The 144,179-nt window shown below is 45.1% G+C and overlaps 3 protein-coding genes across 4 annotated transcripts in view; 1 reads left to right on the top strand and 2 right to left on the bottom strand.

Annotated features, from left to right (window-relative positions):
* The window catches only part of ADGRD2 (adhesion G protein-coupled receptor D2), a 22,903-nt gene extending 22,316 nt beyond the window's left edge, over nt 1-587 (bottom strand). Inside the window, exons 1-2 of the mRNA XM_074923920.1 lie at nt 540-587; nt 389-452 (exon numbers count right to left, since the gene is read on the bottom strand). Coding sequence (XP_074780021.1) covers nt 389-452; nt 540-587 — 112 coding nt within the window. The remainder of the gene's footprint in view (nt 1-388; nt 453-539) is intronic.
* A 15,184-nt stretch (nt 588-15,771) lies between these two features.
* On the top strand, nt 15,772-41,809 carry PSMB7 (proteasome 20S subunit beta 7). Its single transcript, XM_074923566.1, has 8 exons — nt 15,772-15,880; nt 15,984-16,077; nt 16,399-16,496; nt 16,796-16,936; nt 18,176-18,291; nt 26,023-26,081; nt 39,584-39,735; nt 41,611-41,809. Exons 1-8 carry the CDS (start codon nt 15,819-15,821, stop codon nt 41,720-41,722), a joined length of 834 nt encoding a protein of 277 aa, XP_074779667.1. The 5' UTR covers nt 15,772-15,818; the 3' UTR covers nt 41,723-41,809.
* A 582-nt stretch (nt 41,810-42,391) lies between these two features.
* NEK6 (NIMA related kinase 6) lies at nt 42,392-111,120 on the bottom strand. Of its 2 annotated transcripts, none has more exons than XM_074923565.1 (10): nt 110,927-111,120; nt 85,765-85,886; nt 76,722-76,862; nt 75,313-75,375; nt 69,783-69,893; nt 66,211-66,319; nt 64,841-64,948; nt 54,793-54,887; nt 48,431-48,544; nt 42,392-44,869 (listed from the first exon to the last, which is right to left on the bottom strand). In XM_074923565.1, exons 2-10 carry the CDS (start codon nt 85,855-85,857, stop codon nt 44,759-44,761), a joined length of 945 nt encoding a protein of 314 aa, XP_074779666.1. In that variant the 5' UTR covers nt 85,858-85,886; nt 110,927-111,120; the 3' UTR covers nt 42,392-44,758. The 2 variants fall into 2 exon arrangements, with proteins under 2 accessions (XP_074779666.1, XP_074779665.1); XM_074923564.1 differs by having other exon boundaries at nt 85,765-85,889.
* Between the last annotated feature and the right edge of the window lie 33,059 nt (nt 111,121-144,179).

Genomic DNA, 144,179 nt, shown 5'->3' on the forward strand with positions numbered 1-144,179 from the left:
GCTCACTGGTACCCCCAGGGATTGCCCTCAGGGGAGCTTGTTCAAAGCACTTATGTACAAACAAATGGTCTCATTTTATCCCACCTCCCAGCTCCTCCCAGCTTCTGCATTTGCAGGTGCAATTTGCAAGCACAAAATAAATGTTTTGTTTGCAGTTACAGCGGCACAGAGACTAGCAGCTGAGCAGCACTTACCTGATTTTAGACGCTAATTTCATAGTTAGACAAGCAAATACTTAGCTATGCAAATATAATTCCAGACACAAAACAGGGTATCAGAAGAAGTTTCTTTACCTTCGTTTCTGCCACCGGACGCCTTTTTACGTGTTGGTTCTCTGTGCTGAATATTGCGTGTAAAAACATACAGAAGCGCTGATAAAAACACTAACCTTTAGAGGTCTGATTCTTGGCAAGGGCTGCAAAGGCAAAGAGACTCCTGGACAGACTACCAACCTGTTGGGGAGGAGGTGTTGTACCATTCATATAAAGCACGAATATTATCTCAAATATCCAAATTATAAAAATTACTGTAAAACTCACCAGAAAGCTGAAGAGCAAAGAATCAGGTCTCAAGCCTCTCCTAAACATGCTGATCAGCTGGAAACTTTCACCCTTTGCTAGAATGAACAAAATATTACTAGAGATGTATTGCAGAGACAGAAGCGTTCTGCAGAAAGCTCGTTCTCAGACAAGGCTGCTTTCCTCAGACAGTCTTGAATCAAAAAAGAGAAAACGACTCTCTCTGAAATACCTGTCCTGGGTAGTAGCCTATCAAAATAACTCTCAGTTCTTCTTAAATAACTCAAGGCCTCAGTTTAACATTTGTTTCCAGGATACAGAATAGTTAATCATAAAACATATACAGATGTGCAATATTAATAGACAGGCAAGTTAGCAGAGCCTTTTTATCTGCATTAACTAAATAAAAAAGCCATCATAAACCGCACTGTTAAGCAGTGCCACATCTCTGGCAGCGTTTCTCATTCCCGTTAAAGCGGGCAGGAACAGCCCCGAGCAGCCAAGCCGGGCGCCCTGAGCCGCCCCCGAGCCCCCCGGAGCGGAGCCCAGCGCCGGGACCCGCGGGGCTCCGCCGCCCCGCCCCTGCTCCGCGGGGGGAAGCCGGTAAAGCCGCAGACGCGGGACTGTGAAGATGTCGAGGTGCAGACACGGAAAGCGGCAGTGGGATCTCCAGGGCAGACAGGGCTGGAGCTGGCTCCGGGCTCTGCCGCTGCCGGCTGGGGGTGAGCCCTCTGCCCCCCCCGGCCTCTCCCGTGGGCGCAGCGACAGCACCCACTGCCGCCCCTTGCTGCCAAGGGGCTGAGGAGAAGTTCACCAACACCCTTCCGAAGTTCAGCAGGGCCTTGAGAAGCGAACCCCCAGCTCCGAGCCCCGGGCAGAAGCGCGTTGGGATCGGCGCTCTCTGAGCGACGGGGGGGCCCGGGCAGCTGCCGGCAGAGCCCAGCACCAGGCGGGCACCGGCAGCCCCCGCAGCCGGTCCCTGCGCTCTGCCCGGTCCCTGCGCTCTGCCCGGTCCCTGCCCGCAGCCCGGTCCCTGCGCTCTGCCCGGTCCCTGCGCTCTGCCCGGTCCCTGCCCGCAGCCCGGTCCCTGCGCTCTGCCCGGTCCCTGCGCTCTGCCCGGTCCCTGCCCGCAGCCCGGTCCCTGCCCGCAGCCCCGCGCCTTCGCTTCTCCGGGCCGGGTCCCGGCGATGCCGCCGTGGGGAACCTGCGACACGGTCTTGTCAGAAATAACGGGACGGGGGGGGGGGGGAGCGACGCGGCAGCGAGGGGCTGACAACGCGCTGGGGAGCCCGGGCTGGCGGGGGGGCCGCCCCCAGCCCAGCCGCCGGCACGACAAGCCCCGGAGCCGGGCTGGCAGGTCGGGGGATGGCAGCGCCGTCCCCGACGGCCGGGGGGGTCCTGCGGGGGGTCCGCCCCGCTCCGCGCCCCCCTCCGCGCCCCGCTCCGTACCCCGCGGCCGCTCAGCCTCCGCCGTGCCGGGCACCTGGGCCCTCGCAGCCCCGCTCCGCTCCGCGGTTCCCCCGCCCCGACAGCGCCGGGCGCGGCGCGTACAAAGGCGCAGCCGTTCCTTGGGCCGGGCTCGGCTGGGCCGGGCTCGGCTGGGCCGGGCGGGCAGCGCCTGATCGGCGGGACAGAGCCCCCGGGGCGGTGCTGGGCTCGGGCACCCCCCGCACCCCCCGCACCCCGCGCCCGCCGCCCTCGCCCCCGAGCACTCACGATCCTCCCCGCTCCCCGCCCGCGCGCAGCACGGGGGATTCCTCCCCAGGCGATCACTCCTCCTCGGACGTCCCCGGCGAAGGCTCCCGGGAAACGTGGCGCATGGTCCTGGCAGAAGAGGCGGGCAGTGGGGGGGTCCCAGGGGTCCTCACAGCAGCGGGGGTCTAACAGCAGCGCGCTGCGGGGCCGGCGAGGGCGGCCAGCTCTAGAGGAGATGGCTAGGAGGGCAAACAAAAGCCCCGGGCTGATACAGGGAGCAGGGTCAGGGCTGAAAGGCCGAGTCAAACCGGGAGGAGCTCTGCAGGGCACCTCCAGCGGGTCCCCGGTGCGATCTCCCCAGCTTCAGCATCCTGGGGCTTCCCGAGCCCGGGCCCGCCGCAGCCCCGGGGAGGCGCAGAGGTTGGGAGGCCCAGGCTACCTCCACGGGCCAGCAGCGCTCCCCGCCCCACAGCCCGGCCGCTCTTTTGGCCGATGCCCACTCACTTTTGGTACAGCAACGGGCACACGGTTCCCGCTCCTCCCCTCCGAGTGAATGCTTGAATCACACCACGGATTCACGGGCAACTGGCTTTTGTTCTTCAGGGTCTTCGTCCGGGAAGGAAGGCAATTATCACATCCCAGCGCCTCTGCTCGCTGCAATAAATCTCTCACAGGAGAATGGACCTTGGAGGCAGCTGCTCCAGGCTGCTTGGTCACTGCTGACAGTTGGGAACCGGCCCGGCACCCACCAACAGCACAGGGCGCCAAGGGCTCGTGAGGCAGCACTGGGATGGGGCTCTGCTCCTCCTGCGGTTCAGCCAAAACTGGATCCTGCTTCCCTCGGTGATGGAGGGAGCAAAGGGCTTGAGGCAGAGCCCAAGTTTGCACCAAAGACCTGCAGAGGAAAAGTGCAGAGTGCTTTTCAAACTTCTGGCTGGATTAGGCTGAATCAGAGTTTCCTAGCAGACAGTAAACTATTTTCTTTATGCCCGTGTCTTAGAACTAAACACCTTTTGTAACAGCACTAAATGCAATTTTGTGGTAGCATTAGAAACAGAATCCAGCTCACAGCGTCTAGCATCACGCCTCTTTTCTACAGCCATACAAATAAACCACCCTCTGTGCGCATGCAGAGGTGTGAAGAAAAGTTTCCCATGCTCACTGCATGCCACCTGAGTTTCTAACCCCACCTAACCAAGTTCTCTGGATTTAAATTTGAACTGACTTCCATAATTACGCACTGGACTTTCACATCAGTTTTGATGCTTTGCCTGGCGTCAAGGACGGCTCTAGAGACTCTGGCAAGAACGCTTTGCTGGTGTTTCAAAGGCAAGGTCACAGACAGCAAGTGGAAGCTAATAATTGGCACCTCATTGTCCTTCCACCTAAAATCACACCTAAAAGGCCCCAAAGAGCGCAGGCTCCTGGGCTGCTGAGCGATCTGGAAAGCGGGGTCCAGCGCCGATCCTGCTGGACGCTCCCTCGGAGCTCGCAGCCCCGCGGAGGATTTCCCGCAGCCAGGCGCACGCAGGCACCGCCACCCGCCTGCTCCTCGCCACGGCAGCGCAGTCGTCGCCACCAGTGCTGGAAATTTGTCACTATATGGGCACTAATTCCCACAAAGCAAATATTCTAACAGTCAGCTGTCTCCTTAAGGCAACTGCAGGTCCTGAAGACAGCCTCCATTCATACATCTCAAAATAAATCAGAAATAACAGAGTTCTTAAAGTTAAGAGGCGTCCATCCGGTGCCAGACGACCTTGGCAAGCAGACATGAACTTGAGACAGTTAGATGGTAAAATCCCAACGTACTTCTAATGCCTGTAAATCTCTCTAATAAGCAGCTGGGCAGAGGGCAAATTGTCTTGTGCAGTTTGGGTGATGCTGTCACTCTGGGTTAGCTTATTTTTAAATAGGTTGCAATTCTGTTTACATGCAGGCAATTAAAAAAATCAGCTCAGGTGCATTTTAGGAAGCGTTATCCTTACCAGCCAGTAAACCCTCATCTGCCACCCTCAAGGCACATCTTTCACACAGCCCTTGGAAGAGCTTCCCAGCACATGGGCTAGCAACATGTTAATCTTTATAAATCAAATATTTGCCAAGTGGAGTAGAAAGCCATGTGTCTGAGCAAGATGCGTAGAAAACTGGAACAAGGCACTGTGTGTGGCAGAGATCGCTCGGGCCTGTTGCAAGCCCGTCCCTTGCAGAGTTATCCTTCAAAATAACACTTCCCTGGCCCAGCTGTAGATGTTACTGCACTTCGGTTTTTTCCCACTTTTTACTGCACAAAACTGTTCCTCCCTCTGACCCAGCTCCTCCTCGTGGAGTTTAATGTCGCCCAAACTTTGTCTGAATTCAATTGGGTTCGGAGCCGAGCTTGCCAAGTGCTGACTGAGGAGGCATTGGTGGAGGAGATGCAGGTTTACCTCCCCCCCCCAGTACTGGGGCTGTGCAAACATGTCACACACCTGCCGAATCTCAATTATTTTACACTTTCACACATCTGAAACTTTCACAAGCTGCTGTTTGGTGCTGATGCCTCACAGATACCAGTGCTGCTTCTGCTTTTCAAAACTTTGTGGTACCCTTATTTATCTGCATATGGATGTTCCTCCTTGCTTCTGCAAGGGATACTCCTATTGCAGCGTTTGGAAGGAACTGAAAGTACAGAGTCTCCATCCTAATAAACCACCTTTGACTGTCCAATTACTTATTACTCAGAAAGAAGAGTGAAGCAATTGCTGGTTCTCTCTTGGCTAATGCTGGGTTCTTGAAAAGGGGCAGTTGGGCTGTTGTGAGGGCACAGGTAAGAACTGGAGCTTCTGCTGCCTCTCGTTCAGGCACTTTATGAGTGCAGGCAGAGCCCAGATGTCTGTCACGTGCAGAAACTAAAACTCCAAGCTGCCTCTATGGGGTCAAAACACTTCTGCTTTCCAGCTGCCCCCCGAAAGCCTTTCATCAAGTGCCCCCCAGCCCTGCAGAAGGGCATTGCAAATGGGCGGTTTGTGACTTCCACAAATAAAAGTCTGTGGCAGACTTAAGGCTGAGAATGGACAGTCTACCACTGAAACAGGAACAGGACTAACGGATTTCTGAGTGTGTTCTCTGCCTGTATATTTAACACAACCCTGGAGCAGACACTTCCATGCTAAAGCTCCTCTCCTTCTCCTTCCCACACCCCTGAGATTCCCACGTGTGAAGAGAAGCAGGAGCTTGCTGTCCCGTGAACTCCCTCTGGCCGAAAGGCTGCTGGCTTCTGCTCCTGCAGGACCTCCAGGTCAGCTCTCCCGAAGGAAGATTCATCAGTGTTCAGGAAGCAATTAACACTGCATTGCAGCGATCCGGTCGTGGCACAACTTCCCGCGGTTCCAACTGACAGGGAGACGTCAGCCCAGGACACCCCATGTCTGTCACCCCAAGCAAGCCGGTAACAGGCGTTCTCATTCTCACACAGATCGAGTGATCAGAAGCAGCAATGCCTGGAAAAATCTAGACAGCTCTTCCACCTCCTCTGGACAGAGTCACGGCATCATCCACACACCCGTTACCCAGAAGACTGGTCTGTAGCTACACAGCAACCACTGGCCGGCCAAGCTAGCTGGCAGCAGTCATCAAGTGCACAGTTTGCTCTTTGGACTTTGGATCATGGATGCAATTTCACATTCACAGCTCTGCAGGAGAGAGGCACAGAGCACACGTGTTCAAGCTAATTCTTCAGGTTTCCAAACAAGCATCCTTATTCTGCACAATAAATGTCTGCGCTGATTTGCTTTTATGGCCAGACACCTGCATGTTTGGCAATGCCATTATTTGTCTAGTCCTCTCAATTTCCTCTCCCCCTCTCCTTTTAAGTCTCTCACATCAGGGTTGACCAAACTTCCTGATGCTTCACATGGAGAGTCTGGCACGTCAGGGATATGTCCCCCAGGAAGCCAAGGGGAGAGGGCACAAGTTCACAGGCAGGGAGAGCAACACCTCCCCCGGGGGACAGAGTCTCAAGGGCCTGTCTGTACCTCACAGCAGTTCACTCTGCAGTCCTCACCCCACCGTGCCCCCGTTAGCAGGACCGTGGCCTGCCTCCAGCACACGAGCACACCCCAGCTGCTTGCAAAGAGGGAGCTGTGCAGGAGCTCTGCAGTGAATATCTGTCTCCTCTCCCCGCTTTGTGCACTGCTGAATGTCCAGTGTGGGATCGATCACTGAGGACCCACAGCGGGCGCTACTTCGTGGCATGTGGCAATCATGTTATATGCCTGGGGAGATGAAACAAATAGCAAAGAAAAGATTTTCCTGATTTACCTCCGTGGCTTTCCTGATGCCTGTGTGTTGGAAGAACTCCTGCACTAGCAGAAAAACGTTTGAGACTTGCTGACCAACTTAGTTCATTGTAATAGCTCTCTCTACAACAGCTGAGGTGGTCAGCTGCTTCCCTTCCAGTTTCAGTACTGGTCACAAGAAGCAGCTGAGTCTCCTCGTGTTGCTGCATTGCTTTCAGGGCCTTTGTAGGGTTAGTAATTTGGGAGACTTTTAAACACTCAGAATTCCAAGATGGACTATTGCCCAGGGCTTAGAACTTGCATTAGTTGGGTAAAAAATCTATTCCATGGATGCTGGTGCTTAGTCCTAGTCCTGGCGAGGCAATACAGATCTCCCACTGCAGTTCTGGTGCACAGAACCCCACTTGGGGTTTGCGTCCTGTGAGACACCGCTGACAACTACAAGATATCTCAGCTGAGAAGAAAGTCTTTTCTCCACAACTCCAGGCTTATATTTCTAAGGCAAACAATCCTATTCCAGCGGTATTTTGTTTTCTAGACTTGTTTGTACAATTAGATTTAAGCAGGGTTTTATTTTGTTGGTTTTGTTTCTTAAACGCCTCCAAGTCGCAGCGAGGTTTGGTTCAGCAATCTCTTGCGGACACGCCAGCCTTAATCTCACTCTTCCAGGCCCTTCTCATTGTCTGGGATGAAAGCACAACACAGAGCCTCCCCTGCTAATTGCCAGCTTTCTGTTTCCCAATGACAGGTGTATTGTCTGGAGGAAGGGACCCCATTGTGTCCCTGCGCAGGAGGGCATCAGCTGCTGGTATTAGAGAGCCTTTCAGGGGAGCCTGGGCACGGCTGGTTATTTAGTGCCATCATTTGTAACAAACCTGTGTAGCCTAGAAACTTTTAATAGAAAAAAATAGGACCTGCCTTTATTATTCATCTTTGGGTTTTTTTCTCAAGCTACTAACTACTCCTAAATCTCTCATCCTCCTACCAGCAAGACAGGGCATTTGGTTCTGATCCTCTTGGAAACACTAAATCTCTCTGATACCCTTTTTTCACAGTTTTCTAATAAAGGGGGGTTTGCTGGGTTAACCAGACACCCACTGTGCATCTGCTTTAACCTGTAATCACAGCTAGCAAAAAGTTTGCAAACTGTTATTCCCGTGGGGTGCATTCTGAAGCAATGGGGCTAGCTGATACGCACGGGCTCAGACTCACAAACAACACAAGGAGATGGTTTATACCCTCTGGAGATCCTGAGCAACAGCCCTGAGGCAGGGACCTCGCTTCGGGGGACAGCGACTCTGTGTCTGCTTTATCAGGTAAAAAGAGGGGCTCTGGTGCTTGCACAGAGTGAGGAAAGGCAGCAGCAAGAGAGCTCCTGCGAGATAAGAGGAAAAAGTACAAGAACGGTATTAGACCCAGACTGCATCTGTCTTTCCTGTTTTTCACATTAAAGGGTGAAGCTTTCCATACGTGACTGTGGCACAACAGCAGAGCTCCAGCCAGTGCTGCAGCACCGTGCGACCAGATACACAACAGACCATTAAGCAGATGGCCCAAGTTTTTGCTGCAGGAACCTGGCAATAGAGAAACCATCTCTTCACTGGATTTAATCACGTCGGTCACAAGACAGGAGGGAGGGTCTGCAAACAACCATCAGAAGCAGCTCAACCTCAATTTACAGGCATACAGGTGCTGAGAAAGAGGAAACGTGTTGTGTCTGGCCGAGCCCTGGGTAGTTTCGGAGTGGTGTTTTGGTCGGACTAGCACAGGCATCTGCAAGGAGGTTCCCCCTTATTTCTGCTCTCTCCCACTGCGACATCAATATGTGCATCCAGTGGCCGGTGCTGGGGACCTGTGCCTACACGCAGGTACAGGTATCGTGCTGGGGGACACGGCGCCCCCGGGGAGACCCTCCCTGGGCTGGGCAGGGAGTCGCAGCACCTCCCTGCAGTACGCACTCTTGCCCAGCAAAGCAGACCCACACCCCCCCCCCCAAAGACTCTTTAAATACTTCATTGATAATTATACAAAGCAACAGTGAGTGGTAAGAAAAGTAACAATGGCTTTTATAGCTCAAAAAGGATGTGAGGCTTTGCTTCTACCAGGTACAGAGCGAAGCTCTTTCCCAGCGCCAGCTAATTGATCCTGCGAGGCTGGAATGATCAGTTCAGCAGCTGATCGGCTGCCATCAGTATCTGAGCTACTCTCAGTTTTACCTCTAGGATGTTTGGTGGCTCCTGTTGTGATCCCAGGGAAGACAAAAGCACTTTGGGTCCCATGGGATTCAATACAGACTCAGCTCCAAAGCAGTAGCACGGGTTTATCATCACTTGTCCGTTTGAACGAGACAATCGGACACTTCCCTACTCATCAGCTCTTCCCATCTTTGTCAGAATCGGGACATTAAACGAGATTCCTGCCACAGAGATACCAGTAACAAAGGTTAAATGGGGATATTTGGGGCTATAAATTATAGACCCCACAATAATAAAATATGCTCAGGTGTTACAATAGAAGGTCCACACGTTGCTTTGAAGCTCACAGAAGAGCCATCTCTTCCAACGCTGCCTTGGCTTTCCCTGCCCGAGGAACGAAGGGGTAGCACTTGGCAATGAAAGCCCAGAAAGATCCAAAAGTTCATGGGACATGTAAATGCTCCCTCAAGGACAAGTCACTGCTCAGGTCAGGCTGTCACACGCTCGCCTCCTTCCATCCCCTTTGGGTGCAATCCGGGTGATCCTTTAGATTTTCTAGCCCAGTTTCCACTGTACTCACATGCTTTCTGCGGGCAGAGAGGAAAGACCGCAGCAGTGTGGGTACAGACCCACCCTATGAAGGGACAATCTGCACACAAGGCACCCGCAAAGCTAGGAAGAGCCCAGTCTGACAGCTTGTCCCTTTCTAAGAGACTCCCTCCACTCTTCCCGGCCATCCCTGGTGTAGCTGAGCCCGACTGCAACCTTTGGAAGGCGTCGAACCCGCTAGACAACACCAATATTCTCAGACAGGAGCAAGCAGAGCCAGGGAAGCTGTGGGCTATGCCCCCCACACACCCGCAAGAACAGCAGCATCTGCCGCGGGCTGTTTCTCAAGAGCCAGGCGTTGCTCCCCACTTCCCTGCAGTTTTCTCCATGCTGGATTGCAGCGCTCCAGGCAGCCCAGCTCCCCTTCACCCCAGTTTAAGACTGGGTCCTCGCTGCTCAGTATTCCCACTGTATTTTTCTTCCCACTTCACTCTCATTTAGTGGCATTCCTCAGTGCAAATGGGAGACACTTTTCCTGCAATACAGCAGGTTACAGCCATAATGTATAGACAGCCTCTACCTGCTGCTCCAAATGTGTTCTGCAAATGTGAACGCTGACAGGTTACCAACACCTATTTTTGGAAGTATAGCCTGTCTTAAAAACGGCTGTACCTCTGCAGTCGTGTTCAGTCAACTCAAATGCATGTTCACAGTCCAGATGGACTCCCCACTTCACATCCCTTGTAATGACATGCAGCAGCATCTCAGAGAGCGGCACAGAGACCTCTTCGTACCTGAAACTCTCTTCCTCCTCTTTCAACTTGTGTAGTTTTGCCAGCTTGTTCTGCCAGAACCTAAATAAAGCTGAAAACTTGATTCCAACACTACTAACAGAAGGACTTTTGCAATTGTCAACAGAACACCAGAAATTCAGGCACTTCTCCTAAACAGTATTGACAAGTGATAGACAGTAGCATAATGATTTGAGTATCATAAAGCTAGAAAATAGTATAAGATCAGCACTGGGTTTTCTTGAGTTTCCAGCCCCACAGCATTTAGCTGAAAGCAAGCAGAGGGCTCCCTGTGTACTTCATTTATCCCCCTCCCTTGGAGGGAAACACTCTATTTCTTAGGTCTATACCTCTGCCAGCAACTATTTCCCATTCAGAAAATGGTTCTTTTGGAAACTCTTGGGAACTTGCTTCACATTTCAGTGCATCATCCCCTTGACTGCAACACTTGTTTGCTCCCAGCTTCCAGTTTTCTTCTTCCAGTTTTCAAAGTAATGAAGACACCCGCTTGGACTCGGGTCAAGTCTCTATTTCCTCTAATGAGTTTAAACACCTCGAATAAATCTCCTGCTTTTGGAAGCTACAGTTGCACAACAAAGAAGATCCCCAAGAGATCACCTTCTGTCCCAACCTGGGCAAGCACTTACTTGATTAGCATTGTTTTAGCCACAGGTTGGTAAAGTTTTAGTCTATCTAGTTCTGATCTTGTCAGAATTGTATTTAAATTCTTCTGACAGATTCTTGGCCTGCAGTTTGTTAACAGATCGTTGTTGAGGCAAGATGTTTGAAATTAGAGTGGTTTTGAACAGGAGAGACACATGGTGCATTTATTCTCCAGTTCAGTGATTATCTCTCTGCCTGGCTCCCACTCCTAACACAAGTTCACCTTGGGACATTACAGGAGTTGCTGGCTAGTTGGGGAACTAGTGAGTGTTTGTTGGAATATGCACAAGACACAGCCATGCCGAGGGGATCAGGCACAACTGCAGGATGGGCTTTCAGCTTCTGGGCGATTCGCGTTGCCTCTGGCCAGCTCCAATGAAAACCAGTCCCATGCGGGGTTGGACGGCACAGGGCCCCAGTATATTCTCCCACGAGTTCTGCAGACAGATGTTGAAGGTGAGGGCAGCCAGCCGTTCAGTTATCCCCAGTTCAGGCAGCAGAGATGTAAGTGTGGCTACTCGTAGCACAAGAAAGCTTTTCTTGGGTTTCTCTAATTGACTGTCATTTCACTGCATGTGCCAGGGGTGATTTGTCACCTTTCCTTTTGAAAGGTTGTAGGCACCAGTCCCATTGCCACAAGCTACTGGGCACCACACTCCCACCAGTGCTATACTGGGATTCTAGCTTATTTCTACTAACAGTGCTGCAGGCTTCGCTGGTGCACCACTGAGCGCTCGAGACTCCGTGTGTGCAGCTGTTGGGCTGACTGTGGCTATCAGGGTTGTCTGGCTGTCCTTTGAAACCCTTAAACAAACAGGTTTAGGTGCCAAGTTATTCCATCAGAGAGCGCTGGAACAATGGAAACCCTCTGCCCATCACTCTATCCTGTTACATAAAACCACTCCTGCTTCTACAGGATCAAAAGCCTCATCTGCCAAGACTTTACTTTTTGCAACTCCCTTATTTTAGAGAGCAAAAAATTCACCGATGATTTACACTTGTTACCCGGAATAAGCAGCACGTTTGCCTTTCATACTGCAAGAGCAGGTGCAAGCTTCGTAGAGTAAAACTGTACTGAAGATTTTGTTAAACATTCCAAGTTACCCAATGTCTCTTTAAATAAGGTCCAAGAATTCAAGATGTCATTTGGCACTCAGGCACAAAGAAAGCACGGAATACAAACTCGGGAAACCAGGCAGGGTATAAATGCAGACACCAAAATACCTGGGAGTTTATACATTATATACACACACATACTGTAAAGACATAGGCCTCAGCTTGAATGCCCACCTGTTGAGAAAAACACTAACATTCCTTGTATCCCAAATAAGTTTTCAAAAACGTTTCTGGAGTGCTATTTAACTTCCCTGTCAGATGTCTTGTAGGATGATAAACCTGGATTGCAGCTTTGTTAAGGCTAGAAACAGACTTCGGGACTGCTTATAAAAAAATAAAGAGAAAAGTTTGCATTCTTCAGGCGTCAGCACAGTGCATCATACCAGGTGAAGGTAAGCCCTGGAAGTACGTAGCCCTAGATTTTCAAAGAGGATATTTCAGACAGTACAAAGATGACCTTCCTCACACTAAACAGAAACTGCTGAACAGACCATTCGCTGTCTGCCAGGAGACCATGCAGGCCCTCCTTTATATATTGGCCCAGAACCTTAAAAAATCATTTACCTTGACACTCTTTTCCCCAGTCTTCTTTCTTCTAAATACTTTCAGACTTACGAAGCTCTTTGGAACAGGACTATCACATGATGCCTCTTCCAACCCAGTGCAGTGGGAGCCCAATGACAGCGGTTGTGCCTAGTGACGCCACCCGTTACCCCATCGTCTGTTCAGAGGCAGCTGTCAGGGTTCAGTGTCCTGATGACACCTGCGCTGGAGGACTCTGAAGGGCTGTAGGAAACATGAACAAAACACCTGTGTATACAGTGGAGGGCATCAACCCAGGAGCAAAGTTTGCAATGGTGTGAAAAAGCCCACGTAAGATGTTCAGAAAAGGTCTTATTCTTAAGACCATCGGTTGTATCTGCATATATGGGACTAGAAACAGGCATCCTATAAAGTTAGGAGGGAGAAGCAAGCGTTTGTCTGAATCTCAGCCAGCTGTTAACCAGCAATAGATGGAGCTAGTGGTGCACTAAGATGGCTTTGAACTAGGGAAAAGATGTACCTGCACATCTGCAAAAGAGCCAGTCATGTACCTGGGAGGATAGGAAAAGACACTATATTACCAGAAGGTAAAACAATAATTGTAGGACATCTGCTTAGTTGTCAAGGACCAAGAGGGAAATAAAGCTGTTGTCCCCTCTAGCTAAAACCTGCTGTTTCTTTTTCCCCAGACTCCCAACCACCAACTGCTCTACAGTTTGTATGCCAATCCAATTTTGACGCCTGTAATTCACCCCAGAGACTGTTTATTTTAACTTTATCAAGTGAAGAGAAAAACAACTGTGTTAGAATAAAAAAAAAGAGCATCTGGCAGCAGGATATTCTTTCTCTCCGACAGCTTCCCAGCCTAACTGGTGTACAAGAAAATGGGATTTAATTACTCAGGGTTGAAAGAAGGGAGAGAAGAGAGTGCAGATTCTCTGTGTGCTTATCTTAAAGATGGTCTTTCGTGGGCTGTTGGAACAAATGCTCTCAGTATATTATGCTCTACTGCAAGAGGCAGCCCAGCCCCATCTGGGCCCTACAGGACACATCAGCGAGGGATCCACACACAGGACACATCAGCGAGGGATCCACACACAGGACACATCAGCGAGGGATCCACACACAGGACACTGTCCGATGTGGCCTGTGCCAAAAGAGTGACCTCTGGAGCTCCACCAGCTTAGTAACATATCCCCGGGTGCCTGCGGGCTGTCTGGGACAGAGTAGCGCCACTTCCTGACAGTCGAGAGAAACCAAAGGCACTTAGGAAAACAGACATGTCCGTTCCTTTTTCCAGATTTTGGGTACCAGGCGCCTCTCCCCCTTCCTCAGCGGCACAGCAACTTCGAGCAATGTCAGCACATGTCACAGAGTTTGCCATCTGCAAGGTGTCCTCAGTGAGAGCTTGTAAATCGGAGGATCTCTCATTTCCCAATCCCTGACATAAGCTCATGCTTTCATATTTCATGACAGGACTTTCCTATTCACTGGCAGGGGATAGTGCCACACTTGGCTCTGCAGCTCCTCCACTCTGAAGATGGCTGGTGTTTTTTTTCTGCAAGACTGGCACAATCAAGAAAGACGCTGGGGTTTGGTTTTCTTCCCTGTGGCTCTTTTTGTTCCCTCCCGTTGGCAAGTATTTTTGAACATTGGAGGAAAAAGCAGACGCTGCACAATAGCTTTGCCCACCCACCCCATTTTTGTTTGCATACTTTCATCTGAATAACACACTGATGGAGAACACTCATTTTTCAATAATTAGGAGGGACACTGCAGACACGAAGATTTGGTCTGGACACATGGGACCCTACTTTCATTTTTAGGCCATCTGCTAATTGGGTACCGTTCAGAGGGAGTCTGCAAGATGTCTGGCTCGCTTCTGATGTAAGAGCCATCGTTCCTCTTGGAATGAAACACAGACCTGCTCCTCTCAGCGACGCCACCTACTCTAACGATGCCATGTTCTGAGCATTAACTACCTCAAGAAGGAAGAAGACACTTTACTTGGTAAAATACTTGGGAGAAAGTTTCCTTTAGGCAAGAAGCCAGTGCACTACTTACCTTCCTGTGTTGTTCTAGAAGAGTGAGGGTTTCAAGTAATTAACATTTAATGTTTGGAGCAAATAACATTTTAATATTTTTTTTTTTTTTAGTTTCAAGTAATTAACATTTAATGTTTGGAGCAAATAACATTTTATTTTTTTTTAATCAACGAGATTTTTAATTTCAGGCATTTATACATCTAGAAAGCAAATTAGATACGAGGTAGACTTTGGAAAAATCTCACTACATGGCTGTCTTGCTTTAAAACGCATCCTTTCTTGAGATGTTGTCACAAGTTCTTCTTTCTATGGATACATTAGGGCATTCCCTTTACCAGGTCAGTAAGCTGGAGGAAAATTTAAGATGGAGGTGGGATGTAGTTTACCCAGAAAATACTAAATTCTTTTTACTGATCTCTTTGACACACTGCAGGACTTCCCTAATTTTGAAAAGGGGCATTTATCTTCTTTATTTCACCATATAACCATCACATTAACAGCACAGCAATTTTAGGTAGGTTTCCATTTTCTCATGCAATTCAAAGTTCTTTGTAAAATCTAAACATAAAGATTTGGGATTTTTTCCTCCTTTTTGTCCTTCGCCATCCTTTCATTTTCTTTGAAAGCTGCAAAGCTTTTTACAAAACCCATTAGACAAGTCCTACAACCCAGCAAACACAGCTTTACTTCCATTTTAAAACAAAGGCAAAGGAATAACAAGACAGCCCAGGTTTACGGGAGAAAGCACAGGCAGAGCCTGGACGAGCATCTCCTCCGTTCCTGTCCCTCCCCGCTCCCCCCAGCCCTGTCCCAGGGACCGCGGCTCCTTCTCAGGAAGGGTCACTGCAGCAGGGCAGGGCAGTCGGACGAGGAGATGGAGGAGCGGTTTAGTGCCACAGGATAGACCAGCACCAACTGCTTACACTAAATCACACGTAAATTTGAGTCTGTCTGTGCAGGCTTGGCCACCGCTCCTGTGGGCCCGGAGCAGCACCAGCACTCGCTGCCCAGGGCTCAAACACCCCCAGCCTCAGACCAGGGGCAAATCCTGCCCCGTCCCGCCCGCAGCACAGCGGGTCTGCGCGGGTGTAACGTCCGCCAGGCGGCTGCTACCGGGCTCGGCCCCCGCGCCACGCCAGCAGGCCGCCCCAGGGCCGCGGGGCTCGCTTTGCAGCTGCCCGTGAACTGAAGACCCGCCAGGCCGCACGCAGAAAGGGAAGGCACAGACACAAACCAGGGCCCAGCCGAAGCCGGGCCGGCAGCAGCCCCGCGGAGCCCGCCCCGCGGACAAGGCCCCGCCGCCGCCGCCGCCATTTCGCGGGCCGCGGGCAGGGAGAGGCGGCCCCGCCCCCTGCGAGGCCCCGCCCCGGGGCTGACCCGGAAGCGCTCGGCGGGGCCGGCCCGTCCCTGCCGCAGCGGTAAGATGGCGGCGGTGTCCGTGTTGCGGGCGCCCAGCGGCGGCTTCAGCTTCGACAACTGCGCTCGGTGAGGCGCGGGGCGGCGCGGGCGGGGTGGCGGGACGGGGTCCGGGTGGCAGCGGGCCGGGGGGAGCCTCCCGCTCGGCCTCACTTGCCGCCCTGTGTTGCAGGAACTCCCTCCTGGAGGCCGAGCTCACCCAGAAGGGGCAGCGGCTGCCCGCCGCCCGCAAGACCGGCACCACCATCGCGGGCGTCGTCTTCAAGGTGAGGCGGGCGCCGGGCGCGTCCCTTCGGCGCTTCTGGGCCGCTCCTCCGCCCCCAGGCCCAGACTGAGGCCGCCGCCCCTCGCTCTGGGGCCGGGGAGAGGCCGCTCGGCCCCGCGGCGGCCTCGGCCCGGCGCGGCGGGGGGCGGCGGTTCCGCCGTGCTGAGTCATTCTCAGCGTCCCCGGCCCCGCGTCTCGGCCTGTGCGGGCCGAGGTCCTGCGCCCCCGAGCCGCCCTGGGCCGTGCAGCCGGTCTCGCCGCCGGTGCCAGACAGGCCCCCTCTGGAGATGGAGGCTTTGGGAATAATTCTGCCTTTCTGTAGGATGGTATCGTCCTCGGAGCAGATACGAGAGCAACGGAAGGAATGGTTGTTGCTGACAAGAACTGTTCAAAAATACACTTCATCTCCCCTAATATCTAGTAAGTTGTTTATTGTGTGGTGGTGTTGGTAATAGTATTGGGATTTTTAGCCATGTCCTTTGCTAACAGCAAGTACTAAGGTGTACTTTGACATTATAACTTATTAGTAAGGCATGGGGATTTTTGGCATTTCATTTAAACAAGCTATCTTGTTTCATGCTCTGGAAATATTGACTGTATGACAACTTAATTTCCTCAGCTGTACAATGAGAAAACTTCTACTTGTTGGATAAAGCAGAGAGTTATTTGTTTCCTCTGTCCTGCCCATCTTTTCCTAACTTACTTGTAATATTTTTCAGTTGTTGTGGTGCTGGAACTGCTGCAGATACCGATATGACAACTCAGCTCATTTCATCCAATCTGGAGCTCCATTCACTATCTACTGGACGGCTTCCAAGAGTTGTCACAGCTAATCGAATGCTAAAGCAAATGCTTTTCAGGTAACCGAATGGGTTTCTTGTTTATTAACAATGCTGTTAAAACCACTAGATAATATTTTAGCTCCTGTGAAGGAGCATCCTTCCTCAGCCTACTTAACGTTCATAACAAGACTTTAGGAAAGATTTCATAATTGCTCTCTATGTCATAGGCTTTTGAACTGAGGTGGAAGAGAAATCAAGCCTACAGTGTTTTAGAGAATTGATACTATAGTTGTGTTACTAGTGTTTACATGGCAAAAATAGAAAGACAGTAGTTTAATAAACTATTGATCACACCCATGAAAGCTGCTGTGTATCTCTAGTGAGATGACTGGACCAGTAATAATCTTGTAATGTGCAGGCTTGTAAAATTGAAAATTTCATATGACTTGTAATAGAATTGCTCCCTCAAAATGTATTTTATTTCCAGAAGAATGAAATGTTTAACTATTTGAAGCCCATAGCTGTTAATATAGAAGCCTACCAGTGGTATAATGAGACAAATGAGTAAACTGGTTGGAAGTAGTACTAAGTTATCCTAAGATCTGAGTGCTTGACTGATCACAGTCAGTCAGTGGCAGTTGAGTTTCCTAACCAACATCTTGACGTAGAGTGAGGGCAGACCTTTCAGTATTCCAGTACTGTTTAGTACTGTCTTTTGCAGAACTAGAAAATGCTGTTGAAGGAGAAGGAGAGAATGAAACAAGAGTATTCAAGTAAAGATATTGTTGAAGCTATTGGAAAGTCTTCAGGAAGGTGGAATACAACAATGGAAAGAAAATGCTTTGTGCAACCAACTGACAGATAAATGATGATAATTTAGCTCAGTCACTTAATGCTGTATTGCTAGGCAATTTGCCTTTTTTAAAGTGTCACAAAACAATAAATTAAGAAGTTAAAGCAGCTAAGAACATCTCATGGGGAAAATGAAGAAATTTCTTTGAAGTCTTTAAATAAAAACTTAATTGCAGATACAGGAATTTCATTTAAGGGTTGAAAACTGATTGGAATTCTCTCCCTGTTAGCACAAATGTGTCATCCAGCCTACTTGCTAGTCCATTCTGCTTGACACTGAAATACACCATATTTTATTCAACTTCTTCATTGCTCACAGATAGTAGAAGTAGTCTTTCAATAAAAAAGTATTGCGGAGATGTACCTGGTGTAATCGTGAAAAAAATTTGAAATGCTTACATTGTGTTAAAAAGAACCAGAGCTTTATTGCGGACCTTCGGATTCACGTATAAACGTTGCTCCTAGGTATCAAGGCTACATCGGGGCTGCCTTGGTTTTAGGGGGAGTAGATGTCACGGGACCTCACCTTTACAGCATATATCCCCATGGATCGACTGACAAGCTGCCTTATGTGACCATGGGTAAGTGCTACTCCCTCGGTATTGTGACGCAACTGTCTGGTAGAAAGGGTGAATAAATCAAATGTCATGTGTTCTTACTTAAATTCTGCTGTTTGCTGGGAGCTGTACAAACCTCAGACTTCAAAGTTGTACCCATATTTGTAAGGCAGGTGCAGTGTTCTGTTTATTTTCTAATGCTTTAAAAACATGGGCTGTTACACTATTTAAATCTAAGCTGCCAAAACCCTGGTATTAAGAGAGTTAGTGTGTGCGTCCTCAAGCATATCTTAAAGAGAAATGTGTAATTCCCAAAAGCTTGCTGAAAAAAAAAAATAAATCCCTAGAGACTTGATTTGCAGGTAATCCTAACTCATGGTTCGTATGAAGTCTCACTTGGGGAATTACATTCTGCCTGAATTTTTTTCTGTAGTTTCATTAGAAAGAAAATGTGCCTTGCCTCTCCTTTGGGACTGTTGTGTTTCTGTATTTTTTTGCTGAGTAGCAGCTGTATTTTACTCAAGGTGCTTCATTGTAGTGAAGCAACACCTGGTTTACTTGCTACATTCAAGTAAACATACTTGTACATACTTGCTGCAGTTGGTCTTAACTACAGTATGGAGCTTCTCAATAAAGTAGTTTAATTCTGTCTATTGCTGGGGTTGACTTGATATTAGTAGCCCACCATCAGGTTATTAAGTGTTAGTACCCCAACTCTTCTGTCTGTAATGTTTTCTGTAATAGCAGTAATTTGAGCTATAGGTATGTGCAGTTCTGTGTATGTCTCAGTTTCACATTCAGGATCGTGATAATACTGAAGCTGAAACCACAAATTTTAGCGTGGTTTTTTGGCATTTAGGTACTGTCAAGACCAATTACAAAAGCAATGTTCAGGATACATTGTAAAATACAATCTTGGTAAATGTATTCTTATTTGCTGTTATTTCAACTATAAACAAGAATATGGGATAATGTGGAAGTAGGTACTTTGTGGCAGCAGAATGTAAATCATCAGTAGCTTTCTGGAGCAGAAACATTGCTCCGTTACTTCCCAGTTCTACAGAAGAAGATGGAGAATACCTACAGGAGAGAACAAAACTTTTGAACTCCTCAGTGCTGCTTTGCAGTAGCAATATTTTGAAGTTGTGAAGTGGCTCTTGAGTGTGTACCCCTTTACCTGTGATCTTGCTAAACAACCCGATTAGAGGCCTCTTAGGAGTATATTCAGGAAAACACTGCTACGAATACAAAATCTTCATTTCTAACCTTGATTTGTGAATTAAACTTGTCATTCCACCTATGTCTAACTATTCTTTGTCCATATCCTCTAGATAAAATTGTTTCTTTAGATGCCTTGTTCTGTTTTTTGATTAGTGAGGGATGCTTGGAGAGTCCCTGTGGTGAGAATCCTGAAGCAATAAGGTATAATAAGCTTTGTGACTTGCAGAAGAGCCTTAGTGATCACCATCATCCTCATATTTTTTGAGAAGAGAAATAATGCCTGCATTGTTGAAGGGAAGGACACACACATCTTGAAATATTACAGAACTTGCCTAGTCTTTGCCAAAGGGAGTATTTTCACTAGTAGTGTTGGCTTTTTTGATTAGTTCTGAATTCTTCTGTGATTAATAGGCAATAATCTGGGAGTAGAGGGTAAAAAATGGTAAAAGATGTCACTGAGACATTGGTAAGATTAAACTAGAGCTTTCTGAGCTAATAATATTCTTGTCCAGTTTCATCTGTGGCTTTTAATGCCCTACTGAGAATATCATATATCTGGAAAAAGTAAAATTCCAAACGTAACCAGGGTCGCAATCATTTTTGCTCTTTGATCACTCAAGAAGACACTGTGCCATTTCAGACATGCATTTTATTTTGAAGGTTTGGATGATTTTAAATGAAATCTTGGTTTTGGTAGAGCTCTGGAAGAGTAACGTAGAGTCCAAACACATCAGAAAAGAAAACTGATCTGGAAATGAAGTGTGTCAGGTTAGTACATCAGATTCAGCCTGTGTCTGATGCAGTTGTTATGCTGTGATGGGAAAACACAATTTTAGTTAATCTTTTTCTGTTCATGATTGGCATCTCTAGATAAAACACCTGCTTCCTCTATGCGTGGAAACGTGAAAAGTTTTTCTTTTTCTTCTGGGGCTTTGCACTGCTGAAGCAGTACAGCTTTTAACCCAGTCAGCCGCTTACACCCGCCTAAGAACTTCTGACTTGCAGAGGCGGTGCCGCACCAAGAGATGGTGCCGTTACCTCAAGAACCGGCCGAGCACTCGGCAGATAAAATCCACCGAACGGTCAGGTGATGTCATTGTTCAGCCTTTGATACACAAAAAAAGTAAATTTCTCATTCTTACAGTTGTCTTATATCCAGTATTGTAGTACACTGTAAGTGACTCCGTACTGAGAGCTGCCAGTAGTTGGTTGCCTGAATAAAGCCATAGAGTTTCCATTATGTACATGGTTACTTTCGTGTCTCTGTTTAAAAGCTTTAAAATGTGGCATTTCTGAAAATCCTGGCTGCTCCTCTTTCCCTCCACAACAGTACCATAGTAGCAGAAGAAGTTCAAACAAGTAGGAAGTGGAATATCAATGGATTAAGTTCACTGTAGTTTGACCTTTGATTTGCTGTCGGCTTTACCAGGTCTGTGTCTGGTGATTACATCTCACTTTTGGTCGTGCTGTCAAACAAAGCCCTTCTCGGCTAAATGTCCTTTACCTCTCTACGCCTGGTACACTGCTACCTTCTCGAGTGACTAAATATATTTTAATAAAAAGATTAGGTTATGCATATAAAGAACTGAAACAACAGAAAAAGTATCAGAGGTCAAATCAGAGATAGTTGGAATTGCGTTTCAATTTTAGACTAATCTATCATTTGCTTCCCCCCCCCTGTTCTAAGGGCAGTTTATTAAGTCAGGGTGGGTATTTTTGGCTAGTTAATTTCTGGAAATTCAGTGTTAAATAGGAAAGGTGGTTGAGGTGTTGGGGTTTTGTTTGTTTTAATGTGCTGGAGTGTGTTTGTGGATGGACAGTGATGTCCTCCGTTGCAAGGGAGACTTAAAAGATACTCAGTGCTTACTCAGGAGTGAAAACATCAAATTAAACTGTTTATGCTGACAAAGGACAAAATTGGATTTCAGCAAACGGTGCAAGATTGTCTGATTGCTTGGCTTGTCTAGGAAAGCTTCTGGCCAAGACTTATAATGAAATGCATGCATAAAATTAAAGCACTTGAAGTCTGTAGTTCAGCTTTTGGAAACAGTAAGTATGTTCCTGTAGTCTCTAGTGGCTAAAGCTGGTCCCCTGGTACTGGTGTTGCTTCATATTCATAAATCAGCTCTTCATGCATTGGCAATGTCGTCCTGCAGAGCAAGCACTACCACTGCTGAGACTCAGCCCCTCAGCCAGGAACCAGGGTGAAAAATGATCCCGATCGATGGGGCTGTGGAGATCACCGAATTTTTACCTAGAATGAACAGCAAATTGAATAACAATGAGTGCGTGTGAATAAATGCCCTGTCAGGGAGCCCTGACACTGATGGATTAGCAAGTGCTAAATGTTGCTCTCTCAAGGCTCTGTACATCCTCCAGTGTGGCAAGCTGAGGTAGCAAACAGGTCCTTGGGTGATGAAAATGGACTGTGCTTAGCAATAAGAAGTTGTCTTCAGTGAATGTTCTGCTAAAAAGATCCAGTTCATCTGTTTAGAAAAGCTACAGCAGTTGCAAAGCACGGTGGAAATGACTGTTGGCTGGATTTTTTTTTTTGCTATGTATCAATAATTATCTTTCACTTTAAATCAATACTGAAGCAGTAGACCAGATGGGATTTTTAAAGTGAGTTTATTACAGTTGAGTCCAGGAAATTCTTAAATAACTTAGTTGTGAAAACTTATGAAATGACCAATGTTTCTTAAAGAATAAGGAAAAAAAAAATCTTATGGTCTCATAAATTACCTGGTTTGTGCTAATTATCAGACTGAAAAGCATTTGCCTCAGAATAGAGCTTTGCATCTCAGTTTCTGTAGGTCTTTATAATTGTTTGTCAATCAGTATTTTTATTTAGATGCTAGATTAATACCTCCTGAATATTTGTTTCTAAAGTGTAGCTTACTGAAAATGTATGCAAAGTAAGTTCTTTGGAATCAATATGGCATTTTTTTTCTTTATGATTGTTTCCAGGGTTGAAGTATAACCATTCATAGCAGTTACTGGATCTTAAAATCTGGCTGAAAGGTGTTTTTCCTGAATGTTACGTAATACAAATACATGATTTTACCAATTATACTTTGCTTTAATTATTCTTATTGCTCATACACCGAACAGTTGTAAACTTCCAACTTTCTAAAAAAAATTCCACCAAAGAAAATTTCCTATTTCTGCATTGGTTGTGTGTTAAGATTTCAGACTAAAGTTGTCTATCCAAGATAAATACCTGGTTTGGTATGACTCTGGATCTGAGCTCTGTTGAAGACGCTATTTCATGACACATTATTGTGCAGCTTTCTTGAGTGTTTTAATAGATTTGAGGTTGAAGTGCTGCATCTTGGCAATGCTGAATCCTAACTGGTAGGGACTTAAATCAGTTATTCTTGGGTATGAGGTGGGAACATCTATCCCTAATTAACGGATGGTGTTTTGCAATGTTTGGATTTTTATCTTTCTCCAGACATTATGTTTGGGAATTGTTAAGCTTGTTTCTACATAAAGGCAAAGCATGCTTGTTAAAAATGAATTATTGGTGGGCACTGAATAAGTGGACAAGAGAACAGCTGTTTCCCTACATACAAACAGGTTCTCCATAGACCCTTAATATCTAAGTTTTCTGTGCTTTTATAGGTACTGCAATAAGAAAACCATACTTGCAATGTTTACTTAAGTTCACAGATTTTATTGCCAGCTCTCCTGTTACAATGCATAGCTTTCACAGGTCAGTGGAACTACTTGGAACATTGTGGGGTTGATTGGATCGTATGTGGAATTTGACAAGTAGAGGGAAGTCGGTGTAACTGGATAGGGAAGTTCACAACTGTGCTCACGAGCAACTGCCTGCTGCCAGTTTTCTGCGTTTCTGCATGGAGAGTCAGGGGATGGGTTTCGGCCCACCAAATAGGGGAGATGGAGGGTGTTTCTTCATTAATATGCTACAGGTGAATTATGTGCACATCATTAGTATTTTTCAAAACAGCTCATGCTGCTGTTGTCAAGCAGCAGATGATCTGATGGGGAAATAACAGAAGTATACATCTATTTGTGCTTCTAAAAACATAATGTTTACATCTGGTGCTAGTAAGAGTAAAGAATTTTCATTGTGCTATTTAGGATTACAAAAATCTGTTCTTTCAGAGAATGGTTAGCTGTGCTGTGAGACTTTTGCTGAGGCACTTTTTTTTAAAATGCAAGCTTATAAAGCTTATGTTTAGGATTTATAAGCAGTAGAGGAAAAAAAACCCCACAATCAAGTTTATTCAGCTTTTCCAGCATTACTTCCTGTTCTGTTAGAACCTCCTTGGGATCTCGGTTTTCAGATGTAAATGTCTACATATAAGTTTAATTAAATTAAGGCTTTCAACAGCTCTTTGAAAACTTACATTATAGGGCTGTCTGCATTTATTTATTTAAAGTTGATATTAGGTTTGGCATTTATTTGTGTCTTGGAAACACAGTGAGATAAATAATTAAATAATAGTCCTTTCTACATAATGGATTTAATGTAACAGAATGTAAGGTTCCCTTCTTTTGTAAGCCTGCTGAGTTCTTGCCCATAGGTTATTTTGGAAACTTCTTTTAAAAAGGAGCTGGAAGAATGAATCCAGTCTGAGCCACACGTGAGACTATTGCAGTATTTGTGTTATTGATGATTTTTATTTGTCAGTAGAAGTTTTAAGAAATTAAGACCACTTTTTCTTAGCTCAGTAGCTAATGTAGTAATTTTTCAGATATACTACATTTTATTCTTCAATTCTTGCACATTTTTGTAGTCTTTACATTCTAATTTTTTTTCAAAAAGCCATTACCTAAGGGTAAGATTGTTTTCTAGTTTTGAGGCTTCCCATTGTGCGTATGGTAGGCCTTCATTTGAGTGTAGTAAGAATGTGGTCTTCGTTTGAGACCATATCTCAGATTTATTTTTTTCCCTCATTAGAAATGTTCCTGTGTCATTCCACAGGAATTATTTTATGGTTCAAGTCCTGTATTTGTTTTGGAACACACCTTATTTTGACCTTGTTTGAAGGATCAGTAAAATTCCTTTTATTTGTGATTTGTTCTGTGATATCAGTTGTTTGCATCAGCAGTTCATTTCTGCTTTTAGCTGCTTAAAAATCTTCTTTATTCCCAGTTTCAGCATTTAAAAAATGGAGTCACGTATTGCTTCGAGGTGTAAATGAATAGTCATTGCCTGTAATACAAGTACACACTTAGAGTGTCCTACTGCTTTTAGATGTGATGTATTTGGTACTGTAAAGGTAATGATCCTCAACCACGGCAATATTCTGTAACAGGAATATCTGTCATATTCATTGGGATTACCATGTTCATTGATTTGTGTCTGTAAATCTGCCGTTTCTACCCTTTAAATTTGATCTATAATTGGACCTCCTTAAATGGTTCAGATAAGGTAGTCTGTATTTTCTCAACAGTGTCACTGTCAGCTTCTCCTTTTTCATTATACATTCAGCAGACTTGATAAAATCAGCAGGACACCTCATTTGAAACTGTTTAATCGCTGCCTTTTTCTTTCACTAAACCATTGAGGTGGTCAAGCGATATACACAAATCATTTTAAATAGAAAATATGGCTTTCTCTGTGACCCAGCTAAACAGATAGCAGTATGCAAAACAAGTTAAAAAGTAATAAATGCCAAAAAATCTTCTAATTGGAGTAAAAAATTGCAGGTAACTTTACTCACTCCCCAAAAGTAGTGTGCTCTGAAATATGGTTAGGGCCACAGACGGACGAGGTATCTTCCTGAAGACTCGCTCTTTCTGAACAAAGCAAGTTTACAGTTTCAAATAGTATGGTACTGCTTTTCGTATCAATTTATGGAAAGCACATTTATAACGCCTGCAGTTACAGTGCTGTGGGTAGAGGTGGCTTCTGTTCCATTCCTGCGCTTGCACTGCATCCTTTAAGAGAAGTAACGTTAAAGCCGTGTTTCCCTATCTGTCACTTTGTCTATTCAGCTGTTATTGTTCAATGTAAAAATAATGGCACAAAGTAAATGCATAATAAACTGTTTAAAAGTAGATATGGGAAATAACCTGATGGCAGCAGCCAGCTACCCTATTACCATTGCTAGTTTACTCGTCCCCATGTGTAAAGGTGACTGTGCCAGGGCAGCTCGTTAAAGCAATCTATTCAGTCTGAGTGGCTTAGTATTAAGTGACATACCCTCTAATGTGGCCAGGCACAAAAGTGGGGCAGAAGAGATGGAGAAGTAGGATTTGCAAACTGTGGCATTCGGTTAACTCTCTTTTTCTAACCTCATTTTCGTATTTTAGTGTTCAAAATAGTAAAAAGAAAAAGGCTGTCAGAACCAGGACCATGACAAGTCTGTGTACAGTAGCTATAAATTTAAGATTAAATTAAAGGATTTAAAGAGGGTAGACACTTTGGAGTGTGTAGTAAGCTAAAGTAGACTTCAGTCTGGTTTGTGCTGCTGATATTTGTTACCTTTTGCTTTAAATAAACCCCAAGCTGTATCTAAATACACTGGCTAATGAAGTGTCCTCATTTTGTTCCCGTAGGTTCTGGATCATTAGCAGCTATGGCAGTATTCGAAGATAAATACAAACCGGACATGGAGGTAAGAATTTTTTTTTTTTGGTAAACCTCTGTGTTTCCTGCCTCAATAATCCTTATGATCATAAGAATTTAAGAGGTTTGAAGCCTTAAATCTCCTCTAGTTTTCCTGCACTTAAAATGTACTAATGTCAGCTTACTGCAAAGCTGTAAAAATTGATGGGTAAATTTAAGGAAATGTAGCTTCTTGCAAATTTATGTATGGAAAAACTTGGGTGATTTGAATGTAGGTGAAAACTTTAAAAACATACGATTTACTGATTATAGTTGACTTCCGGAATTTAACAGCCCCTACATAGGCAATATTGCTGTTTTTCCATCAGTAGTCAGTCCTCTCAATCTTGAAAAGAGACTGTGTGATTGTAAAATCCACAAAAAATGTTCAAGTAGTGTGTGAAACCAATTAGATTTCTGGTTGATTTGGTATGTTCAGAACTCGTAACTGCGCTTTTATTTTTAATATCTACTTAAAAGCTGATTATCAGAAGATGTATAAGGTTACGGGTTGTTTGTGTTTTGCTGATGATCTTGAGAAAAACTGAAAAATATTTGGTTGTTCATCATAAAAGATCATTCAGGAGAGCTAAAAGCTGGAGTGTCATGATTAAGATCAGAATAAATTACACAGTAATGCAGTACATTATTTTTGTATTATCTATAGTACTTTCTTACCCTCAGTTACTCCATGTTCAGTGCCTGCTAAACTAAACAGTGAAAAATGCAGTTATCTGCAGATAATTGATGAAAATAAAACCAGAACAATTAAAGGGCTTTCTGTGACTGTGTTTTGTAAAATGCCTCAGTGATGTCAAGCCCTCTATAAACCACATTAATCTCTTTAGACTTTCTGTGAATGCTTCTTCTCATTCCAATTGATTAATAATTTCACAGTAAAGAAAACCTGAGAATTGAACACAAAATTGAAACCATTAAAAATGACTTGTAACACTAACAGCTGCAATAATTTCACCCTAAAATGCAGGTATAACAAATCTTACAGTATCACTGAATATTGTGGAAAAAAGGGGAAAGTTGTTTTACTTCAGAAAAGGTTTTCAGATGTTCCTCATCTTTGTAATGCAACTGCTGTGGGTCATTTCCTCCCCTTCAGATGCACTATATTTTCAGGTAATGACCCCATAAGTCCACTGAGTTCCTCTCTAAATTTGATCAATTAAATTTAAAATTCAAAGTGATGTGTCGTATCCCGTTACAATCTCCTGAAGAAACGTGGTGTGTAATACCAGTGGATTTAAAAAACCCCTCAAACTTACCAAACTTGTTTTGAGAAGTTTTTCATTAAACTGCTTAAAATAATAAGCATTTTTCCAATTATTCCTGGAACTGGCTTATTTTCTGCTGGTATATATGAAAAAGTTGTAGGTGTGCAAAATTACAAAAAAGCAGCAAGATCAGGATTCCTGTGTTGCTGCTGTGTGTTAGGCAGTGTCTGAAGACACTGGACTTCTGGCCTCTAGTGTATTTATAAATGCTATCAGAAATACGGGAATATTTTTAATAGGCACTCAAGTTTCTTCTGCAAGTAGCATTACACTAGATGACTGATGGAAAGAACCACTAGATAGAGGTAGACTTTTTTTTTTCCCCCCCTCTCCCCTCATGCCGCTGTAAGAATGACAGAGTCTTTTTCCAGCCTCTTGTGTGACACCGCACTTGGCATGTGTGCTATTCATACTGAAAACATGGGCTACAAATCCTTGGAATCAACAGCTCCAGCATAATAGTCTGCTTTCAAAGATACAAATGTCAAAGAGCTGTGCTACGGAACTAAAAATTTCATCTTATTCTCAGCTAGTTTTCAAGCTTGTATTTTAAGTCATTCTTTGTGTAAGAGCAACCAAAAAAGGCACCAAAAATTGGTAAATCTCCAACCTTTCCTATTTAGAAAGGTCATCCTAATTAAATTGTCTTCGTACACAACCATAAATGGCAGCAGATATTCACCATTAAAACAAGCATGTAGAAAAGCAGCCTACCGGTTTGTTGAAATAGATATTTAGCTCTTTGGGACTTCCATGCACCATAACCCTTCCTTTGTTTTTACTTGAAATTCTGTTATCTAATAACAATTTAGTAATCATATTAACGGAACCAGTCAAGTTTCAGGTGATAAAGCTCAATTGTACTCTTAAATGCTTCTTCATATTCTGTTATGGCTGCCTGCTTAAAATATTTACCTTTAGAGTTGGATGTTGTTGTTCTCACTGTAAAGTAACAAAACAAGAAACGATATTTCTATTGAAATTAAACCATATTAAACTGGAAGTATGCTACCTATATTTTACATAAAACTTGATATGAAATGGCAATGATGATAAACTTAAAATTCTTGGAGATTAATTTAATAAAATGGGTAGAGGATTAATATTTTTCTGTCAAGATCAATGCTGCTTTCTTTTGCACTAATTGTCAGAATATCTTGCTAGGGCTACTGGAGGGTAGTGGTGTGCTTCAAGACCATCACATCACAGAAAAATGATTCAAAGGCAAACTGTCCTGCACCCTCTGGTATCGACTTGCAAATTAGCATCTGGAATGTAATTAAACAAGCTTAATGAAAGTAGCAGCTGAATACTACTGGAAAAGACAATCAGCTTTTTTGCCTCTGATATATATTCTGTACTATTGAAGCTGATCACCAAACGCATCGTGTGAGCACAGTTAAAAAAATTAGCATTTATTTGAAGAATAGGAACTGTTTTTCATTCTGTTATGCTTTTGGCATGCACTGGTGTCCCATGAGAGCCATGCCACAGCAGATAGTGCACAATATTTATAAATCCATGACAGGCAATAATAGCAACTTGAAAAATTCTTTTGCTAGAATTTCAAGTTGAGAGCTGCCAAAAGCTGAGAGGATCAAATCTGCAGTGGCAGCTGCTGTGCCCTACAGTTAGAATCGTAGACTTTGAAGATGCTCAACTTAAAAAAAAAAAAAAAAAATTAAAAAAAAAAAAAAAGAAGACTGCAGGCTTAGCCAGTTTTTGCAGGTTTCTAGAGCCCTGGCTCTCTGCCTTTTGAAGATGAGCTGCTGAAGCTTCTCCCACCGCCTGAGGCATGCTAACACCAGCAGGATGTGTTTTTTTCCATAGACTTAGTGTGTCTTCAGATTTAAGTAGCACATGCTTTATCAGTGCCAACTGTGATGGTCCTTTCCCTGGTTGCAATGCCGGGAGATGATCTTTACCCAACATCCTTCAGAGAAACTGCTAAGATAGATGGTGACGTACACAACTGCCACTTCTGCAGTCTGATTTATGGAGGCATGTTTCATTATGAAGCAAGTGCTGGCCTCTAGAGGAACCATTATAGATTGCTGAAGATGTGAACACTTTCAGCCCTGAAGGCCTGTGGATGCTTCAAAAATGTAATGCCAAGCACCTAACTACTGTGGAACAATATTAATCTGTCATGTGGGCAGCTATAGATCTACTTTAAAAAACATAAGTGGAAGAACAGCACATCTAATGGAGTGTTTTGAGCTTAGATCTTTCATTGCAGCCAATTTTTCTTTCAACAGAGTTTCAATAGAGTAGCCACCTGGTTTTCAAACCTTACAGTCAGGATTTGCAAATGCATTCATGCCTTCTGGTGTTAAACAATAGAAAAGAAATTCTCTGAGTCAGTGGATATGGAAACCATCATGATCTGGGAAAAAAGTGTCTACAGTATTAAATGCTGGAATTCTGGCTTTATACTGCGGTTGTTGAATTCTGAGGGAGATTGGGGTGGAGGTATTACATTTTAATCTAGTATTTGACTTCTGTTGTTCGAAAAGAAGCAGCCTTTTGTCTGTAGAAGAATTACTTGATGTACAGCGAGGCTATGTTGTAGCCCCCTGACAAAAGCTTCATGTTTAAGCAAGGAAACAGGCTGCTTGTAACTTCATTTTTCTTTTCTGTATTTCATCAAAACAGCCAGGTTTAATAAAAAGAGGATCCAAAAGGGAAAGAATCAGTAGAAGCCACAGAAAGCAGAACTATTGCAGGGAAAGGGAAGTAAATCTTTGTGTAATGAGTTCAGGGGCACGGAATAGGTGGAAAAAAAAATGGAAGGAGGTAGTCTGGCAGATATTTAATAATTATTTCTAAAATAGATCACCCCAAAAATGTGAGATTATATTTACAGTCATTTATTGTGCCATTTTTTTAAGTGTAGCAGGAAATCAAGTGGTACTGAATGAAAAGAAAAATACTCTGGGGGTAAGAACAGATTAAAAATAAGAGCAGACTGTTCTGTATTCGACTTGTAGCCTGGGTGCTTACCCTGCTGTCCAAAAATCTGCATCTTGCTCTCCTACCAGAGATGTGCAGTCCTTCACCTGTTGGCCAGGTTGGCTTTTGTGCTCCTTCAGTGATTACTTTTGCTAACTTGTTTGGTTCTTACAAACATGGGTTAGGGAACAATATGAGGAGCCATTCAGCTGGCAGATTTGGGTAATCCTCTGGAAAAGGAGTAACGAGGAGCAGACTGGAGGAGGAGTTGGAGGTAGTAACCTTGTCAGTTAATAGCTGCAGCTGTCAGGGTAGGTGTGTTCACAAAGAAATGATAGCAAGGAAGAGGACTGGAAGTTGCAAAATGTGTAGACTCGGGCTCTTCTGGTCCAGAGTTTTTTGTTTCTGGTTTTGCCGCTGATTTTTGAGGTATTTTTTGAGCAGTCCCATGTCCCCAGTGTGAAGCAGCTGAGGCATAAAGAATACTTTCCTCCAGGTGCTCGATGTGTGCTGATGGGCTCTGCTGTTTCGGAGTAAAAAGTGGTCTAAATGCAACTTTCACTATGTACTTATTTCAGTTAATGCACAAGGCATGGTACAAAATACTATGAAAACATGTCACTTTCTTCCATTTTTAAACAGCTGAGGTACAGATCATTCAAATGTTTCTATGCTCGTATTTCCTACTGTCCCTCAATTTGGTGGTATTATTTTTGTTAACCACTGACAATAACACTGACCTATTTTTGGAAACTGTCAAAATGCTCTAATCTTCAACAATAGTTGTCTCATCAGTCTTATTTAGCCTGCATCTGTGTGATTCGAGGCTCAAGAGCAATGACAAGCTGCATATGAATTCTGTATTCATTAGTGATGGTGATCAAAATGCCTGTGTCCCCGCCATAGGGCTCAGGTGTGGGAGTCTGCAGGCTAATCCCACCAGCTGACATTCGGAGGTTTAATGACTCCATAGGAAGGTGACCACTTGCTGGGAGGTTTGTCGGCTGAACTCAGACAGCAGACAATAGAGATCAAGCCAGACTATCAGAGTTAAGCTGGAGAGCCTGCCTGAGATACTTGAACCCCTGTTGGTGTCAAACACAGAGATTAAGTAAATGGGGAGGGGGGGGAATCCGACTCTGTGAACAAAAATAAGTACTTAGTATTTGTGCTCTGTGTATCTGTTTATTTCATTAGCCAGTGACAATAAACGAGACGTTTAGTGGCATATCTTCACTGCCTTTTCGGAGGGAGCTCATGGCAGTACAGGTTTCATACTTTCCTTGCATACCTGTATTATTGTCTCCTTCAGAGACTGCAGTTTCCACGGGTACTCAGGTGTTAGTGCAGACAGTCATCCAGGAAATAAAGATTTAGCATGCTGTTTCTTATTAGATTATATTAAAATTATTCTGTGGTAACCTGGTTTCTGCTAGATCCACTGGGTGGTTAGTACGGTTCTCATCTTTCACAGAGTTGTGCCCTGGATTGATTTCCTTTGCAGAACTAACTTCAAGCAGGAAATGGGAAGCCGATTTAAAATATGCTAGCTAGATGTGCTCTGGCATGGCTGGGATTACTGGGGAGGTGTTTTTGAGATGTGTGTTCTGCATCTGGCAGGGCACGATTTCTGTGCGGGAATCAGGTGGGAAACTGCTGATAATACCAGTCTGAGTTTCCAGTTATACCCAGTAGCACCTTCTTCTAGTTTCCTGTTTACAGACTATGTCGAGGGAAATAAATTTTACCTTAGTTTAAATTGGGCCTTGCAGCATGACAAAAAGCAACAATTTCTTCACCTTTATGAAAGTAACACTTAAACTTTCTAGGTAATAATGTAGACAAGCTGGTCAGAAGCAGGGCTCCATGTTAAGAGATCATTTCACCGCACAGGGTGGATGTAGGACAGGTAATTATTTTTGATGCATTTCTCAGGAGCAGGTGTTCCCAGTTTAAATTGTTTCGGTTTGTGTATCTCCCATAACTGCAGAACACAAGCAAAACATACTGGAAAATATTTCAGATGGCAGGAAGCCCGAGTGCTGCTCCTGTGGCGAGGGCTGTGGAGACAGAGTGCAATTTCTGTCTGAGCGGGGCCAGTTCCCCGGGACCGAGGCAGAGGGTGGGAGTCAGCCTGCACTGCCTGAGCCAGTGAGCTTTGTGCAGCATTTTGGTGGATTAGGCAGGAAAAATTACCAGAGGGCCCAAGACTTGTTTTTCCAAACAAAATGTTGACCTTCATTCCCTTCCATCTTTTTTTTCAAAGGTAAAGTCTCAGTCATATCAATGGAGATTTGCTTTACTTGAAGCCAGACATGTTATTGCTGGCTATTAGTTTTTTGATGTGCAGCAGTACTGTATAGTAATTTTAATTGTCATCTTTTGCATGGTTTACAGATCTGGCTACGTCCTGGTAGCGAAGGTCTGTTACTGTACAGTAACGTGGCTGTACAGAAAATTGAGGATATCGCACTGTCAGAGTAGAACTTGCAGCCTGGCAGAACGTACAGCTCTGTTACTGCTGAGCGAGTTCTTTTTATTTTGAGAATCAGTTCCTTAAAAAAACCCCATGAACTTCACACAGACGTAAGTGAGGGATTAAATGAATTTTCATATTCATCCTTAGTTCAGAATATGGGAATAGTATTAAAATAAATCCCGTAGTTGTGAGAGGAGCTTGTAACTTAGTTCTGTACCGTTGGAAATGCAAGTAAGGAATGACATGTAGGAACTAATGTTATTGAATAGTAATTCCGAATCATATAAGTTTCTTGCCTTGGCAGGTAATTTGGCATAAATTGTTAATGTAAATCCAGGTTAGTGGGGAAGACATTATTTTACTAAAAAAGATAAACTGCTGATTAATTCAGTATAGAACTCAATTACAAATTGAAAGTGTCTCTGCGGGACGCCAGTACCCTAAAGACAGCAGATGTTGAATTGATACTCCAGCATATTTCACACTGGTATGAAATATTAACATGGTTTATTATACTTGTGTGGTGTACAATATCAGAAAGGGGGAGGGTGGTGATGATTCTGGGCTTGCAGACTTCAACCATCGGAACATGAAAAAAACTGTAATCACCGAGAATAATAATTAGGGACTAAGGTGCTTTTTATTTGAAAAGTTCTTTGTAGAAACCAGTTAGAAAAATAAACATTTACTAATATATTATTCACAACGAAACTGACATCAAATGCAGTGGAGAATTACCTGCTCCATGATTCTGTGATCTGGTAAGGAATGACTGTAGGTACATTTGTGTAAAAATGTGAATTGCTGAGGTTTAACAAGACTGTTAGATCAGTGCTACGCTCTGATTTCTTTTTGGGTAATTTCCTGCCCATGCCATATTTGTGCTGAAGATTGCTACTTCCTACCAAAACTAATTTTTCTGTTTTTTTCTGTGTAAGGTAGGCAGCACAATGACCCTGGTGTGTTCATAATCCAGGGATTTAAGCAGTTTGGGGTTTTGTCTTTTAATGTACTGTTGTGGTGATGGTGGCACGGACAGGCTCTGTAGACTTGGCACTTGAGAAGGTGCCCAGTGATGAAGGGAGCAGTGGTGCAGGGAAATACAGGAATGTATGTAACTGATACTGGCCTCTGCTTTTTTTTTTTTTTTTTAACCCCCCTTTTGAATAAAGTCCAGCTTTGAAAGCTTGCAGAGAAGTTAGAATTCAGACAAATGTATTTGAAGTCACCGTTCCAAACAGAAGGCATGTTCCACAGCGTTTGAACAGGATGTATTCTGGAGAGAAAATTCTAATCATATTTAATAGTCTTTGAGTCCTTGACACTGTTTGTTGTGCAAATATTGAGTCATTCACTTGCCTTCCTGCAAGTGAATGAAAGTAATGTTTCAGAATTTGGAGCATTTCAGTTTCTTGTTAAATAAGGCCGTGGAAACAGAACTGGAAAATAACATGATACACGTTACCCTGATTTAAAATAGCTGTGCAACACACAAAGTAATGAGTTATTTTGCTTCCCTCCCCCCTTTTGCTTTAGAAACTACTGAGTTTCGGTTCATCTTAAAACAGCTGTTCAGTAAAACTAAATAAACTTGTGTATAATAGTTGAAGACATATTTTTCTTTAAAGTTTTTTCTTTAGAGCATACATGATTCCAAAATAGTGTATGGTTGAAATTCAGCGGAACGGATCATACCTATACAGGGCACGGGTTTAGTCCCAATATTCGGATAATTTCTGCCCATTCCTCTTTGTGCACGGATTGGTGGTTGTTCCCAGGACCCATCTTAGTGTTTTACTGCTCCATGTCTCCCAGATGCTGCTGATCTTACAGATTCTGATTTTCATAACCCCTTTGCCTTTGGTGGGATCATTGCTTTAAGTCTTTCTACTTGCAACTTCTATCTTGTAGATGGTTTTGTGCTGTAGTCATTTGGCATGTCAGTTTAATGCTGTTTTCTGTGATTTGGAGTCCTGATCCTACATATTCATCACATAGATCTATTTTAATAGCCTGTTTTGCATTGTTTGGACTGTTAAATCTCAGCATTCTGCCTCTAACTTCTTTTGTGACTTCTTAGAGCACAAACAAAAGATGGTGGAGGAAGAAGGACAAGGGGGAGAACTAGAAAGACTGGCTACTTTTAAATTTCATTCACCTGATCAAAGATGAAAGAAAAGCAAACTATTTTGATTGTAGCGTAGGTCTCAAAAAAAAAAAAAATTAAAATTATGAAACAAGGTATGTCATTCATCTGCTTAGGAGGTACTACTTGAAACACAGACTTTTTTTTTTTTTGTGAAGACTTGTTAAGCCTGAGTGGTTTGAATTCCGTGTGCCAGCTTCTTTCCACCTTCAAAAGGTGGCCAAAACAAATTCATTCTCACTAATGGAGTCTTTCAACCTCCCCTTACAAGAAAAACACAAAGTACTTTGCTTCTCAGTTTTGTTATCTCTTTGGACTTAGCCAGCAGATTTTAGCATTGCTTCCAGTTACATATTGATCTCCACCGCGGCGTCTCCCAACAGGCAGACTTAGACATCCTCTCGCATGTTGTAGTCTGCTGATTACTCTTCCAAAGTCTAATTATGCTTCTGTAGGTGCTTATGTCCTTCAAGAGGTATCACTTCCCTAGCCCCAAATTCCCAACGCTCCTTTATAGATTTATTTTTTATTATCATTGTCCTTCCTGAAGCTTCTGGTATTTTTTTTCTTCCCTTCTCCTTCCATGTAAGTCTTGTGGGTTCTCACTTTAAGTAGGATCAATGTTTTACACCATAGAATGTGGACAAATTTCATTTTATTTGAGTTGTGATAAGTATTTGTGGGTTTTTTATTTTATGAAAATGGTTACACACTATCTCATTAATTGTATACTAATATTCCTTGTGCACTATATTTCAAATTCTTGGCAAGTCTTACTGTTGGAGAACTGCGCTATGTGTCATATCTAACAGTATACTGGTGACCCACAGAAGGTATTAATTTCACTCTGGTAAGAATTTAAAAAAAAAAAAATCCTTTCTACATTTTTTAAATCTGGAAAGGGCATCTCCCTGTTTAACTTGTTTGCAAAGCTGCAAAATGTTGCGGAAATAATATTCACAAAGGCTTTCTGGCTGCTCTCTTTACTGCTGGAGGCATAGTGATAAACTTGTTTAAGAGCTATTAGTAAAGGCAGTATTAATATGATGTAGAAAGAGCCACATCTTCTGTAAGAAAGTCTCTTTCCCTTTCTCCTTCAGTAGCGTTTGAGATCTGGAAATTGCTTAAGTGAGAAGAGAAACTTGATTCAAGTCATATACAAGAATAATGTGTAAAAGTTCCTTATTGGTGCTGTTTGGGACTTGCACCATAGCAGCTGGAGAGGGGTAATCTATCAGTTCCTGAGTGTCTACAAAATGCAACTCTCCAGATAACAGGTTTAAAGTAAAGATTTAATACAGGCTCTATCTACTATGATGTTGCAGTGACAGTTTAAAACTCATTCTCTAAATCTCAGCAGACTTTATAGCTAGCAGTGGGCCCATATAAAGCTTAATGGCATTACAACACATAAATCATCTTTTAAAGATGCTACCAGTAGCGCCAATATTAAATGCAGACAATTGTCTGTGTTATAAATAATTTATCAAACACCATTTCAGATTAGCCTTCCATGCTGAGTTATTTATTTTAGCCTTTACTGTACTATTCCTAAGACACGTTTTGAAAGATCCATTACTGGTCACTTTAATGAACTTGGGGGTCTGTTTCCCCCCCCTCAAGCACCGCGGTACATCTGTGGTGACCATTACACGGCTGATCTGGACCTCTTTGCGCCTTTTACAAGTGCTGCCCATTTGTCATGTAGTGGTAAATGGAGTTGCACATTGGAGTCCTGGGACACATTGTGCGATGCGGTGATGGAGACAAACAGATAGCTCTATAAAGTGCTGCTTGTCACCGCTGACTTGTGTTACAGCGCATCACTCTCCCTGTAATCTCATTTCAGAAGCAGTGTGGACCCGAGAGAATGCTATTCCCAGTTACCTTGGTCTTTGCAACCATAAAGTAGGAAGTGCTCCTTTTATATACTCTGAACTTTTAGGGTTTTTTAAGATTAATTATTACAGTACCTCATGCGTGCCCTGTACTTAAGCCTGTGTCAGCACTTTTCATGCTAACCCCCTATTTCCTGATGTAAACCAGCAGTCCTTGCTAGAACTTGGCGTGCAGGATCTGTCAAAGAAGGCTGTAGGTTGTTTGTTTTTTTTTTTTTTTTTTCTTGTGGCTATTCTGGTCATCTTTCTAAATTATGAGAAGAGGATGAGGAGTAAACAGCATGGAAGCAGTGTTTTCTAAAATTAAAATTATTCCAGGTTCACGGACTAGGCTGCGCTGTGTCAGATGGAAGAGCTGAGGTTACATTTTAGGCTTTCTCAGCGTTTCGGATGCCTTGGTGCAGTTACAGCTGAGCTCTACTGACTGCACGGGGTATTTTTAGAGCTATTTTGATAACGGTAGGTTGATAGAGTACATTTTTAAAAGTAAATAAAATTTAAATTAGTGAGAGGACTCTGTGAGACTTACATTGTTGTCTAAAAAAGATTAAAAGGGAGAGTGGAACAAACCCCCACCAATCTGCTTTAGTTTTCCTAAGCTGTGGTGCTTTTTTTATACTAACACTCACGTAATAGCTTAAAATTATTCTGGTTTGCTACCACAATTTTTAAAAAAAAATAACTACACACACTTTAGTATATTTACTGTCACTATAGTACTAAAATACCCTTGGCATGCAACAGATCAGCGCAAGTAGTCTTCTATCAGTTGAATGAGGAAATACTCATCACAGTTTTATTACCAAAAACACTGAAGGAATTATTTTTTCAGCATGGATGTTTTGTTCTGTGTGGCTTGGTAGAAACTGTAATTTTTTTTTTTTTATAAGAGGGATAAAACTGGGAGTGAAATAAGAATTGATGCTATTTCTATAGTTTACTGAGGGAAAAAACGCATCCCTCCTGGTCAGTATCTCAATTAAGCTGTTAGAAGAGGACGACTGTTATTAAGAAGCTCTTTTCCGGAGGGCCATCGGAGAATGCGGGGCATGTGCTGGGAGCAGACGTGGTCGTAGCTGAGCTAATTTTGGGCTCCTCTTCAGCCGCACTTGTACGCCGGGGCCCGTGCAGCTGCTGCCCGCTCAGCCGCGCCACGGGGCGGGATCCAGGCAGACACCGAGGCCTTTACAGGCAGCAAACTTTAAAAAGCTGCATTTATCAAAATCAGCGTTGAATACTTGCTCTCTTGTTCACAACATCTAGTAGCAGAAGGTGATTCAAAGGTGCGAAATACCAGCAGGGATGAGCGATGGTGGTGAACCCAGCCCTCGGCCGTGATCGCGTCGGGCTGAGCAGCCACTGCCGGAAATGGCGGGAGGGTCACGCAGTCCAGATTTCTGTGCTTGCAGATACGGTTTAGTCTTTTTCTTTCTTTACTGGAACCCGTACGCTCTAGTCAGAGTTTTCAGGGAAGGTCCTTCCACACCTTTGAGAGGCATTAAGGGTCTCGGGTGCCCGGTGGATCTGCGGGTGATTTTTCCGTGAGGCCTTTGAAATCGAGCGGAGCGCTGCCCGGGGGCTGTAGAGGGAGCCCGCGCCGCGGCAATGGCCTCTCCTCCTGCGGAGGGGCCGTGGGGCAGAGCAAAGCGTCTCCCCAGCCCGGCAGCACCCGCCAGGCGCGGACCGGAGCGGGGTGATGCTTACGGCCTGTTGTAGTATTTTAGTGGAGCGTTTGCCGCATTTGAAACGTTTCCTCGTCAGAGACACTCATCTGAATGTTACTTCTGTTTGTGTGACCCAGGCTCTGGGTCCTTCAGGCTCTTTTGACGGTTCTAAACAGTGAATTCCTGACAGTGAGGTGCAGGATGCGCGTTTCAGCAGCTGCACATTTGCCCTTTCAAAAGGAAGTTGATACACAAAACCTCTAAGCAAACTTTTGGAGGATTAGTGCATGGCTTCAGAAGCAATAAACGCTTTATTTCCTGTTCTAGTTCTGTTGCAGATACGGTTCTACTAGCTGTGCGAATTTAGAAATAGGCTTTTGAAATATATAAATACTGTGTGCATTAAATTAACTCTATTAAATACATATTTTGCTTTAATTACCAATGGAATTTCTGAAGTGTGTAGCAGAAAAGAAACTGTAGCAATTTTTCTATTTTTTCACTTAAATGAACTTAATTACACATTGCTGTATTTTGACAGAGGTATCTAGTTTGACCAGTGGTTTCAGCAGGTTTCTTGAAATTCTCTGTACTTGTGTTCAGGACTGGAATTAAAGGTATTAGCCAGCCCTGGGTCAGTGCAGGCAAAAGCTGCTTTGCAGCACAGGTACTATTAAGATGAGATGAATAAATTTTGCAAACCAGGCTATTGTACAAAATCACAGAAATAATTTTGGTACTACAGAGGATGATTAAATAGTCCCTACCTAGGGAAGTCTTGTAACTAAACTAGTCTGAATCCTTAATTTGTATGCAGTGTTACACAGAGGGCACTACAGGGAACTCCTAATGTGCATGTGCACAAAAGCCTGGAAGATAAAACTTGGAGAATTTTTCTCCATTTGTTAAGGGGAAAAAAAAAAAAAAATCTTAATTTTGCTTCTTTGACTGTCTTCACCAAGTCTGGTCCGTCCTGGGGGGTGAGGTTGTGCCTGTCCTGCTGACTCGGGAGGCGCTGGGGGGTGGCAGCTCCCACGCCCGGCCAGGCCTCGCGTGTGCAACAACGGCTTTTTAACTCTTGCAGGAGGAGGAAGCCAAGCAGCTTGTGAGAGATGCCATCGCAGCTGGCATCTACAACGACCTGGGCTCCGGCAGCAACATCGATATCTGTGTTATAAGCAAGAACAAGTTGGATTTTCTCCGTCCATACGATGTGGCCAACAGAAAGGGGGACAGGTCGGTATTCCTGAAGCTCTCCGAGCTCTTCCCAGCAATCCCTATTTTCCGTAATACTAAATTTTGTCAGTATATTGAATTTCAACTAAACAAGCAAACAAAACTAGTGGCTGCAGCTGAGCAGAGCTGCTAGGGCAAGCACTGCTGTGTGAAGGAAACAAAGGAATTGCCTCGCTGCTTTACCAGGCCCCGGGGCTGCTCTGGTGTCAGGCCCGGGGAGGGAGCGCTGCAGCCCTACACTTGTGGCGGGGCAGATACTTGGGTTGCTTTTGCTGTCAGGCAGCAACCTCACCTTGTTTGCCGTGTTCTTGCTGAAATTCGCGTGGTGTCAAAGCGGAGCAGCACCACGGTGCCCTCTGCAGTCCCGCCTGATCCCGCCGGGGGTGTGACAAGGTGCTGCTGGGCCACTGCGTGACCAACCGTGAGAAAACTCCCTGACCCCAGCCTGGGACTGTGAGGTTGTGTTTGATTCTATTTCTAGAGGCCCCCTCCTAGCCAGGGACTGCAAAACATGCTCTGTGCAAGATTAAGACAACACAGGCATGGTTTTGATCACTACAGTTTCCCCAAAACTGTCCAAAAATACACTGTGATGTTGAAAGGACAGTTTCCAGGTAATGGCTAAATACAGCAGTCACAAGAGGGGTTGGGGTTTTTTTTCAGTTGGCCAAAACATGAGTCCCCTTTCATGTATTAAACTAAAAAAGTGCTTGTAAGCATTCATGCTTTCCTAATCAAAGTCCTCTCAACCATTTCCACTATGTAGAAACTGGTGCTTTTCCCCCCTTCCGTTTGGCAGGTTCCATCAGAGGTTTCTGCACAGCCCCCCCCCCCCCCCCCCCCCCCCCGCCTTTGCAATTCTCCTTAAAGCCCAGGGAGGGGTTACACAGCCTGTGCAACTATTGTAAATGCTTCACAGAGGTGACATTTACTCTGTCACTTGTTTCCTTAAGACAGTAGTTCTGAACCTCTTAAATTTTTTGTCATGAACATTCAAGCACGGAGCTGTCTGGGAGCACGGTTACGTGTTCTGTGGTCTCGTGTTACGGATAAATTCAGGATCCGGAGGTGATGAAATTCTGAAGTGGTGGTGGAGGAGCTGGCAGACGTTCCTTCTGAACACTCGGGTCTGTCGTTTGATGAACCGTGTTGCCTCATCAGTGAAATCACAGCCCCCAAGGCAGTACAGGATTTTGCAATATGTACTTTTCTGTTATGTGTAACAAGTTGTGCAACTTCTCAATCCACTGCCAAAATAGTAGAGTGTAAAGAAACTGCTTTTCCCCTTTTTAAGGCAGATGCTATTGCCACTGTTCCAGGTAGAGGATTTGGATTCCCTCAGTGCAGTGCCTCATTCTGAGCAGAAATGGCTCTGGGAGCTCAGCTCAGAGAGTTTTTATTACACATTTGAAGTGAGATTTGCATTCTTCTCTAAGTGGGTGAAAAGGGTGACAGCTCCTTTAGCCAGGTGCAGTTCAGGTTTTGGAAGCGTGGCTCAATTCGAGGCAGTCTTTGTGTTAAGTGTAGGCTAATCTTAGCACAGAACTCCAAGGCTAACACATAGGTAAAATTATTCTAGAGTTGCAAAAAATAAGTAAATTGCTTGTTCTTTGAGCAACGATGTCCTGCACTATAATGAGACCCCCCACTCCTACAGAAGAACCTTTCCAGTTAGTCAGTAATTATTTTTTTGAAGACTCTGTTTCCTAAAACCCACTGGTTTATCTGAAACTCAGTTACTGCAGTTGGTGTAGATTTTGCAGTAAGTACAGTTCCTTTACTCTGGACCTTCCTAGGAAACTTCTAGAGAAAGCTGATCAGGCCTAAAATTTTAAATGCGTTTTCCAGCTTAATTTTCACCTATTTCTTTAACAGGTATGGTAGGTACAAGTGTGAAAAAGGAACAACTGCCGTGCTGACAGAGAATGTGGCGCTGCTGGAAATCGAGGTGCTGGACGAGACGGTACAAACCATGGACACGTCCTGAACGGCCCCGGGCGAGCAGCGGGAGCGTGTTCCGGCGCCTTCCGGAGAAACCTCCGCCAGGACGGAATAAAGAGGGTTCTGACCATGATGAGCGTGTTTATGTGGTGCTGATTGCTGCTGCTTCTCCCTTCTTAAACTGCTGAAAAGGTGAGGCTCGTGCAGAGCAGAAGGGCAGCCTCTTCCCCCTCTCCTCAGTGGCTGCCTGGGAAGGAGAATCAGGCTCCTGGCACCGGGGTGGAGAAACCACCCAGTGCAGCAGCTGGTTTGTTACTTCACCCTGGGAGCAGAACAGCCCGGGCAGCGCCGGGCTTACACAGGCCGATTCGAAGGGGTTTAGTTTACCGTAATGTTCTGTCCTTGATGGAGCCCCACCTGATCAAGAAGTGATAGGAGAGCGGTGAGCAGAGGCTCTGAGCTGCTGACCTGGACCTACAGCCTGCAGGGAAGGAATTCTGGTTACCGGGGGCTGTTCATGCTCCTTCTTGCCTCCTGTCTGTGTGTGGAGACAGGCTGTGGGGCAGGTCCAACCCCCACAGCTGAACGCAGCATCAGTCAGACTCTGCCTTGTTACTTGCCTCCACTTGGACTTTTTTTGTCCTAAAACCAAAGCTTGTGGTGTCTGAGATGATTAACTGATTTCAGACTGTTTCATACAGTACCACATAATCCTGGGGAGGGGGGGAAGCTAGCAGAAAATCCCTTTGCAGACTAATTTTCTCATTAATGGAAAGGGCAGGGCCATCCCCCGGGGTCAGCTCCAGCAGGGTGACTGCCACCAGGCCCCTGTCTGCGCAGCCCACGGCAACCGTCCGGAAAAACGGCTTCAGCTGTGCCCCGGGTCAGAGGGTAAAGGCTCTTGTACACAGTTTTCCATCAGGACAACCACTACAGATCATTGGTCCGTTTGGCCATCTCCTGGAGAAGGATCTCCATGTGAGAGCTGGTAGGGAGAGTTTCACACATATTTAAGTCGGTTTTCAGTGGTTTGTTACATTTTTTTTTATATATTTATTTTTTAATAGGGGACTTTTTTTTAAACAAAGGTTTTTATTTTGTAAATCATTTTTTTTTTATTTATCTAAAAAGACACAATTGCAAAAAAAAAAATTACCTTTTGAAATACATTTACTTATAAGCACTACTAAATTTTATGTAGCAGGAAAGTGACTGGGCCCCTCGAGATCCTCCCGATGAAGCTCCCCTGGAGCCTGAGCTGCTCCGTGCGGCAGGGCGAGGCGCAGCAACCGGGGCCTGCAGGAAAGCTGCAGTGGACCAGTGACAGTCTTCACTCTTAAATCTAAGAATTGCTAAAGAAGCTGGGTATGAATTAAACAAGTTAGCATGGGAATGTTGGAAGCAATTTGGTGCCTCCACTGCATTCTCATGCTGATTTGAATTTCCTGAATCTCATGAGAGCAGCAGGCTCAACTTTCTGCTGAGAAGACTCAATAAAACGGCACCTTGCATTAATGATACCAACATTATTCACAGCAATTAATAGCTTCTCTTTGCTACCCTAGATAAATATTTTGAAATTTGACAGGAAGTACTTGAAGATGGCACTGCAGCTTTCCTTTAAATAGAGCAAATTAGGTTAAAAAAAAAATCCACTAAAAGCATATATATGTATGTAACCCTCTAACCCTAACCTTATTTCCAAAAAATTAAGAGCTGTATGCTTTTCTTAAGAAAACAAGCAGGCACAGGCTGCACTGGAAGTGTCACACACAAACCGACTCTGGGCCTTGGGGCCGTCGTGGCGGCGCTGACAGAACCGCCCTGGCCCTGCCCGCGGGGGCCCTCGGGAGGGTCGAAGTGCAGCCTCGTTCCTCCCAACAGGCGAATGAAATGGAAACACTTGAACGTGAATCCACGTTTGTTCCTAAAGCAGTGAATATCTCATCGACAGTAACGACACAAATCATTGATTCAATGAATGAATTTAGGTGGTTGAAAATTTTCATGTAGTTAAAGAAGATGACTCCTTCAAATCAGGTTGCGATTTTATAAAAATTCACATTCTGTAAATAATTAGCTTTCACAGTTAAAATAGACAGGGGCTGATCCTCATGTAGAATTAGATACAGAAAGCATTTTATGTTTTTCTGTTTCAAAATTTTTCAAAGTGTTTAAAACACTGCTTTGCTTAAGTTTTCCCTAGAGTACCTAGTGCACTACTGAACCTGTCAAAGTATCTTCACCAAAATCGAGTTGGCTTAGATAAACACTGGTTTTCAACAAGAACCTGTAGTCTAAAAAGAATCATGGCAAAGGGGAAAATAAGCTTAAAGAGAAATTATTTGCAGAAGCAATGCTTGTTTTTGGGTTGGTTTGGCATGTTTTTCCCCAGGTACATGCTTCACTCCTCTCACTGGCCTCAGCCAAGTTAACAGATAAATGCATCAGCAAAATACTCACTCTAAGGTTTCAGTTAAAAAAAGAAATCTTGAAACAAATGTGTTTCCCACCCCCCGACCCTTCCCAGTTCCTAAGTCTGAAGAGGAGGGAATTAATAAAAACACATAAATGGCTGCTTTAAAATATACGAAGTAAAAACTGAATTTGCTATTAACCATTTGCAGAAGAGGCAAAGTAGCAGTTACACAAATTACACAAAATCTACTGTAATTCTTACATTAATATAAAGTGATTTCACTGAAGGAATTATTTCAATATTTCACATTACAGTTAAGATAGAAGGGCTGTGGCAGATGCTCCGACACCCTTGTTAATATCTATCCTAGATTACACACGACAGTTTTAAGAAAGGACCCTTAAATGATCTACATCTGTAACATGTTATTGGCCTTAAAAAAAAAAAAAAAAAAAAAATCACTTGCAATACCTCACAGAATCTTCACTTTAAAGCACGACCACCTTGTAAGAGTCCTTGTCAAATAACCTGCAGAAATAATGGAGCCTCTTGCTGAGTGCTCAACCCTCTCGCTGTGTGACTGGGCACCAGTCGGTTTCGTCTGAGAAAAAAAATTCAAGTAAGACTGAGCTGTGCTGGCTTCTTGAGAGCGTCCGCAGCGGTTCATGTGCTGGAGGTCCAAACATGCATTTGTTTTGCTATTTGGTGCACGTAACCAATGTCAGGTCTCTGATCTGGATCGGGGTATATGCACATGCTGACCAGCTCCCGCAGCTGGAAGAGAGAAGAGGCAGCAGCGTGAGCTGGGACAGGGGCGGGCTGGGACCCCCCCCTCGGGCAGACCCTCCCGGGCAGACTGCAGGCTGTCCAGCCCCTGCCCCCCCCGAAAGGCCCAGGAAGAACCTTTTTCACCCAAACCTTCAGCACTGAAGATTTAGATCTTCACCGCGACCCCGCGTGGAGTTCACCTTGTCCTGTACGAGGTGCTGCTGGCAGAGGGGCCCAGGGCCGCCCCGCTCAGCGGTTACGCGGCTCCAGCCGCCGCCTCTGCCCTGCTGCTCCTGACACAGAGTTTCAGAGATTTCTTTTTTTTTTTCTTCTTTTCTCTGAAAAATCTTTTTTCGCTGGGGGATTTTTGATTCACTTCAGAGAACCCAAACAGAGATGACCCGTATCGTCAGCCGACCAGCACAGCTCGCGGTCAGCAGGCGGGTGAAGCAGGAGAGGGTGGGTGGGAGGGGGCCCGGCCCAGGGGCACCGGCGGCACGATCAGGGCACGGCCCAAGGAACGGGAAATCGCTGCCAGAAATCCAGCCCAGCGGGGATGGACTGGCCACTGCAAATGGACTCTGAGGCAAGGGGGAGGTAGAGGGAGGGGTTTAAAGCCGTGTCCTGTACAACCTGCACCTCCCTTCCCACCCCAATCCCTCCCAACAGGCCGGCTCAAGCTTTTCAACGTACAAAGGCTGAACAGCACTTGTGTATCTTAAGACAGGGGCGTGCAGCTGTCAGACACCAGTTTCCTAAAAACCTTTGCAAAGAAGAGAGACTGGCCATTGATTATGTTTAATAAATAAAATGCAGAAGGGCTGAAGTCTCCCCACCTCCCAACCCTCTTTACTGTGCACATGAAAGATTGTAGCTTTTAATTATACAGACGCTGAAAGCTGCTCATACCCCCGAGGCACCAGGAGAAACAGCCTTGAGCCTCTGATCTTCTCACATCCTCCCAGTAGCCACAGTGCCAATTATTTTAATGGTAATTAAAAGCATGACCATACATCTATCAAACACACAGCTTCAGCTGCGTTACCCCACGTACTGGAGCGAGGGTTCTGGCTCCGGACGGAGCAGGGCCCCGTGCCTCGCTGGGGATGGCGGCGCAGGTGGGATGGCGGCGGGCCGGGCCCTGGTGCTGCGGGTGGGAACGGCGGCTGCAGCCCCCCCCGGCCAGGGAACCTCTGGAGGAACCCAGCGCCTCTGCCCCACCCTGCCCCTTCTCCCGAACGGCTCCCGTGACTGACTGGTCTGAGGGCAGGGGGGTGCTTTAACAGGTCCCTCAGCCCTGAGCAGACACGATCACCCCAAAGCACCCACAGACAAAAACGCTTCTAAAGCTCTGACCGGAGCCAGCAGCTGTGCTCCCACTTAGGTCCAGCACTTGAACCCGGCCCTGGGGGTTCTGTCCTCGTGGGGGACCAGGGAGCTCCGGCCTTTCACTAGCACCTGCAGGGAAGCGGCGGACCAAGCCCTGATGAGCGTCACCGACCAGTATCTCCAATTACTGGCAAATTTGTTCCCAATATAGAAAACTAATCCTGGCTGGAGTCCCAGCTCCTCCTCCTGCTACAAGCAGCACGCCAGTTGATCACGGGAGGATCTGGGCTGGTTAGCCACAAAAGATTACAGAGAAGAGGAACGTCACTGAAAGAAAACACCATTAACGCAGCCATTCCTCAATAAATGCTCTGCCTTGTTCATCTACAACAACGCGGCAACTAAAATATTCATGTGATCAGCAGTCAGCCTCGAGGCCGCGTTGCCACGGTGCAGGCAGGGCCAGGCAGGGCGCAGGGCGCACCCACGGCTCCGGAGCATCGCGGAACGCTGGCACAGCCTAATGCTCGGCCCTGCCTTCGGGCGGGGGGTAACAGCTCTCCTGCTTTCCCCATCCCTCACAAACCTCAGCAGTGACGGTATCAGAGCGGTTGTAAAGACTCTGCCCTTTCAGTCCACACGGAGACATCTGCTCCGAAGGAAGGGGTGTGCGTCCAGACCCAGGCAACCACCCGCCCACTGGCCACGGGAGCAAATTCTTTTTGGTGCAGCCTGCTGCTGCTGCAGGCACCTGCCTCAGTGTTCCCAATCCTGCTGCCTGCACGCTTTATCTAACTTGGCTGCTGCAGACACCAACACACCTTTCCCTCTGGCTCTCCACTTCAAAAGCATCTGAGAATCAGATCTTTAAAATTACGTCCTAAACCCGATGCTGTTCATGGTGGAGTCACGTTTTAATATTCACAGAAGTGGAGCTCTGTGCAGTTCCAGTAAGGAGCAGCAGCTAATGCAGCGAGATGAGCTACAGCCAAAGGCACAGCCCTCCTCAGACTTCGTCAAGCATTCTGTTAATAGTGTATGAACACCATCTGGAGTCTAGTTCTCTGGGACCTGGCGCCTTTGAGCTTTAAACCATCCTTCTCACCCTGGATTGTATCACCACACTACACACACTCTTTAGCACTGCCAGAGGGAAGCAAACAGACAGTAATTGTAAAGACAGGAAACACATCTGTCAACTTACACTAATTCTTGCTGCCAGCAGGCATATCCTGAAATGCATGCTACAACAGCATGGCAAACGGGAATGCACAGAGCCGGGACTCGCTGCTACGGCAGCTTGGGGGGAGAAAAAAAAAAAAAATTTAAAAATTCACTTTTCCCGAAGAATTCTCAAATAATCTTTTTGCATGAGTTACTTAGCAGGTAAAAAACTCAGTGAAATGTAAAAGGTGTGGTGCCGGGTGTCTCTCAGGGTAGAGACCAGACTGTCTGCTGCTGGCCACTTCCCCTGCATCCTACCTCTTGCTCCTCAGAACTCTGAGGTAGAACAAAACAAAAGCAAAGCCCCAAAGGATATGGTGAACATTTAAAAGTACATCAGCCATTTCCTTTCAAATAGAAGGCAACTGTAATGGAATGAAAAAACAGCTGGTTTGTCTAGGTAAGGGAACAGAAATAATTAGGAAAAACAACACATCTCTTTGCAGCTGAAGTGAAGCATTGCTGAGCAAGCATGCACAGTGACAACTTTGGGGTTTTTTTTATATACTCCAGTTTAGCTACTGCTCTCCATCCCTTGCTTTCATATACACAAAAAACAGACTTTAAAAAGCCCCCGTACTGCTGCTGTAGAGATGCTTATTGCATTAAACAAAATAGCTTTCCTCCCTCTCTTAAGAAGAATCTTTTCCTCCTTACACACTGAAGACTTCATCAATGACAATTTAAGCACTGTTTTATAGTATGTTATTTTAAGGGAAAGGAAGCGCAGGAGAGGGCTTTCCCACGGTTTGTTGTTGGTTTTTGCCAGCATCAGACTTCCAGTTTCAAAATATTCCCCACGTTAAGAAAGCTTCTCTTCCATCTTAATTTAGCTCGTCGCTATTCAGACATGATGGCAGGACCTCCTCAGCCAGCCCGAGGCACCCAGGACACTGCCCATCCCCTCTTCTGCCTCGGATGGGGGGGGGGGCTTCTCCTGGGCTCCTTTTCCCCTGTGCGGGAACTTCCCTGCATCCCCCACCACATCCCCCTGCAAAAATGTTCCCAATTTACCTTTTCAGAATAATGTTCAGCTGGAAGAGGTGGGTAGTCACATTGCTCTATTTTTTGGCAAAGAGAAAACAGGTTCATTTTATCTCCATAGAAAGGACTCTGAAGAGCTGCCATCTGGAGAGAAAACAGAAAATACTTCAGAAATGCAAAGGATTTAATAGCCCTCGGTGCTGCTGATGTGCAAGAGCAAATTTTGTTCTTTGACAGGGAGCAAGTGATGCTGCTGCTCTCTGAGCCCCCCCCGCAGCCACAGCTGCCCCCGGCTCGCGGCCGTCCTGCACGCCCCGCGCCCCCCGGGCAGTGCCAGCGGTGCCCGCTCAGGCCCCGCTCCCCGGAGCAGCCCCCCCGGCCAGCCCCCACCCCGGCACGCAGCCGCCGGGCAGCGCCCAGCCTGGAAAAGTCCGAGTTTTCCTGTCGCTGTGATTCCTGATGCCCAAAACGTTTCAGATGTGGAACGCTGAGGGTACACAGGCAATTCTGTGGGTACACAGAAAAAAGTAGCTTTTTTTTTAAAAAAAAAATAACCAAACCAAATCATAAACAGCATGCCCTGACAGTAGGGCAATCAGAAACCAACTGGCTTGAAGAGGACTATGAAAACCTCTTGTAAATACAATCATCTTTAAAAAGCAGCAGCTCCGTCTTTGGTAACGTATCACGGTTCCCATCTTCCCCTGGTACAACCACATTCAGTTCATTTGCTCCCTGTGACTGGTCGATTTTGAACAGTCTGCTACTAAGGTCAAAGGGATTGGTTTTGGACATTTAGCTACCTAGACTACAAAGAATCTTATAAGCATGAGCAATGTACTTCGGCCTTTAAAAAAACCCAAAATGACCTTAAAACAAACATCCCCTCCTGCCAGAAATCTGCTGTTTAGAAAGGAGTGTCCCAGGCTGACTTGGGAACCAAACTACTCAAAACTTTTCCTGATCAATCTGGTCTTTTTCCTCTTTCAGTTCCGTTTAATGAATCCAGTATTGCCATCTCCAAAAATACGACAGATGTCCGAGATAAACCGGCTGTTCACACAGCACGGAGAGCATGGCGGAAGGCGCTGGGTGGGGAAGAATTCCTTCCAGGGCACGCAGAGACTCCTCACAAAGACATGTTTGTATTATACTTAAGTCTCAGGAAGGAAACTGCATCTTTGTGCGTGGAAAACCATTTACACTGCAAGTTCTCAACCAGGAGATCTAAACGAACAGAGCGACGAGGCTCAGAAAAGCAGCTGTAGCCACGCAGGCACGTTTGAACTTAGGAAATGGGGCTGAAGTCGTGTCTCTGAAAAGCCCCCGCAGGGAGCTGAGCACCTTCCCCCGCTCGCCCCCCGGCCCAGCGGACCCCCCGCTCCGAGTGCCGGGTGTTACTCCGTGCTGCTCATCACCCGGTGCTGTCGAGCCCGCCCCGTGCAGCCCAGCAAAACCTCCTGCCCGGGAAGCGCCACTGGATAATTGTAGATATTATCCACCCTGTTTAGATCTTTTTAAACCATTTTGCTAGAAGCCGCATCAAATCAGCATGCTTTTCATACCGAGGCTAGCTGAACTTGATGCTTCTCACTGCGGCTTTAATAGGGGGTTATTGGACAGTTATTAGTCTCTTGCTCATTACCCTGCGCTGTGAAAGCCGTCTGAAGAACGCTGTCTTGTGCTGACACACACAGCAACCTCCCAGCAGAATTAAAAAAAGTCAATACAAGATCCTCCACTCTATTATCCTGCAGTTTAGGAATCAAGATCGATGGATTATTAGCGATTTGGTGACAGACAAGCAGTTTTGATTAGGGCAGGGTTTGGCAACGCTGCGTCTGGGCTGGATTTGCAGCGGCAGGACACGGCCCGGCGCAGGAACCTCCCGGCATGAACACGCGGCCGAGCGTTCAGCAGCGCAGGACACATCGAGATAAACTACCCTTGGTTCAAATCATAAATCTATCTTCTAAATAATTTAAAGTCATTATGTTTCTTGCTTATTTGCAAGACATATTGGTTCCTCTGTGAAATTAGGGAAAACACACCTCCGCCGCAGGGGCAAGACAGCCCTGCAAGAGAGCCTCCACAATGAGTTCTGAGCCATTACGAGTAGTAGTAAGATATATTCTGGCCAAATCTCCAAGGTTATCTCCTTATATACCACCAGACTAAAATATTTTTCAGGAAGCTCTTCCTGAGGTATTTATCAGACACTCAGAGAGGCTTATAAACAGCAATAACAAATATGCGAAGGCACCGAAACTAACCGAAGGACAGAATGAACTGAGGGCACAGCTCCCCAGGACACCTCAGGAAATCCCAGGCTGCTCAGTTTTGTGTCTGTAACGCCTCACGTAACGTAGCTGGAGAGATTTGCTGTGCTAGTGACATCTTGCTGCAGGCTGGGCAAGAAAAGGAATCAGGCCTTTAACAGCTGCACAAACCGGGCTGGGGAATGGGCACCGGCACCTCTCTGGTTTCACCACTACTACCAGTAGCACTGCCACGCCATTCCCCACAACCCTACAGACCCAAGGTGGAGGAGTCGCCCAACAGGCTCGTGAACAGAGCCCCAACAGCCCGGCTAGAGCCCCGGCAGCCCCGCGCTCGTGGCCTTTTGGAAGTTTCTGAAGGTAAAAGGTGAAGTTGTATCACCATTATTTGATTACTGTCATAACACTAACAGGCTGATCAGTGGGGGAAAAAAACTACGACTCCAATTAGAGATTCTAATCTGCAATTAAAGATTGATAGCAAACTGCTCTCAATCAATTAAAGCAAAACTGGAGAGCCCAGCACACAAGACTGTTCCAAGACAACCACTAATGGGCACATTAGGAAAGGCACAGACGGCAATCAAGGGTTAAACAAGGGCTCCGAGCTTTCAATACAAACATCAATAACGCCAGTCAGGTTGAAAAGGATTTCTCAATTCCCATTAACTTTTCTTTCCAAGTCTAGTTAAGCAGTCACGTGCAAAAGAGGAGGAACAAAAAAGGAACACCGTGGGGTTTTGGGGTGGTAAATGCAGGAAATTAAAATGGCAAGAGATGGCACACACGTTCTGACTAGAACAGTGAGGTCTGTGGGGCCGTGACCACGGGCGCTCCCAGTCCCTCACTAACAGCACTTTGTGATGCTACGCTGGGGTTTGCTCCTGACATTTTGATTAGAGCAATTACCACAGGACAGCTAGATCTCCATTTCAAATGACCACCATGTAGTATGACTGGTTAAAAAAAATATATATATAGGAATCGCTGTTAGTGCTTAAATTGATCGTCTTGCCAGAACCACTAAAGTCACTGCTTGTAGCTATATTCTGGGAATTAACAACTTATTTTTATCCCCTCCAAGTGATCTTGCTGACAAGATATCTACAGGAAGTGAGGGATGGAGACAGTTACTACTATATTGATAAGATTTAATAAAAATCACTGTATGATTATCAATGTCAAAGTTAAGTGGTGCTACGTGGCATCACATCCCAAACCCCTCAACGTGCCCTAAGTGGATTCCAGTGGACACGCGTGTCTCTGAAGGCAATTTGTACATTAAAGCTCTCTGCAGCTTATCTACACAATCTATCTGGAGAAATATCAGAAGTGACTCATAACCAAACAAACATCACTTCCTTACTTCTAAGCCAAATGGAAAAAAATTCTCATGACAAGAAATTAGTGAAGATAAAATACAGCTCCTTCAAAGACATACCGATTTGATTTTTAATTTTTCCAAATTCTAGAAAGTTTAAAAAGTCAAGTAGCTGTTTATCTACAGAACACAAAATTGGTAACTGTCCAGTCCTCCTTGGAATTTGCAAGATCTCAGTTCCTGTTCACAAAGTTAAGGCTTACCTACGTAGGAAGTAAATTTAAAAACGCTTCACATGCCAAATCTTTCACATGTTACTATAGTACTGCTACTCCTACCAGAGAATTATGTTTAGTGCGCAATTAAGTCAGCTTCTTGAAATATAAGGAGTACCAAGACTACTGTGCCATAAGGGGACCATATTGCCTGCAACAAAAACATTATCTTAGCACAACGCTAAATATTTCTCTCTGCATAAATCTGGAATCCCATCTCCAGCAGCGCTCAGCCTCTGAGCTGACTCCGAGCAGCCTGACGGAGAAGCTGCACGCGAGAGCAGCAGACGAGTAGCGGTGTCCAACTCGGGCGACTCTGACTGTTGCCGATAGACTTGGCAAGTCCAACACGCCACGGCAGGGCCGAAGTCCCCAGCTCAGCAAAGCCTTAAGCCGAGAACTCTTTAGGCCTAAGCCATGACGCGGACCTGGAGCCAGCAGCATCGTGAGTCACGGGGAGCCGAGGCCGCCCTCCCCCTGTCCCCACAGAAGAGTCTCCAAAGCCCTTCTCAGGTGCCACCAGCAGAGCCAGGACACAGAGCTCCACTGTACCATTCCAGTTTTCAGAGCGCATTAAAACACTACAAGCAAAACCATCCTTTATTCAAAAATGTCACCTTTTGGATGGTATGTTGTTGCTGCTTCGGGAATTATTAGGTCTCTTGATAGAGGCAGCAAAAATCTGAGGATAGGCACAAAGCTGCTCAATTTAAGCTCATAATTTTCCAAATATTTTTGATCAAGTACCTGGGGTGTCTGACACCCTTTCTCTCCCTCCTATCCCATGGAATTTTAATAATAAAACAGTGACACAGCTGCGTTGGGCTCCAGCATCTCCACCACGGTGGCTCTTCCCTTCAGCAGATCTACTGGCTGTTTGTTGGCCCTAGAAAGGCCAACACTGGGACTCTACCCCACCTGTGGTGACTTATGGGGTGTTTACACCGGACACCCCGACAAAGCTTCCTCCTTGATGAAACTGTGTCACGTCAAGCGTGCAGCAGAGTCAGCAGCTGTGAACTGAGGCTGCCTGAAGCACTGGGGAGAAACGCTCTTTGGATGGACACTCGTAGGGGTGTCAAACGAGTGGGCAGCTGTGGGTTTTTTTCCCTGAGAGCACTTTTTAGACCACACTCAAGCCCATAACGTCTCCGGGCTGGCTGTGCTGCCGTCACATGCGAGGAGCAAAGGGCTGCTGGCGCTGAGCCCCCAGGACTGCCCAAGCGCCTTCAGCTGGATTCTCCCGGTTTATGTCAGCGAGTTCCCAGCACCAGCCTCTCTCGCTGAAGCCACACACCCCACAGCACCGTCACTCTGCAGCAGTATATCAGCACCCACGGAGCTGCACGACGCGGGGCTTGGTAACCCACCAGGGACTGGGGGTCAGCGGGCTGAACAAGCCTTTATTGTGCTGGCCGAGCGTCCCTCCCAGGAGCACGCAGCGGTGACCAGCTCTGCACGCCTGCTGGGGAGACCAACGCTATGGGAAAATTTACTTTTATACCGTCTTAAGAGGTTTGTTTAATCAACTAGCTGACATACAGGCTTAACTATAGTAGTCTTCACATCTGATGTGCTCACAAAGCAAATTACATTTCTGTTTATTCTCTAATTCCATGTGGTTACAAGAAGTTGTAGCAAGAAGCAAAATGTCATCAGTTCACACAATTTATTATCCAAAGAGGATGTGAGCAATATTCCTATTACTAAATATCCCAGGGATTTTTAATTCTCTGGGCTGGGATAAAAGCCTTCTAAATGTTGACATGCACTTTCACTTGAATTCCAAGATGCATACATCTAAAAGAAGATTAAGATTGGATTATAAACGAATACAAGACTGTTCAATACCCTTTGATCCCTGCCAAAAATGAAATCACAAAATTCAAAGTACCGTTACAAAATCTTAGCACTTATTTTCAGATCATACAGAATAGCTTTTAAGAAAAAGCTGCATGCTAAGCATGCAGTTCATACAGCGTGTCTGCTTTGTGTATGTGCATTTGGCTAGTAGACAATGTAAATTAGAAAAAAATGCCAGCTATAGCCTAATAGAGAAACTGATTTCACATTATATAAAACCTCTATTTTTCTTGATTGAAAGCTCCCCAAATTAAAATATTCCAACCGGTCAGAAATCAATTTAACAAACCAGTAGCTTAGATTCAAATGAATCTGGTATTTTTAAAACAAAAGCAGTATTGAGGAAGAACTATGAATATGCTGCCCTAATAGCAGCTCTGCTCACAGTAGGAAGAAAGAACGTAGCGAGCTGGCTTGCTTATGTCTACAGCCTCAACATCTACTGTGACCTACTGAATTAACTTTGTGCAAGTCCTGTGCTGTATGACACAATCCCTTTGCTGTTCATGCAAAAAGGCACATGATGAGCACAAGAAGAGTTAACTGTTCATAAAGTTTCTCAACAATTAAGTTAGTCTGAGCTCCTCAATTCCTCTACCATATTGTGTGGTTAAGACAAACCTGGGGAAAAAAAAAATGTTAGAAGATACTTGCCTCATACAATAAACAGCCCAAAGACCAGATATCAGATTTAAAGTTATAGCCGTTTTCATGTATTCTTTCTGGGGACATATAGTATGGAGTTCCCACTGTAAAAAACAAACAAACGAGGAGTTATGGTCTTAAAAAGTGACTGTGAAATCTATATTACACAGAAGTTTGACTTCACTAAAGGATTAGGTTTAGCACAAATAGCTAATTAGAAGAGATTGGCACAAAAATCTGGAAACATCATGGTTTTGAAGGCGTAGAACCAAATATATCATCACATAAAGAGCTAGAGGACTGGTGAACATTACTGAAAATATCTTCTGTATTTCTGCAATTTGAGGAGTGTTTTCTTCCCCCGTCCTGGTCTTCCAAGTACCTTCAGAGCCTCTCAGACGGACAGAGCAAATCGGAAAGGATCATCCTCCATTGGTTCACTCAACAGCCCTGAAACTGCACGTTGGGTGCCACGAGCGTGCCCTGCTAACACCCCCCCCCCATTAACTGAGCGTCGCGCCGGCAGCACGGCAGAGCGGCCCCAGGTACGGCGGGTTCCCCCCCTTAAGGGTTCAGGAGAACATTTACCCCAGCAGAGAAATGGAAGTAACCAGCCCAGCACAGACAGGTATTCAAAAACTTTCCGAAAGAACCAAGACAGTAATTCCAAACTTTAAAACACCGCTCCAACTTGCAGTCACATCAGAGGCTGTGGGATTTCAATGTACTTCCAGAAGTCTGTATTTTATCAGAAGAAATTTACTCCAGTATTTTGGACAGAAGTTACAGGAAATTATTAATAAACTCCTTACCTCAAAAAGGTTCTTTTTTAAATCCTAAATAAGTTTCAGTTGTGGTACTGAAAATACAAGACATCCTGGCAGTCTCAACTACATCAAATAATCCTCAGATACATCATTTATTAAAACATCCAAGGACTTTATATGCTCTCGTTTCTCCTGCTTCCCCTGCTTGCCTGTCCCCTGTCAAATTTTTTTTTTTTTTTTTTTTTTTTGCTTTTGGCATTCGAATGTATCCTTCTCCTAATTAAAGACCTTTCCTCACAAGATGGCAAATGTTTAATTTGCCTGTAACATTCAGTTTACAATTTCTCCATTTGAAATGCTGACTGCAGACACCTGGAAGACTAATAAGCAGATGAAGGATGGTGTTAGAGGTGGAGGGGGAAGCAGAGCCCCCACCTTCCCCCAGTGTTCCTAAGGAGGGGTTCACACACCGTAGGAAACAAATGAGTTCTGGGGCAGAAAGCAACAACTTTCTGAAAGGCCAAAAGCCACCCCAACCGAGGGCAGAGACAACCCAGCACTGAGCTGCTGCCGTCAGTGCCATACCTGAGCAAAATCACTCTGGGGTGCCTCTAGCTCGGACCACGCCGTGCCAAGCACACACGGGAGCCCAAATCTGTTCCTCTGTCATCCAGAGAGCCTACAGACAGGCCAGGATCCCCTTGGTACAGGCACCGTACAAGGCCCGTCCTCACAGGACAAAAAGACGTTTACAGCCCCAAGGAATTCAGAGCACTTAGATAAACCGAGACCCAGAGGAAAGTTGGGTGTGGGGCAGCACCTGAGGAGTCGGGCAGTGCCCGCTCGCAGTGCCTCAGGGTCCGAACAGAAGCTGGAAACCCCAGAAATACAAAAATCCTCTCAGGTTACTTAGCCAAAACAAAGAGCATTGATTTGAAACTAGTACTGTCAGTGCTAGCACGCGATTACCCAATTTACTCCAAAGCATCCCCAACATCCCCCCACACGTGGGTCTTGCTGGAAGTACGGATGCCATACGCACCAGATCCTCCCAGTTTACCCCATTACTGAAGTCTCTACCACATCAGCATTCTGAAGCCCCTACGTTTTCTGTGGGGTAAACTGGGATCACGTTGCACCACCTACTCCACCTTAAATATCCAAGGCACTTTCTTCTCTGGGGTGAAAACTAGGCAGCTTACCTCAAAACAAAAGCAACAACCCTCCCCCAGAAACCAGCACCCTTCAATCTTTATTCTACATTTCTGTCACACATTTATATGCCCAAACCTTGAGTCTACTGAACCTCAACGATTTTTACTCAGAGCTATTCAGAAATGTAGCATATAGTGTGAAATTAATCCTATGGCATCGGTGTGAAACATAAGACGTTACAGGAATACATATATAAAACTCTACTTACCAAAATAGAACAAGTAACCAAGAAAGGGGACCGCTGCCCTGACTGGCTCATTTATTTGGTCCCCTGGGACTTTCAGTAATCAGCTGCTCTATATGATAAACTCGGCTTGTGCTTGCAGGTCATTCAAATAAGAAATTACTTCACTTTCAATGTGAAGAGTACCCTAATGAGAAGTTACATTTTTGCAAATTCTATACAAACTGCAACACAGGAAAAACAACACATGGAGATGATTATACTTCCCCGCTCAGTCCTACCGCATCCAGCCTAGGAGCTTGCCAGACTGACACTGTCCCAGATCCGGCTGGTTTTAATTGCCAGTGAAAGGCCTCTATGTATGGATGAGACCAGAGTTCTGTTAATAGTTGATAATTTCTAACAGATTGTACAGAGTAACTTGACAGAACACCAAGAGCAGAGAGGACTCGTTCAAAGAGCCCCAAAGGCTTCCATGGATCTCACCCATGTGCACGCAAGCTGCACACAATGGACACGACAGCTCTCCAGGTAATCCCCACACATGTGACAGACTTCTGGACAAGAACTGACTTGGTTGGAATAGCACTGATTCATTTTTCCTGCTTAAAAAAATACACAGCTGGAGAAGAAAGGGTGATTCATTATGTGAAGTTCTGGAGGACGGTTCTGGAAGTCCCCACTGGGCACCACCAGCGTGTACAGCTCTTCCCAGCTCTGGCAGCAGCTGAGAGCAGACGTGCCAGCCCCTCGCTGAGAGCGAGTGCAGGAGCTGAGCACGGGCCCACAGCAGCCCAGGAAGATCATTCCCACTCCTGCCCCCCAAAGTCTTCGTGCTTCGGAGTGCCGGTGCCAGGGGCCGTTGCTGTTCCTGCGATCAGTCATTCTGGGTCACTGCGTGACAAGCTCAGAGCAAATAATAACGTGTGGGCTCTAAAGTTATGGCCTTGCCTTCCACGTTAGCAGGGCTCTGCTTGGTAGGCTAAAACTGTCGTTTCACATAATGCCTTAAAACGACCTTCGATCAGAGCAGAATGACAGGGTTTCTAACACGGATGAGTGCGTTATCACCCGTATTTGATTTTCCGTGCATTAGTCTGTTCCATTATATTAATGGGCCTGTGGAGCAGTCCATGCCTGAGCTGATTTTATGAAGTCTACCTTGCACATTTACCTATCATTACTGTGGTGTTGTCAGCAAATGTACGAACAAGCAGGTCTCTGCGTTTCAAAACTGAGGCATTAATTTTTAAATAACTGTCATGATAAAAGACTGACAAGCCCAATTCTCTTTATGGCCCGTCCAACATTACGTGGGAATCTCCTATAATGAGCACCTTCTAGAAAAGCGCACAAGGCTTCCAGTGCAATCAGTCAGGGCTCACCATTGCATTACATTAGTCAATTTGACAAGAATAGTCTAATCGGAGACTACTAATCAGGAACTTTCTTTGGCATTTCCCCTGCTGGAAATACAAAATATTGCTCAGACTCAGTATTAATCACCAGGTGGTAAAGTAATGACTTTAAAGTTATAAAGGTCACAAAAGTGTAGAGAAGATTATGACTAAGTAAGCATCTTCCCATTCTATTCCTGAAAGTTGAAACACTTCACTTGAATATCAGCCTCCTTCAGCGATACCAGAACAACGTTTCTTCCTACTCTCCCCAGCACTGTCTGTGTGCACAGCTACAACACCCACACGGAACAGAACAGCTCTGGGATATCTGCAACACCCAAGTTAGGGAAATGCTAATTATTTCCAGTTAGATTAGGAGCAGAGTCTCTTGTTTCACCAGAAAAACCACGCAGGCAAAGGCAGAAAAGTTATTTCAAAAATAAAATTCAAATTCCTTTCCTCTCATATATAGTCTGAATTTAAAACCCTACCCATGCTGTAGTACAGCAACCAGTGTGCACAGGCCCTCTGGGCTGAATTCCCACATCTGCCACAGAAACACCAGGTGAAGAGCTGTGTTACTTCTGAACTCAGCAAGTCTTTCACGACATAGGAAAGATCAGGCTCACCCGTTTTGAAAACATTTTTCAGCTTGAATCAGCGGAGTTTTGTTGTTGCGAAGGTGACAGCAGCTGGGTTACCAGTACAGTCACACACAGGATCGTTATCTCCTATACAGAGCTGCTCCCTGTGCAAATACAGTTCAGCCAGGGATCAATGCTTCCTGTGAAATTCATCCTTAGCTGCTCGTAGGCAGAAACGAGAGAAAATCCGATTCATACTTTTAGGAGGCTCTATCGGAGTCTCATTCACTGAATTTAATGTGCCACAGACAAGTCTCTTGCAGCAGCAGCTCTCCCACACCTTTAGGCGGATTGTCATCAGACTGAAATCCGTGCACAGTATTTCCAAATATTTTAATAGGCTCTGTATGTTGGATTTTTAAAATGCTATAAAAAATCAGCATCTCTTGAAATGAATCAAACTCCATAACCATATTTGGCTGTGAAGTACAAGTGATAAGGAAAGCTTTTATTCTGCCTTCACCAGCACCTTCCAGCTAATCTTTAATAGTGAGCTGAACAGTGTTTCTGAATCTAACACTTTTCTTTCTCACAGCAGGGAACAGAGTTCTGAATATGAAAGAACCTAACAAATTCTGACCTTTATTGTATCTTTACAGAGTATTCCCAGTTTCAAACCAAGAGATATCAGAGCGCAACACGGGCCTCAAAGGGGTAATACTGATTAAAGCATTCCTTCATTCTAGAGATGTTCCACTCCTGTCAAAACAAACTTTGCAATGTTTTGAAATACTTGTGATTTTTGAAACATGCTCATTACAAATGTAAAAGGCAAAGAACTATGCTCAAAAACCTGAGGTGCCATCCATGAATAACAAAATATCACCCAGTTTTTAAAATAATAATTATTTCCAGAACTATTAGCTCAGCTTTAACACGTTAAGACACACTATGACATCCTCCATGAACATACACAGAGTTGAAAAAAATACTTTAGTATGTTTTAGTAACATCCAGTGGTGCAAACACAGCAGGGAAGCAATTCTGCTTGAAAATTAAAGTCCCCAACTCTCACCTGCCTCATCTCTCCAGACATGCTTGTAGGTTACCAAGAAAAATTTACAGCATTATTTAAAAGAAGTCTGGTTCATAAGTATCTGTTTCAAACGTTTGCATTACTTGGGGTGTACTTCAACAAGAAGGCTGAGGTCTTCCCCCAAAAGGCTAATTTGGGAATTAGCTCAACTTTTGGGGATTAGTTGAAGTAAAACAGTCACCAAAGGCACTAAAAGACACTTTAAACGCCTTCAAATCTCAGCGTGAGGTCCCCTCACTAATTGTTTCAAGGGGGGAAAAAAAGATGAAAAAAAAAATTTAAAATAATAAATATTTTCTGCATAATATTGCAGCTGTTTTTACAAGACCTCTTGCTCTAATCTCTCTGTTTTTTTCTTATTAGTATTTAATTACATACATAACATTACCAGAGTCCTTACAGTTTTCTGGTTTGGGGTTTTTTTTGGGGGGGGTGGGGGGGTGGTGCACAGCACTTTTTTTTTTTTTTTTTCTTTTTCTTGTTTACATGTAGGTAATAGAATATACCTGCAGTAATTCTGCAGCAGTCTTTTCTTCCACGAATACCATACTACAGGCACAGACCAAAGGGCCAAAATTTCTCAAAATGCGCAGAACATCAGCTGTTGAAATTTTAAGCAGATTTCTTGTGCCCATTTTTTCTTCACAAGTGCTGCTTACGAGCCCCTTGAAGTACTGTGATTTTTTCAGATGGCAAACTGGCTTGGCAAGCAAAATAAGAGACACAAACTGTCCATCTACAAAAGCTCTTCTCATGACTGCAGTTACTCCCTGTTCGTCCTCGTGTCCAAAAAGAAAGCAGAAGGAACGTGTAACACCCCACGTACTCCAATCCACCGCTATCTGCATGTTCTAAACTGGGAAGCTCTGACTTACATGCATCCCCCAAAAGGAAAGTCTGCTCCAAGTTTACTCTTGCCCAAGAATAAATAAATCATCTGCTCCAAAACAAGGCTATTCTGTGTAAAATTGTTTTTTGGGTTTGGGGTTGTTTTGTGTTTTACTTTTCTCTTTTTTCTTCAATATGTAAAGTCAGTCAGAAGCTTTGGATAATGCCAACTTTATTTGGCTGAAAATGGGCAATATACCAGTTCACAATAAAGTTACCCATTTCAACATTAATGGAAATTCTCTATATTTATTACAGCTTATAGTAAAATGAAATCTACCAGCTTACTGTTGTTTTCCAAAGCCTATGCAGTTTTCAAATGCGCTCTGCTATTTGTAATTTTTGTCCTGTAAGTAATTAGTTTTTCTATCAAAGTTAATGACTTAAACTTTCCCACAAGCATATTAGAATAGCCTTAACTGACGATATATTCCTCTGGACACCCATGTCAAGAGATCAACAAAACAATGGATACAATCAAACATTAAAAACAGACAAAAAAAAAAATACTCTTAGTCCCATTAAATCTTGGATGAGAGATGACACCTGGAAGCACATCACACACCAGGACTATAAAATCAACCCAAACAGCATGGTGTTGCACACCCAAACTCCAGCATCCCGGTGTCATTTCATCATTTCTGGGTGCAAAGCCCTGGGTTCAGTTTAGTCATTTTCTGTAGTGAAACATCTGTCAAACAGGTATCATATGGCTCCTGGGGGGGAAAAGTAACCATACAAATGAAATAAAGAAAAGAAAGAAAGACTATGAATGTAGTATAAACTGCAAAAGAATAGGCTGTACAAATTTTTCAGGAAAATCGTAAGCAGTACTGGGAAAAAAAAAAAAAGGCAAAAAGCATTCTTCCTCACTTCATGCTGAATTGTGCCCCCCTTCCCTCCTACACCCCAATAAAGTTTCTGCAATACATGAGCCCGTCTCCATTAAACTCAATCCTGGAGCTTCTCCTACAGGGGAGTTTAACTTAGGGAAAGAAGGACAGTAAGCCACCATGTTGTAACAAGTAGTAGTAAAATTCACCTTGGCTACACTCGTTACCTTTCAACATGGGAGCTTTCTGGTACAGGCTGGGCACGCAGAGCTCTCCCCTACGGAGAAGCATCTCCCGCCTTCCCTCCCAAGCCCCGCGGGGAACACGAACGCAGCAGAGGCCTGGCTGGGTTCTGGGGCTTATCCCCCACCCCACCCCACCCCACCGCTGCCTCTCCCAGCGCAGTTCTGTTACTCCAGGGAGCCAGGAGGTGCCCAAGTTTCCCCTGGCGCAGGAGCTTTCCCTGCTGCAGTCGCCCACTGCCCCGGTCAGGCATCCCGCCGGCGCTCCGAGCATCTCGAGCTGTGTACAGGCAAATCTTTCATTTTTCTTTCATTACCACGGCATGTACTGTCACTTAATTTTTATGTATGCAATCCTTCCTGACAAATATGATCTGCTGCCTGGTAATTCATCTGACGTTCTGTTCTTTGCTCTAATTACAGCTCCCATTCCTGACACGGCGGCCGTGCCGCCGCAGCCCGGTGGTACACCTGTCAGACGGGTCGTGGTACTGCCTAATGCCCTTTCATGCCAGTCTGATGCTAGCAAATACAATGAAAGTAAAAAAAAAAAAAAAAATTAGATGAATATATTTGCATAAGCCACACGTTCAATTCATGGGTCAGCAGCCAGAGAAATGATGGTTCAGGGCGGTTGCCAGGGCAACGTGGCTACGGGAAGTGCCCGGCATCACAGCCTGGGTCCGCGCGGGTCCCACGCTCTGGTTTGCAGGGTGTTCATCACTCACACCTACTTAAACAAATGTCTTAATTAAACCAAACCCAAGATCAGTAGATTTCCTGCTGCTACAAAACCTGTATGTCTGGCAAAATACCAAAAAAAAAAGAAAAAGCTTCAGGTCTGCATATTTTTTTGATTGTTAAAGTGTTCTTTTTACTTGGATACAAGAACCACTGGACATGGTGTTGTGTCCCACAACACCACGGACTGTCTCCAGTTCCATTCACTGCTGCTCCCTCAGTGTTCTGCACCTTATCCACCTGTTTCCAGGATGCTGTTGATTTGAGGAAGGGCAAGGTTCCTGCAGAACAGGCTTAACTCTTCCTACACGAGCTTTCTCAATTAAGAGAGAGCAACCCTGGTAAAGGTCACGAGCTTGGCTTACATGCGCAGCCAGTTTCCAAGCCCCAATTTATTCTTATTAATATAAGTGCAGCAGTCAAACTAGATAAGATCATATAATTAGACATGATCGTATTTTTGCCTGTTCAGATCATGTGATTGTAACTTTCTCTGAAGAGGGTCTATTTTAATCTATTAAGTATATAAGCATAAATCCAGGATGGCTTTTGATGCAAAGGGAAATCTACTATTTTATGAAAGTAAACTAGACTCATTTTTTTAAGCACAAAGGCAGGTATCTGTCTTTTCCTGTGCACTGAGAAGCGCCAGCGTTGTTGGTGAGTGTTATCAATTAAGTTTGTAGGCATATAAGAAATAATTGAGCAAGGCTCACACTCAGTGGAGGAAATTGCACAAAACCAAACAGTGGAACAAATGTTGTGTATTCCAAAGTCAACTGAGAGTTAAATGTGAAAGAGCTTCCATACTGCACTAAAAGCCAAAGTTTCTTCACTGCTGTGACACAGAAGTACCTCTGTGGCTCAAAAACCAGACTCGTTAATAAAACGGAAAATCAGCCACCTCTCAAGAGGCTACAGACACAGTTCTGAAATACTTTATGCTGTAAGACTTAAAGAATGAACGGCATATACTGTACACTCTTCTATAGCATTGTAATTAACGCTAAAGGTAAAGATGAGGGAGAGAACCACCCAGATGCTCTAAACCAGTGAATTCAATATCAATTCCCAGAAAAATGCTGGAGGTATAATCATGCTACTTGTAAACCACAGAAAAAACCCAAGGAATGAATCATTATGACTGGTCCAGAAAACATGATGACAAATGATGATGTGAGAGGCTTCAGAGGGAGGGAAACAGAAGCAACAGATGTATTACAACTTTAACATCAAAGCTTGTATAACTTTACTTATAAAACTGTTAAATCTGTCTAAACGAAACTACTTAATGGCTGCAAAATTGGTCAGAAAAGCAGTTCACCACCAAAGTAGAAGGCTACTTCATGTGAAGTCTGGCAAGAGAGCCGGTAGCTCTAGTTGTGTTCAACACATCAACACGGGGGAGCGTGGCGATGCTATTGCCTTCGTGGATAGCAAGAAGCTGGGACGAACCAAAGCACAGCAGAGTACAGAATAAAAACTCATTGATTGCAAGTAGGAGAGTCTGAAAACATGATACAGTTCAGTAAGAATAAAAGCAAGGTGCTACACTTTGACAAGAACAATTAGCTGCACTGACAGAAGAGCAGGAAAACAACTGAGATACGTGGAAGACATTAAGAAAACTTGAATTTTTAAAGCCCAAGCTGAGTTTCAAGTGAAGTCCCTTTTTGAAACAGATGAACCGTGAGGGCTTTGAACACTTCCCTTGCTTCAGGTGACAGTCACAACCCCTGCTCAGGGGAAGACAGCTGACCAGCACCTGCTAAAAATGGTGGTGGTGCAACATTTAATTCCAGTAAGCAGAGTGCAGGCAAACATGCTATTTAGAGTGGAAGAGCTGCATTTGTACATCTGCTATAAATCACACGCTTACCAGGCCAGACCTTCCAGAGAAAAACATCAAGTGGAGTTTTAAAACAAAAAACCACCCCTATTAATTTCATAGGAAGAGTATTTAAAATGCCTAGCACAGAAAATATAGTTCGCATCCACTGAATTAAGCTTCTGTCATAGTAAGAGGACAGACACCACTTTTTTTGACCCCCCCCCAGCTGACAACTGTACAGCAGTGCTTGCTTGACATCGACAAGTACCATCTTACCTAAGGAATGTGCTGCAGTGGTTTTAGAACTAAAAAACCGGCCTAATCCAAGATCTCCCAGCTTCACCACCCCCGTGGCTGTTATAAACACGTTGGCTGGTTTTATGTCTGCAAGAAGAAAAAGGTAAAAGGTCAAAGCCACAAAAGGTTACTTGGTTCTACTACCGCAGTAGAAACATAGCCTGGAGCACTCTCTGCACAAAAGAGGCTCGAGCAGAACCATGTTTCTTTAGAGCTTTGATAGGCTGAATCTTCCAAGACTTCAAGCTCTGCACATACACAAAAATCAGAGTATACTTTCCAACACACAAAAAATACCAGTGAGGGAGGGGAAATGTAGGAAACAGCACAACAGAATTGAGACATCCTCTTTAACTGACGGAAATCAAAGAAATATGTCTGCTCCTCTTTGGAAACGACTGTTTTCTACAGGAAGCTGTACTGCCCCCACCACTGCCCCCTCACACCACAGGCTAATTGTCCCACATACACATAAATTCTGGGCTCTGTACAGCCCGGTTTGTTCAGTGGAGTGCAAAAATGTCTAGAACCCCAGTCTCCCAAGCAGTCGTGTCAGGACTGAGTTACCAAGGCTCTTTCCTCACGTTAAAGCAGATTAAACGTGAGAGACTCCAAATTTCAGCCACCAATTACAGACCTATTTCATGTACAACTGATAAACTGCATCAGGGGATGTATAAAGGAGCAAAACCAGTATCAGGTTGCTGAAAAAAAACCAGTGAAGAATTCACTGCTTCAAAGGAGAAAGGAAACAGCAAGCAGCAGAGACTGGTGTTGGTGCCTTCTGGGATATTTGCATTTCCCGCGTCAAGTCCCTCACAAAGCATTTCATTTACGCTGAAAGCAGCGATGTAATTTTTAGACAGAGCTCAAAGTTACGAAAAGTTCTAAGACAAGAGATTCAAAAATAATTAATGAAAATAGAGAACAGCTTATGAGAGTGTGGGACATATTTGTATTAATATTTCAGAAAAGCTTGCAAGACAGAAAAAACCTCTTCTAAACTCTCTAAGGTCACAGCTAATATAATGAAGACTATTTCTTAGAGTTCAGTGTATCCAGTAGTCTCAGCATTTTACTTCTGACACTTTTCTAATGGCAAGTTTGACACTTCTACTTAATATCAGTGTCTGGAATACAAAGCAGCTCATCTTCCTAATACCACACTCACTTCGGACTGAATCCTTTAACAATGAGGCAAAGAGACAGAAGGAGAAATCCATCTTGCAAGCTCCAGCCTCTCTAAACATGCATTGGCTGAACATCAGCATAATTGTTTTTGAATGTAGGCGCTTACTAATTGGAACATTATATTATTATTCAGTGAAAAGAGACTGAATTAATGTTACCTCTGTGCATCACCCTGCGGGAGTGCATGTGTTCAACTGCACTGCATAACTGCACAAAATATTTCCACACCGTCCTTTCTGGGATTAACCGTTTCTGCTTTTTAAAATACTGTGGGAGGAAATAAATAAAAGATCAGTGAAAAAGCAACATAATTGACTCGTTCCTGGACTTGTGTTAGTCAGCTGCAGGTTGCTCATGTCTTCCAGATCTGCAGCAGCATGACTTTTCTTCTGATTAGCTTTTAACTCCTTCTCTCTCTCTGCATAAACTTCAATGCAGTTCACTGGTTAACAACTATTATGAAAAATATGCTTAAATAGGTTTGACATTTTTGAATGGACACCAGCTATAATTAGCATTAATCTCCTTAATTACTTTGCAAAACATATTTAGTGCCTCAAAACAACAAATGTCTCCAATATTTTGCCTTAAGTAACAAAAGATCATTAAAAAAATCTTGTGAATTGTACAGTCTACTAACAACAACAAGGTAATCTGTTTCCCCTTTTTAAATGATGGCCAGAGCATCAATAAAGTACTCGTGTTTCTTCTGCAATCAGGTAGAATAAGATATTCTATTTCATGCATAATAGGAAAACTAAATTAACTGAACTATCTCTAGTGAGACAGAAAGGCAGTACTGACACCCAGACCTGGGAAAAGACCGTTTTGTGTGCGTTTGTGCAGCGCCAAGCACAGCTGAGCTTGGACTCAAGGGCCTCTGAACACTAACAGCTCGCAAACAAAACCATGGTAGGCAAAACACACACAACACGGGGGAGCGCAGCACGGTGATGCTTCTCTGCAATACCGAAGTCATCTTCCCAAGCAACTTAGTGAAGGAATAAATAACCAGCTGCACACTGCAGTGAAGACTAAACATTATCTATCCTCAGCGACTCTTTCTCCATGTCAGAAACACACATGGGCCGTGTGCGTGTCAGGCAGCGCGGGGCCAGGCACCCCAACGTCGCAGTGCTTTGGGTTACTGGCGCCTGACTTCTCACCGCTTCCTCCTGTGCTACACACTGAGCCAGTTCTGCAGCCACAGCATCAACAAAATACACTTAGAACGCGCTTCCAGAGGTTTAAGATTTGTCCCCATCCTTTGATACACAAGGTGTCACTGGATAACGACTGCCTCTGAAACACTGTACACCCTCCTAGCACACTCTGACAGCGTTGCTTTTGCATCGCACCCCCGAGGATTTCCATCAGCAGTGTGTAAGAGCAAGAAGAAAGGAAGGGAATTGGTTGTTGCCCCTTTCTGCATTTGTGCTTTTTCCTCTCGGTACAGACATCTGATGTCCGTTTTCACATAAAATATAAAATGTGACATGCTGTTACTGGTTCGTGTTTGACTCAAGTAACGGCAAATTTTCTTTTGCAGATCAGCTGCGAAGGGGCACGACCGTGCAATTCCCCAGGCAGCAAATCTGACAGATTGCAACAGTTTCAAACCAAAACTTGATGGAGAGCACAGAGGAATTACAGAGGGTGAGGGATAAAGTGTTATATACATGATAAAATTATTTAATTCTCATTAAAGTATTTAAGAGTGGATATGCAAGACCACAAGTGATAATTTTCTAAATGTCATGTCCAATAAGATTCGCCTGACATTTACAAGAAAGTCCCAACTCTCCAGTGGGTTATCCCGCAGCACTCCCTTACATCAGCTTTACAATACCTCATAAATAATGCAGGCACCAGGGGCGTGACAAAGACAGTCCCTGTTTTTATCACTCTCACACCTTCAGAGTGTTGTTACTGCTGCTCCTACCGCCTCAGAAACTGAAAATCCTCACATAAGCTTCAACTCCCAAGGGGCGGGTGGGGCGTGGGGGTGACACAGAGGGGCAGGCAGGCAAACTCCACTCCTGCAGTAAAAGCTGTCTTTAGGAGGAGACTTTTGTTCCCTCTTGGTTTTATTTTTTTTTTTTCTCTAATAAAAAAAAAAAAGGAATTCCAAGATTTTCACCAACAGAAAAACATCATTTATACGACCTTGAAAAAACCTAGTGTATCATCTTCGTGCCTGTGATAAACACTTGAGAAAACAGACCAGACTGGGGAGGGCTAGCAGAACGAACACAAGTTCCAGTGCTGTTCAAGTTATCAACCTAAGAATCTACAAATTATGTTTCGGAAAATGTAACTCCTATTTATAATGGCAGAAAAAGTAATTTTAAAAAATTAATAACCTACTCTGATAGATAAAATGAGCCTATTTATCAGCAGGGAATGTTTTAAACTAAAAACGACAAAAAAATTGCAAATATTTTATATGATGATATCTCACACTTATGTGGACAAAACTTTTTATAGCTAAGATTTAAAAATCAAAGCAAAAGACTTGCACACCCCAGGATGATCACAGCCCTAACTCCTGCTCTCAGTTTTTCCCCATCTGTACCTACAACTACAAGAAGCCCGAGATAATCTGCAGGTTTCCCAGGATCTGTTGGGAAAGGGCAAAACATAGAAGAAGCCACAAGAAAACAGCGGAAGACAAAAATACGCGCGAGCTCTCCCCAGGCAGAGGGACAAGCTCTGTCTCCACAAGCCCCGGTGAGCACAGCCGAGCCCCTGACACCGGCGGGCGCCTTCGCACGAGCCACCAGCCCAGGCGTGTCGTTGCCCCGTCCTCCTGCCCCGGGGCGGCTGCGGAGCGAGGCCGTGTCTGCAAGGCCGGGGCTCTCCCAGGAGCAGCTCTGCCAACTGCCTGTTCCCAGCTCGCTCGCCCAGGGGGACTCTCCTGTGAGATGGAGCAGATTTTCATGGATACTGTAAATTTAGCCGTTGACTATGGACTAAATGGATAACTTGTTTGACAGCCTTTGGCCTAGTGCCTCATAGCTCTGCTGGCAAAGAAAACAAATCTGTTAATAAGATATTTTAACTGTGACAACAAGGAGGAGGAGAACTTTCCAAACATTCATTTATGATAATTACAGAATAATGATGGCAAAAATCAGGTAAAACATGGAGAGAAGGTTGAGAGTGCTAACAAACATGATATAACACATCTGTTCTCACAAGGGATGTATGTCTAAAGATTAACATGTCAAAGAAAATATAAAAGCAGGTGGTAACAGCTTAACTAAAGCTGGTTTGCAGCAATACAAGTATTCCTAAGAGCAACATAAAAGAAGAACAAGTACTTGAAACATTTTCTCAAACCCAAATCCCTACTGCAAAAAAAGTCAATACACTTCCTTGAATGTCTTCAGAGTGGCAGACAGGCTATACGAATCGTGAATCTAACAATAATTAAACATCCCCAACAATCACAGAGTGGATAAATCAGCCTCACAAATAACGCTGACGTCCCACCACCAGACAGGGGCTTTGCTCCTTTCCAGAGCAGTGACCAGAAGCAAGTGGCACGGCCCCGTGTATTTAAAACGCCACCAGACCCTTCGGTTTGGGCTCTGGAAGCACCCTGGGGTGTGCACAACTGCAAGGAGAGATTAAAAGTGCTTCTAGCACAGACGTGCTCACCCCCACTGCCTCGTGTCTCTGCCTAATCCTGGCAGTTTGTAGCACTCTAGAACTGACACGTCCTTACCTTAATCATCTGAGAGAGATCACCAGCGTCGGCCAGCTCCAGGACAATGTTAAGTTCATTGTCTTCAATAAAAGAATCCAAATACTTAATTATATTGGGGTGGTTCAGTTGCTGCAGATAGAGGGAAGGCAAGAAGAAAATTTACAATGCTGTCGTAACGACAACTCCAAGATACAACACCTGTACCACTTCTGTAATCGTGATGCAAAACAGTTCACAATAGGTACAACTACAAACTGTGCTGAGTTACTACAGACAAAGATCCTGTAAGAAATACCATTTATTGTAAGCACAGCATAATAAAAGTGTCTTGAATAAAGTGCAGTACAGCCCAAAATAGCGTGAAACCACCTCTTCTATTGTAAACTCAGAACGTGTTTAAAAGCAATGTCCTGAGAGAAGCTTTGTTAAGCAGTAACTGATTTTTTTTCCCCATTAAATATAAATAAAAACCCCAACTGTTGATTGCAGCACTCCTTGAGGTCTCTCTGCCTCTCAGAAGCACAACAGATTAAATTAAAACTTTGATAGAGGAAAATAATGCACATATTGCACCCAGTGTATTTTTCTGATTATTTATCCTTGCATCTTCACTAATTACTTTTTTCATTTCGGTATAGCTTCTTATATTCACAACTGATAATTATTTTTTTTTTCCTTCTGTGTTTCTTAAAAAATTGCATCTTCTCAGATTGTTACACGTTACTCACAGGACTAAATTAAGAAACAGGGTCAACAAATTAAAATTTCTGGTTTAATATTTTATATCGGAATTTCTAAAAGTGAAAAACTGTAACCGCTCAGAAGATGACGTAGTATCTAGATCTCTATTCACTCTCCCTCATTTTGCCTTAGATTATCTTTCTCTTGTGCTCTCAGAAATGCAGTAAATTTAGAAACTACCAAAGTGAGCATTTCATCTATGAAACAGCTGTGACTCAATCTGTCTATTCCAGGGGTTACAAAGCCAAAAGAAACACTGTTATGATCCATCATGCTAATCACTCCTCTCCGCATGCACATTAGGGGATAGATTCTCCTTTGCAATGCCTTGACACTAGCACACATTAGCGTTAATGGGATCCATGTGCAGGCATCAGGAGAGGAACATTCCCACAAGCCCAAGCCTTAAATAAATAAATGTCACAGCCCACCATTTCTGTTGAAATTTCTTGTACATGTCTGCTCTTGTGCACATTGATCAAAGATCAACTTCCAGTGGAAAAAGCACGGAACCCACGAGCAGAGCAGCCCCCGACTCCTCATGCAACGGGGGCACCTTCCCCCGCAGCACCTCGGGACGGTCTCCCAGGGCAGACCCGACGCCTGGGGGCTGCCAACAGCTCTTGGGGTACAGTCACGATTCAAGGGATGTTTTGTGTCCTCTGGAGGACGCTCGGGTGGGACCTGCCCTGAGTTCCCAGTGGCTCTGGGGAGTCCAAGAAGCAAACAAGCCTTTTTCTAAGCCTCAGCACCATGTGCCAACAAAACACAACATCAAAATACTACAGCTGTAACAGAGAATGAAGACCACACACTGTCGGGACTAACAACTACACTGACATTTGTCCCCTCCTGCACCCCAGCCTTTACTGCATTTATTGTGTACAACAAAGCTCAACTTACTCAGACCCAAGCACTGCTTAACCGATACAGAGAATTTAAATCTTTTTGTGAGACTGTACACACTTTTTACTGATGGTTTGTACTGATTTAAAGAAACTCATTAGACCTAAAGAGGAATATTTCTTCTATTATGATCAAGTTGTATAAAATTAAAAGCAAACAAACCCAACACCTTTCTGTGGTAGCTCTTCTGATGAGCAGATCTTGGAGGACTCTCAGCAGCAGGAGCTGACACCACTCCCTGCTGAAGCTAAGCAGGGGGATGAGCGCTCCAGAAGGAGCCTCACTAGGCTCTCTGCTCCCCTGGAAAACGCAGGAGGCTGCCCATGACCTTTTAAAGGTGTGAATGCAGAAATACACATTGTTTTTTCTACAATTCACTGACCACTGAACGCTTGTTTTCACAGAACAGCCAGGTAGACCACTCTGGATAAGCCAAACATCCATTCTCCACTCTTCCTTTTGTCAAACATATTTTAAATAAATATATTGACTCTGAGGATTTTTTATGACTGTTGTATATGCCTGTGTCATGGAAAAGACTACCTGAATTTTGTCAGAAAGAAAGTACATTCATTCTCACAAATTCTTAAATGCATAAAACATTACAAACAGTTTATTGTGGGTTAATGAAATTTCCTATTTCTTTAATGCATCCTAAAAGTATGATGGTAGCTAATGCCTGATGTGTATGCACAGCAGCACTGTCAGGAAGAGGCATGGGGAAGGGTAAGCCACCTCTAAATGAGAGAGTGTGGGTGCTGGCAGCCCAAATGCTGATTACAGCCACATTATCGAGCTGCTTTACCTAAACCTTTTAGCCAGAATTACACTGAAAGTAATTCACAATTTTGTCTGGCTTCTGTTAAATTTTGAATAATTATAATTCATTTACAAATCACAGAAACCCCTTTGTTTCCACGGTCACATAAAAGTCTTTCATCAAAAAAGACAAAGTATTATTTTGACAGGGGTAGACTACAGCAAGTCTGTGCAATTCCTTCAACAAATTCCTCAATGGTCTACATTAAAAATATAGAAAACAAAGAAAGAAAAGCTCTTAGAGCAAGTTGTTTAGTAAGTCTATAAATACTTCATACTAGACATCAGAATTTAAAAGTAGCAGCAAAGTTTTAAAAATATGAATATCCCATATTGCATGGCCAGACATTAGACAACTGCAAGGCAGACATCTACTCCACATCAACAGGGATGAAGAAAAGTTGAGCAAGTTTTAAACCAACTCTGAAATACCGTAATTAGGTCCTTACACACTTTATGCTTTCCAGACACAAGAACAACTACCTTAATGATAAATTTAGGAAGTTAAATGTATTTAAACTTTTAATATAATGACTCTAAAAATGCTGAAATTAGAATTATTGAGAATAAGTCATTCGAGAAAAATACACTTGTCCTACTTTCCTGAAGCTGCACAGACACTATTCTAAAGGAAACCAAAATGTGAAAACCTCACAGCAGAACAAGAAACCTCACAAAATTTTGTAAGAAGCCAAGCCAGAGATCACACATACTCTGCAGCAGGAACTGAAATCTCACTTAAATTTTAAAACTTTTTCCTATGGCCAGGCACGGACTGTTCTGTCCCATGCTGCACAATCGGTGACAGCGACTGCCCAGTCCCGAGAGGGGACCCGTGTCCTGCTCTGGTGAAGCAGCTCTGAAGTTCTGAAATACGACTTTCCATGACTGTGCCAGCACATCCACACACAGACCGTGGGTTATTTCCACGAAGCTGTGAGAGCAGGCAGCATGGGAGCCATCAACCAGCAAAAGATGACTGGCAGATATTTCGCTCTGGTCAGTTATTTGTCTTAGGGCACGGAGTGACGCGCAGGCCCGCCGCTGATGCGGACCCAGCAACCCTCCCCTGCCCGCACACACACCGGAGTAACTGCCTGGGCTGGGGTAGCAAACACACTGCCCAGCACAGCATCAAGAGCACGGATCTAAAACTGGGCACTTCAGCTTTGATGGCCTTTTACTTATTATCTGCTCATCTTCTCAGAAGCTGAGCTACGGGCATCTTGGATAAATTCAATGGATTTTGTTGGCTCTGAGTTGAAAGCTAGCAGTCATTTGATAGAAGCCAACTATAAGCAATACTAAGAAATATATCTCCTTTGCATCTGTAATACAACAAGATTCATCAAACGGACTTTTTAACAAACTTCACATTCCTTAGATGGTACTACACAACCGTCCCGAGTAGGGAGGTACACTGATATTCAACAATAAATAATTAAGCTACCAGCAGAGTGGTGTTTTGCATAATAAACAGCACATTGGTATGTTTCTGTAGACTGTCAACAACCATTCCTGCTCCTCCCTTCAGTACCAACTCAATTAATTTACTGAAATTCTAGTCTTCTGTAAAATTTTGTGCAAAACAATCCAATTTTATCAACCAGTATTTTTCAAAGCAGAACTCTGCTGGTATAATGGAAACTCCCTCCCTCCAGAGAGCTCCAGCTACTATTTAAAAAAATCATAAACAAGAGGTTGTAAGTGTGGCAAACATGCTACTCTGCTCCAAAGACAACCACCAAAGACTTCCGAATACACGCAGACAGCTCTTAATTGCAGACAAACAGAGGTTTTTAACTTAAATACACTTGCTCAGAGACAGATACAATGGCTTTTGACCACAAAAGGAGCTGAATCAGGCTTCCAATAGTGCCACAGCCTGACTGGAGAGCTTTGGTGGTGGTGTTAGGGTGGGGGAGTGAGATGTAATTTCAGTGGATAGCGAAGCCCTACTGGCTCAGGCTATGGTACGTGCTCTCGCAGCGCCCACTCCCTCGGTAACCCCGGTGTGACACCCAGCCTCTGGGGAGCTGTACTCAGGAAGGTGCCTCGGGACATCCCACCCAGGTGGATGGGAGCTGACGTTCTAGAACCTCCTGTCTTCGTGGGTATTTCATTTTCAGTCTCCTCTGATTCTCAAAAATTTGCACATTCTGCATTAAATAATTCCAGTGCAAGTTTATGACACCTTCCATAACCAGAGATCAAGACAAAGCTGTTTAGATTACCTAGAACCCAAAGATATCACAAATTCTCTTTCTGAATCTTAATGTTGGCATTGTTTTTCTCCATGACTGTTAAGCAACTGGATCATGTCCACACAAACTGCAATCTTCATATTCATCCTGTGTGCCCTCACTAGAGTCTAGAGGACTCAATCTTTGTCTACAACTGCATGAATATAAATCGACAATTTAAATAGAAATACCTAAAAATCACATTTACAAAATGAATTATTTAATACTTTTAGAATTAAATTTGCCTAAACTAAAATTTTAGCCTTCTACAATCTGTTGCATTTACTCAAAATAGATAATTAAAGTGCAATGCATATATATTTTCTACCAACATTTTAAACTAAATTACTGAGACAAAAAAAAAAAATCACTAGTTGGTTTAATTACTTAAAAAACACTCTCTGGCGTCAGAGCCTTTATCTAAACTACTACTTTTCATGTGTGATGTGTACATATAGATACGTGACATGCACATGCAAAACTGTTTTCCCATTTAGCTAGTTCATTAATTAAAGTGACAAACAAATCAAAATGCATAAAGGGCAGAATTTACATGCCTCACAAAGAGGAGTACTTGTGGATTTTTTTTATGACAGAAAGATTTTTAATAGATTCCTTAGATGATAAGCAGAAAACTCAATAAAATGAAGCTTTAAGACAAAATTCTTGCATCATGTAGGCATTCTACAGCTTGCAAAAGAAAGCACGGTCTGTTAAGACCACTGTGCATGCTACATAAGCTTTATTTACCCTAACAGGCAAGTGATTGTTGCCAACCTGAAAACAATTTTTTTTTTCTCAAAACAAAAACTGGTAAAAGTAATTGGAGAAATTCTTACCTTCAAGAGGTCAATTTCTTTAATGCAATCTTGCCTAGCCTTGGCATCCATCATTTCAAAAATCTTCAAAGACAAAAATGTGCAGATGAAAAATCAAACAACAACAGAGGAAGAATTTTATATTTTAACAAGAAATTGGTCTTTCCTCTCCCAGTTTGTATATCCTCAGCTGTAATGGTTATACACACAATCCCTAGATCAAAGACAGACTAATGTTTTCTTTATTTTGAAACCACTAAAGAGCTAGCGATAGGGTAAAATTTATTGTAGAACCTGTAGGCAATAGTCTAAGCAGCATGAGAAATAAAGATACTAGTTTGAAAATCATGGCAGCAAATTCACAAAACAGAGTTTAGTTACTATTAATTTCACATGGTAAAGAAAAGATAAAATGTTTACTTTTTTCTTTTAAACAGAGATATAGCTTCCACTGTTTCTCTGTAATAATTAACAAATAATATTAAGCGTTAATATTCATTCTGTAATAATCAGAGCAAGTCACTAGAAACAAGAGCTTAAAGGACGTGTTGAAGGATTAAAGGCAAATTCCTTCACACAAAATGCTTTTCTGAACACTGCACAATGCGTTGAGCCAAGTTAAAAATCTATTCTGCTTGCATGAAAGTTTTTCAGAAATTCTTCTAAAGTTAGCAAGTGCAGGCATTTTTCCCTTGCGTGCTCTCGTGTTCTCATGATTCCTCTGTGCCGAGATGGCAGTCTCCCAGCTGTACCACTACGGCCATCAGGGCCTTGTTCTTTCACACACATTTAATTATAAATTAGTGAACCCTTCTTATGAAGTAAAAAGTGAAATTAAAAATTAATATGAAATTGCACCACCGCTACACAATTCTGTTTTAGAAACATAAACCCACTCCAAGATGACGAGGGATAGAGACTATGCAAACAGAACACTCAAAATGGAAACAGGGACAGAGGATGGAGGGGTACATGGAGAAGGTGGCTGCAGAGGATACAGCGAGGGGCAGGCAGGAGCCGTGGGGCCACTTCACCTCATGCCCAGATGTAAACTGTGCACCACGGAACTAACCTGACTTAATCAGAATTTGCAAAACTGCTTTGAGACCTTCAGAAGGATTACTCTTTATTCCTTATCATGAAATAAAAAAAGAAAAAAAAAAAAACCCAACCCCTAAACACACCTTCTAAAACCCAACTGAATAAATTAAGAAAGCGGGGGTATTGAGGTTTTTAATGTTAAAATATCAAACCAGATCATCCAGTGCTCCCAAACCCTAAAAAGTTCCATTTTTAAAGCATTTTATTGCATTATTACTGCTGACAAAAGAATACTGAAAGAGGTATGTGAGTCAAAGTGACCTGTGTAGACACTTAAAACATTCCCCTTCTACTTGCTAAATAGTAAGACTTCGAACTTAAATGCTTACCTGAACTTTCTTTAATGCCACAGGTTTTCTGTCCAGAAGACAAGTTGCTTTGTAAACTTCACTGAACTGTCCTCGGCCAATCTTTTTCTCTATCTGAAAATCTGCCAGTGTGCAGCGATATGGGTACGATGTTAAATGTCTCTGTTCAAGTCAAAAGAAATTTTATCAATGAACCAGAAAAAGTGAAGCAAAACCATGAATTTGCATTCCCAAGCTTTCTTCTTTATGACCACAAACCAGGGGTTTCTATGACTAATCCCATTCAGGAGGATAAATTCCTCACAGTAAGGATTGCTCAGCAAGGAAGACAGAGAAATTTGGTGTTGATCTGGTGTATGATGGACAAGGGACTGTCTGTCTTTCCTTTTCCCACCCTCAATCCTCTTTGCCCACTTCAGACCCCACTGCACCAGGGAGCTGCGACACGAACGCCCAGCACAGAGCCGCAAGCCCCCGCGTTTAACCGCAGTGACTTGCACAAAGCTGTTAACCAAAGCATAAAACTACTAACAGCTACCAAAACCGTCAAGAACAAAGTGAAGATCGCCAGATGGACACAGCCTCTTGCTCTCATTGCTGATGGTCAAGAATTTCATCTAGGCTGATCAGTCTATAGATAATTCTGACCAGAAATTCATTAGTTCCTAGGAAATGTATTAGTAACATAAGCTGAATTAAGTTAAATTGCTTTTTTAAAAAGGAAATAAAGCTTGCCTAGGATGTAAGCAACTGACTAGTCTCAAACTACTGTCTCCCTAGTTACACACCCTCTCGTCAACTTTGCCTGCTTGTGTCACTTGGGAGATGCTGTCGCCGCCTTCTGAGCAGTCCCAGGTAAACCCCCACCCGGGCAGGCAGACACAGCATAACGGGGATGATGTACTCCACGGGCTAGGAAGTGCTCTCTAGAGCCATCCTGGTCTCTTCTGTAATTAACGTGACTGCTAACTGAAGTTTTAAAAGAAATTATGAAAATTACTTAAAGTTGCCATGCATGCCAAGTTGAATAGGTTTTTAAGCTTCAGCTTCTTGAACATTTCAGAGTTCCTACTGAAAACCACAAAAAGACAAGTACACACCAAAAGCTGGAGGGGGTTCCCGGGGATGCAGCCATGGTTCACAGCTGGAGCTTTAGTAGGCAACCCCAGCACAAGTGCCCAGGGAGAGCGGGCCAGGAGGGCTGCGGGTTTTAGGGAGATGTCTATGGCTACCACTGTCACTTCCTAACACAAAGGGCTGGGGTTGGAAGTAAGATTTAAAATGCTGGTAAACCTTTCAGTCCAGCATCTTTTACCAGCACTACATACAAGAGTGTGAGGATCTCTTACAGTGTGTATTTATTTTAACAAGTAAGTAAGTTTGAACTTCTTCTCAACAGAGATAAAACCGACTATGATTCAACGAACAATAAAGAGTATCAGATCAGACATTTGAAAAAGCTCCCAGATTTTGAGGTGTCTGTGCAACTCTGAAATACAACTGCAGTTATTTGGCAAAGGTTTTGTAAACAAAGTTGTAAAATTCAATGTTTTTAAGAAAACTCACCAATAAAGTTCCCTAAATAGTAATTTCTGACCCACAAACTGCATCAATCAACCAAGACAAGGTATTTGGAAACCTGCCACCTTTACAGCATCTTTATCACAAGAAACGTGGGAGAAATCCCCACAACGAAAGCCACTCTGTGGCAGGATACTCAAGAAAAACGATTACGTTTTATAAATGCTGGTGACAGAGAGATGCAGATATAAATCACAGACCAGACAGGTCTCTTTGCTGTCATCTTCCCACTCGTCTCTCTGGCAGTGAAAGGCTGTTTGCTGCTGGAGCTTGCCCTGCACTTCCACACCACTGCACCGTGCCAGCTGCTGAGAACTTAGGGAGGGGAAAGCTCTGCAGTTGTGAGAAGAGAGGACTGTTGCTCGACTGAAAAGCTCAGGCAGTCATAAACTCTAGAGCAGACAAAAACCCAATGCCATAATGTGCAGCCAACGCCTGCTAATTCAAGTAGGCACATAACTGGGAATTTAACTCCAGGCCATCATGATCATCAGTTCTCAGCCTTCTCAGTTTAAGTTCCTTAAAAGAGCAAACTCACTCCTTTTCAGATGAAACAACTCTTTTGAGTAATTGTTTTTGAAATGCCAAGGCCACAGGTAAGTTTTTCCATCTGTCACCACAAGCATTTAAGTATTCTCATATTATGAGAAATGGTTTTCATTTCTCTAGGCTAGAGACTTAATTCACGGACAATAACCTACACAAATAAGAAGGGTGCATTAGAATTTAGAAATCTGAATTATTCATGCAGGCAAGTCAAACAGAAATAGGAAGCCAATTTCATAGAGTTTTTCCTTTAAACAGTTCAGGGAGCGTTTCCCTTTCAGGATCCCTTTAGTCTCCCCTAAGCTCTGACAGAAGCCCCCTCACCGTGCAGCCACCGTTGGTGTTCACAAGCAAAGGAAGGTTACTCAGTGCTTGTGCTGTGCTGGAGCTACACCACGTTTACAAGCAATGAGGAGTCACAATTCAATTCTCTACATTTTGCAGCGTGTGCTACACAATAAAACGGGAGCGTCCTTTCACTGATGAAGAAGAAAGTAGCCTATGGGTAATTAGATAAATAGCAGGATCTTAAGGCAACACTGCTTTATTATTTACATGCATTCCCCTGTAAGTTACTAAATTATCAACAAAATAAGGCAACACAGGATGGAACTGGACAAGCAAATATTTAAAGTAATCAGCCCCTGCAGCTTTCTCGGTTTAAACTGGTTGCAATCTCTCTTTGCAGGGATTTGATAAACAGGAGTACTCCTCTCATTCCAGGGAGTGCTAATGAAACGTTAGTTTAGGTGCATTTATTGTGTGGCAACATCACCAGCAGAACGTCTGAACACAAGTATTTGTTCAACTTGACCAGTAACTAACCAGGACCATCTCCATCTCTCAGCTTTTTTACCTATGAGCTACTAAGCAAATTAATTGAGCTGTCCAGTCAAATCTCTTTATCCAGCCAAAATAAAGGTGTATAAAATTACAAAAGTATATAAAGGTATATAAAATTACAAAATCCTTTTTCCTAATTAAAAGATAGAAAGGAATCAAAGCATTTCCTTAACTGTGAGAACATATGCCTCCTGAGCTACACTCTCCTTGAGTAGTAAGAAAGTTTGAGCAAAAGCTTTTCTGACTTGGAGAGGTAGCAGTTTTAACGGTATTTTATGAAGCAACTACCACAAAATATTCTTTTTAAGAAAGAAATCCAGGCTGCAGTCAAGGATGGTACCCATTTGCCCTTCATAAATCATTAAACTGTGTGTTTATACTAAGAGTGTTTAAGTGTAAATTAATATTTTAAGCATGTGCCAAGAAATATCTAGCAACTTCTTACCTTGAAAATACAAATAAATGTTAGGCAAGTGACAGGGTGTATGTGTGTGTCCCAGCCACTTTCACATGGTTAGCACATAAAGTCTGCTTGCCATGCTGGAGTTAATGCCGGGTGATGACTGGACACCTTAGCTGATATGTTCTGGCATCCTCCAGGACTACAGCTGCACATTTACATATGCAATGACCTAGATTTGCATTTTCTATCACAACCTATCAGACCTAATTAAAATAATGGAGCTTTCATACAGGCTAGAAGATGCTTGATTACAGTATAAACCAGAGAACATGCTCAGGTTAGACCAAACCACAGCAGAAAGCTCCCTGTGATTACAGCAGGCCATTTAAAATTAACTTTCCCTTATGCTTTGCCCTACTGAAATGCAACCAGGTAACTTCTAAACACTGTTAAAAGGACACAGCTAGAATATCTAAGAAATATCTACCTCCTCAGAATACCATCCCTGTAGTCTGGCCTTGTATACATTTCACTTCTCATGACTTTCGACAAGGGAAACTGTTTTTTTTCCAAGTCCTTCCATGTTTAACGGCTACAATTTTTCATAAAGCTGTCAAAGAACCAACGCCTATTCATTCACATAAACCACCACCTTTATTTCTGCAAGTCTCACACTTTTCATATACAGATATAAATTGCGTGTAAAATTAGATACCACCATCATCTTCAAACCTGTTCATCAATTTTCTCATTTTCAGCACAGGTTCAGGTCTGCATGTATACAGTAAAACCAAGCCACTGCCTCTGCAGAACTGGTTTCAAGGTCAGTGACGAAGGCTCGAATTAAAAAAAAAAAACAGGCAAAAAGGGGAGAAAAAAAACAACCAACCAAGCAACCCACCCCTCAAACCACTGGACCTCTGAAGGCATTATGAAAATTGGGCTGTTTGCGCATTTCTGTTCCCAGGGCAGCTGTAGGAAGGGACAGTCTGGGAGTTTTGAGACAAAGACTGTTCTCTTTATCCACACAATGAAGTCTCATTCTTCTACTACTCCATTAAAAAAAAAGACAGAGATTAAAGTCAATTAATTCCTCATTCGAATAAAGAGGCTATTCATTTTTAAGAAGAAATACAGAGATTATTCCAAGAATAAGCTATTCTGGACAACATTTCTGGCATAGAAGTGCTCTTTCAGATGTAACCACTGATGCGAGAGCAAAACTTTGATGCAAGTCGCAGAGGTATGCAACACCAGCCCTCGTCGCAATACTTAAAGGAGAAGTTTGCCTCAGATTTTGAGGTGTTATGAGATTTTCTGCAAAACAGAATCAGTAAGGTTTTGTAATACTAAAAAAATCCAATTAAATGAAAATTTCAGCTCTATTCCCTTGCACGCACACAAACAGATATGCTGCAAGGATAAGGAACTTAATTATAGATTAATAGAAGTCTTTGTATACCAGATTATAAAGCAACGCAGGCAAATATGGAGGAAAGTTCCTTGCTACGGACTTGCTCCTTGGTGTCAGGATGTCGTTTACACTCACACTTCCACATTTTCGGAGCTGTGTGTTACTGTGCGACCAGAGGCGCCTGACCACAAGCGACTCCCCGAGCGCGCAACAACAGGAACATGCCAAAATTCACAACTGGAGACTTGATACAATTTCCTCCAAATCCCTCCTACACTGCTATAACCACATGCAAGTGGGACAGCTGCATCACCTGAACACTTTTTTTTGTATTCTTTTTAAATGAGTAGTTGTACAGCTCAGAATTTGTATGTTGGGCTCGGGAAGAATAAGAAAAAACTGTTCTGTAGAAAGACTTTCAATCTCCAGAGCAATGAATGTTTGGCCAATAAATTTAACTCTTTGTCATTACTGAAGAGCTGGGGAAAACATGAACAGTCCTGAGCAAACTGTCCAAGCAGCCTTTCCTGCAGCCTCTACCCTGACGTTTCAGGCACAGGAGAGTACCGGGAGACGGAAGACAAAAGTATCAGTAAAATACTGATGTGCTGCAGAGCAATGCCTGTATGACTGCTGCTCCCAGAGGCACGGAAAGAAATAAGCTTCAATAAGCTGAAAAGAGGGGAATGTTCACTGCTAATTGCATAATATATAAACCCAGAGTGCTAATGTTAATTAATAATAAAGTCAGTTGTTTTACTGCTGGCTGATTGGCATGTGGAGAACCAGCACTAGTCATCAGTCTGCACAAATGGCTACAAGGTCACGAGACATTCAGATTATTTGTAATCAACCTAAAAATTGTTAAAAGACTGGTTAACCAACAGTTAAAGTCAGACACTACAATCTTTAGATGCCAATAAAAGCATCCTTCCTGTAGAGCCATGAAATGAAATATTCTTTAGAAGAGTAAAAACATACTCGCCCAATTAATTTTCTGAAATCTCATTAAAAAATTTAGCCCGACTAAGTCATACACTTCTGACCTGAATTTTAATTATCTTTATGCTGGATGTAAGGGTTTTTTTTTCTGATATTTGCAATGCATCATTAATTTTAAAGGAATGGTTTCCTTGCTTCTAAAGCGCATACTTCATCTGAATGACATTTACCGTAAACTAATTTCACCTTTAAAAGACATCTGCGATAGTAGATGGGGAAGCTTCAGCCCCTCCAGTTGAACACATATACATTATAAGCAATGATTTACTATCAACATCAGTGTTTCAAACCACTTTACGATGTCCCAAATTATACACCCATCTCCATTCAGTAATGCCTACCTGAAAATAATTTTGCATACTTTGAGGTTGAAATTCCAGTGTGAATTTATGAGAATGCATTAGAAGAGATTGATTAAAAAAAAAAAAAAAAAAAAGAACTTCTAAGCTCACAAGAGATGAGGAAACTTTTAAAATATGGATTACCCTTCAAACAGGTAGTCAAGTAATTATTGAAGAATACATTAGGTTTTTCTATCTGCAGCTTCAAAACCAGCCACCATAAAATATCCTTAACTCGACCTGTTACCTAGAATGTAAAGTCTGAAAGTTCTCAAGTTCTTCAGCAAAGTTTTAACATCTCTATCAGCATATATTTGTGCTAGCTTATGATGAGGAAAGAGAAATACCAGCTTGAAAATACTAGACCAAGGTGATACTCTCTTAGTATTAACAGAGAAATATTCTAAGCTTTTCAGGAAATGATAAATTGCTGCTAGATGACCAGTTCAAATCTACCTTCAACTCTCAGGCCCAAATGGAACTACCATGAACAGCTCTGCTGCGAAGCTGTGGGAGTATATAAAAGGGTTGTTTAAAAGTGAGTTGTGTTTGTTTAGTACAAAAACTAAGTGAAGAATTATAGCTTCATATTTTTATATCGTTGATTTACTCCTGAATAACTTTTATTGCTTACTGCTATAAACACTAAGTAATCTAGAGACTTAAATAATTGACACTTTCACTCTGGAACATTACCAGAAAATGTTCTGCCTCCTGCTGATGAACTTCATCAGGGTAATGCTGGGCAAGCAAGGGAGCCACAAGCTAAGATTGTAGTTTTATGGTGCCTTTTTTATATTTATATATTCACTTACTCTAGAAAAGTTTAAAATATGAAGCATTACTCAAAAGTGTCATTTTATTACTAAACTATAGCAGTTAGAGACAGAAAGAAAAGTCTGAATTACTCATAGCTCTGTACTAACTAGTTATAAAACAGAAATAACACCTCTGTCAGAATAAAGAAAAAAGAAAAAGCTTTGGGAAGCAGCATCATTATAGGAAAAGTTTCTGCTAGAGGAGCACACTGTTGCTCTGGTCTTTTTGGGGGTGACACAGTAGTTTCGAATGAAAGGGCTGGAAGGAAGAGAGGGCCATTCCATACAAAAACCCCTCATCACCCAAGACTAAAAGCTCAGGTTCTGGTTTTTCTGCTTAAGCTTTCAGCCCTGCCATTCATGACATTTCTTGTAAGACAAGTTTGGTCAATTTTTCCTTCCCAAGCCTCTCTTTTCCACAAGCTATTATATAGCATGTCAGCATTACTTATATCTTCAGAAGAAAGAAATGATGTAATTTTGGATTCTTCCAGGTAATAGGTACCAGAAAATTGAAAATTATATATAATTACGTTCCTGCAAAATGAAAAATCAGAAGTATGTAATAAGCAATCATATCATGCCATCAATGTAAGGTAGTCTGCCCTTGAAATAGCACAATTTCTGTTAATTTCTAAACTGAGTTCGCTGAGGAGATGCAATTTTTTCAATTCTCTAGAAGACTCTATATTTTTGTTATTCAGCTTTTTTTAAAAAAAAAATTATTTTAACAGCAAAACCAAAAGGAAGTCTTTCTGCAATCCCAAATCCAAACCAGACCATTCTCAGAACAGTTAATATGCTCCAAGACCTCCATTAACACAACCTGGATATTAACAGAGTTGAGGGGAGGTTTCACTGAACAATGACCATACAGCAAAATGAGCCCACTCAGCATCAGTGTAACAGCAGAACATAGATTATTAGCTACTAATTACACTTAACTATGTCATTACAAATTCTAACATGTGCTCCAAGATGCCATGAATGTATCTGCTGCACAGGAACACTTCCTAATCTTGTTCATGAAATAATTACAGGGGCTCTATCCTGCCAAATGAGGCAGTAATTAACCCTAATTGCTCAAAATGCAACTGGCTAATTCTAGGAGATTAATCAAGGGGATTCAATTATTATTAAATGACTTAATATGACAAATTGCTGCATTAGGAGAGGGGGGCTTTGCTCCATACAGCGTTCCTTTCCCAGCAGTGCTGCATCAGATACTCTCATCACAGTACTCTGCGTGCAGGGAACTCCCCGCTCCCGCGAACCCTGCGCTGCAGCTTTCCTAACGACCACTGCTTGGGGGGAACCGGGGTCACCACCGCACGGCACGGGGGGAATGACAAATTAACACCCACAGCCCCCTCCCCAGGGGAACGTTACACCACAGCCTCCTTGCGGACAGCTTCTCCATGATGCGTTTTGTTTAGTCCTTAAAAATACATAGAGGTAAAACTTAATTGCTCTGATAAACAGTCTAAAAAAGGCAAGCAGCCAGAATTCACAAAATACAAGTTTCATGATTGCAGCGAAGGTATCGACATTGCTTCGAATGCAGGTCTAAGCCTAGTTTTAGCCCACTTCTGCAGAAGGGCTGGGAAGAGAGAGATATGAGCTGCTAAAGTCAAACTTGGTAATGGTACAGACAAAATACACTGCAGGAGAGATTCCAGAGACTCACAGGAAATGAAGTCAGAGAGCCTACAGTTTCATGTAGGATTAACTTTTTCTTGTATTTGGTAATTACCTCTTCAGCATTTTATTATTAAACTATAAAAGGACGTAAAATACATTTACCACACAATCAACTGCTTTTCTTTGGCCTTTTCTTCAAAGAATCAAAGAGAAGATAAAGCCAGCACAGTACATATTTTTATAAGATGATTTAAAAATACTTGCTTTAAGCAAAATTCAAACTACTTCCTTTTTCTCATATTATCAAAAAATTGGAATCAGGAAACTCTGGCTGTCTGGCAGAATCCCAAACTGGATATATCCTAGAACTGCTATAAACCAAAGGAGGGGGGGAGGCTAAATGCTAAGAAATCTCTACAGACCTCTGTAAAAGAAAACACAGAAGGAGAAAGATGAAAGAGACACATGCCCTTACCTGAGGATCATGCTGGTATTCCTGCCCCGGCAGCTTGCAGAGAGGGTTGTTCTGGTCCCCTAGATGATGTGGGTGGTTGTGCTGCCCTTCCATGGTATCATACCAAACTCTGCCTCACGCGTCTGCTGGGGTTAGAAGAAAGAGGGAGAGCAAAGTCTCATCACTGTCTGTCCAGCACTGAAAGCAAGAAACTCTTTCTAGGGGTGTGCCTGCACGTGGCTGTACATCAGGGCAGCAAGAACCGATTCCTCCCCTTTCTCCCCTCGTGCTCACGCGAAGAGCTCGCACAGAAACAAAGCCCTCGCGTACCTCCAGCCCCACGGGAGCTCGGCAGTCCCCGACAGACCCAACGCGCCCGCCAGCTGAAAGGGCGCAGCAACAGGTCAAAGCTCTCCCGAGATTACAAAACAAAAATACCGGTATCACAGATATTACTGGTGTCATTGCACAAACAGCAAGTAGCAGAACCCGCGTTTATTTGCTTCTGTGAGTTCTAAGAGCAGCTGGCGTTACTTTCCCTAGAACTACTGAGCCCCGATGATCCCCGGTGGTGTCTCACACCCAGTGGACAGTTCAGGGAAGGTCAAGCACCTTTCCGTCTGTAAAACAAAAAGTCCCACCAGACAGTTGCAGCTTTCTTTGGCCAGAGACAACCCAGAAGTGTAACTTTACCCACATTCTTTCTTCCCCAACCCCAAATTAAAAGTTTTCGTGCAGGTTGGTAAGCCACAGGAAGCAGCAGACAGAAACCATATTAGATTCAACGAGATCAAAGTATTATTCTAGGAACAAACAAGGGCAACTTCCATGAATGAATTTGTTCCAGTTTTACCTGCAGCAATTACTAAAGCACAGTTGTCCAGCAGAATATCCTGCAAAAATCACTGAAATTAAAAGGATGTGGTGTTGGAGAAGAGAATCTAGCAAGTTATCTAGCAAGATATAGATCTTACTGTAAAGAGGCAAAAATAAATCCACCATCAGTGTTTGCAATGATCCTTTACTTTCATTCTAAAACTACCCTTTACCCTATAGAGACCAACTCTGTCTCCCCTCCTGTTAAGTGCAAAGATCTTGTCTGTAAAGTTCTAAGTCACAACACAACCCAAAATTTATGCTGGTAGCACAGCTGGTGAAGAGCTGTGAAATCCAGCACTTGTAACATAGAACTTCTACACATCACATCTTGGGTCTACCATGGATCAAATTATTTCACAGTGTGATGAGATTAGTTTTATTTTGAGTAGTATTATAAAACCAAGCAAAAGCTTGTGGGTAACCGGAAGAAGAAACACAACTACTTGGGTGAGAGTGCTCAAAAAAGATATTATCATCAACCATAGCACAAACCAGTTTGAAGAATTGGAAGTGTGGTAGCTGGTTTCAATTTTTTTAGAATTTTAGAAAAAAAAAGGCAAAAAATCAAAAAGTTAAATTCCCACAATGGTTGAATGAGGCAAACGAACTTCTTTCCTGAACTAGATGTACCAGACTTGTCATTATCTAAATAGGTTGCCGGACATTTGGAAACACAACGCCAGCCACCGTGCAGAAACACCGCGTCCCTCCGAGCGAGCGTGCACAGCACCGAGCCACCGTGCCACCGAGCCTCGCGTCAGCCGAGCCACCCCTGCCCCCAGCCCCACGGAGCCCACGGGAAGCGGCTCCACGCCTCCCCCCTCGCAAGGTCCCTCCCTGCAGAGGGTGGGCTCGGGTGCTGCCGTTCAGGCCAGCGCAGCACAGTAACCTGAATGAAAGCCATACCCTGAAGTGCGGAGGCTGTGAGGAGCTGCCCACCAGGCAGCCGAGACGGCGGCAGGGCTGAACATCACTGTGACCCCAGATCAGCGAAGCCTGCTCCCACAGAGCCGTGCACAGGTCCCTGGAACGCTGTGGTAAACACTACCGGGGCAGTTCCGGGCTTTTGGCCGAAAGCCTTCCAGATACAGCTTCTGTTTGCAGAAGCGTGGCAGATTGAACATACGCGTATTTACTAGCCCTTCTAGAAAACAAAACCCATGCTTGAAGGGTCAGTCTGAGCCTGACTCTGGGACAAATCCTGGTGATTTTATCAGCTATTCAGGGGACGCTTTGAGAGCGGATCACAGTGCTCCTTGCCCCACGGCAGTTCTGGGGTCAGGCTCTGGCCCTGAGCACAGCCAGCCCTCAAAATATATTCACAGCATATACAGAACACGCACAAGAAATACACTGATGTCCTTTCCCCACAAAGGGCTCTGTGCAGGTTTTTTGACTTATTTAATAATGTTGTTCATAGCCAGTTATCCATTATCCACACGCGCTCTAGATAACACGTCAGAGTCGCACTGCTGCTGTCCTTAGCAGCGACTAGAAGCCTAATGGTGACAAGGGAAGATTTAGTGGCCAACACAAGCATTTGCAGAAACTTGTTTCAAGAGTTTTGGCAAGTATTCACTTAGTGAAAGAGCAAAACCTGACCTCATTAGTGTATTAATAGTGCATGCCTGGCACTTGGGCAATGACTAACTCTTAATTTAAAATACAAAGGTATTTAAAATATTTGGGAGAGTGGGGGAGAAAATATGATGGAGAAGAATTTCTGTAGCAAGTTGCACTTGGTTCTTTTAACAGTTGCCAGTGAAACAAGCCTTTAGCTCTGGAAGATCTTTCCTGTAACATAGTGTTGGGGAAAAAAGTAGCGAAAACGCTCTTTTAAGCAAATGTACTTTCACTCTAACACTCACCAGAAGAGTCATGAGAGCTGGAGTACCTGCTGCATATAAACATGATAAAACATGAGTTGCTCTCAATAAAAACCGTTTTTCAAAGTCAGTACTATGAAACTCCAGCAGGAGAAGGATAATCACTATTACCATGAAGTTTGATTTCAAGATTCCTTCAGTATCAGGCATCTATAGGTTTATTAGTAATGAGGTGAATACATAAAAAATAAAAATATGTCTCAATATCAACATTAAACTGTCCTATGAAATTTCTACCTTCCAGTACGCTGCCAGAACTATCTTAATTATTTTATTATTCAAGATCTGAAGAAAGGCCGTTTACTGGAAGGGCGAATGTACTCATGTTCCTTCTCTTCTAAGTCCACAAGCACAGAGAAAACACTGCTAAGGACTGCAGGCTACTGACAGCCTCTCTTCTGGACACTTATCTCTACAGGATACAGAAATGTCACATTTATGGTCTCGAGATAAAAGGCATGTCCAGGCAGCATCATGTGAAATATCTGTAGCGTAACACTGATCAAACACCCTATCTACTGTCCTGCCCTCGGAAAGGACTAAAGCTCAGAAAGAGAAAAGGGAGTTATTTCTGAATACGAGAACCTGAGTCACAGACCTGGGACATTCCTAAGAGAACCACAACTTTCCAGTTGCCACAAGGAAACTCAAGGTACACTTACTTACCGTGAGGGGTTAGACAATGGGAAGGGAATGAGCAGCTCAGACCAGCCTGGCTGCCAGGAGCGTCTATGGGAATGCGTTAGGCAGAGTATTGGGGTTTGGTCACTGTTTGTTTAAAGCGCTACAGCTGGAAGCAAAGGAAGAAGCAAGAACAAAATATCAGCTTTGAAAAGAGATAGGGCACAGCTCACATGACACCTACGGGACAGCGTGTCCTGCTGGAAGCTGTCGGCTCGGCTATTCTGGGCTGTGGGCAAGCACACGCTATAGGTAGGCTGGAAGGGGGATCCCCAGGAAAGGGCTTCGTGGAGGGTCTTCAAGTAGCAGCCAACAACGCGAAGGCACTTTATTATGTCAGAAAAGGTACACAAAATGCACAGGATTGTAATTCTGCAAAATTCTGTGGGGTTTTTGAGATTCTCTCTTTTTAAAAGTCTAACTACAGAACCAATACTACGGTCATGTTTTTAAACATGAAAATGTTGAGCAAGGCATGTGACAAGTGTCCAATACAGCTGCTTAAAACCAGTGACTTTGATCCCATTCCAGATACCTGCACCCTCCTGAGGAAGTGACTGTGTTTTGAGCTACATTTTACTAATCCTGAAATTAGTTTGGATATTAGCTGCAACATGTCAGACAGGAATTACTTTAGACTACTGAAGAAAACCACAAACACACAAGAAATGTTTAAACCTGTTCAGCCACCCCTTACTCCATCACTCCGTCCAGGCTACACGATCTGTGCATTTAGTTATCTCATAGAATCCAACAGCTACCATGAAACCCCTCCTTGTAATTAAAATAAGCATTTAAATGATAAGAGCAAAAGCTGTATCTTCACTCCCTTGAAAAGGAACGATCTCCTCAACGTTACTCGAATGAGTTACAATCTCCAACCTCAGGCTATAGGGGTTAGGATGGAAGTATCTCCTGCTAAGAGAAACTGTTTCTAAATACAGCACCATGTGAATGTTAACCACACCGCAGTAAAAAGACTGAACTACATAACATTTCAGCTTAGTTAAAGCATGCAATGCCTCGTTAACTGACAGCAATATTAACAGGCAATGAATTTTCCTTTAAACTTTCAGTAGCAATCTTAAATTCAACACTTAATTCACCAACACCTCGAACCAGTGGTCACCATATCTAAACCAAAGTTATGTCTCCCCATCTGATTCAATCTTTGACCCGCATGACAAGTGGGAGAAAATAAATCTACTACCCTGGTGTATTTTGGGATGTAACTCTATTAACAACTGGACCAAGATCAACAAGTTTACTTTACACGTCACTTCTCAGCAGCACAGTATCAGACACAATACAGCATCAAAGAAATCAAATAGGGAAATAAAAAGAGAGCGACTCAACACAAAACCAAGCAGTGGCAATAACACTCCAGATTTGGTCTCATTTCCTTATTATCAAATGGGGGGGGGGTGGGGGGAGCAGTTGCAGACAAAGAATTGAGGATTTTTTAATTTGTTTAAACAGCCAAAGACAATAGTAGGAAATAAGACAAGAGCTCTTGGAAAAAGCTCTCTTAACACCAGCACATTTCTACTCTACATTGTTCTAGTTCTGCACTTTTACTTCTCAAGTGACAGGCTTTTTTATTCCTGCGTCCAAATTTCCTACAAAGCTTTTCAGTGCCAAACATTTTCAGACTGGGTCTTGACCATGACAGTAAATTAAAACATTCTTAAATTGCATGAAGCATCACATATCTTTCCAGAAAGTGGATAAGAGAACAGGATCATCATCTGTAAAAGGCATTACAGGAACAATCTAACAGCTTTCTAGAATTACTACAAATACTCAAGTACCTCATACACATAAGTCCCCAATAACACATATGCCTAAAAAATCCACATACACAAAAGGAAGGACTGTATACAGTTCATAAAATCTCTTGCAGTATTTTGCAGCTTTTGAAGACAGATTTCCACCCTATTTTAATCCAAACTGAAGCATTTACCTCTACCTCCAGAAAAGCAATTATCTGCTTTGGGAACTACACACCAAAAAATAAAACAATGATAGCAACTGGGTTCCAGTCCTGGCGAGGGGAAAGGGTAAGCAGAGCAGATAACAGTGTTTGTGCCTACTGGTAAATGAAGTGCAGGGAGGAAGATTTCACCAAAGCTCTGTGGATGCAACATTAATTCCAGGATGTTGCAGTTAAGCCATGTTATGGATGTATCACAGTTGTTTTAGTATTTGGGGTTAATTTTAACCAGCTTGGCAAATTCCAAATTACTTTGCTTGGCTGTCAACCAACGTAATAACTTTTACAACAGCAAAAGCATCAGCAGTTCAGGCTACTTTCAAATACCAGAGTTTACGATCATACAATATTATCAAAATCAATTACCTTGCATATGTGCCATCTCCATTTTACAACAACGGACGCAAGGCTCACTTCCCTCTGCACCAACCACAGAAGTACATTTATCATACCAAAACCAGCAGGGACTCTCATGAATTCAGAATACACTGTATTTCCAATTACTAAAATATCAGTACTTAGCTGCATAGTATAAATACAGACATATGTTTTTAACTCGTTAATACAAGAAAGACATCATGACAGCATAGACCCCACCCCCCCCCAAAAAATGGCAGCTCCCATATAACTGAATGGTGCAGGATTGCTCGCCTGTACCTGACCCCCTGGGGAAACAGTTCCCAGACACAATGAAAGGAAGGGAAACATTTCCAATTAAATAAGAGGCCAACTTATAATAAATAAATATTTGAGAAAACGTAACTAACTCAGCGTATAGCTGCTTCACTTCTCCCAGCAGATCTTACAGTATAAGCCGAGAAATTTTGAAAACAACGCACTGGAAATACCCAAGGTACCAAAAACTTTCACCTCATTTTCTTCCAGTTCATCTCTCCATAGTCTTGCAGGCAATTCAGTTACACTCTAAGAATTCAGAATAAATGTAACAACATGGGAGGGAATATGACTAAAGCCCACATGGGATCAGCAGCTTCTTCTCTCCAACTGCAACTTGAATTTGTCACCATGTGCCCTCCACTCTACAGGAGAAAAATGCAAAAAGGAGAAACACAAAATGTCTGTCCACCTATGCCAACAAACCTATAAAAGAAAAGACCCCATCCATGCAGTAACGTAAGCGACTGGCATCGTAGCCTTCAAGCACCCTGCTAGTTACTGTTACCCTTCTGCAGTACAGTTACTGCTGCATACAGTAGCAGTGTTCACAGATAACCTGGAATTTTTACAAAGCAAGGGAAAATAAAACCCCTCTCGCGCAGTCAGTTCCCGGACCACGTCCCAGGTTGCAATGCCTCTTTGGGTACCAAACTGTCCTTACACCCATCCTGTCCATCCGACGCTTGAATCGGGAGAAAGCAAAACAAAAGACAAAACCCCATCAAACCCTTCCAGGTACCTGACAGGTGGGATTCTCAGGGCAGAACAGCCCAGGGCACTTGGTAGCAAAGGCCAAGATCATTAGTTACGAGAGGCTCATTAAGGAACAGAACCTCATCAGCATCTTTGCGTTCAGCCTCTCACACCCTACTGCCCCAGGTGCAGCTCCTCTCTGAACCGCCTTGGCAAAACAGCTGTGACCAGTCTAATCGGGTATCACCATGTGTCTCTGGATGCCTCAAACTCAACTACAGGCCAAATTATTTCCTCCCAGATGTACAACCGACACGATAGGGCCGCGTGCCTCCAAAGCAGACAGCAGAGCAGCAGCCTGAGTGCTCAGTGTTACAACTGGGTTTTGTATCAACACTCCTCACCCTCCTGCAAGTCACAGCACCTGCCTCCACGTGTCCAGGGTCCGGCTCTGCTGCTGCCGCAAACCCAGACGCTCCAGCCCCGCTAAACCGAGCCGCGGCTGCCAGGGACACGGCGAGGGGAGGCACCGCACAGAGCGGCTCCTTCTGTGATACGTACTGGAGACCTGACAGGGAACAGCTCTGTAAACGCACAGCTAGCCTCAGCAATTCCAGCTTTCCCTGGTACTGCCACAAACAAGATTCTGCAGAATAAATGACAAGGTTTTCCACCTCTGCACTGCTTCCTACTGTAAAAGCGATATGACTCCATCTCCAGGAGTCTCAGCGTTCCTGGCTGTGAAGAGGGGGCAGCTGTGCCCTCCCTCAAAATGTTACAGGGCTTTTTGGACCTCTGACCTGCTCTAATGCCCTCAAATATTACGTGACAGATATATAAATGCTTTTCCACTCAGTTACTATATCCCTCTCATATTCTCTTGCTACACGGGGACTTGGGAGGGGGAGGCAAGAGCTCTGGTTAGGTACCTTGTGTAAAACAAATCAAAAAGGCAAGTCTTACGTAGTTCCAGAAATCCACAAGTTGTTTAAACACAGTCAAGTACATTCCTTAAACCACTGCACAAATTTCCATCTTTTAACATATACAAAGAACTGAGATTAATGGTGAATAAAACCGGCCAGTGCAGAGAAACCGGGCTCCAAGATCAGCTGTCGCTGTCCAGAGCGGTCGGGGAGCCCCGGCCCCCCCGGCCATCAGCATGCTGCTCGCTGCAGGCTCCCCAAAGACTGGAGCAACATGAACTATTTTACAAAATAAACACAACCACATCAGTAACACTTTCTTCCTCTCTACTGCCCAATAATATTCTTCCTCTTGCTTGCTCATAAAATAAATCTGTCAGGATACAATATGAGATTACCTATATATTTAAATGATGATCTTGGCTTATGATTACATTATCGCTGTGCTTCAGGGTACATGCTGTGGGGAAGGCAGCCCAATCCTAGGAGAGTATTATTTTCGAGTGACTTTTATTGTCCATTATCTTACACCATTTCTGTCACAGCTATGATGTCTGGTAGGAATAGTTCACAACAGAAATATCTTTGTCGTTAGTATTCTCATTGCAATTTAGTCAGATCAACCTTTAAATCTCATCCATCATACTGAAGAGCTCTGGCAAAGCGAGCGCAGTAATATATGCTTCCATGCAAAACCTAATTACAGGCTAGGTTAAAAAGCCTACCCCGTTCCTTCTGCAGTGCAAGGTGACAGGAAATCCTGAGCATCCCTTGGTTTCTCACTCTCCCTTTTTGCTGGTGAAGTGCATAACCCGTTCATTACAGCAGACTGATTCAGTCTGGCACATGACAAACTTACTTGAACCTAACAATTAAACTTCTGACAGCGTTTCCAAAAGCAGAGAGTATTTACTGTAAATGCTTGACAATTTTTTCCTCTCTGCTCATCTCTCTCAACAGTCACCTTATGATGACTGGAAATTACCATAAGCAAATAGCAGTCTAACATCCAAAAAATCCCTCATGTTAATGTGAAATACACACCTGCCAACACTGAAAAAAAAAAAAAAAATATGAATGTTGAAGGAAACAACATGAGGAATGCCACTGAAATGCATGAGACAGGAGAGAATGCTGCAAGAAGAGAGTTAAATAATACAATTCAGTAAAAAACTGTTCAGAACGAGCTGCCTACACAACGTCCAGCTGGCTGGAGCTGCCCACACCACCTCAGCCCTGCAGAGGAAGGGCCCTACGGTTTGTCTTACCAACGGCTCCAGATTGCAACCAGGGCATCCCAGCAAGAACTGTTAAACAGGGGGCAGATTTACCACCAGGAAATAGGTTCCAAATTTCACATTTAGCATTAAGATGAAGTGTATCTACAGGTATACACACGCAAATGTAACACAGCAGCAGTTCTGTTCACCTGCAAAGCCCAGGAAAGCACAGACGGAAGCATGAAGAGACTCTTAAAAGCAATCTACTCAGACAGCTCAGTTACACAACTTTGTTAGATTCAGTAATGCCATCCATGACCAAAGTGCTAATATATTATCTAATATAACTTTACTTATCCTCACTGACATAAGCGCTAAAGGACAAATGAAAACTGGCAGAAATCAACTTTCCCAGCCTTTAGTATCAGGGAAGCTTTAAAAGGCAGGCCCTAGATCTAGTACTAAAAGTAATAAAAGCATCAGTCACGAAACACAGTTAAAGACAACAGTTGTGTTTCACAGTGAAATTTTCTTTATCAGCATTTTTAAGTACTAAGGATGCCAGCTGTGGTTTTCAACTCAACCTTTATTTCAATTTCATTTAACAGATGGATGTCTTTGAACACTTTCAGAAGCATATCCTCATCCAGCCTTAAACAACTCATATTAATATGTGACAAATACTCAAACTATGGAATTGACCTCACAATAATATAAAAATATATTTATGCATTTATATATTAAAAATTTTACAAATAGCTGCTGCCCAATCAAAATGCAGATGCCAAGTCACAGCCCTCAGTGAAAAGGTACCTGCAACTTATAAACCCCTAAAAAAGATGAGGGTGTAACAAACTGACCGCTGAGCAGAACGGTGTTTTAATCACACCTTCCACTTCACAAGTGCTGGAATTACCCTGAAAGCAGGTGCAGGTGGGTTTGTGTTAAGATTTTGTGCAAAGTAGATTTTAAACAGCCAGTAATGGAGTGCTGGCTTCTCGAGATCCAAAATCCACTAACTGAGAATGTTTTAGTAAAATGGCTGAAAAGCCCTAGAGCCTTTTCATACCATGTCAACAACTGATATTCATTAAACAAATGCTGTGACAGACACTGTAATTCACTGTTCCATACCTAGAAGCAAAATGACATTAAGTCAACTATTTAAAGCTATTCAGAGCCATCTCGCTGTAGATGTCAATAAAACAAATGCTTCCTGCCAATAATTAAGTATCTGTGTCAAACTCCCCACTCTCTTTCAAACCACTCTCTACATCCAGCTCAGGTCCATATCCTCATTTTAAACAAGCAAGATTATAATTTCAAATACTCTCTATTCTAGTTTGGGGACAAATCTAGTAAAATAACTTGAAAATAGCAAGGTCTGACACAGTATTCTCCCGTCTCCAGCTGTATTACTATGCATGAAAATGCTGCTTGAGTTTATACGATACTTCTGATAGAAAGCTTCATCTGCCCATTACCACCATCAGTTCTCACCACCAACCAGGAAAGTAGTTATCTTACTTCTAATTTTGGTTTAAAAAGGTTTAATCTGAGCTAAGGGTTAGGTTTTGTTTTTTTCCTATATTGCCGTATTTGCTCCCTAGAACTTTGCCCCAAATCAAGACTGATTTGTTTGTAAAAGACTTCTGAATACACTTTGGATGTTAAGAAGCTCAATCCATCCATTACAAGGAATGGTTTCACACAAGTCTTATGAAACAGTCCTGGGATCAGTGCCAAGAGGACTTGGTGATTTATAGTTATGACTAAATAATCAATGTGATAAGGTAAATGTTCTGTCTCAGCAGCCTCATTGGAGTATTCCTTATTTCACTGCATGGAACTTCCTCGTGCAACACCACATGCAAATATTTATGTACAATGTTTGTGTAAGATGTAGATAAATATCAAATACACATTCACATCCAAAATTGAGGATGGACAGCAGTCCCTGGCATTTAAAGTGACAACGGTTCCTCTGAAGAGAGGTAATGCTGTGAACACAGCAAACCAATAGTAGGTTGCATTTTTCCCCCTACTACTTTTCACTTACACATGTTTCAGATAAAGAAACCAACATACCTTAATTTATATTCTTCTAGATGCAATTCTGAGCCTTCCAAAAGTATTCACTATATTCATCTTTACAACCTTTGCAACATTAGAGATAGACCTCTCAGGCCACTACTGCTGCTAACAAAACACATGTTAAAAATAAACACATACTAAATCTACCTGGAATTTTACTGTATTGCTTACTAAGCATGCAACAACATGCTCACCTTTTAATTTATAATGCAATAAAGCTTTCAAGCCCGAAGCCAAATTATTTAAGAACATTTCTGTTATCCTTCTCAGAATTCATTCATTTCTGATGAAGGAAAGATTAAATATAGGCTGGAAATATATTCATAACGTATATGTTCACAGAAACTGCCAGACGTTTTCACATCATTAAATCATAACTGAAGTAACTAACATCACATACGGCTAGGAAACGTGCACTGTCTGTACCAGTAATGTCAACTTCATTATCATGCTGGCTGTACCGGCTCTCTTTGCATCAAGGGAACAATCAGCTATTTGCACATAAGTAAGCAAACTCGCTGTACTACCAGCCAGTTGACAATCTACCTGTGAAATGCAAACAGTTTCCACTCTCGATCAACATCTGAAGAGCTCTTGTAAAAAAGAAGAGCCAAAAATCAAGTAGTAGGGAAGACCAGCTGTTCCCAACCTATGGCAAAAACATCCAGTTTAAGCCAATCCCTAAACTAAGCTTCTACCACAGACAACTAAGAATCCAAACTACTCGCACAGCTTGTTCCTATCAAGACACCTTTAGCAACTAGCCATCTCAAACAAGAGCACAGGCAAACAGATCATCGTAAGCCAGTAAGACAAAAACATCCAAAGTAGAAAAAAAAAAAAAAAAAATAAATAAGCTCTGCTGCTACAGTCCCAAAACCCAAATGTGGGAACTGTTCAGCGTGGTCTGTTCTCAGAAAGCTTAACAAACATATGACCTTAAATCCTAACAGTCTTCTATAAATACTTATATACATACGTGATTAGAAACACCACCACTTAGCACTGATAAATACCTTTTAATTAGCACACTTCCAAGCACTTGACAAGTATTAAGCAAACCTCACAGAAATACTTCTGAAATATTGCTGTAATTTATCAAACGTTTAAGGAAATCTTAGGCAGACCAAAGTACAAGAGTAAGCCCATGTCAGATGGGCTAAAAATCCATGAAACCTGCTGTAACCACTGTCCAAGCAGTTTGTCTCTAGAGCCATTCCAGTCGTTAATAGCCGACGTATCTGCCTCAAATACAGGGAAAAGGAACTGAGGAAGGTACAGACAGATACAGATATAGGCTCACCCAACTTCAAAACATCAGAACAACAGCTTGAAGTATTTACATTTCTCATTATCAGAATTAAGAGGAAATGATGTCGAGAATTATGCAGCCCAGCCAATCTAAAGATTCATATGATTCAAATCCAAAGGCAACTTCAAAGCCACCTCATAAAACCCTGTGCAAACTTCCAAGCAGCCAGATGCTAGCATTGCAGGAAGAACGTTCACAGCATCTGGATCTTGCGAGCAACAGCCAAACGGAAGCAGAAACTCTTCCCCGTCTAAAAAGATTTAACATTTTTCCACTTATAAAAATAGCTATGTCAGAAATAGGTTTGTATTTTTTCCACCTCAAAATATACTAAATAAGACTCTATTATCAATATTGCTACAAGGTGTCTTATCTGTACTGAACAGTCAGATTCCCTACACGTTCCTGAGTATCTGGACCTAATGGCACCATTTTTTTCAAAAATTGATGCAGCTCTTTAGTTCATACCCATACTCCTATTTCACTGTACAGAACACACCTCCATCTCTATTCCCACATGAGCACAGTTTTCCTTACAGAACGAGATGCATTCACCAGTGCCTTGCAGATCAAGGCTACAGGGTAAAACAAAAAAGATCTGTTCTTTATAAAGTCTGCATAGCTACTTTTATTAGTTATTTTGATGACAGACAGGGTTAATGAAGTTCTTGCAGAGAACTCTCCCTTTCCTGGGCTAAATGCCCAAATTCTTTCAGGATTCACAAGACTTGTCTATTTAAATTGGGTCCAATTTTTTTTTTCCCCTACAGAAAGGCCTGCACAGAATGTTCTGAAGAGAAACTGGGAATTAACCTTTCAAGAAAATTATAACTAAATGTGCAAGCTCTGTATAAGAGACAAATCACATTTCACACTATATTCTGCCCTCCTGTAACAATTTTCTATTATTCTAATAAGCTTCAATGTTGAAGCATAAACGAAGTAGTATCAGATTATTAAAAACCATAAGCTTACTCACGCAAACAAAAATCTTCTATCCTGCCCACCCTGCATTTCTTTCCCATCCTCCCTGACTGCCCAGACACCACACTGATCTCACATTAATACTGTGCTGTTAAAACCTTCACCTATTTGAGGAGCTAGAAAAATCATGCTTTACTTACCAAGACAACAGCTCCACAGTTTCCCTTCCAGTTTCTTGTCTGAAAAATCTCAGCTATATACCACAAGGTGCCTTCCAGCCATTCCCGGCTCTACAGTAATATATTGATCAGAGACTGAGCACTTTCTCCCCATACAGGTACAAGAAATCAGCAGAGTGGAGAAGACTTGCCCTGCCCTGGTCTTTCCTTCCCCCTAAAATTTAGGTCCATCTGACAGTTGGTTTGTAGATACTACATACCTTTCAGATAACAGTAAAAAACCCACTTGTGTTGGAGCGCATGAAACTGAAGAATTAACAGACATTTGCAAAGGCCTTTACCTTATGTTCTCAAAATGCAGCATCTGTTCTATCTACCACCAGGTACCTATGAGCCACAGCCATGACGGGAAGTACTTCAGGTTAAAACGGTAATGCAATTAAAAGAAAGACACAAAAAAGTCCAGCTGGGGCACAGAATGCAATTTAGCTTTCAGCAATCCACCTGCTAAGTAAAATGTAATTGTCCAACCATCTCAAATAACCAGTTTTTAGGAGTAATTATGCAGAATGCAGCTGAAAATATCTACCATGGACCAGTTCATCATCATTCAAAGACAACGGTTTACCATCAGATACTTAAACAAATGCAAAGGTTTGTTTCAGAAAAGAAACACAAATATTTACAGTATTTCAAAATAAACTATAATACGGTTTAGTAATATCAATACACATTATGTTGACACCTGATTAATACCTGTAAATAACACACTACTACTCATCAATACTTTTTCAAGACCAACAAAATCCACACACAGCCAGTGACGCAGCAACCAACACAGCAAAGCAACCGCAACAGCAGAAAAATAAAGAGTGGTGACAGCAAAGGACCAAACTGAGCTAATGTAGAACCAACCAACTCAAAGAGCTAGTAGAAAAATATAAATGAATGGTGATGTATCAATTTATTTTGAAATAACATGAATTAGTGTATTAAGTGTCCAGACTTGACTGGAGCCAAAGCTGAGGCCAGAACACGCCTGTCCTGACTCCACACTCCGCTTCGCTCCAGCCCCTAGACAGCATCACAGAACCAGCTCGGACCACCGCAGCCATGTCAGCAGGATCCTGCAGGGATTCACAGGTATTTGGAAAGCAAAAGGAGCGTGTGGGCAAGGCTTCCATAAAAACAACAAAGCCATTTCGGCAGCACGCACGCCTGTGAGTGGACAGAGTTCCCGCACGACAACCAAAAGCTGCGTAACAACTTGTTTTAAAAGAGTAAATGTGTGGAAAAGGGGAACACATGGAAGAAAAGCACTTCAATAAATAGAAAATAATTAATGAATTTGCAACATTGACCATGTGGTTGACAGACATGAACTATTTCAGATCAAGCCAAGGCAAGAGAGAGGTGAATCCAAAGCCCCAGAAACATGAATCCTCCATGGAGGGAGGCAGAGGCAGGACTGCACCGTCCAGTTCGAGAGGTCAAACCCAATCTTTAAAACATGGGCGGTGGGAAAGAGAGCTGCTTCAGCACAGCAGGCAGTGACCCTGGCTCCACTGCAAGCCGACTCACTCCCTGAAGAGTTTACTGTCTAAACCAAGCCAAAAGCCCATTAGTAAAATGGTATTTAGTGGCTGGAAGAACGTAACTGCCGCGTGCTCTCAGCAAAATGTACAGCCATGTACTTGCAAGCACCAGTGTTTCATGCTACAGTAACAGCAGGGAGGAAAAACTATGGACCAGCAACTGAGTCCGGAGGGGAATTAATGCCACTTATTGGATGCACGAACAGAAGCTACCCTGGTTATTACTGCTGCCTGATGACCTAAGAGTAGATGTAAATTTAAATATAGCCCTGTATAACAAATTAGAGACAGTCTCTAAAGGGAAACTATCCCCCACATCATCTAGCTGCTTTTATCAAACTCATTACTGCCATCTATGCCACCAAAGAAAATGAGCAAGCTGGCACTCAGCTGTCCCCAATTTCAGATCAACAACAGAAAAGATAACACGCGACTTCAGCAAAGTCTGATAAGACTCGTGATGAATGATTCATTTCCAACTTTACTTCCTCTGGAGCACCACATGCAAACAGATTATTAAAAAACACACACAATGCTCATCTCCTGCCAACCCAGGCTTCACTCCCACTTAAGCTTTTCTAGCTGACCAACACACCAGCCAGAGGAGAGACACTGCCAGGTTCTCCTGCCAGTCCACAAACTCTGACATAAAGTTGACAAAAGACAGGAGGGCACCTCAGAGACCCATGGCACAGCCACGCTGTGCAGGAGAGGACACCAGCACAAAGCTCCCACAAACAGCTGCCTTTAGGAAAATCTAAAAGCAAATATTCCAAAAGATGTGAATAAGATGACCAGGAGAGGATGGTCTGAGCGGTGCTGAAATATTGGTTTTCATTGCCTTGTTACTGACAGAATGAATGATGCTGGGGCAGTAAACATTTGACCTTCCAATTCTCGAAATAAAGTTCTTATTTCCTTCATCACCCCTTTGACATTTTTCTAATCCGTAAGTAAACAGAATATTGAGGGGTTTTATGGGAAAAAATACCACACAAAAAAAACCTGTAGTGTGATGTGCTTACAAAACAACCAACACCAAAAAAACCCTGTCTGAACCTTTGAAAACAACACATACTGGACCGAGGGTGACAACCTACAACACATTATACCAAAAAACCTGCAAGGTCTGTTTGTCCATGAGAATGAATCATGGCTTACCCCTGGGAAAAAAGAAAAGTACATCCAGAACACGGGCTCCTTCAGGGACTTATTAGATTCTCGAAAAGCCATCGTAGATGCTCAAACCTGCTTTTGCAGCAGAAGCTTCATCTTGAAAATATACAAGAGAAAAGCCTACGTGAAGAGAAGCCGGTAGATCACGCTTCAGCATTCACAGGTAACAAAAGGAAGAGACTCCAGCACTAGACTGTTCAGCAACTCGGGCCTTATCTACCTTAGGCCTTCTGAAAATTTCCTACTGTTCTGCTGTTTCCAAGAGCTTAGTGGCCACATGAGCACTGATGGATGCTCCTCAAATCCAAGTCACCAGCAATTTTCTTGACTACACACACCTCTCTCCCACCCCGCAGCTCCAAACTTGCTCTCAACAGGTAGAATGCTACGGAAAGAGGGCACGTCCCTGTGCTACACCAGGATCACTACCATCAGGTCACACCACTGTGGTGACGCTGAAGAGAGCAAAAGGAGCAAGGGGAAAGGCAATCTCGAGGAGAAAAACTCCAGTGCTGGGAGATGACTTTATTCTCTCTTTCGATAGGCCAACTGAAGGCCCAGACTCAGAGCAGATTTTCACTGTAACATAGACAACTACAGTAAGAACATAAAATCAAGTAGCCATCCCTCCCTACTACAGAGCCAAATCCTCCCCTAGAGTGCCGTGTGCTCACAACACAAAATCCCTGACTTAGAGCAATCAGTTTCATCAACAGACAATCAAAAATAACACTGTTTGCAGAGATTTTGCCTTAAGTATCTGCAACTTGATGAACACTCTTTTCTTCACAAAGAACGGCTGCAAGTTTCCCCTCTCCCTGCATTAGGGATGAAGTACAAAAGCTAAAATAAGTCATCACAGTCACTTTAAAGTAGAAACCAGGGAGACTAAAAGAAATCCCACTGAGTAAGTCAGAGTAAGTTACTGCATACCTTAATATACAAAGAACTAAGAGCAAACACAGGTAAAGAACCGTACCCAACACTGTTTACTCTTGGATGGTAAAGTTCTTACAACTGACATCATGTTATAAATTGAGTAATTGACCCGCAAGGAAGTAAGGAGCTCAGGAGAGTTAAAAATTACCCTATAAATACCATAAAGATTAACAGTTTTGTAATACCCACCCAAGAAGCGCTTACTCTAAGTAGAATGATTATGAAAACACAGCAAGAATATTTACCACATAGTACCGAGTTCAGTATATACAGACTGCCACAAAAGGCAGCACTGGTTCTTAATATAGTGACAGCTGAAAGTCACCACTTAGGTTTCCCAACTGATTAAAGGGTAGCATACAGACACACACAGTTGGGACTTATTTGCTTCTTGGAATACATTCATATATTTTTAAAAACCTTTTCAAGGTTGCTTGGACGTTTTTTGGTTCCAGTTTAACATTTTTGAGACTTCCATTTTGCACAGCTCTGACAGAAGAGCTAAGGAAATACTGACAGCACGGAAGAACGAAAGCAGAACTTCCATGAATGAAAGAGGAAATTCTTGTGTCCATGATTGCTGATACCTATTTTACTCTGAGTCTCTGCTCTTGGAGGAAAGGAACCTTAAAACATCTATGGCTTTTCTCTCGATCTCCTCACCATAATGACACACGTAAGCCCCAAGTACCCGAACCCATCACAAACTCTCCAAGACAGGCTTGACATTCAGAGTGTCCCTGTGCAAGAAACAAAATGTCCCAACAAGGAGAAAACCCCATTCCTTCTCAGTACAGCAGAGACATGTGTCCACAAGGTCAAGAACACAACAGATACTTAAACTGAAATTCCTGGAAAGGTATTGAATGTACCGTGAAGTTACAATCCATCCTGTAGGTCAACATTCCCCAATTATTGCACCATCTGAAGGTTTTGATCTCCACAGTTTAAAAATCTTTAGGTTAAGAAAAAAGTTAACTCTCCGAACTGAAAGAGGACAGTTTGCTCTAAGGAAAGAAAAAAAATTGGAACTTGTATTAACTTGCACCACTTGAGCCAGGAGACAGTGGCTGCCTTGGAAGCAAGCACCACGTCCAGCCAAAACGGCTGGGGCGGTGCTACCTCCCAGCACACGGGCTCTCAGAGGGAGCAATCCCAACCATCCGGCACCCCTTTCTCCTGTCAGCATGGACTTAAAGCTCCACTTTGTGCACACCGTGAGTTTTCAACGGGCGGGTGGATATTTCCCACCTCGCAGCAAGCAGGCTTCTCAAAGACCGAACGACAAAAGTAACTGGAGAACAGTATCTGTCACAGAGCTCTGCAAAATGAAAGACTTGCAAATCCTCCCCAGGGTGTGGAGAAACACCTGCTCCGTCAGCAGGCTGGGCTGGGCCCGGGGTCACAGCCCTTATCAGTTTGGTTTTTGACCCCTGGCGCAGTAGGTGAGGCGACTGTGATTCACTTGGCTACAGCGCGTGGAAGAGCAGGATGGCCAAAGCGTCCCCCGAACGGACAGTGAGACCAGTCCTGGGGCATCCCACCCAGATCAGAGACTGAAGGACATTCTGGGCCCGAAAGGTGGGATGCTGCGTTGAAACGAGACACTGAGGCCTCCTAGGAAGGTCCCTCAGCTGTCTCCTGGTAATGCTGAAACGCATTTCTGGGGACGCACCAGCCAGGCTGCTGACAGCCATTCATTTTGTAAACAGCCGTGGCAGCGCAAGACGTTATCACCCCCCTCCTCGAAGGGGAATCTCTGCCCTTTTCTCTGGTGTTGTCACACTCGGGTTTATTACCCTCGATTTCTCAGTTAGGTTGATTTAGAAGAAGTTTAAGCTCACCAAACTAGCATTGCCCGAAATGCGTGCCAGGGAGCACTCCCACACGTCATTCTGCCACCGGCAACACAAGATCGGAGCCATCTCTTCCCCCTAACCAGAAGGCTCGTTTCCAAAAGGGGGTTCTGGAACAGTCTCAGCAGCGTCTCCATGCTTGGAAAAACAACATTTCAACACAATTTCTAAATGATGTTACACAAACAATCCATGCAGTGTTTTGTTTTGTTTTTTTTTTTTTAAAAAAAAGGCTTATTACATATTATATTGAGACAAGTCAGCCCAAGGTGCAGCCACATTTTAAAAATCGGGAGAACCGAACCATGCACAGACCACTGCACCTGCCAGCTCCCGATGGGGAAATCAGAATGAGAACGGCTTGAAAATTACGACCAAAACCCGTCAAAATGGCAAAATAAACTGCCTTCCTAAAAAGCAAATGCACTGATCTGCCAGAGTTGGTGCCCGAGGTCTTGTCCAAAGGCAGAGGATCGTCTGGCACCAGTTACTTTGGTGCATCATGTGAAGCACATACAAAGGCTGGAGTCCAGAACTGAGACCTCAGGTACCCAGTGCAAACAAACACAAAAACTTTAAGAATTGCCTTGGGATTGTAATCTACCTGTTAATAGTCCGGGGGGGGGGGGGGGGGGGGGGGGGGAGATAGTGAGGAAACAACCATTAAGGGAAAAAGCTTTTTGCCAGCAGCAGCAGCAATTTTTTTCATTTAATAAGAACAATCTTACTATCTTTTGCATTTTGTGATCAGACATGCTGTAACTATTTTAATAATTTTTATAATTGCCATCATGCACTAGCTCACAGAACAATAAAACAGCATATCCGATTTAGAATCTAAAACTAAATTCACGTTGTTCTGTGCACAAACTCCATTTCTGCCATCTTGAAATCTTAGCAGAAAACACTCTAACAAAAACCACTACACCTTTCACACCTGCTCTTTTTCAGACTTCGCTGCACTTGGACTCTATTAAAAACACGGATTTGCTACACGCTCCCCTGACAGTTTCTAATCTCCCGGATTTTGTTGTATAAAACACCGTGCAAGATCAGGACAGACAATGCCACCTTATCTTACTGAAACACAGCAGAGTCTAAAGAAGTAATTAATAAACTACCTGCAAGTCTTTTTTTTTTTCTTGTTTTTTTTTTTTTTTGTTGAGGGGTGTAATAAATAATGCATTCTGACTGCTAAACAGCATTTGTGGGGTTTCAAGAATGCTTTGGAGTATGACATTCCTAGAGTCTCATTCACTTACACCATTTGGTTTCAAATAGATAGAGTCTGCTGTCGGTTCACTTAAACATGTAACAGGAAACTCAAATTTGACTAAAAGGTTGTATTACATTACTACTGGTTTTATATGGAAACCTTTTTAGAAGTAAGAAGCTAAGGGGAAGTTTTTTTTCCTCTCCCATCTGCGACAGACAGCTGTTCACTGCCTGGAATCTATGATAGCAGACACTTAAAGTAGCACCAAGCTGAAGTAAACACTTTAGAAATTTAATTTCTTTAATTATACTGACACCGTAAAATTATTCGCAATTTATTGCATCGTGCTATGTGATAAGCTGTATCATATGACTAAACACTGGAAGCTAAATATACTGTATTAATTGATTTTTTTTTTTTTTTCCTCCTGAAATATTCTAAAATGTTAAAAACCAATCCAGGAGACTTCTCACGCATGTACAGCAATGGCACTTACAGCAAGTCCAGATGTTTAAATACTTAACACAGGTTAAAACTTGAACTAATCTTGATCCAATCCAATATGCATATAAAAAATAAGCCAAGATAGAAAAAGACCTATCTACCCATGAAAAGTTTTGACAGCTTTACAGACTTCTGCATTTGAACCACTATTAAAAATAACTGCCTGTGGTTTTCTGTTTTTAAACAAAACTTAGCTTCCACGTCCAGAACTGCCCACCTCGCCACACACTCACAGAACCTCGGTTCTCCCTGTCCTATGTTTCAGCCAACTAAAGGCAGCAGCTGCCAACCTGGCAAATGCACACACCTCCATACACACCTCCAAAACGTGCAAGAAATTTTTAAACAAGTATTTTATACAGCTTCATTTTCTATGTAATTTAGACACACTGCAGCAATTTCAGCCTGCTGGAAAAAAAACACCACGATTTTAAAGTCCGTTTTCAATCTAGATTCTACATGCAAATTTTTTGGCTTCTGTTTTTTTATTCAAAAAGAAAAATATTGTCTGGGCCAACACTACCTCTCAGTTGGAACACATTTTTCTCCTATCTCCCACATACTATTTTTTTTTTCCTCCTTTTAACTTCAGAGACACAGCTCTACGGTGAAACATGGAATTCAAACGTGGAAGAGATCTGTTACACCCCATCACAGCCAGCGTGCTCTGCAGCCCACGGGCTAACGCTCCCTTAGAAGCATCAGGCCAGGAGGGTCCAGGCCGCTTTCCACAGCGCACATCCCAGTCCCTCCGCTGATCCCGTGGTGGGTGGGTTCCCCTCTGGGACAAGGCCAGGACACAGCCATGGAAAACACAAACTGCCCTGTCAGCACCCACAAAGGATAACATGGTTCAACATTTTTTAGGGTTTTTTCCCTCCTTTGTGGGTTCCTTAGTTCGACACCAATTTACTCAGCAGCCCTACTCACCAATATTCAGAACGCCGGCCCTGGCACGGGGGAAGAGAGAACACAAGGGGAACCGTCCCGCTGCGCAGCACCAAGCTGGCTGGGTAAGCTCAGCCACCTGAGGACTCTGCTGAGACACACTGAATCTTCCTGATTCTGATATCCTCAGCTTTCAAATAAACCATGCTTATCTTCTAGGGCACTTAAAGATCTACCGATGAAAAAGCATAAGGAACTTGCTGAGTACATGCATGTGCTTGTACTAAAAGCTTTACAAAGGGATGGGTGAGTATAATAAACGCAGCATTAACAGGACTTAGTAACAGATGAAACTATTTTCAAGGCCCCTGCCTTTAAGAGGACAAAGTGTTAATTCTGTCCATTTTAGACACCCTTTAACTTCCACATGATCCTATACTGGGAAGGGCCATTTTGACCAGTCCACAGAGCGTGGCATGGACACCCCTGAGCGTCCTCCGCCGCCACGCCTGTCACCGTTTTCTTGCCGGAAGCCACGTTTCAGGGTCTTCGGTGATGAGCGGTATCAAGGCAATTGTGAACACTATTTCAACTGCACGAATATTTAGCGTTCGCTTTCAATATTGTAAGAATGTTTTTCTTGCATCTTGCATTTATACTGGATGCAAAGACATACACCACAATTTCCTAAACAACCCGGTCAAGCACCCGGACGGGTGTACACTGAATTAGTCACCGTCATTCCCATAAAAGCTAAAACAGACTGGTTAAGTGAGTTTACAAGACAAATGCAGGAATGTGTCACAGGTAGAACGGCTATTCACGACTTCCTTAATCATAATCCTGTGCTCAAACCATAGGGAGCATTGTGGCCACCGACCCTCTGATGAGTGGGATTGTAGCAATACCGAGGAACTTGCAGTTGACAACACGCCCATTCAATGGTAATGAGACTAACTTCTCCAATGAGGTTCCATGTACTTACTTTTCTCATTTGTTGGAGATCACCATGAACAACCTCTTCTGTAACAAGAACTAAACCAGAAGTTGGGCTCTTAAACACATTTTCTGTGAGGACTGTATCCCAGCGAGGTTTTCATTTAAGACAGAGCAAAAGTCCCAGAGGCCACACTGACACCCACTTTCATAACTCCGCTTTTGAAATCTTCCTCTAGTGCTTCCTCTGCTTCTCCAGCACCATATGGTCAATGTTCCTGCTTTAAATTCAGAACGAATACATTTGATTTCTACCGCCTGCCCCGCTTGTTGGCTGCTCCAGTTCACACGGTCTACTGGGTACTGCCATGTTGTTTGCTGTGTACACATTTTTCATAACCTTGAGGTTAAATATATTTGGCACTACATAAAGTAGGAAAAGATGTTAAAGTACATCGACTAATTCACCTTCTACACATCTATAAAGTGTGGCGTGAAGGTGCGCAGGAGGTGGATTTGTTGGTAACTACCCCCATTTTACAGCTAAGAAAGCAGAGGTAGAGTAGCAGAAAAACCCGGGCAGGTTATTTGTGGCTCCTCTCCCCATACAAAAAAAAAAACAACACCTCATTTTGCTCTGAGTAAACAATCATTAATAGATCATTCAGTACACAAAAAACTCTTTAAAGCCATTAAAGAGGCTTTCAGACCGACAGGTAGCTCTGAATAAAGCCAAAAAGCATGCTGCCTGATAAAACTCAGAATCTCCCACTATTTTCTCCAGTACAGCCTCAGTTACTAAGAGAAATGAGAAAAGCCAGTGCAGGCTCAGTATTTTCAATGCACATTACTCACATAAAACTTTCTGGGTAGGATCATAAAAAGCAAGTACTTCCAAAAAAATCTGTTTCCCAGGGTGGGCTTGGAGCCCAAGTTATTAATCTCCACCTGCCCTGTCTCAGAACAAAATGAATACTGAAGAATTTGAAAAGTTACATTAAAATTCGTATTCAAATTATGTGTCCGCCCTCTCTCATAAAACATTCGTTTGTCAAGAAACAGAATTCCAGTGGAAGGAGGGAAAACGAAACAAGCAGAAGTATTTTATATGTCGAAGGTGTTAAGAAACCAAAAGGTTGATTCTGTTCTGACAATTCCTTTGGGGTGACAGCAGTCACTCACACTCCAGCTAGAAATCTCACTTTCCCACAGAAGATGCTCTTTTTGCACCATAATAAAAGTTCCTCCCAGCTCCCATTTTTTTAAGTCTCTAAGGCACAGAGCCACAGGAAACAAGGGCAGCAACATTCTTATCTAAAAGAAGTTCCTTTTTTTTTTTTTTTTCCCTTTTTTTTTTCTGTTGTTGCTCAAAAGAATATGACTGTCACAAAGAATGTCGACAGGAAAAAAATAACAGTGGAAAGAGTTTGACTCAATGTCAAGAGATGTCTCAAAATGTAAAAACTGTAGAAATGTTGCAGAAGTTAAACTGTTGCTTACAATGATTCACAAAAATGAACTTTTAAAGAGACACAGAAATGACAGCAAGGCAGTCATAATGTGTCAGGAACTTGCATCACCGGACTTCTAATTGCTACAATATTTCCTATCAAACTACTTATACTGCAATAACGCCATAGGCAATCACCATTGGCAGAAATATTCCGTGTGTGCGAACAGACAGACAAACAGATGGAGCTCAGAAATCCACCATTATTCTAAAAAAGCATAAATCGCACTTCGGAGGGAATAACATGTTGGGGGAAAAAAAAAAAAAAAGGTATTTCATAGTTCAGCTCTAACATGTGCTCTCTCAAAAAGCAACGTGGTAATCCCTGAAGCGCTGGCTTTATCGCCGAGTTCCCCTCTTTGGAGCCAGCCCAGAGGAGAGCACCCCCAGGGCAGCAGCGGCTCGCCGGGGGGCGAGGGGGCGGCCAGGCGGGAGGAGCAGCTGGGGAGGCTCCAGCCCGGGGCCCCCGGCACCCCCGGGGCTCTCCCCGGGAGGAGGCGAAGGAGGGAGCGGCACAGCCCGGGCTCGCCGGGGGGGCGGCGGCACCGGGAGGGGGACGCGCGGGGCGCTCGCATGGGAACCGGGGCATGTGCGCCCGGCAGCACCGCTGCCTGTACCGCGGGCGGACCCCCAACACCCCTCCAAAGCCCCCGACCCCCCCCGGCTCCGCACCGACAGGAGCCCCACCAACACTCGTGTTCTGGAAACAGTTGTAACTTTGCTCCAAACCTTCACGCTGCCGGACAGCCCCCGCCCGCCGGCAGCCGGGGACGACCCGCCAGCCCTCGCCGTTTTGGGGACGTTCCCGGCCCCTTCCCGCTCCCGCCCGGGCACGTGCCGGCCCCGGGGCCGGCGGCGCGGCAGCTCCGGGAGAGCGGAAGGACACGAGGTGCCGCGGCCCGGACCCCGCGCCGGGACTGCCGCCGGCCCCGGCATCGCGGCCGCCCGCTCCCGCTCCCGCTCCACCACCCCCCCCCTCCCCGGGGCCTCGCTCGACCTGGCGGCCCGGCCCGGCGGAAACGCGGCGGCCCGGGCCGAGGGGCCGCACCCCCGGCCCGGCGGAGCGCGGCGCGGCCCGCGGGGCCCCGCGGTGCTCACCTGCGGCCGGCGAGGCGGCGGAGAAGCGCCGGCGGCCCCGTCCCGGAGCGGTGTGCGGGGGGAGGCGGCGGCGGTGGGGGCGCGTTCAGGCGGCCCCGGCCCCCGCACCCGAGCGGAGCGGCGCCGCGTCCCACGGACAACTTCGCCCCGCGCGCGCGCGCGCGCGCTCTCGCCCGCCCGCCCGCTCGGCTCGCGCCCCGCACCGCCCCGCGCACGCGCCGCCGCCCGCGCGCGCCCCGCCGGGTGCCACGCAGGCCGGGCAGGGCCGGGGGCGCGCGCGGGGGGCGGGGCCGCGCGGCGCTCTGCCCACCTGCGCGGGGCGGGAACCGCGGCCCCGCACGGGGGGGTGGCGGGGGGGTTGTGTTGTTTTGTTTTGTTGGTTTTTGGGGGTTTTTTTGCACGTCTCGGTGCGGAGCGGCGCGTGATCCGAGCCCTCCCGCCGCCTTTCCCTTCTCCTCCCCCCCCCCGCAAAACGACGCGTTCCCCGCGGGGGAAGAACGGGGGGAAGGGGGGGGCGGTTAGAAATGCCCCCGGCTCCCCCCCCCGCGCCCGCTCCCGGGGTTTCCCGTTTTGAGCCGCAGACGGGCGGGCCCGGGGCTGAGCCGCTCCCGCCGGCGGCTGCGCGGGCCGCGGAGGTGCCGCCGCTCCCCAGCGCGGGTCTGGGCGACGCGCGGGTCGCTCCGCCGCCGCGGCCACACGCGTAAAGGGAAGCGCGTTGGTGTGTGCGCGGGAAGGGGGCCCGGGCGGGTCCGGCTCTGAACCGCATCGAGCGTTTCGGCTGGAAAATCCCGAATTCGCAAAGTGCCGTGGGGTGCGGATGAAGAGAAACGCTGGTCTCGGCTGAATTTCAACTCGAAATCCAAGTTTCAGATTTCAACTTGAAATTCAACCGGGTTTTTCTACAAATGAACAAAAACCTGAAGGCGAACTTCACAGTAAATAAAAGCGAAACTCGCACGGCTCATCTCGGGGCCTGAACGGGGCGAACGGCGCATGGCGTCTCTGGTGAGAAATGTGACTGCTCGTATTTTGTCAACTTTGGTACCCAGGGCCGAGCTCCATCAGAGGGTGTTTGCTGGTGCAACTGGGAAACTCCTAGAGCCGCCGGAGCAGAAAGCGCTTGTGCCAGCGCGACTTCGAGCAGTGCAGGAAACGAAACGAGCTCTGCGAGCGAAGGCGCCTTTCGCCACTCGACTTCATTTCTGCTCAGCCCTTTGCCAGTTAAAAATAATACTTTTTTTTAAAGTATTTGTAAATCAGCCCTCTAAGCAAGCCCGGTTCGTGGCTGTAGGCAGAGCGGAGCCAGTCGCCACAGCTGGGGTGGGAGGGCAGGGCCGGGAGAGGGGCTCAGGCTCCCGCCCCAAGCCGCGCGCCGGCGGGGAGCCCCGTTCTTCGGGACACGACTGGCGGTTCCACCCCGTTCACCCTGTGCCTCGGCCTCGGCGCGTTGCCAGGCTCGGCGGGTGTCCCGGTGCTGCTCGGAGCTGTCTGGGGACGCGTCCCGACAGCCCCGGGGGTTTGTGCTTTGGACCCTCGGGGAGCAGCGGGACAAGGCCCCATTCCGCGGGGCCCGCGGGACCGTCACCAACGCCCAGCCCGCGCCCAGGGTAACGCTGAGCTGCTGCCTCTCCTCTCCTCTCTGACCGCATCGCCTATGCCTACACCAGCGCGGTGCGGAACCTCCTACCAAAGACCTTTTGGTTCAAATAAGTCGCTTTTTCCAGCAGGCTCCACTCACACAGCTCAAGCTCCAGAGGAAGTCTCTGTTTTGCAGAACCTGAAAAATCATGGCAGGTCTTTGCTCAAATGGTGCTGTTTATCCATCAAAACTCCTACTTTTAGGAAAACATTCTTGCTAAAGCAGTGCCACCTCTGGCATCCAGAGAGACAAGAAACCTCAGCAAATGTTTATGGGATATTCAGGTGGTTTTGCAAGATTTGAACTGTTTCTTCCCGAAACGTCACCAGGTTTTGGTTTTGTTGTGAAGTTGTTTACGCAAAGCTAATATAAATTCAGTGCGTTCAGTCTGGGTGAATATAAACATGAGCCTTCCAGGGGCTCAAGTTTCTGATACGTCTCACATTTAAGATACTGTAAAACTAGATTCTCCCTGAGCATTTCTGATAGCGTAAAGAGTTTTCTCTCAAGGGTACAGATGCCTGCACAGCTATGCAATGCTTCTCACTAGAGACAGAGCAATAGACACAACAGATGGAAACTAAGAGGCCACCTGGTTTTAAAGCAAATCATATCATCAATCTATCAGTACAAAATCTGAAACATGGGAAAGTGCTTAGAGAAACAAAATGAATTCAATTTTTTTCCCCAAACTCAATTTTCCCAAGGTCTGTCGATGTACCATTTGCAAAAACGCATTTCTTCCTCTTAAAAAGAGAGTGTCAGCGGATTGAGGTGTAAGAACTTCAGTGTTTCACATCAAAACAATGACCAAAAAAAGATCTTTTGTTACGCTGCCATAAGTTAACGTCTTTCTATTCCGAAAAGCTGTTTTAAAAAATCTGCTACATTCTTGTGCACAGCTTCAAGATCCAGGTTTTTCATTGCGAAATTAGACAGACCGGACAGAATTACTTTAGATTATCAACAGCAATTCGGTTAGGAAAGAAAATCAAATTTCCTCAATTAAGTCTTGACAGAAATACACTCTCTCTCATAGTCCATGCTATGGTTCTGTGTGAAATTCTCTTTTAAACAACCCCCAAAGTGAGAACTTGCAGAAGATGGATTTTTACTTTACTTCTTCCTTGTTTCGATGTGGGTAAGAAGAGCCAGGGACTGATCCTGTGGGCGGGCTCGCCCTGGCGTGCGTAAGGCCCCGAGCGCACCCCCGGCGCAGGGACACCTCCCCTCGAGCACGGCACTCCGGGCCCCAGGACTGCGAGATGAGGCTGTGGCTCCGATCGCCTCTCCTGCCGTGGAAGGAGTGAATTTTACACACGCCCATCTAGATGAGGGCTGCACCGTCCACAGATCTCAGCTAACCATTTTCGTTTATTCAGTTTAATTATTTTATACGGTCCAAGGATGGGTTGATATACGTTTTAATCTACAGTATTTAAAATCCCACTGATACAACTGTCAGAAGGAGCTCTTAGTAGCTAGTGTAAGCTTGAAGACCAGCCTTTAAGGAATGGAGAACTACATAAATAAAAGTATTTTAAATAAATTATTTTTTAACCTAAAATATGAGTCTTTTATGCATCTAAAGCTTTTATGGCTAATACTCGCATGGTTGTAGAGCAACCACCGCCTCGTTATTTACAGCCCAAATGTTTTAGTACAGACCTATGGCTACTGAGGCCACTGTAATTGTTCAAGCAGAACCAAGCACAGCCAGTAAGCAACTGATATCAGTGGAGGCTGAGAAAATTAAACAGGAAAATTTCTATATTACGTGTGAGTGTGAAGATTCCCGGCAACGTCTGTTTGAGGACAACTAGAATGATCTTGACCCAAATCTTGAAGGATTTTAAATCAACATACAGTCAATCTGATTGATTTACTTTATTCCGAGCACTAAACGCAACTGTCACTGTATCCTTCATCCTCAGTCCATTATCAATAAAATCCTGGTCTTACTGACTTAATATATGCCTATTGACTTAGTTGTTATTTTCCATCTTAACAGCATACACTGAGGAGACTCTGCTAGAAATTTTCAGGAAAAAAAAAACACCAAACCACAGCAAAACAACAAAACCCTTCTTCCTCAAATGAAAATTACAGAGTTTATGGAGAGTCATTTTTCCAGCAGTAGCTAGAGGAGACGGGCTGTGAGTGTCCCTTTCCACAGCCATGGCTGCAGCGTGTCTTCTCCACACACACGCTACATGCAGGCTGACTTTCATAGTGTGTCTGCAGCCTGCACGCTCGGTTCTCATATTTCTGTAAGGTTCGAGTCCCAGAGGAAGCATTAATGCTAAAGGAATGCATACCAGCGTGGAACTAGTCTAAAAGTCAGTACAAAATCTCTCCAACAGATTGCTCAGAGAAACACCTCTTTTTTACCATATTTAAGATCTGTAGATTGATCTCATGAGCATTTGTGCAGCAGTTTAATCTCAAACTGATAAGAGTGCTGCAAAAAGAGAGAAATAGAATCAAAGGAGATTAAAAAGCGCTGGTCTTTGGGAAGATAAGGCAACCTAGAGCCACCACGTGACCCAGCAAACGCTCCAGCTCAGCCGCCTGCGGATCTCATCAGGGAACCAGATGTGACCAGTGGCAGAATATCCTTCACAGCGTGAGATCTGGAGTATGTGATTGCCATCCAGGAAAGGGGAGATGGGAAAGTATGATGGAGAAAATGTCCTTCTTTTATGGAGTTTAATTGCTTAGAAGAAAGACACGTTTTCTTTTAAAGAAGAAGGGATGCTAGAAAGCAGGCTCAGGAAGGTGTCTGGAAGAAGGAGCAGGAGGATTTTTCACATGGAGAGAAAATTGAACATTGCTTCCTCTTTTCTGGTGATTGTGTATTTCAAATGATGAAGTGGCAGCAGACAGTTCTCATTCATTTCTTTGGTCAGTTGAAAACAGGGCAGGGCAGTACAGAAAAAACAGAAGAGGCCTGTTGTCCCCTACTAGTAGGGCAGAAAATTGTGAGTTTTCATTCATGAATTTGCTCATGGTCCTGCACAGAGAGGTGTTCCTCCCCAGCAGAGCCCCTCTGGTAGGTAAGGGGCAGAGGGAGCGCCCCAGCGTCGGCCCTAGCGCTCTCCTTGTTCCGCCCAGGCCGGCGGTGGGGCCGTCCCGCTGTAACCTACCACCGCCCGGACCGCAGAGAGAGCTCGCGGCGTGAGCAGGGGCAGGGGGACGCCCGGTTCTGTTGGTTTTGTGGAAGATGGAGTTTTTCAGGCACACAGGCTTGTGGTCACCGTTTTGGGGAGAGAGGGAGGAGGAGGAAGTAGAGAGCTGGGACACGGAGTAAGCTGTGTGTCCTGCCCACACAGATTTCACTCACTGTGCGCTTGAGAGAGAAGGAGTTGTGGATGCCTTGTCTCAGCCCCTAGCAAAGGATTTGGAGATGAAGCCTGTGCCCTTGGATTTGTATTCAAAGAAAGAACAGAGAAGTAGTGCAGGGAGCAGAGTGCTGGGGCGAGCCCCCCAGCAGCCTGTGTTGCCAAGCAGATGGGCTGCCGTGTTCTCAATCAACTGCAGTTTTTAAGGTCATGCCTAGATAATGAGCATCACAGCACTCAAGCCTACAGATCATGAATATATGGATGAATATTGACTCATGCATTTTCCTTTCTGTAGCTCCATTCATGTAACTTCCCCTCTGCTCCAAAGCCAGCACATCCTCCCTTTTGGTGTCTCTGCAGACTCTGCACCACCCTCAGCCCGCTCACAACTCTCCGGCTTTTCTGGCAGCTTGACTCTTGACAGCATGTGGTCACTGTGATCTCCCCTGCAGCCAGCGTCTCCCACCATCCTTTTGGGAACTTCAGAATATGGAAGGAGAAAGCAGACAGGACGAATAATGCCAAGCAGTAAAAGGTTTCCTTGAGTGAGATTTCAAAGAGAAAGTCACGCAGAAAGGTCATCCCCAGCTGCAGCGCCTGCTCCTCAGAAGTCCTTCATCACCACCGGCAGGTTGTAGCTGCCGGTGAAACGCTGCCTCTGGTAGGGCAGGACCTCAGCGCCAGGCTGAACGCCCGGGAGCCACGCTGTGCTGGGAGGAGCTGCCTGCGTGTCGGGGTAAGGACAACGCAGGAGGGGTCAAAGGAGAAGCTGGTCACCGCTGCTGCCACCACCCTGAGACTCAACAACCGGGCAGAGAGGAGGCAGGACAGCGGTGGGAGGCACCCAGAGAGCAGCCCCGAAACCGAGTCCTGCGCCGCTGCTGCCGGCTGTGCCTAGACCCAGAGTGGGGAGAAGGAGCCCCACAGACATCTCAGTGAGGAAGTGTCTGGTGAGGAGTAACTTGGAGGGTTGGTAGGAGGCCTTGTGGAATTGGAAAATTCTCCAACCTCCTGTGATTAGAGGGTCACAAACCTGAAACGGGCTGTGTGGCACAGAGCACGGGGCGACAGACGTGTCGCTTCGGTACGTTCTCTGATACATCCCATGGTGTGCGCTGGCTGTTGCACCAGTTTCTTCTCTTAACCGTCTTGTTGGCAGAAGTGTCTGTACTAAGTCAGCAGGTATCTGAGGCTTGCTCTAAGACTGACCACACCACATATGGAGCAGTAAAAATCAGAAGCAGAGCTGTTCTCTTGCTGTTTGAGCTCTAAGCTGCATGCCACAGTACTTGCGTTAGAGCTTCCACTGCCATTTGCACTGGAGTTTGAAGCGCCTTGATTCAAACTAGTTGCCACCCTTTTGCTTCTCCAGGTAGGGTTTGGATGTGGCTCCCTGGGCTGGAGCCGTGGAGTGCCCTGACACACAGGCAGCGTGGACAAGTGCAGAGCTTGGGCTCAGGTGTGAACTCAAACCATATGTTAAACTGGTGCTAAAGATGCACCATTCTAACGGCTTCCTATTGTGTTAGCAAAGGCACAACTTTTACTGCTCTGTCTCCCCTATTTTCTTAATGAACTGTCTTCACTTGGCCCCTGTTTATATAGTGTCTCTGGTCGTTAGCGAGACTCAAATGCCTTCTCTTACTCAGCCATGCTGGAGTTCTCTCTTTTTTGGCATAGATTTGCTTTCTTACAGTCCTATGAGTAAATTTCTTGAAAAGAAAAAAAAAAAAAATAAAAAGAAGAAAAAGAAAGAGAAATTGAGAAGGAAAAGTGAAAGGGAAAAGAAAACAAAAAAAAAGGAAAAGGAAAGGGAAAAGAGAGAAAAGAGAAAAGAGAAGAAAAGGAAAAAAAAAAGAGAATAGGGGAAAAAAAACCCAAAAACGAAAAGAGAAGAAAAGAAGAAAAGCAATTGAAGCCAGATTGAGCAGCTCTGGCTTTAACAGTCCTAGGCCCTTCCCCTATTTCCCTGACATTCCTCCTCGTGACCCCTTCCAAGTGTTCTGGGCGAGTTTCGCAGGAATGCGCAGTTAGGCTCAGTCTCCGTGAGCACGGCTGTTACTCTAAAGGAGTTGGCAGAGCTTCCCGGCTTTCACAGCCAGATGTTACAAGTGTGACCCTGCCAGGAGCTGCATGCATGCACCTTCCCATTCTCAGCCCCCTTGCACGGGGGATAGTTTCTGAAGAATCTATTCTGGGTAATACTTTTGTGATTTGCTTTCTTCTTCCCTTCTAAGATCCGTTCATAGCAGCAATGCTATGTAATTTCATAGCTGGAGAACGTGGGATGAATTTTGCCATAAATTTCAATGGGAGTTGGACAGATTAGTAATATTGTTGGGTTTTTGGGTCCTGCTCATGAGTCAGGCCCCAAAGCGTGCTTGGTGGTGTGCAAAAAGTACAGGACAAGAGAAGAGTCCTGCCCAGAAAAAGCCTGCAGGTGAGTTTTACGTGTCAGATAACCGTGTGGATGCAGAGAGACACAAGGATGCAAATGAAAAACGAGGCAATATTGGTTAGCATAATACAATCCCTCTGTGTTATACAATATCAACAGTTCTTCTTCCATCTTTTCTTTGTCTTTTCCATATATTCCTCTAGCTCATTAGCAGTTACGGCGATGCGTGTGCCGAGATGCGCAGCCGGGATCCAATCCTTTACAAGGGCAGCAGTATATCACTCCACGCTGAGTGACAGCACTACAGTTTTATGATTATAACTTCGTGTCCTGTGTGATGCACGCTTACAGGAGGTCTAAACAGTCACGATTGCTCTTATCCAACCTACTCCTTTCTCTTCTACTCTTAGTTTCGAACTAAACTATAAATTCTGTGGGACAAAAACTTTGTCCGTTGTGGTAGCACATGGGATTCCTGAGCACTGTTACACTCTCTAAGAGCTAGAGCACTGCAATTACTTAACATATATCTCAGAACTAATGACTTGTCACTTCATTTAATTTATCAAGATTCAAATGGAGATTATACCTTACCTCAAAATGAGCAGAGGTGGAGGTGGAGATCATGAAGTTTAAATTTAATACCATTTTATGATCCCAGGAAACAAATGACAAATTTAACCTTTAAAATAATATTTTGAAAGGAAGTTAAAATAATTGCATAGCATAGTTTTTAATGTTAAAGTGCTTTCTGTCCCTCCAGTGAAAGGTGCTGCAGAAATGCAGAGCATTATGTTTATTTATTAATAATCCTGCAAAGAAATTTTCATGATCGCCACTGGGGACTGTCTGACAGGTGACACAGGCGACCTCCTGCCAGGAGTGACATCTCTCCCCTACGATTTACATTCTCTAAATGATTTGCGATCAAATTACTTACAGGACAGATTAGCTTCTCCCTCCACTATTTGCTCTCACAGCACCATATTCAACTGTTTGTTCCATAGGGCCATAAAAATAATAATATGGAAAGTCAGTGCCTCTGCTTCCAGGGTATTCCAACATGGAAACAGCCAGGAGATCGATTCCTGCACTCATTTTCTTGGGCACTGGGATTAGCATCTGAGAGAGATGCAGGTCATTGGCTTGAAAAGAGCATTCTGAGTTCACGTTTTGATTGCACAACCAGATAAACAAGCGAAGTGTCCCAATTAGAGGGAAGAAAATAATCAGCCTGCGGTTTGGTGGTGCAGGAACTGAGCGGACTAAGGAACAAACAAATTTGGAACAGTCAAAGGACAAATCCCAGACATTTATTGGATGTTAGGGAGACCGTAACCATCGGTGGCAGGGAAATAGTTAAGAGAATATATTAAAGGTGCAAAGGGTCTCCCGACCTCTGCCACTGTCAGTTCTGTCAATGGGTCTACAGACGCCAGTGGAATAATTATGGCCTATATTTAGATTATGGATGCATCGGGCAGGGTGAAGGTTGAACATGGGGAACATGGTTGTTTGCAGTTCATTAGCGATAGGAGCAGCCTAGGGTGGGAGGAGGGCACTGAACTGGATTCATCCCACCTGGAGTGCTTGTGCTGAGCTGCATAATGTCAGGGAAAGAGATCTGATTATATGGGGAAACAAAAGCAATAAACAACTGCGTTCAGACTGTCACACCCAGCGAGCCGAGGAAGGGAAGGAAGGAAGGAAAGAGAGGAGAAAGCAAGACCAGCCTCTGGCGCTGAGCCATCCTGTTCCTGTACGAACGGTCCAACGGCCGCTGAGAAACTGCCTGGAAAATGCAGAAGGGCCGATGAGAGCTCTGTGCGTGTGATTGCTGGTGCGTTTGCACGTGTGTGTGTGTAAAACAGAAGAATCACACGGTGCATAAAAGTTGTCTTGAGCTGTATCCTATGCTCAGGGTCCAAACCTGCATCTGGGAGTGCTGGGCAGCGGAGGGGAGGGCGCGGGCTGGGCTGCCCCTGCCCCCTGAGGTGCCTGCTGCTCTAGGCTGGACCAGTGGATGCCCGGCAGTAAGACGTCGAAGGGCTGCAGAAGCAGGCGCTCAGGTTCAGGGAACAGGCATGACTAGAGAGCTCAAACGTGTACTGTGCAGTGCCTGGCCAGGAGAGCGTGGAGGCTGTCGCGGAGAAATAATCTCAGGAGCCTGTTGTGCTAAAGCCTGTAGGAAAAAAAATCATTGACACAAGGTAGAGGATGTAGAAAAAGTGACAGTGCAAAAAAGTTGGCCATGGCTCACTGCAGTGTGATGGAGTCCTTCTCCATAGCCTCTATCTGAGCTGGTCAATGATTAAGTGATGCTGAGGGAGTGAATACCACAAATACAGCTCAGGTTGGAAGATTATGAATTTTCCTTTCGCTAACTGCTGCACCTCCAAACCAGAAGGAAGCCGAGCTCCCAATCAGTTAAAGCCCAGAGCACTCACTGAGGAGCCCACTGTTGCTTATTTAGGGAAGAAGAACCTGTGTTCTCCATGTTCGGCATTGCCCCCGCTGCTCTCGTAGTTCCTTTCTGATTTGGAAAGCAATCCTTAAAACCTGGTGCTGAAACTTTCCCAGGTTTAAACTAACCCCTATTATTCCAGGCCATGGCATCAAGGTCTGTTGTGAAACACATGGGTTTTATTGTTTTAGTCCTTCATTCACATCATCATGTTGTTTTGTCAAAGTCCTAGGTCTTTCTAAAAGAGCCCGCAAACACCACCAAGGAATGCTGTGTTGCAAAGTAAAAAATACCAGCTCAAATCTAAAGCATGTTCTTTTTAGGGGAAAAGAAGAGAGGAGGGATGAGATCGAAATGGTTTTGTGGCATGTCACGCCACTGCATATGGCCGTGCCAACACTGGGAGTCCATGGGGATGCTGCGGCGCAGGCCTTCAGCTACTGATCTGTTGACACAGCTATTAGTAAATAGCAAGTGAGGTAAAGAAGAGGTTGTAGGGAATGTAAAATGGAAACCAGATGCCACAGCATCACATTATTTCTGCAATGCATACTAAAAATGACTGACAGTTTCCCATCATACTGTCTACACAGGGCCCCAATCAAATGGCTGGCAAAGTTTCTTTACTCCAAGACACTGGGGATAATGAATTCAGAAGTTTCTGAACAGCTGCTTCTCATGGATCATTTAGAATTTGTGATGCAAATATGAAAAATCCATGTTAAATGCCCTCAACTAATTGAGTGGAGTACAGTGAATACAAAAGAATAGATCGCTGACCTTGGTAAAAACAGCACAAAAGCCTTAATCTGCCCAGAGAGACCAAGAAGGTAACTGAGGAGTGGAAGAGAGCAGAAGCCTGGATGCTCTCGCTCAGGTTCCTAATTCTGCTTGCCAAGAGATACGTACAAGACTTTCCTCTTCGGAATATGCAGCAGCCCTGAGCTGCCATCCTGACAAACCACAGCGATGGAGAAAGAGGTGGGTGGGAACTGGGATTCTGCCAAATTGCCAGTGTCAACTTCGACAATTCAAGGCAGAATTTGACACTGGGGGAGAAAAGAGAACAGTTAAGGATATCTTTTAGAAAAGGTAGGGAGATGGTTTTTAATGTCTTAGAAGGCACAAGGTGAAAGGAGAAGGGCAGGGATGGCTGGGAGCCGGGGGGGCAGGGAGCAGGGCTGCTTGGGCCACTGGGATCACAGCACAGATGCTCACATGAGTGAGAGATGGAAGATGCAAAACGGGCAAATTGTAAACAAAGGATAACTCTGGCTTTCCAGGCTGACAGGGCCGAGCTGTTCACCTTGGCAAAACAAGGAGTTCGTGTTGCCTGGCTGTATAGTGCAAACCCCTAACATTTTTCCTTAGCTAGGTGTATGCTCCAAAGGTATTAATTGTTCACCATCAGCTGCCTGGCCAAGGGGCTGTTACTGCTGAGTGGGCTGGACAGATAAGATGTTGCTCTCCCAAGGCTCCCTGTATGGAAAACAGCAGCAAGGTCCAGCAAGTGAGCCAGTTGTAGTTTTCTAAAATTGGAACGTCACGTCCGCTGGGCTGCACATACCAGCTCTGGTCCTGTCAGCTGTTCCTCACTTTATCATCATGTTCCTTCGAGGGAGGCCAGATAACTGCTCTCTTGTTGCTACAGGCGCCGCCACACCTTTCCCAGGTTGTGCCTGCGAGGAGCAGTGAAACAGAAACACCGGGAACAGTAGAGGCCAATCTATTATTTATACCCAGCTACTCCCTTTGGGCCTGAACAAGCAAAAAGCTCTCTTTAAAGGCTTATAATTCTTGGTCAGATTCCAAGAGAGACAAAGGGATGTTGTAAAAAGAGTTTCATACGAGCTTGGTAAAACACTCTCCTAGGGAAGAGGCAGCAGGTTTCCTTTGTGTGGGAAGGCAGGAGGTAGATGATTTTGTTTAAATGTACATTCACAATGAAGGACTTTCCTATATGTTTTCAATGGCACTCGTTCAAATTTACATTTCTTTGAGCAGTTTTCTATGTCGGGTTTTGGTGCCATTTCTAAAGCAGCAGCCCAGTTTCATGCCTTCTTGAGCCTGTACCACTCAGGAAGTTGAAATTGCTGACTCAGCTCTCCAGAGGGCCCATGAAGCATCTCTGTCCTCCTCACTGTTTGCAGTTTTCAATTGTGAATAACCACAGAAAAAAAAAAAAAAAAAAAAAGTTTTGGTGCCCCTGGTTCAAATTCTGGGCAGATATGGGGCTTTCTTTTAAACAGGAAGGAAACGGGGAGGTACCACAGTGGTGTCATTGTTGTCAGAAATAAGGGCAAAGACAAGTGAAGCGACCAAGTATCGGGAAGAAAGCAGAGTCGCAGTCGGGTGTTGTGCTGGAGGCCTGGGAAAACACTCGAAACTGCTCCATGAGTTTCAGCCGAGTTTTAAATGCCCAGAAAGGATCTGGAAGGTTGCCAAGACAACAGCGTTCTGAAAACTGCGACGTCCAGGTTCGGGTGGGGCTGAGGAAGGTGTTCAAGTTATTCTGCAGTACCTGGAGTCACAAGGCAGCAAGAGGGTACACACAGTCGGTAATGCCTGTCAGGAACTGACACAGCCATCACAAAGTTCTATTATTCCTTTTACTCAGCACAAACCACATGTTTTTCATTAGGTCCAAATTGTAAAAGAAAATACATACATATTAAACAAAAATACCAGAGCTCCGTGAACGTTTGTTTGGCAGTTTGCATTCAGGTTACGAATACTCACACTGTATATTTTAGAATAAAGCTGTTTTACAAGGTTGTGATCCGCAGACAAATAATGCGAGACATGCCATATTCTCAAACATGATTTTGGCCCACACGTCCTCAAAAAGCAAATAAACAAAACCAAGTAAACTGAATCATCCTGCACGTCAACAGCTTGGTTGGTTTGGGTAGATTAGTGCTTTGGAACAAAGGGGTTTATGGATCAGAGACCTCTCCAGTTTTCTGAATGTTTTAAGCCTGGTTTCCTAAGGACGCAAGACGCCTGCATTCACACCGTCCATCTGTCATCTTCCCCCACCTCCTCCACCCCCTATCTTTTTAACTCACTGGCCAATTTTAAATAATTCTATGTAATTTGGCAGGCGGTCGAAGGAGGCTCCAACACAGATTTCAGTTTGACAAAGTTTGTGAAAAACCAGCGGACTAGAAAGTGATCAAATGAGTGTCCTTGCTGAGGAGAGAAGCCCGACAGCTACGTCTGCCTGTGCCGCTGCCCAGCCCCTGCCGCCAGGGCCGCACGGTCCCTTACCCCGTCCAGCCAGGGAGCAGGGGGGGCTGGTTGTGCCCCAGCAGGGGCTGTGTCACACGCACACGTCACTGCACTTGTCACCGTAACTGCAGCTCACGCCACCCGGCTTTGGATGTAAAATTCTGCCGCCCCTTTCTACAAGCACGTTGTTCACTGGCATTGTGCACCGCCCTGGGTTTCACCGTTGAGAAATCTGTGAGAACAAGCAGTAACTGTTCAGCAGCAATATAAGTTAAGGTAGTGTTTACGCCATAAAAGTATGCTGTGCTGGTGAAACATGTATGGAAGGAAGCGGTATCTGAGAAGGGATTGTTTTATGAGGGGCTGACTTTAAAATGACTCATTTAGCACAGAGCAGCAATTGTGACTTTATTAAAAATCACCATGTTCTGGAGTGAACTCCTTGGCCCGGCTACATGTCCTGCCAACTTCGACTTCATCAGAAAATAGGTCTTGCTGAATTCCCATGGAAAAGTTCTGGAGTGGGTCCCAGCTCTGTCTCCTCCCCGGGGACGCTGCTGGCACCCCGGCTGCGGCTGCGGGTCGCTTCCCGCGTGCGCGGCAGGGCTGGAGCCTGATCCTGCCGTGGTGCAGATCACATCTTCTGTGCTTTTGTCACAGCTTCCTGTTGTTATTTTTGTTCCTCTGCATTCATTAGGTACATTTTGTGCAGTGCTCAGACACTGCAAAGTGCTGGTATTAAATTAAGCAAAAATGCTCACTTGAGATAAAAATCTTTCCACAAAAGATTTGCAAACGGCAGCCCCTCACCAGCCTCTGCCAGCCGAGCAGGTACCAACTGCTGCACCCTCGGGGGCAAGATGTTTAGTGGAAAAAAGCACATAACCAGGGAACAGCAAGTGTGGGAAAAACAGGACTTCTTGTATTTAAGTTTCCATAGCCTTTAAGAGGATCCAACAAATTCAGATATAAAACAGATTGCTTCATATTTTAACTTTTAAGTGTATGGACTTTACATGGCCAATTTAAAACTCTGCATCAAACTGCCTTCTTTTCTCCCTTCCCCCAAAAACAGGTTTTGGGGATGGAAATACTGATCTAAACTAAATCCCAGGAGCCTGACAATCCTTCTGCAGAACTTCCCTGAGACCCTGGGACGTTGCCAGCTTTAAGCGATGGAAAGGAAGACTGCCAGGTCACAGGGCATGCCACAGATGGGATTTGACTTCTAAGCAGTCATTTAATTTAGGCCTGGAACAAGATTTATGGGAGTCTATCTGAAATCACAGAGAAAGAAAAAGATGCAGGGCTGGGGCGAAGAGGCAGGTAGATGTGAGTTCAGATGAGACAACTCCATCTGAAGGGAGCAGAATATCCCTGTGAGGCTCCTAGTTTCCATCTCTGTTTTGGGGATGGGGAAACTAATGCTTCAAGTAAAAAAATCCATGCTAGCAGAGTGAATAATAGCAGAGGGAAGAATAAGGACCAAACAGTCCTGCCATCCAGGTTTATGGTCTAACCCTCCTCCTGCTCCACACACTCCCTCTGCAGGGAGGATGGGGTGAAAAGGCAGAAATTTGGTGTTATTTTCTGCTTCTACCAAACAAGGCGCATCCACAACTGGAGATTTAAAATTGGGTTGGTCTTGTGGACACATGAGGCGGGAGTCATCCAGCCGGCAGCCACAGAGAAGCTCCCCCAGCACGATCCCTTCTTGCATGTGGTCCCAAGGCAAACGAGGCCTCAACACAGCGAGAGGCCACAGGTATTTCAGTCACGTTCGCTGGAACAGTTTCACCAGCTACCTCTAAGGCATTTTTTGTTGCTCCTGCTGTGCAGCACCTGGCCCAAAACCAAGCTGGTCCTCCTGAGCGCTTGTCATTTTCTCTCTTCCCTCTCCTCCGCTCTTAAACAAAAAAAAAAAAAAAAAAAAAAAAAAAAAGGAAAAAAGAAAACAAAACTGTTTCCCCACAGGCTGCAGACATAAGTGAGATGCAGGTGCAGGCTGCACAAAGCTAATGAGTTCAAATCCCAGCTCCCCGCACACCCTCATACAAGATGCCCAGCCCTTTGAAGAGTAAAAATGAAAAGAGAACAAGCACAAGTGTGTGCACCTGTAGGAGACAGCAGGCTGCTCCCTCCTCCAGCTACGGTGCAGGCGGACAGGACCCCGCTCCAGGATGCCACGCTCACTTCAGAGTAATGCTTTTCCTGAAGAGCTTAAAAGCACGACTTAAATCTCAGCCTTTGTGGCACTGCAGTGAAGCTGGTCATTATTATCCCGATTTTTGTAAGTGTAGAAGCCGAGGTGTTGGGTGGAGCAGGGAACTTGTTTGCCCAGCTAGTGTGGTTTGTCAGGGCAAAGACACAGGGTGGCTGTGCCCACCCTGGTGTGCCAGCCCCCTCCCCACCAGCTGCGGCCCTTGAGCTCTCAGAGCTCAGCCAAGGAACTTGGTCCCTCCTGCCTGTGGCAGTGACTGGCCACAGTGGCAAATTTTACATAGAGGGAGGAAATGAAAACTACTCCTTTCCATGCTGGACTAGCAGGAGCCAGGTGAGGCTCCAAACTAGGCCAGGCTCAGCCATGTGCCACCCCCTGGCCTGGGTACAGCACAGCTCACAGGTGCTTTCCAAACCAGGGCCCACAAAGGGAGAAAACTGAGGACCAACGGGGGACAGGGACAGGGATCAACACCTCCTCTTCTGTCTCACTTCAAACCATTGTGAAGTCCTGTACCTCACCCTGTCCCACAGGGAAACCACCTAATAGCAGCTTCACTGTGGAGTCCTGGCAGGGATGTGTGACTTAATCACAGCAAAGCTTTCAAAGTCAGTGGGAGGAGAAACGTGTTGCTACAGCTTTAGCTGGTGCTTTCCAGAATAGTCTCTTGCTTTTCTGCTGGCAGCTGAAGTTCCTGCTATTATTTTGCCTTTTTGCTACATATGGAGAGAAAGGGAAGCTGTATCCTTCCCCTGCCCTCGGCCGGCCAAGCTGCTGTGGAGCCCTTGCCACAGAGCAAGCCCCCTCCAGGCCTGCGGCACTGCACTGCTTGCCCTGCCCCGCACATCCCTGCACTAACCAGAAAAACAAGTGAGGCTTCAGCCCTGCCCTTGCAGAGCCCCAGCTCCATGGCTGTGGTGTTCCACTGTCCTCCCAAGGCTCTGCCCTTCCTGTTGCCTCAGCCCAGCATCGCCTCTGCTCCGCCGGGCAGTGCTGGGAGCCATCGGCCCTTCCCTGCGCTGTGTTCCAGCCCTGGACCCCGCAGCAGATCCGGACTCTGCGCCCTGTTTGACAAGCCTCGTCTCACCCTCCTCTCCACTCTCCAGCCATCAGCCCTACGCGTGTCACACTGCAACATGGCAAACTTGACTTAATCCCAGCACATCTCCCCTGTACCCCAGGCTGGTGGGCACACGGCCTTTCGCTACGTGACAGTCACGGCCACGAGCCTGCCCACTCACGGGCAGCGCCGCAGAGCTGAGCTGTTACGGTGCTGCACCTCCAGAGACTGTAAAAGTGCCAACCCTGGGAACGAGGAACACCCACACCCACGTGCCAGCGCCTGGACTGAGACAGAAGGCATTGACTGCAGGATGCGCTGAGATTCCCCAGAGCCCCCCACATGTGCAGAGCCCGGCCGGTGGAAAGCCTCCCTGGAGCTCTGGGCTGCTCCGCATCACGCCTGGGTCTGCACCGTGCTCCTGGCAGCTCCTGAGGAGAAGCCCACGGTGCCCCAACCGATGGCAGCACCCAGCCTGGGGTGCTGGGGGGAGAGACTCGGACCCTCCTCCTCTTCCACAAACCCCTCTCCTGCCTCCTCCCATCCTGTATTCGCTGGTGGAGAGTTTCCTTCCTCCGTGGTGGGTTTTTTCTTTCACAACACGCTGACTTATTTGAAGTACGTGGTCCCACAGGGGCTGCATGGAGGGAAATGTGCTGGAACCAGGCTCGGTGGCAGGTGATGGGGGTGGGAGCACGAGGTGGGACCCTCAATCCTGTCCCGTTCTCCAGAAACTCGGCCCTGGGGGCTGGGAAATCCAGTTGCCCACTGCACAGATTCCCCTCGGCTGGTCTGCCCAGAGCACAGGACACTGCTCCTGGCTTCTTGCTGGGAGTTAATTAACTGGTGGAGGTTAACCCTTTCACCTGGGTGGCAGCTCCTGTGGCACTGCGGCTGCCCGGGCAGCGGGGGCCGCGGGCTGGGGCTCTCCGCCTGCCCGGGGAAGCCCCTGCCGTGTGCCAGCCAAGCAACGCGTCTCCGCAGCGTTCCTGCCTCAGCAGCTTTCCCCACCTTGGCTGCTTCGCCCTTTACTCACCGGGAAATGTTTCAGCTTTGTCGAGAGTTGCAAAGCACTTTCTGCCTCTGGTTATTAACCTGCAAGCAGGGCTGCAAGGGGTGGCAGAAAACAGGACAGGAAGCCGGGGGTGTGTTTAGCCCCAGTTCAGGCGGTCCCGTGTGCATCCAGCCACAGCGTCGCAGCTGGTGACGAGGGGCTAAATCCATTCTCGGCGCAAACAAGTGTGACTCGCAGTCCAAACCCAAAAGTCAGCATAAAACCGGGCCTGAGCTGGACCCCGTGGGGTGGCAGTATGCAGAGCTCTGAGCTGAGACCAGCTGCCTGTTTCCTTGGGGAGCTAAGCTGGAGCTCTGGCCAACGAGCCTGATTTCCCTCTCATTTATTCTAGACTTTCAGCAAGACATTTCCACAGCTACTCCCGATTTACACCGGTGGGAATAAGTGATGGTCCAGGCCCCTCCTCCCAGAAGCCTGGCTGTGGTTCCTCAGATTTCTTCCTTGCAGAAAGCATTGAGAGTCCATTTTTTCCCTGTTAAATCATCTGATTTTTTTGGCTCCCCTTTCGATTAGGAATTCTTTCTTTCTTTTGCATTAATTTTGCCCAGTTCCAGCACTGACCCATGTTTATGAAAGGGGCTTATGAGCTGTAGTGTTAACTAGCCTCAGTTTGCTGATTCAGCAGCAGAATAAATAGGTAATTACACTCTGCCATATGTGTCTCTAATTCCAAATAGATGATGTCCAAAAGGCACTGTGCATTACCAGCGGATGACTGGAGTTGGGACTGTAAAAATGAGTAAATTGGTCCCCAAGGCCAGAAAAAGCTCTGTCAAATCCCACTGTTTATATCATACTGAGTGGCTGACTTGTGGTTATTTTGTAATTTAATACTGCTAAATGTCAACGGGAAATCCTTTCAACTACAGTTTGATACCTAGTGACAGAAAATCATTCAAGACTTAGACAAAGCAGCTAGCTCAGAGAGGTGCATTTTTTTCTTTTAATCTTTGCATAAAGGATGATCTTGCAGCAGCTGCCCTGCCCTGGAGGGGAGAGGGCAAACACACTGCTTGCGTGGTCTTCCCCCAAAGCTGCACCCTTCCCACGAGGCAGCGCCCGCCAGGCGTTGGGCAGGGCTGCCTGGACCACTCTTTCCCAGAGCGGGAGTCGCTGGGCTCGGCATTCCCTGTGCCTCCCCAGTCCAACCCAGCTGGGCAAGTTTTCTTCCTTCTTGTCCTGCACAGTCCAGTGGATGAGACCAACTCTTTTGCCTGCATGTTTGTTTATAAGAAAGCAAAAACCCCGGAATGGCCACATTCTCCAAATGCTTCCTGTAAACAAATCCAAATAGTCCTGCACACGCAAGGGCTGTCAGGCTGCACTGGGGAAGGAGCTCCAGGGAAGAGCTTGCAAGGGACTGGCGACGGGTCTCTTTCAAGTGATGACCTGAATCTCGTACCCCGTGTTAAATGAATACATCTAAACTCGCCCAGAGCAGCCTACTGCCCTGCATTCAAGGTGCTGTCCTGCCCACCCAAAGAGCTCCTTGAAGGACTCGCTGGGGAGCCATGGAGACAGCGATCGGGAGCCATCCATTCCGCTGCTCCCGGCTGCTGCCCCTTTCCCTGGGGTCTGAGCATCGCGGGGCTGCATGTGCCAAGGAGGAAGAGCCTCAGCCCAGAGCTGGCTGTGCACAGCCCTGCCAGAGACTCTGCACTTGGGCAGGAAATTGCGCCTGGCGCTTGCCATGGGCGGGCACCAGCCTGCGACACACATGGCGGGGGGGATGCTGACCACAGCCCGGCCCAGCCATGCAAGCAGGGAAGAGCTTTTTCTTCTTTCTGTGCAAACACAGAGCTCTGCTTGGTCAGGCTCAGACTACATTTCCACAGCTCTTTGTGCAGGGCAGCAGCAGCCATGTTTTCCAGGGCTGCTGTCCAAGCAGGGTCTATCGCACCTGATATTCTTTGCTCAGTCTGTCTCCAGCAGATCTCTTGTCTCTAGGGGCTGAGCAGAATAATTAGAGGTCTGAGAGCTGGACAAAGCCTGTCTGCTGGATGGGGTAATTTACAAATGCTCAGACTGTCCACACTCCTAAGCCAAAGGGGAAGCTTAATTAGAGGCACACGAGAAATTCATCTGGGAGAAAATTAGGGCAGAGAGAAGCCCCACCCCAGCAGAGGCAGAAGGACCCCCTCCGAGCAGCCTGCCCCTCCGCTGGCACGGGCCAGGGAGTAGGACTTTGCTTGCAAGCGATGGGCAAGTGGTGGCCCTGTGCCTGAGAGCAAAAAAGGGACAGTTGTCCGCTCATTGCCTCTCCTCTCCCTCCTGCTTCGGGAAGCTCTGACAAGACGCGCTGTACTAGCTCAAGCGTCTCTCCAGGGCTGCGTGGCCTGGCCTTATGTTGGCAATTGCCAGCTCAGGCTAATGGGGTCTGCGGGGAAGCTGTTTCACACTCGATTCTTCTGTTAGACAGTTAGCTGCAGTGCGGGGGGAGCTGCACAAGCTGCTCAGACAATATGTCTGCACAGATCCCACAGGATCCTGTCTACTGCTCTTCAGTGATCCCTTCGGATCCAGTCTGCTTCCTCAGGTTTAGAGCAGTGCCTTTGAGAAAGGATGACCGAACAGCTCAGACCTTTCTCTGCCAGGCTGGGGGCAGAGCGGAGTCGCACAGCAGGAGCTGCCTGGCTCTGCATAGCATCAAGGCAACGGGCACCGACATAAATTCAGACCATCTAGAGACTGTCACAGTACCAGGAGTGAGGCTTGTGCCACAGCTGCTGGGGCTCTGCCAAGACTTACAAGAAAGTACTTCAAAGGTTTGTTCCTTACAAACCCCCTCAAATCTGGAGCAGCCCTGTGATTCAGGAGACGATATTCTTCGCCCAGTGTCTCCTCTCCCAGTCTGGGGGATGGAGCTATTTTGCAGCTAAGGCAGCCAAAGGCTGGGGCACAGAGTCCTAGATCTGCTCCAGCGATTTGCTCTGGGGCTTTAAGCAAATCCTTTTTGGCTCAGGTTCCTGCAGGCACCTGACAGAGACAGGAGCCAGTGTCGAAACGCATTCCTTCTCTCAGAGTCTTACTTTCCCCATTTCTAAGCTTGGTTAATACTATCTCACCCCTTCCCAGGATGGTGTTAGTCTTCATTAGTACATTTGAAGCATGCCGAGATCTGCAGATGAAAGAAATACGATAATGCAATGATACTGTGTGATTATCTGCTGGACTCGGAGACTCAGCCCTCACCCTGTCTCCAGACTTGGCAGCTCCTGGCACCCCCAGCAACACCAGTTAAACAGCTGGAGGCTGAGGGGAAACTCAGCAGCATCCATGCCATGGCTGTGGAGGGCTGAGCAGCTGCTCTCCTTGACAGCCCCAGTACAACTGTAAATATTTCCGTTTCTACAGGACTGTCAAATCCTAATTTCTATTTCAGGTAAAGGCACTTGGATTCACTGTCTGATTCTGCAGCACAGTTTGAGGAGAGGGAAAAGCCCACCACCCAGTAATCACTGGCACCCCAGGAGTGTCACCCGGAGGAGTTGCCCTCCCACTTGCAGCGTTCTGCCACGCTGCGGAGAGATGGCAGGTTTGTTTCCTTGTGGAGCCCGATCCGGCCCCTCGGCTCTTCTGATAAACACCTCAAAGTAGGACGTACTCAGGGTGGTTCAAAGCCATCCTCCCCAGCACGACAGAGAAGGCTGAGGGTGGGTCCCCTGCTCCCCCTGGTAGCCTGGATGCAGCCTATGTGCTTTCTCAGATAACTCTTATTTTTTCATCATAATGAAGCTAGATCCTGTGCAGGGCTCATCCGACCTATTGCTTTCTAAATTCAGAAACTCAGGAACTGCAACCAGGAAAATAAATTCAACTCACTGGCACAGCTGAGCTGAAATAAGCCCTGTGGTAGCCCAGCATGTGGATGCTGACGTCATCTTTAATGATGACTTGGGATGCTACAATATCACTTTGGCGTGCTAGTACTGCCTCACCGACTCCCCGTCGGAGACCACAGCTGTTTGTGGGGCTTTGGGCACCTCGCAGGAGGGGTCAGTCTGGGAACGGCAGTTGTTCCCGCTCACAGACTGACTCCCACTCGAAAAGCAGGCACTCCCCTGGCTTGCACGGGCCAAGTCAGACATTTCCACAGCAGGCCAGGTGCTCAGGTTAGGACCGGCTCCGGCACAACCCGCCACCAGCTGCTACTGCTGCTACCTGCAGCCAGAGAGGCACAGGAGAAGCGTGGGATGTCTCTAGCCACTAGGAATTACTATTCATGTGATCTTTCTTTCCCCATGGCCTCATTTGGCCCAAACTCCAAATTCCACAGCACCCACACGGTGCTGCATCTTCACGCTTCGCTCTGCCTTAGGCCGCTGGGATGCCTGCTGCATGCAAACGGCCTCCTGCGAGTGGAGATAAGGCTGGGGGAACTGAGATATGATATGTAGGGGGATTTCCTAGCTTGTAACAATATCTCAGATTTCTACTTTTGAGATCAACATGGTGGGGAAAGTCTAGTTTGCACAAGAGTCCCTGTACAGCAAGGCAGACGCTCCTGTACAGCAGAAACAGCCTCACTCTGACACTCCCAAAGCCAAGTTAACTCCTCAACCGCTTACCTCTAAAGCTCCCTGCAGTGAGATCCAGCCTCTGGGGTGCTGAGGGGACCCATGAGACAGGGGTGTGTGGCTCCCCCATGTTCTGAGAAATAACAGCAGAAGCACCCAGTCCTGGCTTGTTTGATGAGGTCTCTGGGCCGGCCACACCTCCCAAAGGGAGCTGCTTTCCCTTTCATCCCTGGGCCTCACATCAGGGACTGCTGGCTCATGCATTTGGGGACCAAGTGCCATAAAGGGGATGCCTGGGCACATGTGGTGGCACTGAGTCCTTCACACTGAGCATGACTAGAAAAGGGGGCTCTGGCAGGCAGGTGCAGAACAGCCTCAACAGGGTGTGAGTGGCCATGACAGTCATTTGAGGAAAACCACCCTGGCCGGGGAGGGAACGTGACCCGGCTCCAGCCCGGCGGGGTGGCAGGGACAGGGAGAGATGAACTCCTCAGACGTGCAGGGCCGAGCATGGAAACATGGAAACAGGGCTGCGTGTGCTGTCTGCCCTGGGGTAAATTGTGTTTCTGGGGACCGGGGGCTCGGCGAGGGGTTGTCAGACATGTGGCTGTGCTTTGGCAGGCTAGACCTGCCCTGTCACCCCGGCCTGAAGTGACACCTGCCAAGCCCTTCCACTCCGGCTGGGAGAGATTAAAGGATGGAGTGGCTGGCAGTTAAGACTCAGTTCATTAGAAAGAGTCCTGTTAATTGGGTATTAACTGGCCTCTGCTGGGGATCCGGGACACATGGGCTGGGAATACAGGAGCTGCAGTGTGATGCTTGTCAGACATTTGAACTTTGGCAGGCTGGTGTAGCTGGCATGGGGAGGGCAGCCCAGCCCTCAGCTGGCATGTCAGGCCATGCCCCTTGGAGATTCACGGCTGCTTTTGTCTTGGCCAGACTAATCCCTCTTACCGGGATGCTGGTCTGGTTTTTCTTCCCCATCCCAGATTGTGTATCACACCTCTTGGGTTTTGCTTGGTTTAAAAATACATGTTTAGGGCTTAATCTGTGCTGCTCTAGGGCACAAAGACCAGGCTGGCCCTGAGATCACCTGACATTAAGTCCTGAAACAAAGCCCTTAGGGCAGAGTCCTCATACTCTGGCACTAAAGTCTCAATTCCTGTCGCCTGGAAACATAACAGGATTGTCTCCGTTTAGTGGGATTATGTCTGAAAAAGCCTTTTGTTACTGCCACTCTCTGCTCCAGGGTTGACAGCTGAATCAAACCAGATGGGAGTCCCACGGTCAGAGCGAGGAAACGGTGGAGGGCTCCTGGCTCTGACATGGGTTGACCTTGGACAAGTCACTCTGCTGCCCTACACTTGGCCTCTCCTCCCTGGGGCAGAGGCGAGGAAGAGGCCTTCAGAGATCAAATGCCTTTTGCCCTGGACATGCCAGGAAGCTGTGTGCAGCTTGAGCAGGGGCAGGGCTTGTTGTCACTTCTGTCCCTCTTTGACCTGAGAAGCGAGTCTCACGTGTATGTCAGGAGCAGCGTCCCGCAGTGGGTGCTGCTGGGGGACAAGCCTCTGACTTCTGGCAGTACGGCAGGTCATGTTCACAGGGGAGCGCAGAGATTAAGTGGGAAACATGAGGCTGCCCCCAGATGATTCCTGTCTCCCCTTTACGTCAAACCACGGCAGCGTCCCCTCGCAATGGCGCCCTGTGCTATAGGCCAGGCCTCAGCTCTCTTGGGGTTGGCGGCATGAAACTGCCCAGCCCAGAGACCCCTGGCTCTGCCCTGAGCCATGGCCCAGGGACGATGCTGCTGTAGGTGCCTTTCAATGCAGAGTTGCAACCAACTGGCTCCCCCTGACACTTGCAAAGCTGCAGCAGTGACAGAAGCCTCTCTACCTTTAAGGCATGAGGTATGCTACACACAGCAAGAAGGTTTGCCTAATTAACTCCGATTGTATATGACATTGTCATGTTGATTTACTAAATATACGCGGGAAATCTCTTTATTTCACCAGCTGATTGGTGACATAATCTGGGTCTGTAAGGAGCAGCCTTGACACCAATTCCCTCTGGTTATGTTACCTGTCTTTTCCACCTGCAATCGCATCAATGAAGCCCACAAGGAACTTCAACAACTAATTTATTCATTTTGCTTCTGATTTATAGTAAAAAGGAAAGGATGTCAGGATACACTTGTCTAGAATGACAATCAAGCCCAGAACCCTTCCAAGCTCGCACCTTCTCAAGAAGTAGAAGGCTTCACCTTAGCAGCGTGTGCATCATGCAGATCACAATTACCAACCACTTTTGTGTTACTGGAGACTCATACCATCTGGGAGAAAGTTTCCAGATAACACAAGCCTGGAAAAGTCAATTATCTTGCTCCCTTATCTGCTAAAGATATGGACATCCCTGACTGACACATGACATGTTCAATTCTCATGGCCCCAGTTGTCTCAGAATAATCACTCCATGTTTACCCGGCTGTGCTGAGGTCCTGCTTTTGTCCCGTGGTGGAAAGGGTACCACAGACCCTGGGGTCACCTGTATGCGCAGGAGGCACAGGATGAGGACTCAAGTTGATGCAAATGAATCCACAGCTCTCTGAATGAGTCCCAGTAAAAGTGCAGTATGGCTCAAGGAGCTTCCACATTATACAACCTTACTTACATTGAAGTACAGATTTTCAAATCTGCATTTGCTATCTACAGAAAATGGACTCCAAGACAGCTCTGAAAATCTCATACTAAAACTTCTCCCCTCTTGTGTGACATGGGAAAATTTCAAAAGTTTGTTTTGGCAGCAAACTGTTTTCAGTATCTAACCATATGCCAGAAGGTCAAGGCTTTCCTCCCCAGATGGAGAGCAGAGAAATAATTACTGATCTCCTCTTTAGAGGCCACAATGAAATCTCTTTCCGAAAGAGAATACAGTCCTACGCGATTTGTTGAAGAGCAGCTGTTATTAGTTAGTGGTGCCCCCGGAGCCGCAGACCTCCACTTGCACAGGTGTGTAGGAACTGGGCTGGTCTGCGGCGTGTGCAGCTCCTGCAGAACCTGACGTGCGTTTCTCAGGGCTCAGAGAGCCTGGGAGCCACGTCCCCTGCTCTCAGCACAGAGGTGGAAGGAGCATTGCTCTGCACCATTCATCCTGCCCCAGATCAGCACGTCGCCATCCCAGGCCACCACAAAGGCATTTCCCATTGACCACAACTCTGTTTCCCAAACTTGGAGCTTTTTTTAAGGCCCAGCCCATCACTGTAGCGGTTGTTCTCAGGGGCCGGCAGTCTAAGTGGCCTTACACTGGCAGAGGCACCCTGGGAGACTAAGAATGCCTCCTTCAGCAGTTCTCTGAGCTGCTCCAATTTCTGCCTGGAACAACTAAAGTTACAGACCAAAACCACTTCCTCCTGCACACGGACTGTCCTCATCAATGCAGCACTCCTCATCGCAGTGAAACGAGAGCCTCATTTGGCAGAGCAATCAGGGGAGCAGGGTTAGCTACTCAAAGCGATGTGCAGATACTCTGTGTCAGGCGTGGAGCCTAGTGCAGCAACAGAGAAAGCAGGGGACAGGGGAACATGCAACTCCATTGGACGAGAGTCTAGTTAAGATCCGTCTGTGTCAGCCCAAAGCTTAATCTGGATTGATGCAAACTGCAGAAAGTATCATTAGAGACTGTCTGGGGAAGTCACAGAGCTTCTCTGCTCCCTTCTTGTCTTCCCCAATAATAGAGATATTTCTGTTTACAAAGGTGGACTTGATCCTCAGAATTTCCTCTGTAGATCTCTAGTATTTGCATGTGTCACCCTGTTTTCCCTGGCTCATTAATCACTCACTGTGCTTGTCAAATTGGAGCAGTGCCTGCGGTGCTCCCGCAACCTGCTATAGGGGCCCCAGGCTGAGCGTTTCTACTGCTGCTCTCTAGCTGCTTTGTGGCACTTCAGAGCGCAGCCCCCCACGGTGTGCCCGGCGCGTGGTTTTGCAGCACAGCCCACGAGCCCCCACATCAGCACGGGAGCCTCGCCCTGGCAGACCGTGGGCTACGCAGCTGGTTTGTTTGCTACCGAACAAAAAGCTTTCCTTAAATTCCAAATAAAACATCTTCCATCATGCCTGGGGTCAGTCGGGTGTCTCCCACACTCTGACACACATACACGTGCCTGGCTTCACTGTGCCTCCAGCCCCGCGCCCGGTGAGCCGGGGTCCCCATACCTGGGACAGGAGAGCCTCTGACCAGGTCCTGCTCACACAATACACGTGCTCTCTTGCTCTAGACTGCAAAGCAATCTCTCTTTCATTACATTCTCACTCTTTGGTTCAGTTTCTTCCCCTTCACTAAACAGGAAGGAAAAAGAGAAAAAAAAAAGTGTGTACACGGCCTCATGTCCACTGGCTTTAAGGGCTGTTAAGTTCAGGCCAGGGCTGAACTCCCCTTTCCAGGTGGTAGCCTGCTTTGTCCCTGCACATCTGACCCACAACAGCTCATTTCTTCTCTTCACCAGCAGCAATGGCTTTTTACAGCCTAGTCCTGTCTTTGGTATGAGAGGAAAGCGTATCTTGCCCAGCCACCCCAGGGAGTGGGAGAACCGTGGGCAGAGAAGAAGAATATGTCAACAATATATCAGGAGAGCTCCTGAGCAAAGACCTGTTTACAGAAGAGACAGCCTGGACCAGTGAGACAGGTCTCAGGTAGGGTTTAAACAAGGTCTCTTGGAGCTGGGATGTGGTTGAGGCCTGTCTCGAGCAAAGCAGGGTTTCTCTCTGCAGCGTGCAATGTCTCTGGCTGATTAGGAGCAAAGCCCATCTCCTCCTTCCTGCCTTCCCCGTCAGCTGGAGCACACGGCTTACAGGAACAGGTCCCGTTCTTAATGACCCATCTCTGTGATTGGCATGAGGAGCTGAGTCCTGGTGGGGCTGGGGAAATTCAATATTGCTGAGACCAGGACAGGAAGCAGCAATGTGTTCCTGCAGTCACAACTCCGCATTAAGTAATTTGTGTATTAAACTGAAGATGACACAACGAAATGCTGAAATTATCTTGGTCTATCCCAGCTTACAGGGCAAAACGCACTTAAAAGAGTTCAGTTTGGTATTTCTAAGACACATATTGCCTTGTTATCAAGCTCTGAAACATCTGTTGAGGCATTTTTCAAAGCTGATGTATTGGGGTGGGAGTAGGACCAAGGGAGGCTGGGTCACAGAGCCTTGTGCAGAGCGAGGCACATGAGCCCCGGGGCCCTGGGACAGCAGATCCCTGCTCCGATGCTGTCCTGCTACGCTCAGTGTTAACAATTTAAGCTGCAAGAACCGCCATGTGGCCCCAGACAAGGAAGCTCTGCAAGATCCCCATCCTACCGAGCAACCAGGGATGACGGGGAACGGGAGATGTTTCCCTGGACACTGACAGGAAAAGTGCCACAGGTTTAAGGTGTTTCTTTCCGTTTCAAGATTTTTAACAAAAATGTCCCTGAGCTTTCTGGTCTGCAGATCTAGATGAGAGGCTTCAGGAAAGCCAGGTCTCTCAGGAGATTACCAAGACTGCCTATTTTTAGTCAGTCAGAGGTACTCCAGAGGCAGTGCCAGCCGTGGCTGACTGACACCCGCGGTAACCAGGAGGGCAGCTGGGCTCCGACCGAGGAGTGGAAAAAGTTAACTCTGTCTCATCTCCAATTGCAGAGACATGGAGCTGAGAGCTCCAGAAGCCGCACACATGGCTGCCTCTCTGCACATGCTGTTTGCTTTGCTGTATATCAAAGCATCAGACTGGAAACCCAGGATGAAACTCGGATGCTTGTTCACCAGTATATCTGTCCATGCAGGGCTGTGAGACCAGCCGAGGCTCCTGTTTTACCTCCCCCTGTTCCAACTTTTCACCAGTGAAAAATCAGTTTGAAGGAAAATCTGAAATTGAAGCTTAATGTGAAGTTACTTTTGAAGTCTTATTCAAAGGTTAAAATGAAACCCTGTAAACCTCTAGTTGAATCCCATTAATAGCTATTAAATTTCCCAAAGGAATTAATAACAAGTCATTGATTTGTACTCTCAGCAGTTGAGCAATGAAAAGGTAAAACCAAGACCGCAGAAATCTGGGAGGGTAATGCCAGAATCACACTTTGACACAAACAATCACTGGAAAATATTTCACTTAAAGTTTTCCATATGACAAGTCAAAAGAGGGAATACAAAAATCTGGTGACTTTAAATGTGAAGCTGAACTGCTGTAATCCTATGGATTGTTTCAGGTAGAATATATGCCATTTCCACAGTGCTGTGATAATTTCTTTCCTACTTGGGAAATTGCAACAAGAGCCTTGAAAACACATTGTGGCAGTTGCACCCACCCTGATGGAAAGACCATTGAGCCACAATATTTGCTAACTCTGGTGAAATATAAAAACATCTGCTGACTCTGGTCTCTGGTGAAATATAAAAATATCTGCTAGTTCTGGCAAATACCTGCTGACTCGGGTAACCAAAACATCTGCTGATTTTGGTCACAACAGGGTTGCACAACTGGCTATTGTTAGACCCACACTTCGGTCAAGAGCCAAGACCCTCAGCCAATGAGGACAGGCATGACCGTATTTCTGACCACAGGTCAGCTCCAGCTGGGGTATAAATGGGTCCTGCTGGAGGACAAATTGAGTCGGTGCTCCTTGGAGCAGTGGGTCTGCAGTCAGCCACTCTCCCCCGGGGTTGGGACGCCGCCTGAGGTAACTCCTTCAGGTTTATCTTGATTGGTGAGTGAAATGTGTTTTGGGTTAGTTCCTTTCGAAAACTCAGGCTCAAATCAGCTGTATAGTATTTGATTCTGCTTGGCATCTGGAACCTATAGTTTATGAGTGTTGTCAGAGTATTAAGTGATTTTTGATTAGAATAAATTTCCTTTGAGCTTATAACCTACCTAAGTTAATTTTGTGAGCCTCCACGGCATTAAATTGGTATAATCGGCAGGATGTCAGCAGAGGAATTATTATGGAGATACAGCTGTGCCCATTCTCCCCCAGACATACAGTGGGCGAAGGAGGAGTGGTCCGACTCAGTGGCAGTTGTGGAAAGGCTAGAACGAAGCCACGGAAGTTTTTGGGATGGCAGAGGTAAAGGAACGATGTGTGTCATTGTGGGTGCCTGTTTCATTGGGGTGCAAGATCATGATGATTATACCAGAACGTTAGAAGAGGATAACTTAAAGAAGCAATTAGAAATAGATTGTTTAAAGGGAGAATTGCAAAAAGAGAACAGACACATCCATTAGAACAAGAAATCAAAATTACTTAAGTCTGTGAACTCCAAGCCAGGTTTTCGCACAGCCCAGAAAAAAGGAAACTGAGTATCTGTGGAGATTCTCTTTAAGGGGGGATGGAATACTCTTAAGCAAAGATGAGGCAGAGGGGTTCCGGGGCCCCAGAGTGTTTCAGAGTGACTGGCCAGTGAGCGTCCAGTCGATAACATCCTGAGATGGGTGTGGATTAACCAGTAATACCCCACCACTAACTGCTGCTGTCCCGAGTACAACCCCAACAGTAACCACGATACAGGCAGCCGCTCACCCGGGGATGGCCACCCCAGATATTAAGGATGTGGGTTTTATGATTCCCCTAAAGGAAAAAGACAAACCCCAGTTGGCCTTTACCTGGGAAGGGACACAATATGCCTTTAATTGGCTTCCACGAGGGTATAAGCACTCCCCCACCGTTGCCCACAATGCTTTAGCTAAGCTCCTCGATACTGTGGAGGCACCATCAAGTGTCCGCATATATCAATAGGTAGCTGATAGTTGGAAATAACAAGAAACAGGTGGGGCAAGTAGCCGAAGCCATCTGGAACCTGTTGACTGAAAATGAGCTAGACATCCTGCCTTCTAAAAGCCAAGGTCCTGGACAGGAGGTTAAATTTTGAGGAGCCTGGTGCATAGCTGGAGCAGTTGCAGTACCCAACAGTACCCTGACAACTACCAAAAAGGGGCAGACTCTGGGCCGTAAGAGAGAACTACAGCAATAGCTGGGGACTTCGGGCTATGGAAGAGACATATACCGGGGTTTTCGGTGATTGCCCACCATCTGTATGACTTGCTTCAGAAGAATAGGGAATGGGAGTGGACTCAGCAACATACAGAAGCCCTCAATGTCCTACAGGATGAGCTCAAGGCCTATTGGAGGGCAGGCCTGCTGCACCCATGAGATCTGTGAAGAGTGATTTTGCAGCTTGTATTATAATGAGCTGTATGAGGCACATGGCAGTGAAATCTGTGTTAATGGTAGAGGATACCCCTTAAAACCTGCTCGCATGCTGGATCTTATAATAATTGAGGAATGATGATCCACAACGAGCACTAAAGCTCACTGAGACTGTGCTCCCTTTTAACTTTGGAGGCAAGAGGTGACTGTACCACCACTCCAAGGAAACCAGTCGAATCACAGCTGAGGCCATGGAGTGGACGGTGTGGCAGGTGCACCCGCCCTGGCAAAGACATTGAGACATGGTGGCTGCTGATTCTTTTTGCACCCTTACTTTTGCGCCTTTACAGTGAGTGGGGCTGTCAGCCACTAAGATGTGACGACGGCTCAGATTCGACAGCTAGGGTATACACAGAGTCCTGCTGGCAGGGAGATTGAGTTGGTCCTCCTCGGAGCGGCAGGCCTGCAGCTGGGGACGCTCCCTTGGGATCGAGACACTGCCCAAGGTAGCTCCTCGAGGCTGAGTGTCCTCGCCTTACTGGGTGAGTGATTGTGCCTTTTGGGTCATCGTTCTAAAGCTTGGGAATTCTTAAGTTGGCTGTGACTTGACAGATACTTGAACCTGTAGTTTATCAATGTTTGTTGGAGTGCTAAACAATTCTGATTGAAATAAATGTCATTTTGAGTACCTGCCTTGTCTATTTTGAGGGCCTTCACCACACATACTCGTACATGTCTGTGAAAGTGAAGAGCTGGCCAGCTGAGCAACACTCCTCTCCTCACTAACTCACTTAAAAATGGGCTTAAATATAAGCTACTGCTTAGTCAGATACCCACAGATACACATTTCCATTCACATTTCATTCATCCCAAACTAAGTATTTCTATTAAAACTCTCTACAAACACAGAAAGGCAGGACATACCCCCGGTATTGAATGGCAATTAAGCAATTCACTTTCCTCTAAAACTCGTCTACTGTAATCTTCATCAAGAAAATCAAGCCAACCCAAAGCAAATTAATATAGATATGCCTGCTCAAAGTAAATAATTGTTAGAGCAATCTCTCTAGTGGGGAGGGTTTAATTCTCTTCTTTTCTTACTGTTTACAGAGTCACTGGCAAAGAAAGGACATGTTTCATTTTCTCCACTTCAGTGGGGTGATCTAATGGACTGGACTCACTAAAGCTCTAGAGCATGGTATAAATGGGCAGCTGCCTTTAGACAATGCAGGAAGGAGACAAATCAGCCCTTTTTAGCTTCAGGTCCTCTACATAGCCCATGGGATGGAGCTAATGCAAGAATTAGCCAAATAGAAACCCAAGCATTCAGTCCCTTAATGGCAGGAGCTGCCTCCCCTCGGGGATGGAATGCTTCCCTGCAAGCAAGACAGAGGGACACTGGGAGGAGACATGGTGGCAGAGAGCCACAATTAGGGGGGCTTTGTGGCAAAGGGAGCAGGGGAAGGGTATTTTCCACATCGCACCTTACAGGGAAGGAGTTTGAGGAGCCTGTGATACTGGTTCCCCGGCCCAGGTGCTGGGAAGGGACGAGGCTGGTTTTCAGCTGAGATGTCGGTGTTCTGGCTGCCTGCCAGAGGACGCCTGGGTCGAGAGACGGCCCCCGTAGCCCAGCCCCAGGTTTCTCTATGCTGTCCCCCACAATACATTCACCAGTTAGAGCAGTCCAAATTCCCTTTGACTTGTCCCTGTGGGGCAGCTGGGCACTTATTTGACTGATTTCTTGGAGCATTCCCTGGCATAAATGATCAGGAAAGAAATTTTCAGTCACCTGAATCACATCATTCACAAGTCTAACCTGTCCTTCACCCACACAGGCACTTGAACTAGAACAGTGTACAGGCTCTTCCAGTCTAGGCACCAGAAACAAGTCTGCATCTCATCTCACAGCTCACCCCAAAAGAGCAGGGCTGCTGTCTGGGGTATCTGTGATCAATATATAGAATCAGAGAGTCTGAAATATTTATTGTAGAACAGAAGTGAAAGTCGTGCTTCGACACGCCACCTTGTTCCTGGAACAGGCACAGAAGCAAAATGAGCTGTAGAGATTAGTCACTGCTCTGACCTTGTGCTTTGGCCAGCGTGGAGTGGCAGGCCTGAAACAATGCTGTTTCCCATGAAAAATGATTCAGAAGTCTAATGCACACCCCACTTCCCAGCCCAGTTTGGTGTCTCCTAATTCCACTCTACTCCTACCATTATTCATATACGATGTCCCTTTGAAATCCTGTGAAGACTCCTGTCCTGACTTGCTGGAGGGTTCAGTTCATGCTTTTCTCTCACAAATCTTTCTACAACCTTGCTTGATTTCTCTGTTCCTGCTGTGAAAATGACCACACTGGCCTTGCTGCAACACAAATGAAGAGGAGTTGCTCCACTAAGTAAGTGGAAAAAACCATTATCAGAAGAAGATCCAAGGAGAAGGCAGGCCAGCACATCCAGCATTCCCCGGGTGTCTTGGAAAAAGTGTGAACGCCTGTGATGTATTTGTTTCTGTTGTACATATGTCTGTGCCTGTGTGCGTGCTGACATTCAGACAGGACAAGAGAGATTTGCTCTTCCCACTGTTTGCTGCATTTTGGCTCAGCACCGTGAATGGACTCAGACGGACCCATCCTGAACGCGTGCCTCCTTCCTTCCTCTCTGCAGACAGGTATCCTGATGCCACGCTGCGAACAGCTTTATCAAGACAAGTGCACTTCAGAGTGTGACCCTCTGAAAGGCATTTACAGCTAATGGGGGAAGGCAGAGAGAGAATAAACATGCATTCTCTAAAAGCCAGTGTAAAAATGGTGTAGAATTAAGCTAGCAGAACAGAAATTACAGCTGGAGCCCATGATCCAGGCTGAATAACTGAACAGCTGGAGGCCATGTCCTTGAGGTGCTGGGGGGTGGCTTGCTCTTCAGATAGGTATTTACCACTAGCGCATTTCCAGATCTATTGGAAAGTCTTGTTACAGTTTCAAAACAATGCTCCCCTTTCCTTACACCAAAAAAAAAAAAAAAAAAAAAAAGCTGATAAAATACAGAGTAGCCTCACAGGCAATTGGAGGTATGGCAGCTCCTACCCACTGGGTATAATTTTTAACAACCCAAACCAGCTCCAGAAT

This window comes from Athene noctua, chromosome 20 (genome assembly GCF_965140245.1).
Source record: "Athene noctua chromosome 20, bAthNoc1.hap1.1, whole genome shotgun sequence".
Classification (NCBI taxonomy): Eukaryota; Metazoa; Chordata; class Aves; order Strigiformes; family Strigidae; genus Athene; species Athene noctua.

Excerpts from the sequence above, each read along its gene's own strand:
- PSMB7 (XM_074923566.1), top strand. The coding sequence starts at position 15,819 with ATGGCGGCGGTGTCCGTGTTGCGGGCGCCCAGCGGCGGCTTCAGCTTC. Across the intron at positions 15,881-15,983 it reads AGCTTCGACAACTGCGCTCG|GAACTCCCTCCTGGAGGCCG; the intron begins GTGAGGCGCGGG and ends CCTGTGTTGCAG. Across the intron at positions 16,497-16,795 it reads TTCATCTCCCCTAATATCTA|TTGTTGTGGTGCTGGAACTG; the intron begins GTAAGTTGTTTA and ends AATATTTTTCAG.
- NEK6 (XM_074923565.1), bottom strand. The coding sequence starts at position 85,857 with ATGGAAGGGCAGCACAACCACCCACATCATCTAGGGGACCAGAACAAC. Across the intron at positions 54,888-64,840 it reads CACTGCAGCACATTCCTTAG|TGGGAACTCCATACTATATG; the intron begins GTAAGATGGTAC and ends TGTTTTTTACAG. Across the intron at positions 48,545-54,792 it reads TGGGCTGTTTATTGTATGAG|ATGGCAGCTCTTCAGAGTCC; the intron begins GCAAGTATCTTC and ends TTTTCTCTCCAG.